The 126012-nt window shown below is 50.1% G+C and overlaps 4 protein-coding genes, 2 long non-coding RNA genes and 1 other non-coding gene across 12 annotated transcripts in view; 5 read left to right on the top strand and 2 right to left on the bottom strand.

Moving 5' to 3' along the window:
- The window catches only part of PRG3 (proteoglycan 3, pro eosinophil major basic protein 2), a 4759-nt gene extending 1080 nt beyond the window's left edge, over positions 1 to 3679 (top strand). Inside the window, exons 3-6 of one of the 2 annotated variants that reach the window (XM_032283392.1) lie at positions 630 to 961; positions 1636 to 1767; positions 2608 to 2719; positions 3540 to 3679. In XM_032283392.1, coding sequence (XP_032139283.1) covers positions 630 to 961; positions 1636 to 1767; positions 2608 to 2719; positions 3540 to 3598 — 635 coding nt within the window. In that variant the 3' untranslated portion in view covers positions 3599 to 3679. The remainder of the gene's footprint in view (positions 1 to 629; positions 962 to 1635; positions 1768 to 2607; positions 2720 to 3539) is intronic. The other variant, XM_032283393.1, reaches the window with a different exon arrangement.
- Positions 3680 to 6916: 3237 nt separating this feature from the next.
- P2RX3 (purinergic receptor P2X 3) lies at positions 6917 to 41309 on the bottom strand. The gene is made up of 12 exons (XM_032283391.1): positions 40977 to 41309; positions 33085 to 33220; positions 32576 to 32647; positions 32275 to 32338; positions 31511 to 31604; positions 31078 to 31155; positions 29862 to 30003; positions 29181 to 29317; positions 10881 to 10974; positions 10547 to 10612; positions 9573 to 9650; positions 6917 to 9127 (listed from the first exon to the last, which is right to left on the bottom strand). Exons 1-12 carry the CDS (start codon positions 41093 to 41095, stop codon positions 9014 to 9016), a joined length of 1194 nt encoding a protein of 397 aa, XP_032139282.1. The 5' UTR covers positions 41096 to 41309; the 3' UTR covers positions 6917 to 9013.
- A 2391-nt stretch (positions 41310 to 43700) lies between these two features.
- On the top strand, positions 43701 to 54163 carry SSRP1 (structure specific recognition protein 1). Of its 4 annotated transcripts, none has more exons than XM_032283400.1 (18): positions 43701 to 43858; positions 44343 to 44515; positions 44926 to 45111; positions 46355 to 46460; positions 47053 to 47243; positions 47347 to 47577; positions 47717 to 47820; positions 47924 to 48052; positions 48311 to 48532; positions 49244 to 49316; positions 49429 to 49437; positions 49741 to 49879; positions 50037 to 50082; positions 51747 to 51876; positions 52317 to 52487; positions 52679 to 52767; positions 53266 to 53452; positions 53668 to 54163. In XM_032283400.1, exons 2-18 carry the CDS (start codon positions 44462 to 44464, stop codon positions 53737 to 53739), a joined length of 2139 nt encoding a protein of 712 aa, XP_032139291.1. In that variant the 5' UTR covers positions 43701 to 43858; positions 44343 to 44461; the 3' UTR covers positions 53740 to 54163. The 4 variants fall into 4 exon arrangements, with proteins under 4 accessions (XP_032139291.1, XP_032139289.1, XP_032139292.1 ...); XM_032283398.1 differs by lacking the exon at positions 53668 to 54163 and adding an exon at positions 53528 to 53610 and having other exon boundaries at positions 53266 to 53497; XM_032283401.1 differs by lacking the exon at positions 49429 to 49437.
- On the top strand, positions 51216 to 51317 carry LOC116555226. Its single transcript, XR_004270429.1, has one exon. It is a non-coding gene; the product is annotated as a small nucleolar RNA U13 (small nucleolar RNA).
- Positions 54164 to 55158: 995 nt separating the features above from the next.
- On the top strand, positions 55159 to 81620 carry TNKS1BP1 (tankyrase 1 binding protein 1). 2 transcript variants are annotated; one of them, XM_032283396.1, is made up of 12 exons: positions 55159 to 55290; positions 58202 to 58360; positions 59435 to 60068; positions 62176 to 62245; positions 67039 to 68400; positions 70414 to 72584; positions 78434 to 78800; positions 79034 to 79184; positions 79315 to 79451; positions 80218 to 80375; positions 80656 to 80728; positions 81172 to 81620. In XM_032283396.1, the coding sequence occupies exons 2-11, from the start codon at positions 58267 to 58269 to the stop codon at positions 80714 to 80716; spliced, it is 5205 nt and encodes a 1734-aa protein (XP_032139287.1). In that variant the 5' UTR covers positions 55159 to 55290; positions 58202 to 58266; the 3' UTR covers positions 80717 to 80728; positions 81172 to 81620. The 2 variants fall into 2 exon arrangements, with proteins under 2 accessions (XP_032139287.1, XP_032139288.1); XM_032283397.1 differs by lacking the exon at positions 55159 to 55290 and adding an exon at positions 57817 to 57926.
- A 13818-nt stretch (positions 81621 to 95438) lies between these two features.
- The window catches only part of LOC116555035, a 35105-nt gene continuing 4531 nt past the window's right edge, over positions 95439 to 126012 (top strand). The window contains exon 1 of the long non-coding RNA XR_004270345.1: positions 95439 to 96061. This is a non-coding gene — a long non-coding RNA (uncharacterized LOC116555035). The remainder of the gene's footprint in view (positions 96062 to 126012) is intronic.
- LOC116555036 lies at positions 103739 to 104042 on the bottom strand. Its single transcript, XR_004270346.1, has 2 exons — positions 103989 to 104042; positions 103739 to 103869 (listed from the first exon to the last, which is right to left on the bottom strand). It is a non-coding gene; the product is annotated as an uncharacterized LOC116555036 (long non-coding RNA).

A 126012-nucleotide genomic window follows, 5' to 3' on the forward strand; every position in this document is an offset into this window, starting at 1 on the left:
TTTCTTTCTTTCTTTCTTCTCTCTCTCTCTCTCTCTTTCTTTCTTTCTTTTTCTTTCTTTTTGAGATGGAGTCTAGCTCTGTTGCCCAGGCTGAAGTGCAGTGGTACGATCTCGGCTCACTGCAACCTTGCCTCCTGGGTTAAAGTGATTCTTCTGCCTCAGCCTCCCAAGTAGCTGGGACTGCAGGCACACGCCACCATGCCTGGCTAATTTCTGTATTTTTAGTATAGATGGGCTTTCACCATATTGGCCAGGCTGGTCTCAAACTCCTGGCCTCGTGATTCCCCTGCCTCGGCCTCCCAAAATGCTGAGATTACAAGTGTGAGCTGCCATGCTCAGCCAACTGTAACCTGAACTTTCAGAAGGAAAAACCACCCACCTGTTAAGATGAAGGGCTGGTGACTGCTCCAGGCTTCTCACACGTGCTTTCTCCCACCTTCAAAACACACACTCATGGTGTCAGCCAGAAGTCAGGTTCTTGTCCATTTGTGGGTGTGACCCGAGAGATCTCTCCTTACCTAACACCAAGGAAATCCTCCAGCCTTGGCTTCAGGTGGAGTTCCTAGGAAAGCTTAGGTGCTGGAGCTGTCCACGGTGCTGGAACAAGGAAGCTCTTGACCTGATGGCAGGTTACCTCTTCTTCCCAGAGAATGATGTCCCCCATCTGGAGAGCCTAGAGACAGAGGCATACCTAGGCCAGGATCTGGATAGTTCGGGGGAACAGGAGAGAGAGTTGGTTTTGACCAAGGAGGTGATTCAGGCAGAGGGAGAGGAGGTCAAGGTTTCTACCTGCCAAGACGCCTTTGAGGATGAGGAAGCCATGGAGTCGGACCCAGCTGCCTTAGACAAGGACTTTCAGTGCCCCAGGGAAGAAGACACAGTTGAAGTGCAGGGAAGTCCAAGATGCAAGACCTGCCGCTTCCTGTTGGTGCGGACTCCTACAACGTTTTCAAGAGCTGAGGTAAGTAGTAGAGAAGGTGCTATGAGGACCTGGGGGAGAAGAGAGTACATTCAATCTTCTATTCCCAATTCATTTAGGCTAGTGGTTCTCAAAGCCTTGCATGCATCAGAATCACCTGGAGGTATTGTCAAAACACAGATTTCTGGGCCTCAGCCACACAACTTCTGATTTAGGAGGGCTGGGGTGAAGCCTGAGAATTTGCATTTACAACAAATTCCCAGGTGATGATGATATTGTTGGTCTCGGGAGACCTACTGATTTAAAAAAAAGGCTTTGGTGTTAGATACACCTGTGTTAAACTCTGGCTCTGCCTTTTATTGGCTGTGTTACCTGGGCAAGTCAGTCGCTTTGCCTCTGAGCTTTAAGTACCTTCATTTGTAAACCGAAGATATATAGCACCAACTTCTTACAGTTGTGGTGAGGAGTAAATAAGCTATTACATGGAAAGTGTTTGAAATAGTCACTGGGTCATAATAAACACTTAGTAAATGGTGGTTATCATTGTTATGAGTATTATTATAATTTCCTGCAGGATTGGCCTGACAGCTAATTAAGGAGCAAAAGATAGGATTAAGGGAAGCAATTAACCTGAAAAGGGATGCTGGGCTCTTGCCTGGCCACTCAGAAACTTGAAATAAATGAGAGGGAATTCTCTACTCTGTTTCTGTCTGCAGAACGTCTGCAAGAGATGCTATGGAGGCAACCTGGTCTCCATCCACAACTTCAACTTCAACGATCGCATTCAGCGCTACACTAGCTCAGCCAACCAGGACCAGGTCTGGATTGGAGGCATTCTCAGGGGCTGGGTAAGTCAGGGGCCAACTCTTGGGTGCAGTACGTTCTTTCTGATTGTGTTAAGGTAGCACCTGCTGGTGCCAAGCCTCAGGCCAGCAGCTCAGGTGCCCTTAATGTGGCAGGCAATGATGTGCTGGAGGTGGCTTGTACTGGCTCCGGAGAACTGATGGTGCACATCTCTTCCCAACTCCATGCTCAGTGGCGACATGCTTGCAGCTTGAAATCAGCCATGGTGGGAGTATTTACACAAAGGAAATTGGCCATTGCCACACATTAGGGCTCCCTTCTACTCCCCATCCTCCCACCACCCCAAGAGCTGGCTTATAAACATTTACCAGCATACTACTGGAGTCACAAGACAGATTTCGTACCCAGCTTAGTCACTTAGAAAGCTAGCTAAATAGGTTTCTTGGAGTCTTGGTTTCTTCATCTCTAAAATGGGGACCTTCATCTCTCAGGGTGGCTCTGGAATTGTGGGTGAATAAGTTGCATTATATGTGGTACTCAAAATGTCAAAATGTGGCCCGTGGATCAGCAGTGTCACCGTCACCTGGGACCTTGTTAGAAATGCAGAATCTTGGACCCCGCCACAGACCTCTGGAATCAGAACCTGCATTTTAACAAGATCCCCAGGAGATAATGTATACACAGTAAAGTTTGGGAAGCTGGCTCTGTGTGATGGCTGAGAGAGATGGTTGCTCCTCCCCTGCCATTGCCTGCAAACTCTTAGGAATGGGTCTCTAGGGTGTCTGGCTCCTGGTCTGGTAGGCAGTGAGAGAAGTCAACAGGGGGTGTTCTGTGAGGTCCTGATCTGAACCTCTGTCTGCTGACCTAGCCTGTCACTTCTCTAGTTTCTGTGGAAGCGGTTTTGCTGGACTGATGGGAGCCCCTGGAATTTTGCATACTGGTCCACAGGGCAACCTAAGCTCGGGATTGGCTGCTGTGTGGCCCTCCGTACCAAAGGTGAGGGGGAAGGGCACCAGGGCAGGGAGAAGGGGTAGTAAAGTGGATTTTTAATACTACCACTTTGAGCTGTCTGAACACACCTCCCCAAACTGACACCCTCCCACTGACTGGAGAACCCAAGTCCTGTCTGTGAGGAGGGCTGAGACACAGGGAAGCCTCAAAGCAAAACCAAGTGACAGAAGTTCCAGGGAGGAGGTGGGGTAGGCTGGATGGTATGTGTGTGGGGAAATCCTTTGCCTCCTTTGCTATGAGGCCAATAAATTCGAACCACAGGTGTGACCAGTGAGAGTATCGGAAGTGGATATAAGGTGTGGATGAGAGAAAAGAAAGGATGGGGGGATTAGGGATGGCGGAGAGACAAGATGCCCTCCTCCAACGGCAGATGTAGGCAGAAGCATGGGTGCCAGGTGTGAGGGGGTTTAGTACAGTGGCTAAGCTCCCATATGCTGGAGCAAGACCCTGCAGTTCACATCCCAGTGCTGCCACGTGCCAGCCGTGATACGTGCACGTTGTTTATCTCCACCAAGCCCCCACTTCCTCATCTGCGAAATGGGGACGATGGCAGCACCCACCTCTTGAAGCCATGGTAAGGATTAAATGCAATCATCCACCTAAGTCCATCTAAGGCACTTAGCACACAGCCTAGCTTCAGTAAGAGCTCAGCAACTGTGAGCCAGTAGGGATGTGAGGCAAGCACATGGCTGGCAGATGACGATGGCCATTGAGGGGGACATGTGGGGCCCCTGAGGAGGAAGGGAGGTGAAACCCAGGCCAGACCCCGCGGGGCGGTGGACTTCACTGTGCGCTCTGCTACTAGGAGGTTATTGGCGACGAGCTCTATGCAAGAAGCGACTGCCCTTCGTCTGCTCCTTCTAAGCCAATGGCGCAGAGACCCTGCCTGCAGCCTCCTCCCATCGCCCAGCCTCTCCTGCTCATAAATTCAGACTTCCCACAGCATTTCCTGACTCTCGCTTCTTTATTTGTCACTTTGGGGGACTACCCCAGTTCGGGAAAATCCTGGAAGCATGCACTCTTTTTGGGAAAGTGAGCAATGGGTGAGCAGGGCAGCTGGTGGGGGCTGGTGGCGGCGCTGGACAGCGGATCGAGGACCAGGGACGCAGTCTTGAAGGCCTCCCCCAGCATGGGGTAGGGGTGGGGGTGCGGGTGGTGGGAGTAGGGGTGGCGGAGGTGATGAGGGGGATATGAATAGGGGTGGGAGTGGTGGAGGTGAGGAGGTGGGAGTAGGGGTAAGAATTGTGGGGGAGGGGGTGGGAGCTCAGTTGATGTGGGGTGCTTTGCTGGTCCTCTTGCTTTGTTTGGATTCAGTATGGGGTGCAGGGTGGGGGGTTTTCCAAAAATAAACGTGATGGGGCTGATTCAAGAGTTGGCATGGAACATGGAGGTCTCACCGAGGGGACACCCCAAGGAGATGGGGGAGAAGGCAGTCTTGTCTTGGGGCAGCCTGTTCCTCTGCCCTGTGCCTTTCTGGCTTCTGATAATGGCCCCCATTTCCATTCCCAGCCACCTCTGTGAGTCCCCAGCCTCTTGTGAGGCACGTTCCCCATCCATTCCCAGGAGGGTGGTGGTCCTCCCCTTCCTTCCTCCTGGCCTACCTCTGTAGAGGGGCCACATCTTTAGGAAGGAGCAGCTTTTCCCAGCAGGGCCCTGGGCACAAAGCCAGGGTGTCTGATAGTTCCCAGTCCCGGTTCTGCAGCCCCAGGCCTCTGCGTCTCTCCGTCTCTCACTTTCTCAGACCCTGGGGACATTGAGAGAGATTATCGTTGTTGCTCTTAACTTTGTCACAGACAAGTACTGGGCTGCAGGAAGGGAGCAGAGTTGATGAAGCAGGAAGCTTATCAAGGGGCAGAGAGCCCTGGATTGTGAGGGGGTGACGGGGAGAGAGACACTTCTTGGGAGTGTATTTCTACATGGGGCCCAAGGAGAATACACAAGTATTTCTGTGTGTGCACATGTACATATGTGCATATGTACGAGTCAGTGTTTGTGTATACCTGTTTATGTGTGAATTTATATATGTAAATGTACATAAATTTGTGACTCAGTATGAATTTGCGTGTTGAATGTGCATGTTTATATATCTCTGTGTATTTATGGATATGCCTTTCTGTCTGTGTACACCTGTGAATGCATATGTCTGCAGAGCTTTGCAGCCTTATGTTCCTGAATCTCTGTGTATGCATATATGTCTTCCTCTGTGGCTTTGACCAGTATGCATGTGGGTGGGTCTATGTCTCACTGTGTGTCTGAGTGTACCTGCATACAGGACTATGTTTGTGTGTATGTGTATATCTGTACCAGCATCTGATGGAATGTGGTTTCAGGTGCGAAAAGAAGTTTTCCCAGATGTTCTGTGTTTCTAAGGGTGCTAAAGTTGAGGGGACAGGATCAGAAAGCCCTGGGGAAAGTGGGTGATGGAGAAACAGTAGAGATGAGGCCCTTAAACATGGACAGGCCTATGGCAACAGGAGAATGGGCACTGGCATTGCCAGGGACTTTACCAATGCTGGGCCCCAGGGACTGTCTCTACAGGAAAAGTCCTGTCCTCAGTACAGGGGTCTGTCCAACTGCCTTGGATGGAAATTGGGTCAGACAGCTCCTAATCACAGCAAGTCAGGTGGTCCTTCTCCCCAAGGGCATGGAAGGAGAGCTAACTGGGAGTAGGGCCCCACGCAGATCTGCACACTACACACTACAATAAGCCCTTTTTTTTTTTTAAACTTTTAGGTTCATGGGTACATGTGCAAGTTTGTTATGTAGGTGAACTCATGTCATGGGGGTTTGTTGTTCAGATTATTTCATCACCCAGGTACTAAGCCTACTACCCAATATTTTTCTGCTTCTCTCCCTCCTCCTACCCTCCACCCTCAAGGAGATCCATGTCTGTTGTTTCTTTCTTTGTGTTCATGAGTTCTCATCATTTAGCTCCCACTTATAAGTGAAAACATGAGGTATTTGGTTTTCTGTTCCTGCTTTAGTTTGCTAAGGATAATGGTGTCTAGCTCCACCCATGTTCCCACAGAAGACATGATCTTGTTCTTTTTTATGGCTGCATAGTATTCCATTGTGTATATGTACTACACTTTCTTTCTCCAATTTGTCACTGATGGGCATTTAGGCTGATTCCATGTCTTTGCTATGGTGAATAATGCTGCAATAAACATTCGTGCCTGTGTCTTCATGGTAGAATGGTTTATGTTCAGCTCTTTGAGGAATCGCCATACTGCCTTCCACAATGGTTGAACTAATTTACACTCCCACCAATGGAGCTTGTGTTCCCTTTCTCGACAACCTCACCAGCATCTGTTATTTTTTGACTTTTTAGTAATAGCCATTCTGACTGGTGAGATGGTATCTCATTATAGTTTTGACTTGCATTTCTCTAGTGATCAATGACACTGAGATTTTATATATATATATGAATAAGCCCATTCTTTTTTTTCCCCATTGGAGAGTCATGCTTTAGAATAAATCCATTCTTGATGCTATGCTTCTAGAAGAACAGTGTTGTCTGGAGGGGTGGGAAGGACAGGCCATCAAGGACGTTCTGTGCAAGTGGTCCTGGGACTCGTATTTCAACTGGATGCCAAGCCCCTTGTATCAGCCTCTACTTACCTCCCTGATGGAGAATGGACTTCAGCCAAATCCAGTAGCCCAACATCCTGCCAGTCAAAACCAGGGCAGAGTCTGGGAGGGGAAAGAAGAGGGGCTAAGACCCCTCCAGACTGAAGCTTACTTGAGGCAGACAGGGGTAGATAAGATGCTCCTCAAATCTCCAGCACTATCTACATTAGGCTTCAACGTCGACCCTTACATATTCATTTCTTTGGTTGATTAAGGCCTTCCAGTGTCGAATAACCCTTGATTAAAAGGGAAGTACTCTCGAGAGAAGAAATTCCCCAGAATGTTATCTATTAATACCCCTGGAAGGATGATTGGCAGCTTGCTGAGAACAAGGTTTTGTGAGAAGGAACACAGAAGGGAAAGATGTGTGGAACTGTCAGTGGAAATGTAGCGTTAGGAATGAGCATGGCTTCCAAATCTCCTTTCTATGTACTGTATATTTCTTTTTCTATCAAATAGGATTAATAACAAACCATAGCAGACTCACCGGGGTGGGTGTGAGGGTCCATGTGATTGTGTTAGTGATTGTACTTAGTAAACCACAATACAAAAGACAAGGTAGCTGTTTTTATCACTACTGATTTTAACCCTACATCTAGCACACAGAAATGGTAACTTAGTTCAGATATGGGGAGGAAAACCTCAGGCTCACACGTACTTGCTGGCTGGCTCTAGAGGGGCCTGAGGCACCTGCAGAAGGACCACTTTCATCTGGGTGAAAGGAGGGTTTGGGGGAGAGTCCCTTCAGGACACCGATGCCTCCTTCATCTCCCCATTAGAGAGCATCCCTGTGACCCCAGCCTCCCAAAAGCTGGATTCCCCAGGGATTCCTGGGGGAGTCCCAGGTGGAGAATGTGGTGCTGCCTTCACTGATGTCTCTGCTGGGGAAACAGAGTCTGGTCAGATCTCTGGGCATTGCCCAATTCCCAAGGCTGACCCTAGGAAGGTCCTGCCCCAACGGTTTGCTGAGACACCAGCCACGCTCCTCCCTGTATGGTTAGCTGACCCCTTGCGCACCATCCTGGGCATAGGGCTGTGGGTTAGGGCAGAGTGAGGGAAGGAGTGATGAGCCTTATGTGGGGAGGGTCTGACCCCTTCTCCCCCTGGGGCGGAGGGTCATTGGGGCAAGGCCTTTGCAAGTACCCACTGTTCGAGCCTCCTGAACTGCTCCTGAAGCTGCCCTCTCCGACTTCCTGCACCTTGTGTTGAGGGCCGCCCTCCATCTACAGTTGAGCTGGTGCTGCTGAGACCTCATGATCATGCCCACCCCAACTCTACCAGATGCAGATTTACCGTGAAGCTACTGAAACATTCTTCAGGCTCATTCACTTGCATGAACCCCTTCTGATACCTCATTTTGTATTCCTTCTAAAGAGATGCCCCCAAATTGTATATGCTTAGGCTTCACAAAACCTGGGTCTGCCCCTGAGCCCTGTCCTGGTGCAACTTCTGGGCCTGTCACTGTAAGAGAGGCCAGAACAGAGACAGAGGATGCCCAGGTCAATGCACCCAGCTTCCTGCTCTGGCCTCCTTCCCTAAAGGGCAGGACATGTGTGTTCTCTTTTCACCACTGACCGCGGCACTGAACTAGTCATTTTCCTTTCTGGCCTCAGTCTGCTCATCTGTAAGTAAGACAGTTAGATAAGATGGTTTCTAAGGCCCCTTTAGCTTCTAACCTTAAAAGATGGGATACCTTGTTAAGACCCTGTGGGGACAGGCCTGGCTGACCCAGCTGACCAGCTCACAAGGCACCAGACCTCACTGGAGCCTTTTCGCCGATGTTGTAAATGAGGACTGCCGAATTCCCAGGTCCAGGAATCAGATCCCCAGAGTGAGGGGCCCAGTTGTGTGTGGGTGTGGGTTCCCAGAGAAGAACAAGAACGGCCCCTTCCCTGGCTAGGGGAGAGCTGTGGGGTGTGATAAGGAAAAATTCACCGACAGCCATACCTTCAGTTTCCTTCTAAATTTGGGACCCACCCATCGGGCCACACAACATTGTCTAACCAGTCTCCCTAAAATGCAGCCTTAGTTGCTGGGAAAGGCCTGGGGCTTACTCTTTATGAACCGGATCACGGTCAGGGCGGAGGCGGCTGAAGCAGCAGGGCTGACGGCCCCCAAGAATTCTTTCTTCTCTCATGGGGTGTGGGCAATGGAGTTAGTCAGATGGAGGTTCAAATCCAAGCTCTCTCACTTCCTGGCTATCTAGCCTGGGGCAAATGACTCAGTCTCTCTGAGCCTCGGTTTATCTTCAAAACAAGGGAAACTAATATCTACCTCATAGGATTATTCTAAGGATTAAATGAGATAATGTGTGTGAAAGTGCCTGGCACTTGGTAGGCCCTTGTGGCCATCTGTCCTACATTATCATCTCTACTCTTTGGGAAAGGGACTGCTCAGGTGCTACTGCCCCAGGGGTTCTAGGAAGCAGATGTGGCCAAGCAAGGAGGGAGGGTGACAGTGGGGTCTCAGCAGGGGCACTGCCTGTCTGCTGGAGCAGTGGGAGGGCTGGACACCTGGTCCCAGCTGTGCTCATGGATTGAGCAGCAGAAATGAGAGCTGCTCTTCCCTCCCATGGCCCCGTGCTCAGGCAGGGTCCCCTGCTGGAAGGCCTGGAGCCCAGGGGTGAGGGTGGGGACCTGGAAAGAGGCCCTAGTGGCCTATAGAGAAGGCCCCCGAATCGGTGGACTGCTTCTCGGCTGTGGTCTGGTCGCTGGGGTACACTGGGTTGGTCAAAGTGGCGATTTTCAGCGTTGTCTCATTCACCTGCAGGCAGAAGAGCTGGTGCTGTCCAGTTCTGACTATGGGTAACATCCTCTTATGTGACCCCATTTGATAGACTCAGCAGTGGGCGCCCATGATCTGGTCATAGGGGAGCCAGGATGTCTGTGTGATTCCAAAGCTCCTCCCATGTACCCTGAGGGCAAATGGAAACCCAATTCATCCCATGCATCCCATAGTTCTGCCCCCAGAAAATGGAGAGGGGAGGTGACGGGGTCGGGACCTTGACAGAGATGACCCACAGAACCTCCAAAATTCTCTGCAGAACCCACTCTTGGCCAAGCCTCCCCTTGTCTGCACCCCAAATATTCATTCAGGCCCAGTGAACTCCACTTCAGGAGGCCCCAGAAGGGAAGTCAGTGAGGGTCCCTGCCCCTGCCTGTCCTGCCCCATCTCCCTTTCATCCAAGGGCCCCCTGCCCCCAACTCACCTCCTCAAATTTCTTGGCTTTGTACTGGTCGGCCCCCTTGAGGAAGTTGAGCAGGATGATGTCACAAAGAACAGTCCCCTGGAGGAGGAGAGGCAGGTGGGATGGGTGGGAGCAGGGAGGAAGGAAGTCGTGGGCTCGGGCAGCCCTCCCCCACCCCCCTCCCAGCTGCCTAAACAGTGAGCACAGCATTTCACCCTTGCAACAAACCTACAGGTTTTGAACGTCCTCATCCAAACTCATGTTGAAACTTAATGCCCAATGTGGCAGTATTGACAGATGGGGCCTTTAAGAGGCGACTGGGCCCTGTGAGCTCTGCCCTCATGGATGAACTAATCTGTTTATGGATTCATGGATTAATGGATTAATGGGGTATCATGGGAGGGGAAGTGGTGGCTTTATAAAAAGAGGAAGAGAGATCCAAGCTAGCACCTTAGCAGACTGCAGGCCAGGGTGGGGACCAGTCCTCCACCTGACTGATATTCCCTCTTAGAAAAGTGCCCAGGGATTTTGCAGGATGTTTCAGGGCTGCCTTTCCAGCTCCTAGGGGTAATGCAGACCACAGCTGCACAGAGAGAGGACTGCGTGGGGTGGAAGGGGAAAGTCCCTGAAGGCAGGCTGTGTGCCCGCCCTGCCACGTGGGCTCTGTTCCTCATTCAGGCATCTCAGGTCTGCAGAAACCCAGGGCCTCCTCCCCCAGCTACACTGTGAAAAACAGAAACTCTGTAACAGGTGGAACCTCCTGAAAATGGGAAGGCTGCTTCCGGAGGTAATGAGCGCTCCACGACTGGAGATGTTCCAGCCAGGGCCGACGCAGCAGGGTGGTGGCCAAGGAGACAGAAGCACCTGGCAAATGGGGGAGGGGGGCTTTATATTCCAGGCAGAGGCAGAGCTGTCCCTGTCACTTCTCTGCCTGCTGGTGCCAATCTGGGCCCCACTCTGACTGGCCCGTCGGAGCCTGGAGGGGCTGAACTCACCACTCCCACGGAAGTGAAGGCTGCCACGGAGCTGATGATGGTGGGGATGATGTTGAACTTGCCGGCCTGTGTACACAAAGACCAAGGCGAGTGGGCAGAGGGCCCATGGGATGGGGTGAGGCCTGAGGCTGCACTTGGGGCCAGAAGGGCTCTTGGTGGATTAGCAGGTCCCTCCCCTTTATGGCACAGGTGAAGAGATGGGAGAGTGATCCGCTGAGGGTGTCCAACCTGGCCAGCAGCAGACCCCTGCCCCCCAGAGGAGTCTCTTCAGAATCCAAGAGGTGGTCTGGGCTGCCTCCCCTGTCCACCCCATCTTCCCGGCCCATGGACTCACATTCCCGTATACCAGCACGTCGAAGCGGATGCCGAAAGCCTTCAGGAGGGTGCGGTACTCACTGCCGTTCTCCATTTTGTAGTACTTGGCAAACCTGGAGGTCAGAGGCAGAGGTGGGTCCCGCTGTGAGCTCCTGTGTCTCCTGCCTGAACCTCCTGGGTCCTCCAGAGCCCTGTGTCCTCGCTCACTGAGCAGCCCTTACCGACAGTTTGCGGAGACACCTACCATGCTGCTCCCTGTGTGGTTAGCTGACCCCTCACACAAGCATCATCTTCGGGGCTTGTTATAAAAGCAGATTCCTGAGCTCCACCCTGGACCCACAGAATCTGCATCTCTGTGGGTGCAGCCCAAGAACTAGCCTTTTATTTATTTTTATTTTTATATTTTTGAGACAGAGTCTTACTCTGTCACCCAGGCTGGAGTGCAGTGGCGTGATCTTGGCTCACTGCAACTTCCGCCTCCCAGGTTCAGGTGATTCTTGTGCCTCAGCCTTCTGAGTAGCTGGGATGACAGGTGCCCCGCCAGCAACCCTGGCTAATTTTTGTATTTTTAGTAGAGATGGGATTTCACCATGTTGGCGAGGCTGGTCTCGAATTCCTGACCTCAAGTAATCTGCCCACCTCAACCTCCTAAAGTGCTGGGATTACAGGTGTGAGCCACCTCACCTGGCCAGAACTTGCCTTTTAAATAATTTCCGTCACTGATTCTGATGTGTTTGACAGTTTGAGCCACTGCTAGACTCCACGCTTCTTCAGTTCCATTTGTCTGAGTCTTCCCTTTCCCGGCTCACTGCGGGAGCTCACTGCTCCACAGGCTTCGCTGCTTATCTGGGCTCAAAGTCTGGCTCTGCCGCTTACTGACTGTGCAGCCTTAGGTCAGTTACTTAACATCTCTGAGACACAATTTCCTCATTTGCAGGTGGGAATAATATACAAAAGTCCTGGCCAGGTGCAGTGGCTCACACCTGTAATCCCAGCCCTTTGAGAGGCCAAAACAGGAGGATCACCTGAAGTGGGAAGTTCGAGACCAGCCTGACCAACATGGAGAAACCTCATCTTGACTAAAAATATGAAATTAGCCAGGTGTGGCGGCACATGCCTATAAGCCCAGCCACTGGGGAGGCTGAGGCAGGAAATCATTTGAACCTGGGAGACAGAGGTTACGGTGAGCGGAGATCACGCCATTGCACTCCAGCCTGGGCAACAAGAGTGAAACTCGGTCTCAAAACACACATACACACACACACACAAACACACACACACACACACACACACACACACACACACAAACACACACACACACACACATGTCCTGCTTCATAACGCTGCCATGAGAATTAAGTGAAACCATATACGTCAGGGATGTAGAGAGTACCTGGAACCCAGTAAGAACCCAGGAAACACTGGCCGATGTTGGCTGTTGGTATTGCTGAAGAAATGTGTTTACATTCACAGAGCTGTTTTAAAAGGTGCTTTCAGACTCCTCATCTCATTTCACCCTTGCAACAAACCTATGGGATAGTGCTATGGTTTGAACGTCCTCATCCAAAACTCAGGTTGAAACTTAATCCCCAGAGTGGCAGTATTGACAGGTAGGGCCTTTAAGAGGTGATTGGACCCTGAGGGCTCTGCCCTCGTGGATGGATTAATCCATTCATAGATTAACGGATTAATGGGCTATCATGGGAGGGAGACTGGTGGCTTTGTAATAAGAGGAAGAGAGACCTGAGCTAGCACATCAGCACACTCAGCTCCTTCTCCACGTGACACCCAGAGCCCGAGACTGCAGTCCCCACAGGTAGAAAGACTCTCAGCAGATGCAGCTGGCTTCAAAACCTTGGGCTTGTCAGCCTCTATACATGAAGAAATAAATTCCTTTGCTTTGTAAATTGCCCAGATTCAGGTATTTTGTTAGAAGCAATGAAAAACGCGCGTGACAGGCATGTGATAGCTCCGTTTTTCAAATAAGGCTCCGAGGGGGTGAGGTGACTTGTCTGGCATTACCCAGCTGGTAAGCCCAGCACTAGATTTGCCCAAGTCAGAGACTTTGACCCCTACACCTTCTCTGCCTTGGCTGCTGGGGACTTAGGAGGATGATCCCATTTCATTCTCACTACACACAGAGGTTAGTGTTCAACACAGAGAGGTGAGTGCTCAGACCCCCATTTTGCAGATGCCTGTGGAGGGGAGGAGATTTGCCTGGGGTTTCGTAGTTAGTGAAGTGCTGGATTCGGGATTCAAATCGCATCAATCTTTTGGCTTCTAAAGCCAGTGCACTTTCTGCTGTGTGGCTCTGCCCATCACGGGCCAAATGCTTACGTGAGCAAAGTGTCATCTCTTTGGGCTACTGACCCACAGTTGTAAAATGTGTTCCTGATGTCAGTATCCTTGGAAAGCTGTGGGGATTCAGTGAAATCACTGGAGCAAAAGTGCCCAGAAAGCTCCTTTACCATTTGGGGTTGACACTGTGCCCTCTCAGGGTTTCCAGTCCCCACAGAGTCCTAGGCCTCTACCACCAGGGCATTGAGAAACATATTTCCTGAAAGTGTTTAATAATTGACATGGGATATTTGCATTTGAACCTGTACAGCAGAGAGAAGGAAATGCTCAGCCCTGTGAATCAATAATGGAGGGATTACAGGCACGAGAGGAAGATGGCCTGTGATGGGGAAGGGTCACCTTAAATCACAACACATCTGCCACTATCTGCCCTGGCTGCCATCTGGCAGTGGGACACTCTGGAATTAGGCAGAAGTGGGTCTAAATCCTGGCTCTGCCACCGGTTAGTGCGGCCTCTGATGCTCCTTGCCTTCAGCATGTCTGTTTCCATGTCCATAAGCACAGGTGAGCTCAGGGTCCACTAGAAGGTCTGCTGATGAGACAGTGTAAACACGGACACCACTGAGATTCTCGTGTTAGAGATTCCGTCTGCTCCTCCACACCCATTCTCTGTTCCTTCTGCACCCAGCTCTGGGCCCTGAGAGCCTGGCCTGCAAAGACTGCTTTGGCCTCTGTTTCCAGGTGGGTTCAGCCAATGGAAGGCACAGACAGATCAGAGGGTGGGGAAGGAAAGGCCAGGGCGTTGAGGTGGCTGGGCAGCCTCGGCCTTTTTCCAGGTTCTGGGGATTGCTCCCCCCCTCACTCCCACCAGCCTAGGTGGTAGCACCTTGCCCTCACGGCTAGCACAGAGGCCCTTCACTGGCCTGGTTAGTCCCCTTCCATTTACCTCAAATGCACCTTTGTGCATCCTGTCTTTATTCCATCACCGTTTGTGAGACCACCCACTGTTTCCCCTCAGGACCCCTTCCTGACCACTCCCACTTGACGGAGGAGGAAGCTCAGTCTTAGGGAGCTTTATCTGGGTCAGAAGGGAGCACAGGAGAATGGGTGACACATTTTCTGTTTCTGCCTGTGCGTGGGCACGAGCAGAGCTGGTGTGCCTGAGTGATGCACCTGTTGCTCGGGTAAGGCTGAGACTTACTCAGTGAGTAAAAGGTTTCCAGGGGACCCTGACCCGGGACGGGGTTTCCTTGTGGGCTGTGCAGCTAAGGGAGAGGCAGGGAAGGCAGGGAAGGCAAGAGGATCCCAAGAAGGAGTAAGACCCAGGGTAAGAATGAGAATGACCCTGGGAAGGCAGCTGAAAGTGCAAGCACTCAGCTGGAAGAGGGCTTGGAGGTCAGGGAGAGAGGGGAGGGGCTGAACCATCTTTAAAATGATGCTAAGTTAAAGTCCAGGTGGTGGAGGAAGACGGCTTCACAACCAAGGCAAAACAGAATGAATCCAAGGTGCAGCAAACGGAGGGGAATAGGATGGACACAAGACAGGATGTCATTTCTGTAAAGATGACGGGGCCTAAGAATGTAATTCTCCAAGCACGACTCTCAGGATATTTTAAGGAAGTAGGTATCCGGAATGGGCACAAGGCTCCAGGAAGTCCTTACTGTGGCTTTTAGATTGTCCTGAAGGTAAGTATAACTAGCCATCGCTGTCTCCATGGCTGATCTTTATAGAGCACCAACAATATAGGCAGTTCCTTAATATAAGCATCTCCATTAATCTCAGGAAGGCTACACTGCTGTTGACCCATTGTACAGATGAGGACACGGGTGAGAAGCTAACTTGCTGGAGCTGGGATTCTAATCCATACTGTTGCCTCTGAATTCATGCTCATGCCCCTTGAGCCGTCCTGCCTGAGCTCTCGGAGGCCGTTAAAGATAACACAGCCTCTCTGCAAGATCTCAAAGCCCTTCTAAAGCCTGTGTTCTGTCTCACATCACTAGAGAATTCAGGGCCCTTGTCTCAGAAACGTGGCTCCTGATGCCCATGGGTAGTGGGCAGGCGTGAAAGGGTGGGTCGCGGATGTTTGGGGCAGGGCAGAGGCTGGGTCTGTGGTCCTGACATGTTCACTGCTGGCCGAAGGCTGCAAGCATGAAAACAGCTCTGACACTGACGTCGACTCGCAGAACAAAAAGTCGTATCCTGGGCACTGCCGTTCAAAGTGAGGGCTGGCTAAATTTATCCTGGGAAGGAATGCGAAGGGAACAGGGAGAAAAATCAAAGCAGACTTGGTTTTTCTCCAGCACCTGCCTTCCAAGAGGCAATAAGCATGGTAAGATCATTATCTCACCAACCACCCACCCTCTGAGGGGGGTTGGCAGGGACTGATTCTCTTCCTGGGTGGAAGGAGGAGGAATGGAGCTTAGGGAGTGTGGGCCCAGGCTGCAGACAGGGGAGTGACCTAGGAGTCCCAACTTCTGCACTCCTCTGTGGCTGATGGGATCACAGAATCTGCCCACCCCTGTGGCAGAGACGGCTCACTGGTCACCAGGGTCTGGTTATTTCCTCTCTCGGCACACGATTAGACCACATTTCCCAGTCCCCTGCATTTAGCTGGGACCCCACGACTAGTTTTTGCCAATGAAATGTGAATGGTAGTGAGGTCTGTTACCTCTGGACTGAGGTGGTTTGGAGCAGTGTACCTTCTGTGTCTTCCCTTTCCTTACCTGTTGGCCAATTGCTCAGGAGTCAGGAGAGGACTCTGAGGCCCTAGAGACTGAGTCAAGATGGCAGGAGCCTAGATCCCTGAATGACTGCATGGAGCTCCCCACCCTCACTGACCCACAGTGTACCATGCCATGGGCAAGAAATCAACCTTTGTGTTAAGCCACTGAAATGAGGGGTTTGTTTGTTATAGCAACTAGCAATACTAACTGACTGTTACAAACTCCCAGGATTTCATAGACGAGAGAAGTTAATTTGCCAAGGGGTGAAGAAAGAGCTGAAGTTGGAGAGTTGCTCAAAATTAGACAGAGGGCACAGTCCCACGATGCTATATCTAGGAGTAAACCCTCTAAGGGTGCCCTAGGGGATCTGGGTGTGGTGCTATGGTGGTCGTGAATTAGCTTCTGGATCCTGGGAAGATCACTCAACCTCTCTGAGCTTTTTATTTCAACCGAAAAATGGGAGGAAAAAGAGCTGTGAGGAGGATGAGTTGAGAGAGTGTCCATATATAGCCAGCGCTTAAAACACATCCCCTTTCTTTCTTAGCCTAGCATCGAGATAAAAATGAAACAATATCTACATTTACTTTAACCATTACATTCTCCGGGCTCCTGTAGATCATGACATTAGTAATAATAACAGCCAACATCTACTGAGTGCTCCTCTGTGACCGGGCACTGTGCTAAACGCTTTATGCTTATTAGCTCATTTAATGCTCACAGCCACACCACTGCACGTAAGTACTGTTGCTATCCCCATTTCACAGCTGAGGAATCAAGAGTAGAGAGGTGAAGCAACTTGTCTAAAGTCACAAAACCAACAGGGAATGGAGCCGGGAATCAAACCCAGGCAGTCCAGCTGCAGGACCCACATTCTTAGCCAGTATTCTACACTGTTCTTTTGTTGCTTGATCTCTGTTAGGTCCTAACTAATTTCATTCTCCAGCTGGGGCATCTTTTTGCATTTTCTGGGTGGGTCTCCAAACCTCACTGGCTGGGAGCAGAACAGAAAGCCTGGAGGTCCATGCAGTGTCAGAAAGACAGAAGGACCCTGCAGCCCCCTATCTGAAAAGGGGAGGGCCTCAGCTACATACACCACACCCAAGCCTTGATTTCCAAAAAAGTCCTCTGGTTCCGACCAGATCACTTTTGTTTTCTTGGTTGGGATTGGGGTTGGTGAGAATGACAGGATCACTGGGCACCTTGGCCCCTCCCGACCTGGGCCTGTTCACCTGCCTCATCTGCAGGCTCCTCTCCCTGCCACACATTCAAGCTCTGGCCACACCAGACTACCTGCCTTCCTGCATTTCCTGAACACACCCCACAGACGCAGGTGTCTATGCCACAGACAGACATCCATGCTTTTGCCCATGCTGTTCCTCTCACCTCCTGGCTCAGATGGCCTCTCATTCTGTTAGTATTCAACAAATATTTGGAGCACACCTAGTCTGTGCCAGACACTGTTCCAGGTACTACTGATACCTTTCCAAGCTCTACTGTCATGAGGAGATACTCATTAACCACACAAGCCCATACATAGCTAAAATTGGACATAAGGAAGAGCTGGGAAGGAGAGTAGTACCATTCTGTGAGCACGGTTAGACATCTGACTTACGCTGGGGGTTAGGTAAAGCTTCATGTGAAGGTGGCCCTGAAACCAGAAAAATAATTTAACCCAGCAATCCCATTACTGGCTATATACCCAATGAAATATAAATCATTCTATTATAAAGATACATGCATGCATGTTTATTGCAGCACTATGCACGATAGCAAAGACATGGAATCAGCCCAAATGCCCATCAATGATAGACTGGATAAAGACAATGTGGCACATATACACCATGGAATACTATGCAGCCATAAAAAGGAATGAGTTCATGTGCTTTGCAGGGAAATGGATGAAGCTGGAAGCCATCGTCCTTAGCAAACTAACACAGGAACAGAAAACCAAACACTGCATGTTCCCTTTCATAAGTGGGAGCTGAACAATGAGAACACATGGACACAGAGATGGGAACATCACACACTGGGGCCTGTTGCGGAGTGGGGGGAGGGAGCATCAGGATATAGCTAATGCATGCAGGGCTTAGGTGATGGGTTGATAGGTGCAGCAAACCACCATGGCACACGTTTACCTATGTAACAAACCTGCACGTCCTGCACATGTATCTCAGAACTTAAAATTAAAAAAAAAAAAAAAAAAGAAAGAAAGTGACTCTCAAGCTGGGGCTTGAAGAATGGAGAGTTAAAAGGCAAGAAGGCCAGAGATGGGGCCACTTTCCTGGCTGAGGGAACTGCAGGCCCTCTCGTGGGAAAGAATGTGGTGTTTCTGAGGCAGCCGGAAGAGGGTTGGTGGGCTGGTGGTAGAGATGGATGGAAGTGGCAGCAGCTGGGTCTACACACCCCAGCTGGCAGACAACTGTGTTCATCTCTTCCTAATTCCATATTTAGTGACTTCACTCCGGTAGCCTGAAATTGACCATCCTGGAGTATTTACATCACAGGAATCCAGCAAACGCTACAAACCAGGGGTGTGAGCTGAAGCTGAGACGTCCCTCGGGGCCGCCTTTTCCCTCTCCATTGGGATTCAGGCCTCTACTACAGCATCTGCCACACCAGGCTACAGCTAATAATTTGGACTATGGACTATGAGCCATGTCTCACTGTTTCTGTTTGCCCAAAGGCCTAACGCCCACAGTAGGGGGTTGAGTAAATGCTTGCTAGAAGAATAAATCAATTTCGGAGATTCTTGAAATCTCAAAGATTGAGTTTAGCTAGGTTGTCCTCGGGGCTCCCTCCTGCTGTCCCTGGTTTCTCCAAATGCTCCCGATTCTGCAGGTGGAGCTAGTATAAGGTGGTAACAACAGGCTGTTTCTCTCCCCAGCAGGACACAGTTAGATCCGGCAGCTAGCTAGGTGGGAAAGTTGGTGCTACGGGTGGGAGCCAGCCTCTCTAGAGGGCAATTCGGGAAAGAGTGGGAAAAGGTATGTGGGACAGTTACTCCTGCCAAGCACTAGGCTAGAGGCTTCCACACCTGTTGTTTCACGTAGGCTTCACAACAGCTGAACTAGGCAGCTGGCAGCTGAGATGGTCCTGGGCCTGAATCCTGGCTGTGCCACCTGGTTTATATGACCTTGGGCGAATTACCTGTCTGAGTCTGTTTTTCCATCTGTAAAATGGAGATAAGAGCAGTAGCTGTAGGGTTGCCTAGAGGATTAAATGAGCTATGGAATGCGAAGGCTGAGCACAGTCCCTAGCACACAGCTTCCTATTCATATAGTTTATTGGTCATCAGGCAACATTCCTGATTTTACAGGCTGGGGAAAAGCACAGACATGCTCCGTAGGCTGCTCTGCCTGGCAAGGGGCACAGCTGGGATCTGAAACCTGGCTGCTTGACTCCAAAGCCCTTGCCTACCCTTACTGCTTCCCTGAGAGAGGAGCCAAAAGAAGTTCATTGCAGGCTGGGCGTGGTGGGTCATGCCTGTAATCCCAGCACTTTAGGAGACTGAGGCAGGCAGATTACCTAAAGTCAGGAGTTTGAGACCAGCCTGGCCAATATGGTGAAACAAAAAAAACAAAATTAGCCAGGCATGGTGATGGGTGCCTGTAATCCCAGCTACTCGGGAGGCTGACGCAGGAGAATCACTTGAACCCAGGAGGTGGAGGTTGCAGTATTGCAGTGAGATGAGATAGCGCCACTGCACTCCAGCCTGGGTGACAGAGCGAGACTCTGTCTCGAAAAAAAAAAGTTCATTGCAGCCTCAGTGGGCAGGGAGCTTGTTAAGCTGGTGCCTGTGAAAACACCTCAGCTGTGCAGAAAGCACAGCATGGCTGTGAGTGCGATGATGCCATAGGCATCGGAGGAAAGAACAGAGCCCGAACAGCTGCCAGTGCTGATCTGGGGAAGCGGGAAGCAGCCCCAGAGGCACAGGCGGGGCTGGAGTTGTCAGGGTCGGGGTTCCTCTGACAGGCACAGCTGGAAGGGCCACTGGAACCCAGACACTTGAAGGGAAGCAGGGATGGTTACGTGGTGGGCCAAAGACTCTGCACTCGCCCCGGGAGCCGGTCTCTGGTCTGGGGAGACCTGTAGGTGGACCTCTGCAGCCCACATTCCCCAGCTTCCTTCCTCCTGGTTTCTGGGGAATTTGGTCAATTTGGTGGCACTGGTAGGGGACCTGAGGTGGGGGAAGGAGGGGATAGGGTATGTTTCCACTTGCCGCTTCCCTGCTTTGCCTTGATTTTGCCCGTGGCTGTGTCGCTTTAACTGCTTCTCCTGTCAGGCACCCCAGCTCAAAACCAGGCTCCCCCACGGCCAGGCACGGTGGCTCACACCTATAATCCCAGCATTTTGAGAGGCTGTGGCGGGTAGATCACCTGAGGTCAAGAGTTCGAGGCCAGCTTGCAGAAAACCCATCTCTATTAAAAAAAAAATACAAAAATTAGCTGGGCATGGTGGTCGGAGCCTGTAATCCCAGCTACTCTGGAGGCTATGGCAGAAGAATCACTTGAACCCAGGGGACGGAGGTTGCAGTGAGCCGAGATTGTGCCATTGCACTCCAGACTGGGTGACAGCGTGAGACTCCATCTCAAAAAACAAAAACAGAAACCCCAGGCTCCCATTCCTCCCGCAGGGGCCGCAGGTCTAGGGTGGTGACAGCTTCCTGCCTTGTTCATCCCTGAGTGCCTCAACTCCCATGCTGGTTCCTGTTGTGTAAATTTCTTCACAAACCCCAGCTGAATGTGCTTTCCCTCTGAGGAATTCATGGAGACACCCCTAACTGTGACCAGATAGGACACCTCTAACACAGGACCAAATCAAATAATTCTGAGGCCTAATAGTGCTGGGACATTGTGTGTGTGTGTGTGTGTGTGTGTGTGTGTGTGTGTGTGTGCATGTGTGTGTGTGCGCACACTTCCTATGACCGTTACCAGCAATAGATAAAGAATGAGTAAGTACAAACGTCAATTACCATAATAAATCATTTGTCAGATGCGCTTCTGCAGGGCAGGGCTGCAGCTCCATTCCAGTGTGATTGTGATAGGTCTATAAATAATAGTGCATGCTTCAGCAGCCCAAGTTTCCACAGCCCTTCCTCAGACACCCACACACTTTGATTCAGACTTTTAGAGCTTGAAGGAGGCTTAAAGATCATCATCTTTAACCAGCCCATTTTACAGAGGAGGAAACTGAGGCCCACAGAGGCAATGAGACGTGCTTAACATCACATTCAGCATTTACGGCAAGGCAGCCTGGGCTCCTTCTGCTTCACCTCTGCTTCACCTTGACTATCATCGGCTTGCCCCAGCACAACATTTTTTTTTTTTTTGGTGTAAGCATTTTTGTTATTTGGATTCAGGTTTATCATCGCTATATTAAAACCTGCTTGATTCTAGGAACGGGTCTTGTTCATCTCTATTTGCCACAAAGCCCAGCATGTGATATAATCTAGAAGTTGAAGGAGACCTTCAAAGTTCTCCCTACATTCTCTACAAAGGGTTTCCCTGCCGACGCCTGAATACATTCAGTGCAAGGAAACTTACTACCTGTAGGAGCAGCCCAAATTTAGCTTTGGATAGCTCTAACCATTAGAAGTCCTTCCCCACGCTGAGCTGACATTTGCAGTAGTCAGTAGTCAATAAACGTTTGCTGAATGGAGACGGGTTTTGTATCACGATGCACAAATCCCTTGGAAGCTCTCAGACATCTGTTTAGAAATGATCCATCCTCTCATCGAGTGGTGGAAATTCCTTCTTAAAGCAGGGACACGTAACTGTTACAGCAGCAGGAAAAACAGCAACAACCTTGCGGGAGCTGGGTTTGACTTGCAAGGGAAAACTTGGGCCTGGAATTTGGGTTTCTAAGTGAAAGTGGTGGTGTTCTCAGCAAAGCTTTGCCTGGTGAGAAGTGATTTTGCCAGCCGAAATACACTTTTACAGTTGATTTCATGCTGATAGGAAAATATCTCCTGGCAGACTCCTTGCTTCGGGGTGGGGCAACATCCTTAGAACAGGCTGGAACTCCTCCCCTTAGAGAAGGGCCCAAAGCCATGCTTATTTATTTGTATTCCAGGCACCAAATTAACCTCAAAGGCAGACATTTTAAAAAATGGCTTGTTGTTGATCTTTTAAAAATGCATTACTATTAGCCGGGTGGGTGGTTCACGCCTGTAATCCCAGTACTTTGGGAGACCCAGGCGGGTGGATCACTTGAGGTCGGGAGTTCAAGACCAGCCTGACCAACATGGAGGAACCCTGTCTCTAATAAATATACAAAAAATTAGCTGGGCGTGGTGGCGCACGCCTGTAATCCCAGCTACTCCGGAGGCTGAGGCAGGAGAATCACTTGCACTCAGGAGGTGGAGGTTGCGGTGAGCTGAGATGGTGTCATTGCATTCCAGCCTGGGCAGCAAGAGCGAAACTTTGTCTCAAAAGAAGAAAAGAAGCATTACTATTAATTTCTCTTTAATAAGGTAGGGAAAGATCAATGGACATGGAGCCAGAAAATGTACCTGAGAGCTCTAAAATGTTCTCTTGAGCTGTTATATCCTTTTTTTTTTTTTAAAATGAGACGTTGTCTCACTCCGTTGCCCAGGCTGAAGTGCAGTGGTGAGATCTCAGCTCGCTGCGACCTCCGCCTCTGGGTTCAAGCGATCCTCCTGCCTCGGCCTCCTGAGTAGCTGGGATTACAGACACGTGTCACCATGCCCGGCTAATTTTTTTTATTTTTTATTTTTAGTAGAGATGGGGCTTCACTATATTGGCCAAGATGGTCTTGAACTCCTGACCTCATGATCCACCCGCCTCGGCCTCCCAAAGTGCTGGGATTACAGGCGTGAGCCACCGCGCCCGGCTCTAAAATGTTCTCTCTTCAGGGTCAACAAGATAATCCACACAGAGCACCTACTAATCCTCCAGCTCACTACTAAGTGTTCAATGAGTGCTCGCTAATATTTTCTATGAATAATACTGGCTGCTGTGAGAACGGGGCGGGCATGAAGATGATAAAAGGCTCTCTAAATCCAGGATCACTCTAATTGTCTCACTTCCACTGAAACCTAAGAAAGATGAAGACGAAAATGGATTATGGAGAATTCAAGCAAGTACACTTCCCATGCAAGAGGGCCTTCGAGTGTTTCTGTGGAAATGATGGTGCTGGCTGCTTTTAACACATAGTCTATGGCTTTTGGAAAGAGCAAAATCCAGATTGTAGAGAGAACGATCAAAGCCAAGGGCACACTTCGATTCTGTCTCTGTCAATTGGCCTAAGATCTTGCTGATCCACACGTTTCTGCCTGGAAGCAGGACAGGCGCCAAATCTCCGAGCTTCATGAAAGCTGCTGTGGGTACATTTCCAACATGAAACGATCACTAGAAACACCTACTGCACCAGGAACATCTAGCAGCTGAACAAGTGTTTTTTTGTCCCAGACACCAAGAGAGGAAATCCAAAACTGTGTTGCCTTTTAGTAGCAAAGCTGTCTTAGGAACTCTCAGGGGAGAAACAAGAAATCAGGCATTTTGAAATGCACCGTTTCGATTGTCCCCCATCAATCACACCAGCAATCACCACCAGGTGTATCTCTTGTCGCTATTTTTTTTTTCTTTTTTTGCAAGCCATGTGGTGGCACAAGGTATGCTGGAAGCGATGGATATAGATCAAGTCCTTGCGTTTGAGTCCTGATGTGCTTCTTAATGAAGCTGTCTAACCTCAGGCAAGTTTTGAAATCTTTCTGAGCCCGCCTTGGGGGTGGGGGATGATGGTGAACTGTGAAGCCTGTCAAAAATAGGCGTGAAAGGGCTTTGCAAACTTAACTCTAAGGTTCTTAATCTGAGGTGCAGGGATAGGCTTTTATTTATTATTTATTTTTTAGAATTTTTAATCTTATTTTTTGTAGGGAAGGAGTCTTGCTATTGCTGCCTAGGCTGGTCTTGAACTCCTGGCTTCAAGGGATCCTCTTGCCTCAGCCTCCCAAAGTGCTGGGATCACAGGCAGGAGCCTACACATCAGGCTATGGGATAGGCTTTTAGAGGTCCTCAAAGTCTGGGAATTTTATGCTGCATAAATATAAATGCATAGAATAAGAACTGGAAGGAAACGCACTAAACTGTCCCAAATGCTAACTCCTTGTAAAGGGTGCAGGCCTGGGGAATGAAGGGGACTTCCCATGTCATTACTCTGTATATATCAGTATTGCTTGGATTTATTCCTCTGAGAATGTATTTATATCTTATTTGTAGAAATAAAATGACCTGGCTGGGCACGGTAACTCACGCTTATAATCTCAGCACTTTGGGAGGCCAAGGTAAGTAGATTACTTGAGGTCAGGAGTTCGAGACCAGCCTGGTCAACATGGTGAAACGCTGTCTCTACTAAAAACACAAAAATTAGCTGGGCGTGGTGGTGGGCGCCTGTAATCTCAGCTACTTGGGAGGCTGCGGCAGGGGAATTACTCCAACCCGGGAGGTGGAGGTTGCAGTGAGCCAAGACTGTGATACTGCACTCCAGCCTGGGCAGTAGAGCAAGGCTTTGTCTCAAAAGAAAAAAAAAAAAAAAAGAGAAGAATAAGAAAAAAAGAAAATATCCTTTAAGAAGAGAAATTGCCTGCAAATGTGCTCCTGTCTATGAATACGTGCATCTTCCTTGGGCAATGGTCCCTGCTTTCATCGGGGGCATAGAGACCTCTGAAAGTTAAGGAAGGGCTGTGATTTCACAGATGAAAGTTGGCAGGACTCGTCCTGGACATCCCCAAAGGTGGCCCTCCAGTCCGCGCTCCTCCCGCCCTCACCCTGCCCTGGGCTGCCTCAGTGGGCTGCTTTGCCTTAGCTCCGGCTTCCGGTGGGGCTCTCCCAAGTCACAGCCACATGTCAGGCTGTCCTCTGCTCACAGCTCTGTCTGTCTCCATGTTCCCGTCACTGCTTCCTCTCCTCGCCTCTTCAGACCTGGGTGGCAACCAGTGTCCCGTTTCTGGCCCTGGCACTGCACTATCCTGTGTGGTTTCTGTACACCCTGCCCACACCGTTGAAACAGTCCCTTTATTAAACTCTCCTCAGATTACCCAGTTAGAATGTGCCATCTGTTTCCTGCGGGGACCCTGACGGATACAGTATTTTTAATCTGTCATTGCACCATCAATGCCTATACAGTCACGCGCACACACACACACACTGACACACTCACTCTCAGCCTCACACATTCACCCACTAACAAGTACACCCACTCTCACAAACTCACATGTGCACACACACTCACACACACACCTCACCTGCTCCCAGCACTTTGGGGAATATAGTACTCTGGTTAACATACTGCTCCTGTGACTTGAGGGTCTACCTGGGCCCCAGGAACCTTGCCAACAGAGAGGGAGCCTCTTGAAGAGCTGCGGGGCTGCGGAGGGCGCCTTTCACTTGTGCACCGCTGAACTGGTGACTTTCCACAGTTCTTATTTTTAGACATTGCTGCACTTTGTCTGCTAGAAATCCAGATGACCCCACCAAATGCACTCAATGTGCTTGGGAAGAAGCTTCATAAAAATACTAAGTTAAAGCGGCCCACGGAGTCTTTAGCCACGCAGAACAGGGAGCAAAAATAAAATCTCTCCTCTAAATTTCAGGTACGGGAAGAACAGAAACCGCTACGCGAACACACAAATAAAGATTAATTTGCATGGATGGCACCAAGTACCCTGGGGAGGAGCTGAAGGGAGACACATTTTGGCTCAGTTCGAGACCTCCTTTCCAATGACTGGAGCTGTCCGATTATGGACAGGCCACTTGGCTTGCCACGGATATCAGATATCCACCAATATCAGGGTGATTACTTGGGCTTGCTATCAACTCTTTTCAATCACAAGGGTCAAATTAGGAGTTGAGGTCCAGTGACCTCCGAGGCTACTCTAAGATGCCCCCTTTGGAACTTCTGCTTCGTCATCTGGGAAAATGACCGCCTTACTCTGGGTGACTGCAAGGGGACTTCAACAGCTATAAATTCTCAAAATCTCTGATTCTGCAGGCAAAGAGCTACAAAAAGTAGGGGCGGGGGGAGTGACATTTGGAAGGGAGCTGCGAATGTAATTAGTGATGGAAATGTGAATCTCTAGCTGCCTCTGGATGTCTTAGTTAGCAGATTAAAACAAGGCCAATCTTGGCTGAATAATTCCATTCCCGCCAGAGCAAACGGCAACAGCAGGGATGCTGAAAACCTGCCTCTGTTGGACAGGGCGGCACATGAATTTGTTGGGGAGACAAAAGGCTGGGCTCTGAACTGTGCTGTCTGCACTGCTGGTTTTTAAGCCTCCCTGGACTTAGATTCCTTGTTTTTAAGCAGGGCTGAAAGTGTCATGCTTTTTTCTGAGGATTAACAAGTACGAATGTCCCTAGTCTTCCTGGCTGGGGTGGAGATCATCCAAGAAAATATGTTTTGAATCCAGGCTCCCCCTCCTGCTTGCTTTGTGACTTTGAGAACCTTATTGAACAGTGAGGCTCCATCTTCTCCTCTGTAAAGTTGGGGGGTTTGTAAGGCCGGCAAGGAATGCTGAGCCAAAGCACACACAATGTTTTACACACAGGGTGACTAATACGGTTTCTACCGATAACTAGCTTGGTGAGATTCTAAAGGACAGCATCAATTTTGCCATATCATAGAAATTGCACTGTGGCCTGCACTGAACCTGGCTGTGTGACCCTTTCTCTCTTATTTGAGGATTCAGAAAGGTGGCCTTGCAGCCTCCCACACATGGGCCCTTAGCTTAGCCTTGGGTGCCAGTAGTGTGAGGGGCACTTGAGGACGGTGGGTGGGCACCCAGGTGAAGGGACTGAGGATGCTTGGGCAGAGCCCTCTGTTTGCCACGGATATCAGCTATCCCCCAATGTCAGGGCTTTACGTAGGCCCTCTGGAAACTTTTAAAACACAAAGGTCAAACTAAGCAGATTTGCCTCCTTCTTCTCTGGACTGGGGAGTTTTGTTGGGGGCAGTTAATTATCTGGGATCCTAAGAGGGGATGGTTTCCCTTACGCCTCTGGGAATTATGCAGGCAGCGTCCTTGGAGATACTCTGCTCTGCCTCCCTAAATACACTCCAAGCTGATTTAGGACCAAGACTATCTCACATCCTTCTGTGCTCAGGTGGGGAGGGAGGGAAGGCAGCCACAGTGACATAAACTGGAGATAAGGAACTCCAGCCCAATTCTTCTTTAGATGAGAGATCCCGTTCTAAAACCGTATGATGTCAGTAGTTGGGGGTCTTTATAACATTCACATTCTTCATGAGCTTTCCTGCCAAATGAGTTATTTGGAGGATTAAAGAATTCCCAATGGCCAGAGGGAAGTTATGATGATAAAAACTTGCATTTCAGATCCTGAGAATTTTATTAATATGTTACTATTTTAAGCCACCATACAAATATCCTTTGTATTGATCTCAGTGTGAGATACCAACTGAATAAATATGCCAATTTCTGCCAGGGAGCCGAACAGTATTTTTAACCTACTTTAAAATATGTGTTGTTTCCTATGGTTTTTTTTTAAGTTTGAAGTTGATTATGAAAGTACTTTCAATTTTTAAAGATTCTTCTTTCCAGAGAATATACATGTATATTTTAAAGTATTAAATATAAAGCTTAATGGGGTGGGTGATTATTTGTTTAAGTTAGAAGCTAACATTTTAAAAAGGTGAAATGATTATTTCTGGATTATGTATGCCATTATATTGGAGAATATCACCTCAACAAAAGGAAATTGAGTAACAATTATTTGAATATATTCAAATATATATTCTTATATTCAAATATAACTGAAATATATTCTTTTATATGTATTTGTTTTCCCTAATCACTGCCTATTTAGTCTATTAAGCTGTTTAGTGTATAACGCTGTGTACTTTAACAGAGCCCTGCCAGAAACTTCAGAATCTTCAAAAGCTGGGGGAAATCCACAATGTGTATATGTATCAGAACATCACATTGTATCCCATTTACACATACTATTATTATTTATCAATTAAAGAGAAGACAAAACTTTTAAAAAGTAGTGTTGACCTTGTAGCCTACACTTTGAGAACTGCTGGGCTTAGCATGTAGTAGACAACTGGCCCATGTGTAATAGATGAATCAATGAATGATACAGAGAAAACGTCATACAGAGACAAAACGGAGAGCTGAAGCTTTTCACACATTGGTTAGCTGGATCCTCTAGATCACAGCGATACTGCCATCATTTCATAGATGGGGAAACTGGGGTGGGAGAAGGCCAAGGGCTTTCAGTTGCTTCCAAGCAGTTTGTCCTCTGATTCCTCTCTTTGCCTTCTTCAAAATGGAAAAACAAAACAAAACAAAACCCGAAATGATCCCTGACGTCTCAGTGTCACTCCCCGATGTTTAAGGACGGGTCTGAGTTCTGGCTTGGAGAGGCATTGAGGAAGAACCAATGACAATTGTAATTGCTATTGGCGACACGTGTTTGTGGACAGACATGCAAAATTGCCATGTTGTAAAATGTAAAATGATACCAGTTATTACCCTTATTTTGTAGAGTGAGAAACCTTAGAAAATGCAGGCACAGGGCAGGGAATGGGCCTATCTGGGAGTCATGTAGGCACATTCCAATTTCACGCCAGAGAAAGGAACAGGCGAAGAATCACAGAACCCCAGCATTTCAAGAGACCCTAGCCCTCTCTTCTAACTACTGACCGGCAGTAGGAATCCTTGGCGTGGTCCCCTCTAGTGGTGGGCAGACACTGTCCCCCAGGACACCCAGCTATGTCTGATGGCTGTTAGAAAGTCCTTCCTGGCTGGGCGCGGTGGTTCACGCCTATAATCCCAGCACTTTGAGAGGCCAAGGCAGGGGGATCATGAGGTCAAGAGATCAAGACCATCCTGGCCAACACAGTGAAACCACATCTCTATTAAAAATATAAATTAGCTGGGCGAGGTCGTGGGTGCCTGTAGTCCCAGCTCCTTGGGAAGCTGAGGCAGGAGAATGGCTTGAACCCGGGAGGCGGAGGTTGCAGTGAGCCAAGATCATGCCACCGCGCTCCAGCCTGGGCAACAGAGTGAGACTCCATCTCAAAAATCTAGATAGATAGATGGATGGATAGAGATAGATAGATAGATACAGATTAGTGAGACTCTGTCTAAAAAAAAAAAGTCCTTCCTGATTTGAAATGAAACCTGAGGTGGGACTTGGGGTCAGGGGTGGGTGGATGTGAGATCCTGTCTCCCCAATAAACATTGCTGCTTGAAATAAAGCTCTTTAGAACAGCGCGCACCTTCTTCTCCTGTGTCCCAGGAGATGGGGGATTACCTGAAGTTGTATCCTGGGGACACGCTGCTCTTCTCAGAAACGCTGTCCAGCCGGGTGAAGGAGTATTTGGGGATGCACTGGTCCCAGGCCTTGTCCAAGTCGCACACCCAGCCGATCTTAATGCCCAGAACTCCCCCCTGAAGAAAGGGGCCGGGTATGAGCTTTCCCCCTCGCCCTCTGACCCCCTGCGCTGGGCCAGGGTGGGGGTGGGGTGGAGGGCGTGACAGATGATTTCCTCCCATCCTCTAGGTGGGAGGAGGATGCAGGGAGAGCGGACAGTGACGCGTCACGCGCTGCTAGGTAGAGGCGCTGGCTCGGTGCCAACACTGGAGCCTGTTAGTCCCACTTTTGGGATCTTCGGTCCCTTAGCTACAGCACAGGAGTCAGTGGCCACAGGTCTGCTTTCCCATCGTATGGACCTTGCCACAGATGTAAGGCCTCTCCTTACATGAAATGTGAAGATGGGAGTGGGAAACTGAGGCCTGAGGAGGGTGGGCTCGGCGGGGGCGGGGGAGAGCAGAAAGGATTCGGGCACGAAGCCGGTGGCAGTACTGGGATGCTTCCACCAGGTGGCGCTGTCTCGCGGCGGCTCCGGGCCAGGGCTGCCCGAAGGGCGCTGAAATCCGGGACAGGGCTGGACTTGGGGAGTCTGGGGTCGCGGAAGAACGTCTAGTTCCTCACCGTGCGCGCCAGTTTGGCAAAATCCTGTCCCGCAAACTTGACCACGTCCCCTACCCGCAAGATGGGGCAGAAAGGGGCCTTGTCTGGGTGGAAGCGGCAGGTCTTCATCTCCCTGGCTGTCAGGTTGGGAAGGAGGTTTCCCCTGGGGAGGAGCAGAGAGAGAGGCTGGCCCAGGGTTCCTGGGAAGATCGTTGTGTGCAAACTCCCCCAGCTTTCCAGAGCCTCGGAGCCTCGGGGCCCTCCAATCCTAGGGGGGATCTGAATCCTCAGCCCTCATCTGGACCGCGCCACCTCCCTCCCCTCTTTCATTTCCCTGCGTCTTTCTGGTGCCCCAACCCCCCTTCCCTGTATCAGGGTGATGTATGCGGTGACTAATCTCCACCAGCTGCCAGGCTGGGAGTTCGGGAGGGGAGGGATCACTCCTGGCTACTCCGTGCATTTTTAAATTTTTTTTTGAGAAGAGGTCTCTGTCATCCACTGGAGGGCAGTGGCTCAATCTCCACTTACTGCAACCTCTGCCTCCCAGGTTCAAGCAATTCTTCTGCCTCAGTCTCGCAAGTAGTTGGGATCATAGGCGTGCGCCACCACACCCAGCTATTTTTTTTTTTTTTTTGTATTTTTAGTAGAGACGGGGTTTCACCATGTTGGCCAGGCAGGTCTCAAACTCCTAACCTCATGATCCACCCGCCGTGGCCTCCCAAAGTGCTGGGATTACAGGCGTGAGCCACCACGCCCAGGCCAGTGCACTGTTGTGCCTGGCATTGCCCTCTGCACATGGCCAATGCCCACCGAGCAGCTGTGGAATGAAGGAGTCAACGAAACGGGGACTGAACTAAGAGAAAAGGGATTTCCGCACATGGGCTGGATGTGGGGAAAAAGAAATGGGTTGACACCAAAAGTGTTTCAGCTGTTGAAGGCATCCTCGACCCAGGACTAGGCGTAAGTTGTCCCTCTCCTGCCCCAAGCAAAACTCCCATTTGGGCCTGAACCCCAAGACAGGGAGGCTGGGAGAGAAACTGACCCCAAAGTTCACCTGAGACTCAGTGGCCAAGGCCCGCTGGGAGATTGGGAATAGAAGGGCCAGGGAGATGGGTCAGTGGGGTGACCCTGGGAACTGTGAGGAAGGCGGCATCTCCACTTCCCTGAAAACAAGGGGGCGGGGCGGGACGGGGCGGGGCGCCTGCATCTTGGCTTTAGGGAAGAAGTGAGGACTCACTTCTCAAAGTTGAAGAGGGGGAAACGGATGCTGTTCTTGATGAAAATAGTGAAGTTCTCAGCTTCCATCATGATGGGCCTGTGGGTGAGAACAGGAGGCCTTAGCTTCCCAGGAAGAAGGGAAACGAAGGCTTCTACCCCAGGGCAGTCTTTCCTGGTGGACACCTCCAAAGGGAAACGTTTTATAGATAAAGGGCAATTTGAGAGCTGGCAACAGGAAGGGGCTGTCTGGGCCTGAGGGTCAGAGCGGGAGAAGGAGGAAGCAGGTGGAATGGGCTGGGGAAGAGAAGATGATACCCTGGGCCTGAGGTCACCCCCCACAGCAGGGAGAGACAGCACTGGGGAGAGCCACAGACCCTCCTGAAGCTCAGAGATGCACAGCTCCCACACGGGCAAAGGGGAGCTGAGGTGGGGCCTCTCTGCTCCCCACTTACGTCTCCACCGTGTCCACCTCTGCGGGGCACCAGCCCTGGATCTCACAGGTCCGGAGCACAGAGCTGTAGTTCACGCAGCGGCCAGTGAGAATCCCTAGAGTGGGAGCCACAGCTGCTGGGTGGCTGCCTGCTCTTTGCCCCTCTCCCTTCCCTTCTTCTCCCTCCCTTCCTTCCCCCCATCCGGGACCCTGGCAAGTGGAGGGAAAGAACAGGCAGGGGAACGGCAGCTGACTTCTCTCCTGCTTCTTCTCCCAGGCCCCAGACCCAGCCAAAGGACAGTGACAGCCTTCATTGGACCCCTCTTCTTCTTGCTCCCTTTTTCTTGCCTCTGAGCCTGTGCTGCAGCTGTTCCTTCCGCCTGGAATGCGCTTTTGAAGCCCCCTCTGCCCTGCCAAATCCTATTCATCTTCAGGGACCGTCCCAAATGTCACCACCTCAAGGAAGCCTTTTGGCGCCGCCCACCCAGAAGAAGTCTCTCTCCCTCTCCCAGGCTCCAGAGTCTTTTGTGCCTCCTGGATAGCACACGCCACTTCAAGCATCCCTGTCTCCACCATCCTAGACTGGACATTCCTCTGAGGGCAGGGGCCGTGTCACCCTCGTAGCACCCGCTGGGTGTGGCACCCAGGGAGTATGTGTAAATGCCAGCAGAATGACAAGGAACAGGCTGGTTCCCACTTCCTCTCCAATGATGGGCCCCCGGGACGGACTCCCAGGGGTCCCACCAACACTTGGGATTGTGGGGGAGGGGAAGGGGCTGCACTCACCCCCACCTGGGAAGCGCTCAGGCCTGCACTGACTGTCTGATACACAGCGGTATTTCTCCTCACTCTGTGGGAAGACAGGTCACAGGCTGGTGAAGGACCCTGTCCTGGCCTGGTGAGCCCCTCAGCTCCCACGACCTCTCCACACCAACAGCCTCAGAAGGGTGGAGGTTCCAGGTCCCAGCTGCAAGGCCGGCCTTGGGACCTCTGCTTACACCCCACCCCTCCCTGCCACGACCCCCACTCCCACCAATATTTTCAGCCTTGACGGGCTTCCTCCAGCCTCTCTCTCTCCTCCCCTCACCTCTGGGCAGAATCCTTGCATCTGGTTTTCAGTAACGATCATCTTGGTGATGATGACAAAGACCGAGGTGCCCTTGGTAAGAGAAGGAGGGAGAGAAAAACATGCAACAGTCCAAATCTGTGAGACAGGGACATAGTTTACTGTCCCCACCCTACAGATGAGGAAACCGAGCCTCGTGTTTAGTGACCTGGCCAAGGACACAGGGCCGGTAAGGGGCAAAGCTGGCTCTTTGCAGCCGCCCACGCGGCCCCCTTCCCCCGTGTGTGTTGTCCGTGATTGCACTACAAGTCGTGGCGGAGCCCCAGAGGAGCCCAGCGTTCCTGATGCCTAGCACGGCGGGTCCAAGCTCCCACACAGCTCTCAGCTGCTAGGGGAGAGGTCCTCTGGATCACTGACAGCATGGATTCTAGCTTGGGAATCCCATTGGCACTCTTTTTGCTCTGCTTTCTCCCCTCCAATCTGCCCAGCCTCAGGACCTCCACCTGCCTCTCTGGGTAGGGGCACCATACCTGGGGTGGCGTCACATAATCAGACACGTCCATGACTCTGTTGGCGTAGAGTCCGAAGCCCTTCACCTTGGTCACCACCGAGGACTCAATGGCTGTGTCCCGAACCTGGTATGCCTTCTCGTGCAAGAAAACCCACCTGGGGCAGGAGCGCATAAAGGAAGAGAAAGAGAGAAGTCCATAGACCCAGCAGACAAGCTGTGAGAGGTCACCTTCCTGCCAACACTTGGACACGCCTGGCAGGGTGTGCAGGTGGTTCCTCCTGGAGGCAGCCCTTGGTTGGTTTAGAATAGCGTTTCTCCACCTTTTGTCCCATTACCACCCTCAGGTGCCTTTCTGGACATTTCCCGCCCCCCAGTGGTCCCCTTCTCCATGAAACTTTGTTATCACAGATATCTGCTTATGTACTGTATGCAAATTTGTGCTTTATGCATAAAAAGAGTGAGAACCAATTTTCACCTCCTTGGGGGCCATATGGCCCCATTGAGAATGCATGGCTCAAAGTCATTCCATGCTGCTGATGGGGGCCACTTCTCTGGCAGGAACCCAGGAGATAGAAGGAACAGAGGATCCCGGGCCTCGGTACCCTAAGCGCCCAACACATAGTAGTTCCGTAAACAAAACAATGAAGGTGCTTGGGAGCTGGGTGCTTGGCAGAATCCATCTGCCCACATGTCAGATGAGGACGGAGGAGGAAGGGGGGCCGCGGCTGAGCTTTTACTTGGCAGGTGAAGGAGTTGGGTTGAAGGTGGGGGGGCTGGGGCAGGTGGGAGGAGAGAAGCTTCTGATCTTATTCCTTGGATTGTGCTGCCACCCAGTGGTCATTTATCTGTACTGGCTTCTCCCTGCAGCTTTCAGCCATTATGGGGCCAATTGGATGAGGCTTTTCCTGCATCCATCCCTACCTTCACCCTCAGACTTTCCCGGCCTTCGGCAAGAAGGGCCTGCGGATACCTGCTGGCATCTCGTGCCACTGCTTTCCTACAAGCTGCCTGCCTTTCCATTTGAAATCGCCAATCACGGCCCTGAAGGCTCAAGTCCTGCGCAGCCTCACTTCTTACCACATTGCGGCCTTAGCAAGGTTGCATTTGTTCCTGATGGCACACTGGGAGGGAGGTAGATGCTCCCGCTGACCCCATTCGACAGATGAGAAAACCTCATCAAATTCGTTCAGAAAATGCTGTGCAGCCCCCCCTCCCCCTGAGAAACATACAATGTAAACAAGCAAATACATCTCTTACATTTTATCACCCTGACTGTCTCCCAATCTTATTTGACCACGGGAGTCAGTCTTGGAGAAATACTGGTGACCTCTCACGGAACCGAGGAGCACGCTTTTGGATATGCTGGGTGAGGGCATTTTCTGCATCTAACCAGGGTGGCACGAGGTTGGGAAACCACACCAGCTGAAGGTGAATGGAAGGACGTTGAGACTGTGTGACCCAGAGGAGAGCAAGCTGTGGGGGTCAGGGGCTGGGAATCGGGAGAGGCAGGGGCTGGGCTGACCTGAGGATTCTATAAAGAGGTGGGTGAGGACTTCAAGCCCAGAACCAGCTGCTGTGGGAAGTCACCATATGTGTGCCACACATGTGGGAAGACTCCAGGACAGTGTGATGCTCACCTGCCAGGTGCTGAGAGGAGGCCCCTCCCTCAGGTGGAGGTTGCACTGAATGACCTCTGGGGTCCCCTACTGTTGGGACAAGCGAAGAGCAGCAGCTTCCAGAACGTATGGGGTGGGGGCGGGTTGTAGGTTGGACACCACAATCCTATGTACTGCAAACACTGGCGGATATTTGCAAGTGGTTCAGTTTTCAGTGAGAGAGGTTGGTGTTATCCCCATAATGAGGCTTCCTTTGCTCGCTTGAATCTTTTCTTTTTATTCTAATTTAAATTTAAAATTTTGATAAATGCTATTTATTATTATTTGAGACAGAGTCTCACTCTGTCACCCAGGCAGTGGCGCGATCTTGGCTCACTGCAACCTCTGCCTCCGGGGCTCAAGCGATTCTCATGCCTCAGCCTCCCGAGTAGCTGGGATTATAGGCGTGCACCATCACACCTAGCTAACTTTTGTATTTTTAACAGAGTCGGGGTTTTGCCATGTTGGTCAGGCTGGTCTTGAATTCCTGGCCTTAAGTGATCTGCCCGCCTTGGCCTCCCAAAGTGCTGGGATTACAGGCATGATCCACCATGCCCAGCCCTATGTATTATTGATAAGTAATAATTTCATGTATTCACGGGGCACAGTGTGAGCATTCTGATATGCCTATACCTTCTGGAATGACTATGCGTCATGCTAATGATCATACCTACTCCCTCGCATATTTATCATTTTTTTGGTAGTATTATTGGCTTGACTTTGGAATGATCTCTTGAGTGGGAGAGAAAGGGTGTAGTCACAGCACCAAGAAATGGCTTCAAACCTGTTACCTGTTTTCCTGCTGCTGCTTTACAGCGGGCGGGCGGCATCCTGATTAACGCACCACTTAGAGTGACTTGCATGCTTGTAAAATGCTCTTATGAACACCGCCTTCTATGGGCCTTTGTGGTACTGCTTTATCTCTCAGCACTTTTCTTTTCTTCTTTTTTTGGAAAGGGAGGGGTTTCATTCAGATTTCACAAGGAAGTATGCCTCACGTAGAAATCCCATCTGCCATATTGCATCCTAGCAGAAGAGAAGGGAGCCTTTCTGTCGCAGGAAACCCAAATGAGCATTATTAGCTCATGGCCCAGGGCCCTGCGGAATGAAGGGCCTGAGATCTGGGGCCCAGGATCTCTGCTTCCAGCGAAGATGGCTGTTGGCCACAGCTGTACATTTACAGAGTGCAAACTGCAGTCTAAACACACCCTTCTGGAACCAAGCCCCAGTGTGCGTAGCCACAGAATAGATACGTTTCTCAGTGTCGACCTAAGGAAATGGTTTTCTGAGGCCCCCGCCCTGCATCTTTAAGTCCAGGAACATTTGCAGATGCCGAGTTCAGATTACTATTGTATAATACCAATGCGGCAATCGCTAGGCTGAATCTTTCACTACATTCTTACTGAGACAGCTTTGTTATTACCGTCATGTCATGAATGAGGACACTGAGGTGCAGAGGGGTGTGTTAACTTGCCCAGGATTGCACAGCTGGTATGTCGGCTCTAACCGCACAGCGTGCACCAGACCACTCATAGCCCCTTCACTCGAAGGTCTCCGGCTGTGTCCCAGCTCAAGGTCAGGCCATGCTGGGCCCCTAAACCGGACGCTGTGCTTGTCCTGCGGGCTCCAGCTTCCTGACCAGCCAGAGCATCTCCTGGCTTAGGAAAGTCTCAGGAGGAAAGGGCCGAGGACTCCGAGGAGCAATCAACCAATCTCCTACCTCCTCCTCCTCCTCCTTCAAGGCTCCTTCTTGTGTCCCATGGGGCGGAGAGCCCACATTAGAATTCTCTCTCTGAGTTAAATAACAAGTGGAAGAATTTCAGTGGCCCTGCGGGGCCTAAGGATGTCACTGAGGCAGCCGGGAAGAAGGGGATGCTTCATTTCCAGAGCGGAGGGGCTGAGTCTGTCTCCGGAGGCCAGGGCTCGGGAGATAGGGCATGCCTGAGCCTTCAGTTCTTGGCATTTACTCTGCTGCTCTGACTATTTTCTTCTCGCATTTATGGTTTATTATTTATAGAGCGGAAGGCGTGTGGCAGATCCTTGGCAGGTGGGGTGTGCAGGAGGGAGGCCAGAGCCACGCCCCAGCACCCTCCCATCCGCCCCCAGGGAGTCAAGGAAGAGGCTGGGGAGTGGGTGTAAAGAGTGCACGCTGCTGTGTGGGAGGAGGAGAGGGATCTCTTAGGAAGGTGTGAGCTGGGCAGAGGGAAAGGAGGAGGGGCGATGGGGGGGTCCTGTGAAATAGTCACAGTTGCCATCTATTACTGAGTCACCATCTCCGCAAGGCACTTGACATATGTTACCTCCCTTCCCTGTAACTCCCAGGGAGGAGGTATTCCTGAATCCATTTTCCAGATACGGGGACTGAGACTTAGAGGCATAAAGTCACTCATCTGAGGCCCTCTCTTAGTTGGTGGCAGAGTCAGGCTTCTAACCAAGTGCTCCATGTTCCCCATGCTGGGAGAGGGCAGGCAGGAATGAGTCACTCCTCTGTCCGGACCCGGATGACTGAGAGGTCCAGATGGAGCATCCGGCCGGGCGCGGTGGCGCACATCTATAATCACTGCACTTTGGGAGGCCGAGGCAGGTGGATGACTTGAGGTCAAGAGTTTGAGACCAGCCTGGCCAACATGGGGAAACCCTGTCTCTACTAAAAATACATAAAATAGCCAGGCATCATCGCACATGCCTGTAATCCCAGCTATTTGGGAGATTGAGGCAGGAGAATTGCTTGACCCCAGGAGGCAGAGGTTGCAGTGAGCCGAGATCGGGCCACTGCACACCAGTCTGAGGGACAGAGCAAGACTCTGTCTCAAAAAAAAAAAAAAAAAAAAAAAGATTCAGCAGCCCAACAGCTCTTCCCACCATATGTGTGTCACTTGTCACTTAAGTGTGCTGACAGGTACGTCAGGGTGCTACCCTGGGCCAAGATGATGGGGTGGAGAGCCGAGAAGGTGGGATTCTAGACCCTTCTCTTTAAACAAGAGCAGCACCTCCCTTTTACCTGCTTTATATATTGAACTCCCACCTAAGATCTGGAATGAGGCTGAGTATTATGAACCAAAGCCTGGGGCCATACAGATGGTGAATTTGCGGACAGGGCCTTGTATGTGGGAGGGACAGGGCTGCGACGGGGTCAGAGGCTCCAGCGGCCACCAATGATCCTGCCTTGGAAGTCCCCGGCTCACTGGTTTGCAAGGAGGCAGCTTCCTCCAGGAAGGCCCTGGAAATCAACCTCAGACCAAGCACAGGCCGTTGCTTCTAGGGACTCAGGTCTCAGGGATTTCCTTCAACTTCTCAGGTTCCCCCAGGATCCAAAAAGGGGGTGGGCTCTCAGGAAGTCCCACTCCACAGAGAAGAGTGGGGATTACCACCTGGGTCCAGAAATGATGTGAGAAGCATCAGGTAAGCCCAGGCCTCTTTGCGTGCCCTGGAATGGGTAAAGGAAAACTGTGACCAAGTGGTGTCAACTACAGACAGGCAGCTGCGGCCAGGAGGCGGGGGTGAGAGCGTGTCGCTGTGAGGGCCTCAGAGAAATGATGGGCTCGTGTTAGGCATAGTTTAGGTTGTCCACCTGGTTGGGATGATGGGGAAGAGATTGAACTCTCAGTGAAATACTAACACTGTAGCCTTAAAGTTCCTTTCAAATTTGATTGGGTCCAAGCCACTGTCACCTCTCTCCTTATGACTGCGCCGCCTTTTAACAGGCTTTCCTGCACCCACACCTACTCCCTCCACTTCTGGGTGCATCCGCCTGGGTGCTCTTCCCAACTCAGATCTCATCGTGTCTGTGTGTCTCTTTCTCTCTCAATCTCACATGCACACACACACAAAGGTGCATACACACACACACACACACACACACACACACACACACACACAGGTTAAAATGCTTCTGTGGCTTCTGTTTACTCATCTCCTGTAAAAACCAAAGCTCTCTAAGGGTGTCCGAGGTCCAGCCCCTGTTTATGTCCCCAACCACTGTACATCACCCTCATTTCTGCCCTTGGCTCCAGCCACAAGGAGCTTCTTTTCTTTCCCCTGTTTGCTAGGCTCCTTCCCTTTGCAGAGGGAGGTTTCTGTGCCCTGAATGCTCTTCCTTCCCTCTTTCATTTGGGCTGCTCCTACTTGTCCTTCGGGTCTCAGCTAAAATGTCACATCGCCAGAAAGCCTTCCCTTATTCCCTGACCAGGCCAAACACCTTCACAGAAGTGGCTCTCCTATAACTGTGCACCTCCAAGCCACGGCTGACATTTCACGTTTGTGGAGCTCATCAGATGAATGTCCATCTCTTGCCTTCCACTGTAAGCCCCACGAGGTGAGGACCCCATCTGCTTTTGCCCATCATTCCGTCCTCGGTCCGCAGTGCCTGGCACGCAGAGATGCTGGTGCGTTTTTGCTAAATTAATGACAGTGGATTCATGAAGTCACAATGTGCCTGGGTTCACAAAGGCGGACATGGGACTCAGGTCAGGGGACTGGGCTGCAGAGGGCGCTGATGTAACTGGAAGGCACTGTCCCGTGGGGAGCTGTCAGGCTTGGAGATGGATGGGGTTGGAAATTAAGACGCCAAAGAGCTTCGCGGGCTCGCTCCAGCAGGCTGGGCTCCAGCCCTGAGGACTGGAGGATTCGATCTGATCGTGATGAGAGACAGACAAGGGCAGTGGGGGCTGAGTAGTCTGGTCTAGGAGCCCATTCTCTATTCCCCATCAATCTCTCTGCCTGGAGCCAATGGAGCCAGGCCAGATGGGGAATGTGCTGAGCCAGCTTTTGCACTCACCTGTGCCAACATACCATCTTGTGGCTATAAACAACCACAGCATTGAACATACACGTGAACACAGAACATTTAAGAACCAACTGTGAGCCAAGCTCTGGAGATGCAGACAGAGAACATTTGCAAACCTCATATCTTACAAAACCTCAACATTGGAAGGAAACTTCAAGGCCATTTAATCCTATTCTGAAGCTTGCATCCCTTTCCTAAAATCTCCCAAAGGAGCACTGGATGGTGCAGGCTTTTTACAATACCTGCCCACTGAAGCCGGCCAGCTCCTGCCCAGCACACAGAGCCAAAAAATCACCTAAAAAGTCACATCTAGCCACCTTTCCCTCCATACCCTCACAGAAACTTTAACTTTTCAGGCAAGCAGGCTGCAGGCAGCTTCAGCACGGAGGCACACAGGATTCTCCTTTGACCTGCTTGAACTAATTCCTGACAGTCAGTGGCTTGCTGCCTGGAATGCACAGACCCATTGTTTCAAAGAACGGGGTGAGACTGGAGACCCACATGCCAGGAAAGAAAACGTTGGAGGTTTCTGCCTGTATTTCCTGGTGCCCACCAGTGTGTGGAAATGAACACAAGAAGGATAGGACCTGCATTCTTTCCCAGCCATTGCCTGTTCCACAGCTGTGTGTGTGTGTGTGTAGGTGTGTACTTCCAGGCAGTGGAGGCTGAGGGGGATGGCTGCACCTTCCTGGCTCTTAAGCAACTCCTAAGATGGGTTACATGGCACAGGGTCAGGCAGAGGTAGGGAACTTACACTTTTTGATGACGGGGAGCATTGCTGGACTCCTGGGAAGGGAGCCACACTATGTTCAGAAAAGCTACTTTTCTCCTTGGCCACTCTTCCCTTGGATCTGTGTTTGTTTCCTCATCAAGGGGCAGTTCCTCTTTGTCCTCCAGTCCAAGAGAAGAGGGCTTCTCCCTTGCCCTTCTCTCTCTCTCACCATCTCGCTGATCCACGCCAGAAGGAAAGTCCTCATTCTTAAACGGATCCAGCTTTCTCTTTCCCTCCCGGCCACCAACTTGATCAACCTGCCACCACTCCCTTGTCTCAGTGCCTTCCCTTCCCCCTTCCTGTGGCGTCTTGTCTTTTTGAGACCCGAAAGAGTTGGCTGAAGGGAATGCGAAGATGTGGGAGGGGGTCTGCCTGTTCTCTGCTTGGAGAGATGACAGCAGGGAGGGTGGAGATGGCACTCCTGAGACCTCCCTTGGTGGAGGGCAGTGCCAGAGCAGGGACCTTACTCCTCTGAGTGTGTGTCTTGAAACCACTCTGAACTCCGGAGGATGAACTGGGAGAAGAATTCATCTGGGTGAATTCAGATCCTGGGTGGGGGTGGCGGAGGTCAGTCTTTAGGACTCAGCTCCACAGAAGAAAGGAGCTCAGGAAGCTGGAGGGTGGCACTGAGGCAGGAGGGCAAAGACAGGACGCCAGGTGACCCGCCCCGCCAGAGACCTGAAGGCTCACAGACTCACCCCACAAAGTAGGAGATGATCAGAAGCTGAACGACTCGGTTGATGGTCCCAATGGTCCAGCTCTTCACGACCACTGACTTGGTGGTCTCATAGGTGAAGAAGTCGGATATGCAGTTCATGCTGAGAGAGTGCTCAGGTCAGGGGACACTCAGAAGGGGGCCCAGTGGTGGCCTCAGGAGAAGGAGGTTCTACAGGACAGGGAGACAGAGATCACGACCTGGAGGGGGCAGCTTAAAGGGGTGGGAGGAATGGGACGCCTGTCCCTTTAATCGAGGCAACCCTAGTCAGGTCCTCTCTGCTCGTGATACTCTGGCTTCTAAGAGGCCAGGACCAGGGCGGACGACCCCCTTTTTGTTCGTCTCCACCCCACTCCCCTGTGATGTCACAGCGGGGGTGGGGTCTCCAATCCTGGGCTCCTGATTGCCTGGGATGTAGCTGGCTGGAGCCCTCTGGGACTCATGTTTTATCTGCACTCTGTCTACTGTTTCTGTTTCATTCTCTTCTGCAGCATCCTCATCCCAGCTCACCAGCTGCTCACACTCTCTCTAACGCCCCTTGCAATGCCCCATCCCCCAGTCACCTAATAGCCTGATGGAGCTGAGGGCCCCTTCTTTCCTGAGTGTCAGACAAATTCCGCCCAGTTCTGCAGCCGTCCCCTCCTTTCCTGAGTTGCCCCCAATGGCATGGGTCAGGGGAGAGGGGCTCTTGAAAGTTTTTCTGGGACTTCTGGGGTGTGATGCGTAAAGAGTCACAGATTTCTAACTCCAGTTGGTAATAGCTGAAGCTCTACCTGTCACGTAGCAGTTAGCACTTCTTTTTTAGCTGTCAGTTTATTTATTCAAATCTTTGTTAGATTATGTTTTCCTGAAAACAATCTGGGCTGTTTTCCTTTCCCTCCCTCCCTCCCTCCCTTCTTTTCTTCCTTCTTTTGTTTTCTTTTCCTTTTTCTCTTTCTTTTTTTCTTTACTTTTCTTTTCTTTCTTTTGAGACAGAGTCTTGCTCTGTCACCCAGGCTGGAGTGCAGTGGTGCAATCTCAGCTCACTGCAACCTGTCCCTCCTGGGTTCAAGCAAATCTCGTGCCTCAGCCTCCTAAGTACCTGGGATTATAGGCACCCACCACTATGCCCGGCTAATTTTTGTATTTTTGGTAGAGATGGGAGTTTCACCATGTTGGCCAGGCTGGTCTCGAACTCCTGACAAGTGATCTGCCCACCTTGGCCTCCCAAAGTACTAGGACTACAAGTGTGAGCCACTGTGCCCGGCCGGTTATGTTTTCACCTTGTTCAAGTTTCCTCAAATCCAAGAAGTGTGCTAAATTAGTAATAGGCCCTCAATATCTATTTATTAAACCCAGTTGAATTTATCTTGCTAGGTAGTGCTGGAATAGCCACTACTCAGAGGTTAAAGCTATTAGTTCAGTGGGGAAGGGTGTACTCCTGTTGTCTCTTACCCCAGGATTGAGTTAGCAAGGTGGTGTACTGATTGTCAGGGAAATCTTGAATATACGTATTCTGTACTAATGTCTTCATACAGGACACATCATCAATCATTCTGAACATACAGTCACTGTGATTAGGACAGAAGAGAACCGGACTGGTGGTGGTAAGGAGGTCTGGGTCCTGGCTTTGTTGCCAACTCACTGAGACCCTGGACAAATTAAGCCCCTTTGGGTCTCAGTTTTCCCATCAGTAAAACGAGGTTGGGGTAGAAAAACTAAAGCATCTTTTCCAGCTCTGGTTTTCTCTGATGTTGCAAAATGCACTCTGGGACTATAGGAGGAGGCCTGGTTTCCCCAACCCCAGGATGATGTGGTTTCAAATCAGTTCCGGCTCCGAGGTGAATAGGACACCAGGACTTGAACTGGATACGGCCATTTGCCAGCCTCTTGGGGAAACCTGTAAATTGCAATTATGGATGTGAAGATTTTGGGTATAGACAGTGAACTTGACAGTTCAGCCAGAAAGCAGTGCACTTATGATGACACCAACACCTGCATTCTCCTCCCAGCCAGTGGGAGAGGTTGTTTCTTTTTCTTTTTCTTTTTTTTTTTTTTTTTGAGACGGAGTTTCACTCATGTTACCCAGGCTGGAGTGCAATGGTGCGATCTCGGCTCACTGCAACCTCCGCCTCCTGGGTTCAGGCAATTCTCCTGCCTCAGCCTCCTGGGTAGCTGGGATTACAGGCACGCGCCACCATGCCCAGCTAATTTTTTGTATTATTATTATTTTTTTTTTTTAGTAGAGACGGGGTTTCACCATGTTGACCAGGATGGTCTCGATCTCTTGACCTCGTGATCCACCCGCCTCGGCCTCTCAAAGTGCTGGGATTACAGGCTTGAGCCACCGCGCCCGGCCGGGAGAGGTTGTTTCTTTCCGCAACTCTTAAATACTTCTCTTCTTGTCCCATAGACCCCTTTCCATGACACAGAAACTATTTTGCAGAGAGGGGGGCACGCATCTTTCCAATACACACCCCCACCCCCACCCCTGTACTAAGTCTGATACAATAAAATTACACAATTTCTCTTTAGTATCCAGTCTCCACTGAAAAAGTGTCCGTAGTTTCTAAAGAGCCCCACACACATTTTCGAGGCAGATTACACCCAGGTGAGAGAGACTTCACTGCTATCACCCTTCCCTCAGGTCCTCCAGAGTCGCCGACGCTCTATGCGACCGTCTCGCAGGCGGGCCCAGCTCGCGTCTCTCTAGCCAGCTCGTCCTCTCTGTGGCATGTGCTCGGCTTCCGGTGGCGGGACGCGGGGCCGCGCACGCGGGAAAAGCTTCCCCGGTGTCCCCCCCAACCCCCGCCCCCCGCCCCCCCGCGTCCCCCCAGCGCGCCCACCTCCCACGCCCGGGCCCTCGCGAGGTTGCAGCCTGAGTAGGTAGGTGGTAGTCGTTCCCCGGTCCCAGGAAGGCACGGGCCCCGCTCCCCCGCAGGACGCTCGACATGGACCATTCCGCATTTGAAACCGCGGGGAGCGGGCGAATCCATTATGTAGGGCGGGGGTGAACCGTGGGTCTTGGGGTGGTGGGAACGGTGCTAGGGAAACCCTGCACTCTGAGCTGTGTTGGGGCGCGTGCGAGGTGCGGGCTCCGGGCAGACCCTGGGGTTCCGCTGCTCGTTGCCATGGCTCCCGCTGGAGCGGCCAGAGTGGGTGTCGGGTTGGGTGTCAGCGCTGTTCCAGGCCCGATTCTCCACCCGGGCCTGGGTCTGGACCCTCGGGCACTGCAGCGCCCGCCTGTGGGTTCCCAGGCAGAGGAAATCCTGAGACATCCCAGGCGCTGATGGGGGTTGCTACCTGGCTTCATCGGCGAGCAGAGCGAGGTGTTGTCTTTCATGCTTATCTGTCTTCCTCTTGAATTCAGATTCCCTACCTGCTGAGCATCCGCACACCCACTCAGGAGTTGGGGCCCAGCTCCCAGTTGACTCGGTTTCCCTTGTGCAGCCTAGGGCTCTGCCCAGGCCACCACAGGCAGGGGTCGACATGGCAGAGACACTGGAGTTCAACGACGTCTATCAGGAGGTGAAAGGCTCCATGGTGAGGACGGCTCGCACAGTTGATATAAGTAGAGAGAAGGAAGGAGGGTAGAGTTTTTGTCCGTTAACGAGAGCTTGCTTTGGGAATGTTATTTTGGAAAAAGAAGACTCAGTGTAATGTGTTCCTAGTATTTCCCCCAACACAAGGCAATAGAGAGATGGTTTCCGGAGTCATAGGGACCATATATGCTGTTCAGTCCCGGATTCCTGTTTTACAAATGAGGAAACAGAATCTGTAAGGGATCTAGGTACCAGAGCCTGGTTTAGAATATAGACTCCTTGGCCTCCAGCTGTGGCTCCTGCATTGGTCATCTGGCCAGTCCCCTTGCAGCCGGAATGTGTGTTGGGTAGAACTGTACCCAGGACACGCTTTGTACTGTCCGCATGCATCGGAGCCTGCTTTTCTTACAGAATGATGGTCGACTGAGGTTGAGCCGCCAGGGTATCATCTTCAAGAATAGCAAGACCGGCAAAGTGGACAACATCCAGGCTGGGGAGCTAACAGAGGGCATCTGGCGCCGTGTAGCTCTGGGCCATGGACTTAAACTGCTTACAAAGAATGGCCATGTCTACAAGTACGATGGCTTCCGAGAATCGGTGAGATGTCCCTTGGCTATAAACCCCCTACAAACCCCTTTTTTACTGCATCATCTTGTTTTAATCTTGTAGAGACTTGAAATTCCTTCCTCATGTAACCCTGTGATTGCTAGTTTGGGCTCCTTAGAACAGGGCTGTGAGGCCATCAGGCAATCGGTGTTCAGCCTTGAGTGTTGAAGTCTTGTGAACTTTTGTGTGCCTTGATTCCAGAAGGTTTTCTTCTGTCTTGATTTAGATAGTAGTTCCCACCTGTGGCTGTTATCAAGGTTCAGAATCTTAGCTTGATGTCTTTTGTGTTATTTTTTATGACAGGGTCTTGCTCTGTTGCCCAGGCTGGAGTGCAGTGGTGTAATCTCGGCTTCCTGCAGCCTCTGCCTCCTGGGCTTAAGCAATCCTTCCACCTCAGCCCCCTGAGTATCTGGTACCACAGGCACATGCCACCATGCCCAACTATTTTTTCACAATTTTTGGTAGAAATGGGATTTCGCCACATTACCCAGTCTGGTCTTGAGCTCTCAGACTCAAGGGATGGCCCATCTTGGCCTCCCAAAGGGTTGAGGTTACAGGCATGAGCCATTACACCTGGCCAGCTTTATAAAGTGTGGGTTTTGTTTTTCATTTTGAGCTGCTTGAGTTAAAGGCTTTATTTGATTTTAATTTCCACTTTCATTAAAGTAATACCTATATAAAGATTTTCTAAAGTCAGATGGCACTGTGAAGCCCATAACCAGGAATGTCAGATCCAATGGCCAGGAGCAACCTCTTTGAACAATCTTTTTTTTTTTTTTTTTTGAAAAGGACTTTTGCTCTTGTTGCCCAGGCTGAAGTGCAATGGTGCGATTTCAGCTCACTGCAACCTCCACCTCCTGGGCTTAAGCGATTCTCCTGCCTCAGCCTCCCAAGTAGCTGAGATTTACAGGTGCCCACCACCACGCCCAGCTAATTTTGTATTTTTAGTAGAGACGAGGTTTCTCCATGTTGGTCAGGCTGGTCTAGAACTCCTGACCTCAGGTGATCCACCCACCTCGGCCTCCCAAAATGCTAGGATTACAGGCGTGAGCTACCACGCCGGGCCTCAACAGTCTTTTAAACAATGTTAGGGCTGGGTTGCTTAGTCAGCATGGGTTTCTCATAAAGCCTATTTTGGGGCAGTTTCTCAGAAATAGATCATCACAGGACATTCAAGTCTATCTTAAGGCCACCAGGGTTTACTGGGATTGTGCTTTCTTCCCTCCACCCACAGGAGTTTGAGAAACTCTCTGATTTCTTCAAAACTCACTATCGCCTTGAGCTAATGGAGAAGGACCTTTGTGTGAAGGGCTGGAACTGGGGGACAGTGAAATTTGGTGGTGAGTCCTGAGGTTTGGGGAAGAAGATAGGGTGAAGGGTGTCAGCCTTCGACTTGTTCTGTTCTTTTTTTTTTTTTTTTTTTTGAGATGGAGTTTCGCTCTTGTTACCCAGGCTGGAGTGCAATGGCGCGATCTCGGCTCACCGCAACCTCCGTCTCCTGGGTTCAGGCAATTCTCCTGCCTCAGCCTCCTGAGTAGCTGGGATTACAGGCACACGCCACCATGCCCAGCTAATTTTTTGTATTTTTAGTAGAGACGGGGTTTCACCATGTTGACCAGGATGGTCTCGATCTCTTGACCTTGTGATCCACCCGCCTCAGCCTCCCAAAGTGCTGGGATTACAGGCTTGAGCCACCGCGCCCGGCCTTGTTCTGTTCTTTTCCCTCTGCCAGTGTCTCTGGTTTCCTATCTGTTTGCATGTTCATCATGAGTACTGATTATTGGATACCTACAGTATACTGGGCACTGTGCCTGGGGTTGGGTTTACAGTGTGAACAGCCTCGCCCCAGTTTCCCGTCTCTGTGGACCTCGGGTTGGTGGGAATGTTGTTTATGCAGGGGAGCCTGCGGCTTGATAAGCCCTTTCCTCACAGGACAGCTGCTTTCCTTTGACATTGGTGACCAGCCAGTCTTCGAGATACCCCTCAGCAACGTGTCCCAGTGCACCACGGGCAAGAATGAGGTGACCCTGGAATTCCACCAGAACGACGACGCAGAGGTGTCTCTCATGGAGGTGCGCTTCTACGTCCCTCCCACCCAGGAGGATGGTGTGGACCCTGTTGAGGTGAGGCTTCCCCTGGCTGCCCAGGCAGCATATGGTGCTGAGCAGGCGTTGGCTGGCCTGGAAGCGGGGCCTGCTGTTTGGTCACCAATGTGTACTTTTGTAGGCCTTTGCCCAGAATGTGTTGTCGAAAGCGGATGTAATCCAGGCCACGGGAGATGCCATCTGCATCTTCCGGGAGCTGCAGTGTCTGACTCCTCGCGGTCGTTACGACATTCGGATCTACCCCACCTTTCTGCATCTGCACGGCAAGACCTTTGACTACAAGATCCCCTACACCACGGTACTGCGGCTGTTTCTGTTGCCCCACAAGGACCAGCGCCAGATGTTCTTTGTGGTAAGTAGAAACCCCGATGGCTGTGTAATCCTGGTTTTTTACCTAAGTGTTTAGGAGACGGCTCTCGCTGGTGTGCAGAATTCTATGTTGGTTAATTGCAAATTGTTATAGGGTGTCAATTGGTGCTCTTCCTTACTAGATCAGCCTGGATCCCCCAATCAAGCAAGGCCAAACCCGCTACCACTTCCTGATCCTCCTCTTCTCCAAGGACGAGGACATTTCGTTGACTCTGAACATGAATGAGTGAGTGTCTCCCTGGGCTCTTTTCCTGCCACTGTCCAGGCAGGAGACAGGTGTGCCATTAGAAGGCAGTAGTGCTGTGACCTCATCTTTGCCGTCTTTGTAGGGAAGAAGTGGAGAAGCGCTTTGAGGGTCGGCTCACCAAGAACATGTCAGGATCCCTCTATGAGATGGTCAGCCGGGTCATGAAAGCACTGGTGAACCGCAAGATCACGGTGCCAGGCAACTTCCAAGGGTGAGTGTGGGCCTGGGATCCCCGCCTGGCTGGGTATGGAAACGCTGTGTCTCCTTAGTAAACCCCCCTGAGATGGGAATGCAGCCTGCTAGAGCCCTGGATGGGACCTTGTGTCATGACAGGTGTCAGCGCCTCCATCTCCACAGCTCAGTGAGGTTTACTTAGTCACGGACATGAGTGCACATGTCGCCTCTGTTAGATGTGCCCTTTGTCTCTGCTGAGGTTGGCACTAATCAGGTTTCCTGCACCCTCTCTCAGGCACTCAGGGGCCCAGTGCATCACCTGTTCCTACAAGGCAAGCTCAGGACTGCTCTACCCGCTGGAGCGGGGCTTCATCTACGTCCACAAGCCACCTGTGCACATCCGCTTCGATGAGATCTCCTTTGTCAACTTTGCTCGTGGTACCACTACGACTCGTTCCTTTGACTTTGAAATTGAGACCAAGCAGGGCACTCAGTATACCTTCAGCAGCATTGAGAGGTGAGAAGCTCCGCCCGTCACTTCCTGGGCATCCTGGTCCTGAGCCAGCTTTGACCGGGAAGGCTGACATGGTCTGGGGCACTCTTCAACCCTAGAGCAGAAGTTTTCTTTTGCTACATCAGGATTTGGTCTTTTTCCCTGGAGTGCTCAGACTTTAGAAGCCTCTCCATTGCTTTCTTTCTGGTTGTTAAAAAAAAAAAAAAAATTCCATATTCTGAAAGCAGTATGTCTTCACTACTGGTCTCTTTTCTCCTCCACTCCCCGCCATGTTGGAAATGCTATCTCTGTCTTTCCTGGAATGATCTTTGTGCCCGAGAACATAGCGGCTAATGCTTATTGAGTGCTCACTGTGCACTAAACGTTTTATAAGCATCTTCACGTGTAATCCTCATATCAACCTTGTAAAGTATGAAAAAAGATGCCAACATCCCCTCCCCCACACTTGCTCTGCTCTGAGCTTATAGGTGCACATCCCTCCCTGCCTTTTTTTTTCCCAGGGCTCTTCAAGGCCATACAGGTTCCTCTCTCAGGACTAATGTCTGGCTATGCCTTACTGCTGTCCTCTGGGGGTTTCTAAGCTGTGGATTGGGTAGCGTGGTCAAGGGCTCCAGGCTCCACAGTCTCCCCCAGCTCATGGGAATCAGAACGTTATTTAGCTTACCCTTGTGTTGGCCCTACCTGTCTAGTAACATGGTGCATGTCCCCTCACAGGGAGGAGTACGGGAAACTGTTTGATTTTGTCAATGCGAAAAAGCTCAACATCAAAAACCGAGGATTGAAAGAGGTACTTCTGTGTGGGGAGGATGAGACCCCCCCCTGCTGTTTCTGTAGGGGAGAAAAGGGTGGAGATTTTTCTGGCTTCTTTTTCACTCTCTCTTCTTTTCTTACCCTTATAGAAAAAAGAGGTGCGTGTGACCCTTTCCCCCTCCTGGTGCAGGTTTCCTCTGCATGACCTTAGACCAGTCTATGCAGCCCCTCAGGAGCCCCCCGTGGGGCTGGGAGAGGGAGGGGCTTGGGGCTTGGACTAACCCAGTTCGCAGGAAGTACTCGGGCATAGGCCCTGCACGTTGGCTATGTGTGGACAATCCAGCCCCAGGTCTTCTGGGCGCTGCTGCTCTGACTTGACAGGCATGGGGGTGTGCTTTTGAGTGTGCAGGGATTCAGCCTCGAGGGTGAGTTGGCCCCACTCTCAACCCTTCCCTGGCTAGGGCATGAACCCAAGCTACGATGAATATGCCGACTCTGATGAGGACCAGCATGATGCCTACTTGGAGAGGATGAAGGAGGAGGGCAAGATCCGGGAGGAAAATGCCAATGACAGCAGCGATGACTCGGGAGAAGAAACTGGTGTGTTACGTTAGCCTCTGTGCTGAGCATGGGGTTGGTCAGACGCTCCTCACTGTGGCCCGGGCTGCAGTTGCCCTTGGGCCAGAGCTGGGTGCCTGGGTGAGGGGGTGGGATTTCCATTGGTTCAGAAGCTGACGCATCCTGTGTCCTTTTTCAGATGAGTCATTCAACCCAGGTGAAGAGGAGGAAGATGTGGCAGAGGAGTGAGTTTTGGTGGTACCTTGTGGGGATAAGGTGATGACCCATAGGCTTAAAGGATCAGAGGATTTCTGGACATTTCTCATGTCCCAGCATTAGCTACTGACCCAGAATGGGAGAGTGGCCTCCAATGAAGTGATCATGAAAATGTTTTGGAAATTGTCAAGGGCTTTGTAAGTGCAAGGCATATTTTGAAGTCAGAAAAGCATAGTGGGATCTATGGCCATACCACCCTGCATGTGCCAGTTGTGGCTGGTTAGTACTTGGATGAGGAGAGAATGGGAATGAGAACAGATGCTTGCATTTACTTGCTGGATGTTGTCAAGTAAGTCATTGAATCTCAATTTCCTCATTGGTAGAAATGCATTGGTTCCCCTGCAAAATTGGTTAAGACTTTTTATTAGCAGTGTTAGAAATGTGACTCACTCTCACTTTAAAAGGGAACATATAAAAGGGAATTTCATAAGTTCATGTTACTGCAGAGTGTGGGGCTTCTGACACCATTGGATTCAGGCACTCAAACCATTTCATCCGATTTCCTTAATTCAAAATAGGTTTGTACCACGGGGCGCCCAGCGACTCTCAGAAGCTGTGGGCAGGCTTAATCCTACTGCTTTAAAACAACACCAGAAGCGCCTCTTTTGGTGACCAGCATAGTGAACAGAGTGGTTACCTGCCCCTTCCTAGTCTGAATTATTAGGATGGACAGGGCCCTAATGGGCCAGAAATAGGCCAAATGCCCACCCTTAGAGCCTGTGATTGGGGTGAGCCCTTTCTGAGTGGGGTTGCCCCCACTCTGGTGGTTCCCAGCAGAATATTGGGAGTCTGCTCTCTTAATCCAGAAGGATTGCAAAAAAATGTCGGGCAGCAAAAAAAAAAAAAAAAAAAAAAAATACCCAACGGGTCCACTAGTTAAGCTTGCCACATGCTTATGAAAGTTTAATGAGCAAATACTTGCGAGAGTGCCTTGAAAACTGTCCAGCAGCATACAGATGTAAGGCAGTTCCATTTTTGAGAAGTTTCACATATATCAAATAAGACTGTCAGTTACAGGGGTCTGTACTGGGTTGAACTGATGTTGGTTTTCCTCTTTTGGTAGTAACTGATTATTTTTTATCAGAAAAGACTATAGGGGCCGATCCTTTCGTAGTTCACAAACATGATGGTTGGGTGCACGTACGTGTGTGAAGCATGCCATCCTCCAGCCTTGTTATGACCTCGGTGCATTACCCATCTGACAAGGGAAGAAAAAGACAAAAAAGACTGTAGGGTAGATTAAAACGATTACCCAAAGGAAGTGGTAAAGTGGATTTGGGCCATGTTCCAGGCAAGAATGAGGCAGTGTTTCTGCCCGTGGGGTCCTGGGGATGGACATGGAACTGGTTTGGCCATGCCCAGGGAGAGCAGCTGAAGCCCGCTGATTGATTTACTTTTCATTAATTAATTCATCAAGTAAGCCATTGTCGTGGCTGGGTCTGGAGAGAGCATGTTTGACGCCACCTCAGTGAATGGGAGGAAGTAGCGTTGGGGATGGGTGGTGGACGCTGTCCTCTGGCCTTCCTCCCTTGCCCCTTTTGGGTGGGTATCTTTGGATTTGTTTTCCTCCTGTTCTGAGGCCGTGGGGTCCTGTCCTCCTCCTCAAGTCTAAGCCTGGCTTGCCCTCTGGCAGGTTTGACAGCAACGCCTCTGCCAGCTCCTCCAGTAATGAGGGTGACAGTGACCGGGATGAGAAGAAGCGGAAACAGCTCAAAAAGGCCAAGATGGCCAAGGACCGTAAGAGCCGAAAGAAGCCTGTGGAGGTGCAGACTCTAGATGGGAGGGGTCGTGTGTGGTGTGCGGGGGCGGGGGGCATTCGCTTTACCTTTTCCTGTCCACCACCAGTAGGACCCTGATCACTGGTCTTCCTTGGGGCTGTTTTTTATAGCCAGTGATTATAGCCTTGAGGGGTATTTTCTTGGAAATTTTTCTCACTAGCCCTGAGATTATTAAGCTTCTGGAAGATTTGAATTAGGAGATGGGCTTCTGTCCCAGGAGCCCAGAGGAAAGGGGGCCCCTGGTAAGCTAAGCACTGAGTTGCAGAGAGGAAGGGGATACTATCCTTGCCTTTAGCAAGCTCTCATCTAGCCTGATGCTGTTTAGTCCTCTACTTTTTCTCCAGGTTAGGTGATCTAAATAATTTCTTTGGGAAAATGTATGGGTTCTATGGGAAATTGCTGAAGGCATTTGGGTTCTTGTGTAGGTGAAGAAGGGCAAAGACCCCAATGCCCCCAAGAGGCCCATGTCTGCCTATATGCTGTGGCTCAATGCCAGCCGAGAGAAGATCAAGTCAGACCATCCTGGCATCAGTATCACGGATCTTTCTAAGAAGGCCGGCGAGATCTGGAAGGGAATGTCCAAAGAGAAGAAAGAGGTGAGCGGCAGCAGAGGAGGGACGATGCATCTCATGGGTTGGCAAGAGGTGCTCTCTTGGGGTGGTGAGTCTCATGACTGATGGGGAGCAGTAGGAGCCATTGGTGGGACTTTCTGTATTGATTTTGCCTGTATCAGGGGAGAGGGGAGAGGTCTTATTCTTTGCTGTTTTTTTCTGTGTTTGTGAGACAGGAGTGGGATCGCAAGGCTGAGGATGCCAGGAGGGAATATGAAAAAGCCATGAAGGAATATGAAGGTGGCCGAGGCGAGTCTTCTAAGAGGTGAGTATTGAGAACATGGACCAGTAACTTGATTTTTGTGGCAGATGTTTTTTTTTTTAACAGGCTGATTCAGGTAGTGCTTCTCAAACCTGGGTAGGCCATTGCCCAAGTATCGGGTGGTACAATAGGACATTCAGGTCATTGGGGAAATATGGCCCATTTTCCTGGACCATTTTATTTGAAGGTATGGGGGAATGAAAAAAAAATACTATTATGGAGTGCAATACACAGTTCACATGAAATTTAAAAAGTAAAGCAAGAAATGTCAAGTAGGCTTTGCATATGGGGCTGCTTTAGGCTATGCCCTCTGATCCTTCTGGTGTACTCATAATACTCTCCCTTGGTGCCCTTCAGGCTGACACGGCTGTTTATGTTCAGAGTGAAATGGGTAGTGTGGCTGGGATCGGGGAAAGGCCTTGCTGAAGCTGGGAGAGGTTCGGCCATGGTGAGAGTGAGGGGACCTGAAGGCCCAGCTCCTCTTCCCTCTTGCCAAAACAGGGACAAGTCAAAGAAGAAGAAGAAAGTAAAGGTAAAGATGGAAAAGAAGTCCACACCCTCTAGGGGCTCGTCATCCAAGTCGTCCCCAAGGCAGCTAAGCGAGAGCTTCAAAAGCAAAGAGTTTGTGTCTAGTGATGAGAGCTCTTCCGGAGAGAACAAGAGCAAAAAGAAGAGGAGGCGGAGCGAGGTGCGGCAGGCACGTGGGGGCTCTGGGCTGGGCAGCGTGAGGGGCGTGTGCGTCTGCGTGGGGTTGGTCTGTAAGGATAGAGTCGGAGTGGATGGTGGAATTCTGAGGTTGTGAGGGTGGGTGCTGCAGCTGGGGGGCGGTAGGGAATTGTGGGCCCTTCACTGAAGAGTGGCTGGGGCCCCTACCTTTTCCCTTAAGACACCTTTGGTTTTCAGGACTCTGAAGAAGAAGAACTAGCCAGTACTCCCCCCAGCTCAGAAGACTCCGCGTCAGGATCCGATGAGTAGAAACGGAGGGAGGTTCTCCTCTTTGCGCTTGCCTTCTCACAACCCCCGACTCCCCACCCATATTTTGGTACCAGTTTCTCCTCATGAAATGTAGTCCCTGGATTCTGTGCCATCTGAACACGCTCTCCTGCTGGTGTGTATGTCACTAGGGCAGTGGGGAGATGTCTTAACTCTGCTGCTTCCCAAGGATGGCTGTTTATTATTTGGGGAGAGAGAGGGTGGGAGGCAGGGCAATGCAGGATCCAAATCCTCATCTTACTTTCCCGACCTTAAGGATGTAGCTGCTGCTCGTCCTGTTCAAGTTGCTGCAGCAGAGGTCATGTGAGGCCAGGCCTGTAGCTCCTACCGGGGGCCTATTTCTACTTTTATTTTGTATTTCTGGTCTGTGAAAATCATTTAATAAAGGGAACTAACTTTGGAAACAGTGTCCTGCTTTCTTTGTGGCCCTGGTGCATTGCTCCCACTTTTATTGGTGGTGGTTACTGCTCTGCCCACACTGGGCAGAGGCTTCCTGGCCAGCCGGGAAGCAAGTCTCCAGGTACATCATGGTCTGTTCCCGGCTGGACAAGCATTGGTTTTCACCCTCTTCTGCCGGGATGGGCCACCTGAGAGTCTAGAAATGAGAGCTGATCCGATTAGGAAGCCTCTCCCAATTACACTCCATTAGCCAAGCTAGGGGGAGGCAGCTCTTGGCTGCATCCTTACCTATGAGTCAAGCAAGGGTCTTCCAAGGCTTTAGATAATGAAATCAGGATTGACTGCCCTTCCCGCAGCCAGGGGAGTGGAAACCTGAGCCTGGAGAGTTGGGGAGGATGAGCGTGTGTGTTGGGTGCTGGTGGCTGCAGCCTGATGGGGGTGCAAGAAAGGGAGTATACGGGAAGCTTTTGTTCTTATGTGAAGAAGGTGGGTTACAAACAGTGTAGGAAGGAACTCATGTCTGAGAAGGGGCCTAAAAGGAGATAAAGGTCACTAACGAGGATAGTAGAACTGCCAGACTCCCTCACGGTGGCTCTAAATCTGAATTGACACACGAGTGGTGGCCACGTTGCGCGCGTTCTCAGGACTCAAGGCTGTACCAGGAAGCGGTTCCAGTCCGCCGGCGGCTACCTTCTTGCCGCTTAGCTCGATGGTGCCGCGCTCCGTGCAGGCGGCGGGACCCGGGAGGGGCCGCCCAGGCAGTCACTCTAGGCAGTCGTCTCGGTGGCCATTTTAGCCGAGCGCTCCCGGCTGAATTGCGTCAGTTTCGCCCCGGTCTGAGCCTGGGGCAGGCCCCTCATCTGCAAGCCTCATGAATAATTGAGTACTGGGCCGCGCCTGTTTGCCGACGGTGAGACGAATTCTGCACCGGCTTCCCACTCCCGGGTTCCACCGGCTCATGCATATTCATGAAGCGCCCTGGGGGCGTGGTCCTGGGCGGAGCTAGGGCGGGGCCCCGCCGGGGCTCGCAGTGGCTTCGTCCCGCGGTGACGGCGGCGGCGGCGGTAGCGGCGGCGGTGGCGGAGACTGGCGTCGGGGTGCCGAGCCGAGCGGAGACGGATCCCCGGCAAACGCGTGAGTGCGCGGGGGCGGGCAGGCGAAGGAGGGGGCGGGGTCCGGGATGGGGCGGGGGAGGGGCATGGAAGGAGTGGGCGCTTTCCAGCCGGGACCTCGGGTTGAGGTGGTGGTGTGGGGGGGTCACCAGGAAAGTTTGCAGGGGTCGGGGGCGCTGGGGACGCTGGAGGCGCGGAGGAAGCCGGCGCGTGTGCGCGGGGGTGGAGGGCGCATGGTCTGGAGCTCGTGCTGGCGGAGCCAGAAGAAAGGGGGGAGGGGGCGAGGGCTTGGGGCGGGGTCGGGGGCGGGCAGAGCCGCTGGAGGGACCCCCTCCCCCCGTTCCCCAGGGCCGCACTAGCCCCCTCCCCCGGCTCCTTCGGCACGCCCCCAGCCACCCGAGTCCGCCCCCACCTGATCGACGTCCACAGCCCACCGTCTGTTCGCCGGCTGCTTCACAGCCCGCGCACGGGTCCTCCGCTTCTGGCGACACCGCCGCCCCCCCCTCCTCCATCCTCTTCTCCTCCTCTTCGGCTGCCGCCGTCCCTTCTGTGTCCAGCGCTCCCCACTGGGCCCCTCCAGACAGCCCATTGCCCGGGGCTGTTCCATCTTCCCGTTGGCCCTCCCTCTTCCAGCAGTTTACGTGCTGTCCCTGCCGACCTCTCTAGCCTCGGATCCAGCTGGAGATCCTGGGGTCCATAAGGGCGACCCCACCTGCGCCGAGTCCCCTCCGGGGCTGGAGCTGCCCAGCCCTTCTGGAGGCCTTTGCTGCCAGGGGTCAGCTCGTCTTTACCCCGCTCCCTTCTACCCCTTGCTCTCTTGGCGGTGGGGAGTGCTCAGAGCCGCTGTGATTTTGCAGCTTCTGGCCACAGCCTTGGTGGCCTTGGTCACCTGGGGCTCCTGGCCGGGGCCCCTGAGTTGCTGTGGCCACCTCCATACCTGGGGACTCTGAGCTCGCCTTCATTGCTGGAGCCCCTCATACCGCAGAGGGTCCCATTAGAACCCCAGGTGAAAGGATTGTTTTGGTTCTGAGCCAATTCATTTCGACCTCCAACTACCCACACTGTGTCCCTAGTAATAATGTTCAAGGACAAGGAAACAATCTTTAATGTTATTTTTTCTATCATATGCCCCTCCCCCCACCACACGGCCTGCCTCTGCACAGTTACTCACCCACTCACAGGGGGCAGTCCTCCGTGCTGGCCGACTGACCAGTGGGTTGGCAGTACCGGTTTCTCTACCTTCTTCCTACTCTCTCCATCTTTGAAACACGTGGGGCAGGGTCCACGTTAGGTGAGGGGAGTTGGATTTTGCAGAGATTGAGCACTGGGGGGTCCCTTTTAAGGGTTTGGTGCTGTCTTCCCAGGCCAGCTGGAGTGGGTGCCTTTAAGTGAGGCAGTGTCCCTTGCAGCTTGGAGAGGGTTGGGTTGTCCTCAGGGATCTGCATACCAGGGGAGGGAAACTCCCCCTTTGCATGAAGGTGCAGGGCCCTATCCCCCAGGCTTTCCATGTTTTTGTGGGTGGGAGGGTGCTTCAGGAGCTAGGATGGGACTTGAGGAGGTGGTGGAGTATCTGAAGAACAGGTGGCAGGACTGGGGCCTGGGGAAGTGAAGGAATGGTCTGGGAATGCTGGTAGCCTGGGGTCAATAGGAGGAAGAGGTGGTTATCAGAGATGTTAGCTCATTGGTGACACTGATTGGAGTCACAGTCATAATGGCCAACATTGATTGAACCCTTATTACGGGCTAGGCATTGTGCTAAGCAGTTTTTATGTACTATCTCACTTAAGCCTCCTCAGGGTCTCAATCCCATTTTTAAGGTAGAGAAACTGAGGCTTAGAGAAGTCACACAGCTAGAAAGTGATAGACTCCCCCAGCATTGAATCTTGGTATATCAGACCCTGAAGCTCATGTGACAGGCTTAGAGGAGGGGTACCCATTTGGCTGGTACCCCAGGGCTGTGCCACTTGGTTTAATCTCTTCTGTCCCCCTCAAAACTCCTCCAGACCAACCCTAGGCTGGTGAGTGAAGCCCACATAACCCCTATTTATAGGCTGTGGCTGTTCCACCCGGACTGTCTTGGAAGGTGGAACCCCAGGGAATTTTCCCCCAGGTCACTCCACCCCCCGGATGTTCTCAAGCCCTGTCCCGTTCTCCCAGCCCAGGCCTGGGCCGGCTCCTCCTTCCTCTTGGCGAGGCTCTGGAAATCCAGTGGGAGGCCATTGCTATGGCAACAGGACTAGGCCCTGGCTTTACCTCATCAAATTCCAAGCTGAAGCCAAGCGATTGAGAAATTAAAGAAAAAAATATATTCCAGATGTTTACTTTTTATTCCTTATTTTTCCGTGTTTGGATGAGACAGCTCTGAGGGAGGGGAGAGTGGGGCAGGGATGTGGAGGGAGAACCAGGAGAGAGGGGGGACAAGGAACCACTCCCAGCTGCAGGCAGGAGGGGGAGAGGGACGGAGGGGGAGAGGGACAGAGGGTGAGCGGGAAGGGGGAGGCAGGCGCTGGGGCGGAGCCCCAGGTTGGGGAGGAGCAGGTTTTTCCCGTCTCCTGTGAGGTGATTCACAGAGAGACTTCATACTTTGCAGCTCTCTAGCTCTGCCTTGAGCAGACACCTCTGGCGGGGCCGCCCTACCCAAGGAGCACTCTGGGGACTGTAAGTGGGGTGTCTTGGAGGGCTTGTCAGAGGAGGCAGAAGTGAGTGACTCCCTGAAGCTCTAGGACTTTGGGGTTAGGAGATAAGAATTGGGGAGGATCTGGGAAGAGTTGAGGGTATGGCTGCTGGGAACCTCCCTGGACCTCCTCCTACCCCCCCCCCCCAAGTTCCCTCTTCCTGTCCCACACTCTGCCTCTGCTAGAAATAGGAGACTTCCCTCTGCTAAACCTACTGGCAACTCCCATCTTTTTTTCCCTTCTCTTCTCTCTTCCTAGGTCTCCAGCCACCCCGGCTCATACCTCTCTGCCTCCCAACTCTCAAGCAGAGTCTGCCGAATGTGATGAAAGTGTCTACTCTCAGGGAAAGCTCAGCCATGGCTTCCCCACTGCCCCGGGAGATGGAGGAGGAGCTGGTGCCTGCTGGCTCTGAGCCAGGTACCAATGGGTGCAGGGTGGAGCCGGGCGCCTGGGAGGGGTGGGAAGGGCAGAGGCTGCACCGGCTTTCTGTCTTGGGAGGTGATTGAGTGATGATGCTATTCAGATGGGAGGGAAGGAGTAGCAAGGCAGTGCAGGAGGAGTTTGAAAGGTTCTCAGCTTCTCTGGAGACTCTTCAGAACTGTTTGGGATCACAAATCTCCAGCAGGTGTAAGAGCAGACAGGGACCTTTGAGATGATGTGGAGCAAGCCATGCTTTGCAGAGGGGGAAACTGAGGCCCACAGGGGAAAATGGAGTGCACAAGTGGGAGTTTGAACCCAGACCTCCGGGCTTCTTGTATAGACTCTTCTATTTAGCCGAATGCGTAGGGGGTACGGGACTCTTATCAGGAGGATTGTGGATGTAGGTACTTCGAAGATCTTTTATTTGGCATTGGAATGCTTTATATAGAAGGTAGGTTTCAGGTCCTGTTTTTTTTTTCTTCCCATAGCAGATTTACTTTTGTTTGACTTAGGTCAATAGTAAGTTTGCATTCCCAGTCACACACCGGCTGACACTGGGGAGGTGGCCTGTGGCTGGGGGAGGAGGCAACTTGGAGGCAGGGTAGAGAAGCTCAGCTAAGGTGGAAAGTTTACTACGGATGGTAGAGAAGAGTGTCACGTAAGGTGGAAAAACTAGATTGGGAATACAGAGAGCCGATGGCTTGATGTGGGCAGGCAGGCATTTGTTTATTGGCTCATTTGCTCATTCATTCATTCAGTTGTTTGATTATGACTTATGCGAGCTACATATACGGTACAGGAAGAAGTCAGGTGCCAGGTGGGTTCTTAAATCACTTTAGCTTAAAAGGGGAATTGGCTAAAACATTTTGGGGGTTTGAAGAAGGGAGAAGATGCTTCTGGGTTGTGTGTAGAAAATCAAGGAAGGCTTCCTGGAAGAGGTGGCATATGACTTGTGCCTGGAAAGATGTGAATATTCTTAAATTGGAGGGTGGGAGATGAGGTGGAACAGGAAACAAAGAAGTTCTTCCTGGTTCTTCTGACAGCTCCCCACCAACCCTTTCCTTTTGGTAGGTGACACTCGGGCCAAACCCCCTGTCAAGCCCAAACCCCGGGCCCTGCCTGCCAAGCCAGCCCTGCCTGCCAAACCCAGCCTGCTGGTGCCTGTTGGGCCTCGGCCTCCCCGGGGTCCCCTGGCCGAGTTGCCTTCTGCCAGAAAGATGAACATGCTGGCAGGACCCCAGCCCTATGGTGGTAGCAAGCGCCCCTTGCCCTTTGCACCAAGGCCTGCGGTCGAGGCCTCCACTGGAGGAGAAGCCACCCAAGAGACTGGGAAAGAGGAGGCTGGGAAAGAGGAGCCACCCCCTTTGACACCCCCAGCCCGATGTGCCGCCCCAGGGGGCGTACGGAAGGCCCCTGCCCCTTTCCGCCCAGCCTCAGAGCGCTTCGCAGCCACCACGGTGGAAGAGATCCTGGCCAAGATGGAACAGCCTCGGAAGGAGGTCCCACCCAGCCCTGACCGCCTGTGGGGCTCCCGTCTCACCTTTAACCATGATGGCAGCTCGCGGTATGGCCCCAGGACCTATGGCACAACCACTGCTCCCAGGGATGAGGATGGCAGCACCCTCTCGAGGGGATGGTCCCAGGAGGGGCCAGTAAAGTCTCCAGCAGAGTGCCAGGAAGAGCACAGCAAGACCCCTGAGGAGAGGTGAAGGGTGGGAGGTTGTATGTTTTGTGGAGGTCAGGTGGGGTGGGATAGGGTGGGGGCTGGGGACCAAGTGCGTGGCTCCATATAAGGTTGTGACTTTTACCTGTAGGTTAGTTGTGTGCTGTGAGTACAGGCAGATCCCAGTCTAAGTCACAAATCATTCCCCAGCAGATGATGTTACCATTACTGTATGCTTTTTTACAGAGTTGATACAGGTTTATGTTAGATAGTTCAAATGTACAGTGTAGAAGTTTAATAGACAATAGACTTTTTGTTTTTGAGATGGGGTTTTGCTCTTGTCGCCCAGGCTGGAGTGCAGTGGTGTGATCTCGGCTCACTGCAACTTCTGCCTCCCAGGTTCAAGCGATTCTCCTGCCTTAGCCTCCCGAGTAGCTGGGATCACGGGCATGTGCTACCACACCCAACTAATAATTTTTTTTTTTTTTTTGTGACAGACTCTTGCTCTGTCGCCAGGCTGGAATGCAGTGGCATGATTTCAGCTCACTGCAACCTCCACCTCCTGGGTTCATGTGATTCCCCGACCTCAGCCTCCCGAGTAGCTGGGACGACAGGTGCATACCACCATGCCTGGCTAATTTTTTTGGATTTTAGTGGAGACAGGGTTTCACCATGTTGGCCAGGATGGTCTCAATCTCCTGATCTTGTGATGTGCCTGCCTCGGCCTCCCAAACTGCTGGGATTACAGGCATGAGCCACTACGCCTGGGGTTTCACCCTGTTGGCCAGGCTGGTCTTGAACTCCTGACCTCAGGTGACCCGCCTGCCTCAGCCTCCCAGAGTGCTGGGATTACAGGTGTGAGCCACTACGCCTGGCCAGGAAGTTTATTTTTAGTTTCTATATACTGAGAGCTGGGCACCACACTTTGCCTCATTGGCATCCTGGTTGTTTGAGGGAGTATTAGGTCCGTGGTAGAAACGAGGAAACTGAGGCTCAGAAGTGAATTCCATAGTCTCAGCAAGTTAAGGGGCAGAGATGGACATCTGTTTGATTCCAAAGCCTGTGCTCTTAACTGCTAGCTCTTACAGTGGGCAGAGCAGTGTGCCAGTCCTGGGGTAGGGCTGCGTGTGTCGGGATGAGTAGGGCACAGTCTCTGCCTGTGAGGTGGAATCTCATGGGAGAGGTAAGACAGGAACACATCTTGATGCCAGGCCAGCTAGTGTCCACACAGAGATTTCGACTGGTTGGAGACATTGGCATATGATACGCTTCTCCAGAGTGACCCCTGGTGTAAAGCAAGGCTGGCCAGGAGGTGCTTCTTGGGGTGGTGGGCACGGGACTTGGGAGGAAGAGCTAAGGCGTCTCAGAAGCCATCAGCTACACAGAGTCTGTCCTGAACGCTGGGAGAGCTTGCTTGAGGCATGGCTGGCTTCCTGGGCCTTTGTCTGCTCTGCTGGGCTCAGAGGCTCCCTCTCTCCTCCTCCTGCTGTGAAGGGAAGGGCTGCTGTGGCCTGGGCTAAGCCAGATGCTGAGGGTCCCTGCCCTGCCCTCTGGCCTTGCCCTTCTCTCACCTGACAGTGTCCAGAGCCTTGGCCCCAGAGCTAGTTCCTTTGTCTGTCCCAGATCAGGGTGCTGTGAGGTCACACTTGCCCAGGCTGGGTTCCACCCGCCATCTTCCTTCCCTCCGTCACTCCAAGCAGGGCTTTCCAACCCTGGAAAATCACTCTTTCCTCTTCCCCTCACCCCCCTGCAATTCTTCAAGAAGTATTGGCAGGGCAGCGGGACCAGCTGCACTCTTCCTGGCTAGAGGAGAACTTTAACTCCTTATGGGTTAAGGGAAAGAGGAGTTATCTTTTTAGGAACCGTCGAGAGGTCTGGGGATACAGGATGCTTTTCTGAAAGGAGCTGGGGAATTTAACCCCTCATGCTCAGGTAGGGAATAGGCACTGCCTTCCGGGGCACTTGCTATATGAAAAAATGGACAGATTCTGTGTCCATAATGGTTCCAGGCAGGCCACAAGAGCGAATGGCTAGGAGCGTTTCACCTTTGGGTTCTGCTAAAGTTGCAATGGGAGACTCTCTCACCTTCTCCATTCCACGAAAGACTCCAACACTCCGTGTCTCTATTTCCTGTCCTTGTCCCTCACAGGAGCCCCCCTTCCGACCTGGCCTTCAACGGGGACCTGGCTAAGGCAGCCAGCTCGGAGCTACCTGCTGATGTGAGTCATCCTCCAGTTATGAATCTGAATTACGTATTGTATTTTAGGGCTGGAAGGGTCATCTGAGATCGTCTTTTCTACTCTCCTTGTAGTGTAGATGGGGAAACTGAGGCCCATGGAGAGAGTGACTCACCAGAGGGCTGGCCCTGGGATTTTTCAACTCCCAGGCCAGTGCTCTTGATCACCAAAGTGGCTAAGTGTGGTTCAGGCCATGAGGCCATTCATTATAAACAGTAATGATAATATCTGCAGCAACTGCCACTGCTTAAATCCCTACTGTGTACTGGGCCTGTCCCAGGAGTGTTAACTGAGTCAATCCTTGTGATAACTCTGCCTAGTAGACTCCCTGTTAGTCCCACGTGAGAGAGGAGAGCGCTTGTGCCTCGCAAAAGGTAAGTAACTTAGGCTGAGGCAGGAGCTGCCGTGTCTGCCCGCCCACCTCCCCGTGCTATCCCTGGCTGGGCTGCCTTTTCTGGGTTCAGAAGACGGGTGAGTCCTTTTGCGGAGAGTTTCCCATTATGCTCCCATTCTCGAAGATGCTCAGCCTGCTTTCTTGAGTAAATGAGGCACAGGATGGCCCTTTTTGCTCATACAGCCCTTGCTAGATGGAGACTGTCCCAGCTGCCCTGTGATGGAGACCTGACGTGATTCATTTGTCCATCCAGCATGCAGTGAGTGAGGGCCTGTCAGGAGCTGCATCCTGGGGATAACTGAAGGTAGAGAGTGCAGAGACACGTGTAGTCAGGGAAGGAGGTACTGCGAAGGGCAGGCACAGAGCTGGGTGCACGTCTGGGAGCAGCATTCTTTTTTTTTTTTTTTTTTTTTTTTGAGATGAAGTCTCACTCTGTCACCCAGGCTGGAGTACAGTGGCGTGATCTCAGCTCATTTCATATTTTCCTGCCTCAGCCTCCCGAGTAGCTGGGACTACGGGCGTCCACCACCACACCTGGCTAATTTTTTTTTTTTTTTTTTTTTTTTGTATTTTTAGTAGACACGGGGTTTCACCATATTGGCCTGGCTGGTCTTGAACTACTGACCTTGTGATCTGCCTGCCTCGGCTTCCCAAAGTGTTGGGATTACAGGCGTGAGCCACCGCGCCTGGCTGGGGAGCAGCATTCTTGGTAGAGGGCACAGCAAGTACAAAGGCCTTGGTGCTTTCCTGGCAAGGAGGCCAGGATGTCTGCCTCGAAGTGAGAGAGGAGCTGGGTGGTAGTGAGGACCGATGGGTGGTGGAGTGGATTGTGCCAAGTCTCGAAGGCCGCTGTAAAGACTTTGGCATGAGTGAGGGGAACAGGCCATTTGAAGGTTTTGCAGGAGAGGCATAGTATGCTGCTGTCTTAGTTGTAAAGAGTCACCTGGCCCGTTGGATTAAGAATCAGTTGCAGGGAGGTGCTACTGGAACAGTCTAGGTGAGAGATGATGACACCTTGGACCCTGGAGGTGGCCTCCAGTGGAGATGGGGAGAAGTGGTTGGTTCTGGATAGAATTTGAAGGCATGGTGGAAAGGACTTTCAGATATATTGAGGAGGGAGAGAGAGAGAATGAGAGAAAGCACAGAATCAAGGGTGACTCCAAGGCTTTTGGCCTGAGCAACCAAAAGGATGAGTTTATGGTTACCGAGATGGGGACTTGTAAGGGTGAAGCAGGATCGGGGAAGATGGGAAGAGTTTGCCTATGGATTTGTTGAATTCTAGATGGCTTTCAGACACCCGTGTGGAATCATCGGGCGGGTGGTTAGGTAGTCGAGTCTGCCCTTCAAGGGAAGTGAGCCAATTGGAGAGGAACACTTGGGGACTGTCAGAGTAGTGATGGGTGTTAAGACTGGCTGAGATTACCAGGAGTGGGGAGGGTGCAGGAGGGAGGGCCCTGGGGCAGAGCCAAGGGGACTGGGAGGGTAGTGAGGGAGTCCACCAAGTGGAGACAGCCTCCAGGACTGGGGGAGGGTGCCATCAGCTGTCAGATGCCATTGACAGGTCAAGTAAGGTGAGCATGGAGAATTGGATTCAGCTCCAGGGAGGTCATCTGCGACCTTGACGAGAGTAGTTAGGTGGCAGGGTAAAGGAAAGAGCCTGTTTGGAGTGGTTTCAGGAGAGAAGGGGACAAGAGAAACTGCAGATGTTTGTAGTGAATGTAGACAGGGCTTTCAAGAAAGTGGATGGGAGCTAGCGAGAGGTGTCGGGTCAAGAATGGTTTTTTGAAGACAGAAGAAATTAGAGCAGTTTGTGTGCTGATGGAAATGATCCAGTAGAGAGAGAGAAAAAAAAAATCAATGATGCAGGAGAGAGAGCAGGGATTGGACTGAGCCCTGAGCGAGGACAGTGCCTGAGAGCAGACGGGGAGGCAGAGTGCTTGGGCTTCCATGCAGGAAGTGGGCGGTGTGCCGGTGCGGGGTGGGAAAGGGTTCTCTGCTGGTGGCCTGTGTTCTCAGGGAACAGGAAGCAAGGCCATCAGCTGAGACAGGACTGGGGGAGGTGCCGGAGGTTTGATGGGAGAAGATGCTAAACCGTTGCCTGGGAGAGTCCTGGAGTGAATGGGAGGGGGAGTGCCCTGGGATTCTGGGTAGCTCTAGGGCCGGCTCAAGGTCAGTGTTGTATCTGAAGGGAGACCAGCCTTCATGGTTGTGTGTTTTTCTCCAGCCACATGCAGCTGCTGAGGTGCGGGGCTAGGACTGGCCCAGCTGTCTTGGAGAGCTGTGTTTAAAACAGGTTAGACAATGTGATGAGGCAGATGGGGGAGTTGAGCGTTGGGTAAAAAGTGACTTTAGCTGGGTGCGGTGGCTCACGCCTGTAATCCCAGCACTTTGGGAGGCTGAGGCAGGTGGATCACGAGGTCAGGAGTTCGAGACCAGCCTGACTACATGGTGAAACCCTGTCTCTACTAAAAATACACAAATTAGTCAGGTATGGTGGTGGGCACCTGTTGTCCCAGATACTCAGGAGGCTGAGGCAGGAGAACCACTTGAACCCAAGAGGTGGAGGTTGCAGTGAGCCGAGATTATGCCACTGCACTCCAGCCTGGGTGACAGAGTGAGACCCTGTCTCAAAAAAAATAAGTGACTTTAATGATGATAAGAAGAGAGGTGAGGGTATGAGGGGAGCGCGGGGACAATGAGAAAGAATTAGTGTTAAGGGACCGTGCTACCAGAGGGATAAAAGTGAGGGCATTGGGGAAATAGAGTGAGCTGGACAGATAAGCAGTGGGGGTGGGTGAGCAGGGCATTTGGGATTGAGATGATGCAGGGGGTGCAGCCACTGGTAAGGATGAGGTCTAGAGTATGACCTTGAGAGGATGGGTCGCGCAGTCACTGGGGAAGAGGAAGGCAATGAACCAGAGGCTGGAAGGGTTGCATCTGGCTATGGAGGTCACTGTAAGCTGTCACAGCGATCCAGCGGTTACGGTTTTCAAGGAATGATGGGTGCATAGCATTGATAACAAGAAGGAATTGTGGGTGCTGTAGTTCAAGGGCACAAGCTTTGAAATTAGAACGCTGTAGAGGGGAGTGAGCATGGAGGGAACAGAAGGGACCTTGAGCAGCAAGCAGGACCCGTTATTTTGCCCGACCTAGTGGGAGAAGCGGCTGCATGGGAGAGGTCGGCCAGGGAAGCGTGACCTTTGCAGAGGGCAAAGGTCAGGTGGGGCCAGACTCGCTTCATTGTCGGGGGACAGGTGGAGTGCCAGGTGCTTGGTGCCTCGTTTGTCCCCTTCTTCTCTCTACGTCCTCTCCATTCTCTGCCCCCATCATCTCACGAATCCTGTGCCGAGGGCCAGTGCACACATTTTTCCCAACCCTCACCTCACTGGGAGATGGGCATGGTTGCCATCAGCCCTAATTTACAGATGGGGAAGCTGAGGCTCAGAGAGACCAAGAGTCCACCATACTTGAGGGAGGGCACATCCTTTAAGAGACAGTGCTGGCTGGGCATGGTGGCTCACACCTGTAATCCCAGCACTTTGGGAGGCCGAGGCGGGTGGATCACCTGAGGTCAGGAATTTGAGACCAGCCTGACCAATATGGAAAAAACTCTGTCTCTACTAAAAATACAAAAAGTTAGCCTGGCATGGTGGCCCATGCCTGTAATCCCAGCTACTTGGGAGGCTGAGGCAGGAGAATTTCTTGAACCCGGGAGGTGGAGGTTGCAGTGAGCCGAGATCGTGCCATTGCACTGCAGCCTGGGCAACAAGAGTGAAACTCCCTCTCAAAAAAAAAAAAACCCCAGTACTGTGGCTGCTCAGGCTAGGTGCTGTCAGGTCCCCCACTGCCTTTTGCTTGGGTCTCACGGCCTTCCTGCCTCCTTGGCACCTCTGGAGTGGCACGAGGAGTGCCCCTGCATGCCCCAGCCCCTCCTGTGCACCTCGAGTTCTGCTCTGAGGCAAAACCCTCTCTACCCTCCTGACTCCCTCCTGCTGAGAAGCCTCAAGAGTCAGATTCCCAGTTTTCCTTTTCCCTTTATAAAGCAAGTATTCTGGACCCCATACTGGGGCCTCTGAGGAGATCCTCAGATGAGCTTTGGGTTGAGCAGGTAAGGGGTTCAAACCACCTGAAATGACAGGAATTATGCTTTGTGAATAAGGCGAGGTACATTCTGGGGGAGCAGGTCTAAGGGGGGCTCTGTGAGAAGCCCTGCCTCAAGCTCTCTGTGGGGCCTCTCCCAACTGCCCCGAGAGGACCCCCTGAGGTTCTAGTTACCTCCTCCCAGCCTGTGAGAAGCTGACGTGGGGTCTGTGTGGGGTTGGAGGGGACCCTCCCCACCCCGCTGAGAAGTGAGTGATGGCTCTTGATCTTTCTTTTACAGATTTCCAAGCCCTGGATTGCCTCAAGTCCAGCTCCCTCCTCCGAGAATGGAGGCTCTGCCAGCCCAGGACGCCCCCTGGAAGCCTCAGGCCCAGGCCCTGGCTCTCCCCGTCTTCACTCACCCGATAAGAGTTCTCCCTGCCACTCACAGCTTCTGGAAGCCCAGAGTCCTGAAGCTTCCCAGGCTTCTCCCTGCCCTGCTGGGACTCCATCAGCTCCAAGTGCAGTCCTGCCTGACAAAGGCTCCCACCACACCCCCAGCCCAGAGCTCCCAGCCGAAGGGGCCCCAGAGGCCCCCGGACCCAGCAGCCCTTCCCCTGAGGTCTCGGAGCCCCACAGTCTGGAACAGCCCCCTGCCACCTCGTCCCGGCCCCTAATCGAGGTGGATGAGTTGCTGGATCTCACTCGGACGTTTCCATCTGGCGGGGAGGAGGCGGCCAAGGGTGACGCACTCCTCCGCCCCACCAGCCTGGTTCAGCGCCGATTCTCCGAAGGTGTGCTCCAGTCACCCAACCAGGACCAGGAGAAGCTGGGGGGCTCGCTGGCTGCCCTGCCCCAAGGCCAGGGAAGCCAGTTGGCCCTGGATCATCCTTTTGGAGCAGAGTCCAACTGGAGTTTATCACAGTCCTTTGAATGGACCTTCCCCACGCGGCCCTCGGGTCTGGGCGTGTGGCGGCTGGACTCCCCGCCTCCCTCTCCCATCACTGAAGCCAGTGAGGCCGCCGAGGCTGCTGAGGCTGGCAACTTGGCCGTGTCCAGCAGGGAAGAAGGAGTGTTTAAGCAGGTGCAAGGGGCCGGGTCAACTCCAACTGGATCAGGAAGGCCTAGTTCCTGGGTGCAGGGGGATGATCCAAGCATGTCCCTTACCCAGAAAGGGGATGGGGAGAGTCAGCCTCAATTCCCAGCTGTTCCCCTTGAGCCCCTACCTGCAGTTGAGGGCATGCCTGGGTTACCTTTGCAGCAGGCAGAGGAGAGGTGTGAGTTGCAGGAGCCCTTGTCTGGACAGGAGTCCCCTCTCCCCCTGGCTACCAGGGAGGCAGCCCTGCCCATCCTGGAGCCGGTCCTGGGACAGGAACAGCCAGCACCGCCTGACCAGCCCTGTGTTCTTTTTGCTGATGTCCCTGAGCCTGGGCAGGCCCTGCCTGTCGAGGAGGCGGCAGTGACCCTAGCCCTGGCGGAGACCACCGAACCCAGGACAGAGGCTCAAGACTCCTGTAGGGTGTCCCCCGAGCCTGCAGGGCCTGAAAGCAGCTCCCGCTGGCTAGACGACCTCCTGGCTTCACCACCACCCAGTGGTGGCGGTGCGCGGCGGGGAGCTGGAGCTGAGCTGAAGGACGCACAGTCCCCAAGTACCTGCTCTGAGGTGAGGATGGGCCTAGGGAGGGTGGGGCTTCTGGGGACAGAGGCCAGGGCTTGGGTGGGCTTCATTCTTTGAATGTGGATTTTACGTGTCAAGAGCTTGGGCCGTGGAAGCAAGCAAGGCAGCTGTGGACCTGCAGATCGTAGCTCCACAGAAACACGGGATGGTGTGTGGGGTTTCGTGTGAGGCTCTGTCCCTGCTCCAGCACCGCTAGCTGAGTGGTCTTGGGAAGAATGTACCTTAACTGCTAAGCTTCAGAGTCCTTTCATGATAACATTGGCCTCTTAGAGTTAAATTGTGGTTCAGTGAGAGGTGGAGAGCTCTCGGTATGGTATATGGCAGGTGCTGAGTGTTCAGTCTCATTATGGGAATGTTATTCAAGGCAAAATAGTGTAGCCGTTTAGAGCGTGGGCTCCTGAGTTCATCTCCTGTTCCTTCTCTACTGTTCCTTTGCCCAGGTGTGACCTTGAAAGAGCGACTTTTCTGCTCTCTACCTCAGTTTCCACATCTGTAAACTGTGGATCACAAGATGAGCTCTACCTCCGAGGGTGTTGGCAAGGGTTCAATGAGTTGTAATGTCTAAAGTGCTAAGAATAGCCCTTGGCTCATCCTAAGTGCTTAATAAGTGTTGGCTTTTACAAACGTTATTAACATTGAGCTCCAGACCTGCTTTGTAGACGGGCAGCTGGGGCTTAGAGGAGGCGAGGCTTGTGCAGTTACCCAGCAAGTTGGTGGCTGGGCCTGGGCCAGCGCTGTTTCCCTGCTCGATGCCCTTTCTCCTACCAGGCTGTCTCTGAATTTAAGGGCCAGGGGCCAGGTGGCTTTTGAAATTTATTTCTCAGGCCAAGCCTGGGCTGGAAGGGGCGGGGCTGCAGGAAAGGAGGAGCTTGGGCTGGAAGGGGCGGAGCTGCAGGGGGCCTCTAGGGGCTGGGGGGCGGGGAGGAGGAGGAGCAGGAAGGGGTTAAGCTGACTCCTGCAGTAGGTGTGTCTGTCCCGGGATGTGGGTGACTCAACTGGCTCCTGGGCGGGGCTGCCCGATCTGCAGCTGCTCCGGAGGGAGCAGGGCCAGGGTGAGGGAGAGCCAGCGCCAGAGCCGTCGGACAGGTCCCAGCTCGGGGAGCGGCCCAGCCCTGTCCCTGCGCCTGGCTGGCCGCACCCAGCAGCCCCAAGGCGGGCGGGGGGCGGGGGGCGGGGGGCCATGGCCCAGCCTAGGGATGGGGAGGCCAGCATGTCTATCCTGGAGCGGCTGCTGGCCAACGCAGCGCTGCGGGATGAGGCTGGCCGGCTCCGAAGCCCTGAGTCCAGGACTCTCCCGCCCACGAGGGTGAGTCAGGGAGAGTGAGGTGGGGGGTGGGGTACAAAAAGCCTGGGCTGGGATTTTCTCCTGTGCCACAGGCTGCCCCTCTTGTCGTTCCTGAGCCAGGGTGAGTGCTGAGAGGCCTTCCTGGGGAGGACTGGGCAGACAGCACTTTGGTTGGGAAGAAGGGCCTGGGTACTTACAGGAGGAAGGGGTCGGATGGGGCGGGGGAGAGGACGGGCTGGAAAAGCTCTCACTGGTGTTGGAAACTTGCTTTGCAAGGGAGGTCACAGAGGCTTTGAATCTTGACCTCTCCTAATCGAAAGGAAAGTGCCCTCCCTGCCATTCCTGTGTGAAGACCACTCCTCTCCTGGCTGTTAGCCAAGTATTGCCCAAGGGCTGTAAACATGACCATGGGACCATCGATTGAGTGCCCACTGCATGCCAGGCACTGTGCCGAGTGCTTGGTCTAAATGATCTCATTTAATCCTCTCACACCAGCCCCATGCAGAAGGAATTATCCTCCTTTAAGGATGAGGACGCTGAGGCCCAGAGTGGTTAAGTGATTTGCTCAAGGTCACACAGCTTTCTGTTGCCAGGGTGGGGCTCTCAGGCACTAGGCAGCGTGGACTGTGCTGGACTGACCCCCCCCCACACACACCCCGGTTGAATCTAATCATTGTTTCTTTTGTCTGTTTTTTTGTTGTTGTTATTCCCAGGGACTCCTTGGCTGGTCCCAGAAAGATCTGCAGAGTGAATTTGGGATCACAGGAGACCCACAGCCCAGCAGTTTCAGTCCTTCCAGCTGGTGTCAAGGTGCTTCTCAGGACTATGGCCTTGGGGGTGCAAGCCCTAGAGGAGACCCGGGCCTCGGAGAGGGGAACTGGACCAGCAAGTATGGGCAAGGAGCTGGGGAAGGGAGCACCAGGGAGTGGGCCAGCCGGTGTGGCATCGGCCAGGAGGAGACGGAGGCCAGCAGCAGCCAAGACCAGAGTGAAATGACTGCTCCAGGGGGCCTCACAGCCCAGGACCGGGTAGTGGGAAAACCAACCCAGCTTGGCACGCAGCGGAGCCAGGAGGCAGATGTTTCGGACTGGGAGTTCAGGAAGAGGGATTCCCAGGGCACCTATTCCAGCCGGGATGCGGAACTCCAGGACCAGGAATTCGGGAAGAGAGATTCACTGGGTGCTTACAGTAGTCGAGATGTTAGCCTTGGGGACTGGGAATTTGGGAAGACAGATTCTCTGGGTGCTTATGCCAGCCAAGATGCCAACGAGCAGGGCCGGGATTTGGGGAAGAGGGACCACCATGGCAGATATGGCAGCCAGGATGCTGATGAGCAGGACTGGGCGTTTGAGAAAAGAGATGTGTCCCTTGGCACCTATGGCAGCCGGGGTGCGGAGCCACAGGAACAGGAGTTTGGGAAGAGCGCTTGGATAAGGGACTACAGCAGCGGTGGCAGCTCGAGGACCCTTGACACCCAGGACAGAGGCTTTGGAACAAGACCCCTGAGCTCTGGGTTCAGCCCTGAGGAAGCCCAGCAACAGGATGAGGAATTTGAGAAGAAGATTCCAAGTGTGGAAGACAGCCTTGGAGAGGGCAGTGGGGATGCTGGCCGGCCAGGAGAGAATCAATCAGGGGGCCTGTTCAGTCCTAGCACTGCCCACATGGCGGACGGGGCGCTCGGGCAGAGAGACCAGAGCAGCTGGCAAAACAGTGATGCCAGCCTGGAGGTGGGAGGGCAGCAGGAGAGGCAGCAGGCAGGGGCTCAGGGTCCTGGCAGTGCCGACCTGGAAGACGGGGAAGTGGGGAAGCGAGGCTGGGCCGGTGAGTTCAGCCTCAGTGTTGGCCCCCAGCGAGAGGCTGCGTTTAGCCCAGGGCAGCAGGACTGGAGCCGGGATTTCTGCATCGAGACCAGGGAAAGGAGCTATCAGTTCGGCATCATTGGTAATGACAGAGTGAGTGGTGCTGGCCTGAGCCCTTCCAGCAAGCCGGGAGGTGGTCCCTTTGTGCCTCCTGGGAAGACCACAGCTGGCTCTGTGGACTGGACTGACCAGCTGGGTCTCAGGAACTTGGAAGTGTCCAGCTGTGTGGTTTCCGGGGGTTCGAGCGAGGCCAGGGAGAATGCCGTGGGACGGATGGGCTGGTCAGGCGGCCTGGGCTTGAGAGACATGAACCTGACCGGCTGTTTGGAAAGTGGAGGGTCTGAAGAACCCGGGGAAGTCAGAGTTGGGGAGAAGGACTGGACTTCTGATGGTCATGTGAAGGGCAGAGATTTGGCTGAGGTCGGAGAGGGAGGAGGCCACAGCCAGGCCAGAGAGAGTGGCGTGGGGGAGACCGACTGGTCAGGGGTGGAGGCCGGAGAGTTCCTGAAATCAAGGGAGCGTGGCGTTGGACAGGCAGACTGGACACCTGACCTGGGGCTGAGAAACATGGCCCCAGGGGCAGTCTGCGGGACCCACAGTCCCCCAGAGCCCAAAGAGCTTGGGGTGGGCCACATGGACTGGGGGAACAATCTGGGCCTGAGGGATCTGGAGGTGTCCTGTGACCCAGAGTCTGGAGGTTCTCAGGGGGTACGGGGCTGTGGAGTGGGGCAGATGGACTGGACCCAGGACTTGATGCCCCGAAATGTGGAGCTCTTTGGGGCTCCGACTGAAGCCAGGGAGCATGGGGTGGGTGGGGTCGGTCAGTGCCCAGAGCCGGCCCTGTGGAACAATGGCAGCTTGTCCCCTGGCCTGGAGGCCAGAGACCCCTTGGTGGCCAGGGAGCTGGGGGTTGGTGAGACAAGCGGGCCAGAGACCCTGGGTGAAGATGACCCCTCGTGCTCCTTGGAGACACACCCTGCGGACCCTGGAATGGAGATGGGAGAAGCCCTTGGTTTTGGAGCCAGGTAAGCAACGCAGCCTCATCCCAGTGTGGGAGGGAACGTGTGGGCTATCCAAGAAACGGGAGCCTTTTTGAGGAGGGAAGGAACAGGTTCCTGAGAACTTTTAGTGTTTGGATACTGAAGACATTTTGGACTGAGAGTTTTAAAAAATTGAAATAATGACACATCCAGGTGAATTCCTTTTTTGAAGGATGACTAATGTGTTACTAAGGTATCACTCATTTGCAACCCATGTTTTGAGCTGCCTTGGTGATTTGGAGTTGTGGCTGTGCTGGGGGAGATGGTGCGTGTCATAGCTTGGATGTTTCTGGTAGGTTCTACCCTTGTACACAGCAGCTATTTCCCAGGCCTCTCAGCTCAGAAGCCACAGGTGGCTTCATAGGTGTAGGGCAGAGAATTCTGTGCTTTCTTGACCGGGGCCACCGCAGCCGGTAGTGGAATGGACAGTGGCACCCATGAGTTCTTAAAGAGGTTTGGGACCTGGTGCTTCTTGCCTGTCCTGTCATGAAGCCTGGAAGAGCAAGTTTAGGAACTTGAAGGGTATATTGGGACCTGGCCCCATGACCTTGGCCTCTGCAAAGTTGCTGAAAGAGAACTTGACAAAGGTTTTACAAGCCAACCGCAGTCTGTTTCGTGGATGTTTTACAACCAGCTGAGATGATTTTGCAGCTGAGAAAGGTGCTAAAAAGGCAGTGCTTCCGTTTTGTTAACATTTCCATCCATTGAGATTTGCTTTGATTCCCTTTAGTGGGCAGAAAATGTTACCTTTTCCAGACCCACAGTGGGAGCTTCTCCCTGGGTATGTGGGGAAGGCAAGGGAAGTGTAGGACGAGGGCTTTTGTAAGTGGAAGGAGCTGGTAGTGGGAGGAGAGGACCAGGAAGGAGCTGGAGAGCGTCATGGTGGTCCTGGGGAGTCAGGAGAGGCATTTGGTATGGAGAAGGAGGGAGAGAGGACCCAGCGAGCTGCCCAGGGGGGTTTGAGGAAGGGGAGCTTCCTGATGACTCAGGCTGTTGACAGGGTGGCCACGGAGCCCAGGGAACCACTGAGGCAGCGTCCAGGACTGTGGGGAAGAAGGGAGTGCGCAGGGCTAGGGAGTTGGGAGGCCCTGGTGGTCCTGGGCAGGTTGCTGGGCTCTTAGCCTCAGTTTCTCAGGGTTTGACTCAGAAAGTGCAGAGTTACAGCTCTAATGTTCTTGTTATGCAGGGGAGAGTCGAGGCTTGGCGTGGTTGTTCCTGATTTCTCTTCCTGGGACTCATAGAACTTACGCCCCATGCTTAGCTATACATCTTACCTCATTGATCTTCACAGCTGCCCTGTGAAGCAGGAAAGGGATTTTTATCCAGTCCGTTAGCAGGTGGAAAGGTGGTGTGACCCCTTAAGGACGGGCAAAGAGTCAGCTGTACGTCTTTCTCACTTGTTTATGATAATTGCTTTCAGGTGTGGCCGCTGTGGGACCCCCCCCCCCACCTCCCACTCCCCACTTCCCACCCCCCACTCCACCCCTGTGCCCCACAGCTCTCTGCCTTTCCCTTCTGAATGGGGTGTGTCTTGAGAAGTGGAAAGTGATCATCTCCGTTCGCTTTGTTTAGGATGGAGGGAGGTGGGGCGGGGATTGTGCGTGGACTAGGTTAGGGGAAGTGGGGGAGGGTAGCATCAGACAAGCCGGGAAGCACTGGGCTTTCTGAGCTTTGGTCTCATCACGCCTTTAAAGCACCCAGGCTTTTGTGATTTTGTTACCGATTTTGTTACTGCAAGCCTCATTGTATGCAACAGAAAGGCGACAGTTGCTTTAGAGAGGAGTTCAAGGGGCTTGTTTGAATGTGGTGCTTTCGGGCAGCCTTTTCTAAAATGTGTCCTAAAGAATACCAGTCTGTGAATATGTTTGGAAAATGCTGGGTACTCTATGGCTGTTCAGAAGACTTAGTCTGTATGTTAGCATATATTAGTATCTTAAAGACAAGTAACAAATGCAGTGTTTGCCAAACTAATTTGGCTAATGTCCAAGAACCTAGTGTTTTGAGCAGGGAAATTCTGATGTAGGGAAGTTCTACACTATGGGCACTTTCTCTCTCTTTTTTTTTTTTTTGAGACAATTTCAGTCTATCACCCAGGCTGGAGTGCGATGGCGTGATCTCGGCTCACTGCAACCTCTGCTTCCTGAGTTCAAATGATTCTCCTGTCTCAGCCTCCCTAGTAGCTGGGATTACAGGTGCACATCACCACACCTGGCTAATTTTTGTATTTTTAGTAGAGGCGGGATTTCACCATGTTGGCCAGGCTGGTCTTGAACTCCTGACCTCATGATCCACCCAGCTCGGCCTCCCAAAATGCTGGGATTACAGGTGTGAGCCACCAACCTGGCCCACTATGTGCACTTTCTCTTCAAAAGAAAATTTTGGGGGTTCCCTTTGTAACGAGAAGTCCTTGAGACTAGCTCAGAGGGGTCTGGCTTTGGGTCCCTCTGCCAGGCTTGCATTCTGATTCTGTCACCACCTCTGTGACCTTGGGCAAGTTTGTTCTCTTCTGCCAGCCTCTGATTCCTCATCTGTAAGTTGGGAGTAACTTACACCCAGTACTCATGGGGTTTTGTTAATAAGTCCTCACAAAAAGTAGGGACACTGAGACCCGGAGAGGCAGTGTGATATGCATAGGTTCCCACGGCTGGTGGCTGTGGGTTCTTCTTGTCACATTGGGCCCAAGCCTTGCAGTATTCTCTGGGTGCCCTTCTTGTCTCTCTGGGGTCAAGGCCAGCTGCTGTTCCTCTAGACACATATTTCCAGCTCCACTGCTCCCTCATTTCAGGTCCCAGAACACTGGGATAGTCACGTTTTGCAGTTCCAGCGCCATGCCTCTGCAGCTGTGCTGGAGGGTGGGGTGGGATACAGTCCTGGCCCTCTGGGTACTCTGAAGTTTAGACCACATGAAGGGTGTAGATGGGACAAGATGAGGCACATTCTCTCTGGCCAGGGACCTGTGTTGAGGATGGTAATGACTATCCTAATAATTTGTTGTATTTGGCAAGTGCTAACTATGTGTTAGGCACATATTTCTGCCAGCAAACCAGAGCGGTTTATGTACTTTTATCATCCCCATTTTACAGATAAAGAAACTGAGGTTCAGAGTGGAACAAGTAAGTTGTGTTCAAAGCCACAGGCATAGGAGGAGATAGAGCCTAGCTGTGTCCTGGAGTGGCGGGACTCAGCCCCTGGGTTCCTAACTACCCCCTTCCTGCTCCATGCCGGGAGGGGCTCAGCTTGTATGTGATCTGGATGCTTAGGAGTAGGAAAGCTTCTCCTAAGATGGGGTGAAGGGTGAGTGGGATTTAGTCTGGCGGGGTGGGCGTAACTGCGCTTGTCAATTGCCAGCTATATGCTAGGCACATATTTCTGATTCAGAAGAGCCCGTAACTGCACTTTCACGGGCTCTCCCCTCTCGCCATCTCCGCTCCTCAAGGCCACCCACAGAGCCCACTGACCTCTGCCCGAGTGGCTTCGGCCAGCTGTCGCTTTAGGAGTGGATCTTTTGGAGTTTTGCTCTTGTTGCTCGGGCTGGAGTGCAATGGCGCGATCTCAGCAACCTCCACCTCCTGGGTTCAAGTGATTCCCCTGCCTCAGCCTGTCAAGTAGCTGGGGTTACAGGCGCCTGCCACCACACCCAGGTGGGAGGCCTGGCTAATTTTTGTATTTTTAGTAGAGACCGGGTTTCACCATGTTGGCCAGGCTGGTCTGGAACTCCTGACCTCAGGTGATCTGCCTGCCTTGGCCTCCCAAAGTGTTGGGATTACAGGTGTGAGCCACTGCACCCGGTGGAATGGATCTTTTTAGCTACGTGGCCTTTTTACCTCTCTTTAGCTTGTGGGGCCTGCCCTGAGCCATCTTTTGCCCCACCCCAGGGAGACGCTTTGGGTGGGGTGCCGTTGCTGCCCCCTCCCTCTGAAGCCTTCCTGACTTTGAGCTGGCTGTCAGGGTGAGCTGGCTCTGGCCCCCAGCCAGGGCTGCTCCCAATTGTGCTGCCTTGCTGTACTTCTGCTGCCGCCACTGCCTCCTTCCCCCGCGTCTCTTCCCAGACCGCTTTAATTTCCATCTGTCAGCAGCTCGTGGAAGGACAGACTGCCACTCATGCTCTCGCTCCCTGCCCCCTCTTCCTGCTTGGTATTGACTCACCTGCCTCACTCTGCTCCTGCTTTAATCCCATTGGGAACTTGGGGCCTGGCTTCCAGGCACTGCCCTGCCAGCCTTTCCCACACCTCTGTGCGTGGTGTGAGTATGGTGTGGGGTGGGGGGCGCGCACACTGTGTGGGGGGTGTGTGTGTGTGTGTGTGTGTGTGTGTGTCGGGTGTGGCTCTGTGCCGTGCCAGTATACACGATGGGTGCAAGGTGCATCTTGGGGAGTGACAGCGCACACGCTCTCCGCCTGAGTGTGTGATGAGTGTGAGTGTGTCTGTCATTTTGGGGAGTGGCAGCTGGACAGGATGGGAAGGATGAGTTAGTGAGAGAGTGTGTGGTGTGCTTGTGCCGTGTTTGTTTTTTGTTTTTAGATGGGGTCTTGCTATGTTGCCCAGGCTGGTCTTGAACTCCTGGGCTCACACAATCCTCCCGCCTTGGCCTCCTAAGTAGCTGGGATTACAGGCGTGAGCCTCACGCCTGGCCACGTTGTGTTTTGAGGAAGCAGCAGACAGAAGATGCATGTGCTGCATACAGGTCCAAGGTGACCCAGTCCTTCGTTTGCTTGGCAAACATTTGCTCAGTCCAGCTCGTAGCCAGGCTCTGGGTCGGGTGCTGGGGGCATAAAGGCAGAAAGGGCCCTATTTTTGCCCTTGAGGAGCTCACAGACAGGCTGTGGGGACAAAGAACCACAGGACGGAAGCAGGAGCTGGCATGGGTTGGAGCCCAGGGCTTGTAGGGCTAAGGCGGCCATCGTGGCTGGGAGGGGGCAGGGCAGCTTCGGAAGCAGAATTGAACTGAAGGGACAGTACCACAAGGGACAGTGGGCTGCGGGGAGCTTTCCAGAAGCTGGAGTGGCTCGTGCAAAGCCAGCAGCACGTGAGGGCCGGTGTGTTCTGATGGTCCCTGGTTGCTCTGTGAGCCTGGGGAGTGCAGAGGCATGACATCAGGGGTGAAGACATGAGTCCAGAGAGGCAGGTGGGCCAGCGCCTGGCTCACCCCGAGGAGCGTGACCGCCCAAGCAGGTGGCCCTGGAGGATAGTGGCTGCTCCTTCTGGGGCGTGTACTGACCAGGACTGCACCAAGTGCTTTAGATTCTTCTTCTTCTTCTTCTTCTCTTTTTTTTTTTTTTGAGACAGAGCCTGGCTCTATTGCCCAGGCTAGAGTGCAGTGGCGCAATCTTGGCTCACTGCAACCTCCAGCCTCAGCCTCCCGAGTAGCTGGAATTACAGGCGTTTGCCACCATGCCGCCCAGCTAACTTTTTTATTTTTAGCGGAGATGGGGTTTCACCCTGTTGGCCTTGGCCAGGCTGGTCTCGAACTCCTAGCCTCAAGTGATCCTCCTGCCTCGGCCTCCCAAAGTGCTGGGACAGGCGTGAGCCACCATGCGTGGCTAGATTCTTCTTTCATCCATGTAGCAACTCTGTGTAGTTAGAGGAGCCTGAGCTGTTTCCAGGGAGGGGGGCTCACCCAAGATCTTGGGATTTGAACCCGCCAGACCAGCGCAGCTCTTCCTGTGTGCCATGTTGCTCAAGGCCCTGACCGAGTCCTTCCTGAAGGAGTCTGGGAAAAGGATGGGAAGGAGGGAGAGGGAGAGGTTGGGGGTTGGCGGAAGCTTGTGAAGTAGGCTTCAGGGCAGGGAGAGGGGTCCTCACAGGGATCTCGTTCTCTTTCTGTCCCCTCTGCAGTCCTGACAGGTGCCTGGCCCGCTCCCCACCCTCCGGCTCCCAGGGCCTGCTGGAGGAGATGCTGGCAGCCAGCAGCTCCAGGGTGGTGGCGCGGAGGGAGTCAGCAGGCTCAGGCCTTGGGGGCCCGTTGGTGGAGGAAGGAGCCGTGTCAGGTGCTGCCCAGGAGGAGGTGCTGGAGCCTGGCAGGGATTCTCCACCGTCCTGGAGGACCCAGCCTGATGGCGAGGCCAGCCAGACAGAAGATGTGGACAGCACCTGGGGCTTTTCAGCAGCCAGGCGGAGCGATCAGGGGCCAGCACAGGCTTCTCGGCGACCCTCCCAAGGCCCTCCTCCCAGATCCCCCAGTCAGGACTTCTCCTTCATTGAGGTCAGTGGAGTATGAGCCCAAGACAGTGGGCGGGTGAGTGCGATGAAGCCAGAGCCCCGTTCCTGGTGCATCCCTGGGCAGTCCCGGTCCAGGAGGCAGAAGGCGGGTTGTAGGTGCTTCACGTGAACGTGAAGCTCCAGCTGAAGGAGGGGTCAGCTCCCGGTCAGCTGCTATGGAGGGTCTCCCACGGTATGGGGCAGCAATGGCAGCGGTGTCACCATTGCCCCGAGCAGGACACCGAGATCCTCGACAGTGCCATGTATCGGAGCCGTGCCAACTTGGGGCGCAAGCGTGGGCACCGGGCCCCGGCCATTCGGCCTGGGGGTACCTTGGGCCTGTCGGAGGCAGCAGACTCGGACGCCCGCCTGTTCCAGGACTCTACGGGTAGGGCTGATGGATTATTTGATGATGTCTCTTGATGTCTGGGGTGTTAGGCCTGGCTTGTGCAGGGGCTGCAGGGTGGGGGTGTCTGGGTGTGCTGCCTTTTCTGAGCCCCTTACCTGGGCCTTTGCAGAGCCACGGGCATCTCGGGTGCCATCTTCAGATGAAGAGGTAGTGGAGGAACCTCAGAGCCGCCGGACACGGATGTCCTTGGGCACCAAGGGGCTGAAAGTCAACCTTTTTCCTGGCCTGAGCCCGTCAGCCCTGAAGGTACCATCTGATCATTAAGCAAACATGTCCAGCCATCTGGCCAGGTGGCCGCCTTGCATGCTGCCTTTCTTCTCTCCATCCATCAATTCATTCCCCTGGTCCCCATCTCCCATTCCTCCTCTCATTCTGGTCCCCATCGAGGGCTCCAGAAGATCCCTTTGCGCCCCGCTGGGCCCTGTGCTGTGTGCCATGTGGGATGGAAAGAACAAGATGTATTCTTGTCCTGGAACCTCAGGGGCAGTGGGAGACGTGATGCCCGTAATTAGCTTGGATGAGGGAAGGTTATGTGTCCCTGGGGAGAGGCGCAGATAGGGGCTGGGCCTGTTCAGAGAGACAGGAGTCATTTCCTAACAGCAGGGTGGAGGGGAAGGGGAAGGGAGGGTGGATTGGGGAAGGCCTCTTGTAAGTGTGTCATCTTGGCCTGAGGCAGGCACAGGAGTTGGCTCCTGGAGCTGGGCGGTGGGGTGGCACTGTGGTGCTGCAGCAGAGGGAACAGGGGTAGGAAGTCACCACTGGCTTTGTCCCACCCAGTTTGTCTGAATTCAATCCTGCCATATCTTTTTGAGGACAGAAAGGTGTGCAAGGCTTAGCTCACTTCTGGGGGAGGTGCATCTCGAAGTGACTTTCCATCCTTTGGGGTAAAAGGACTGCAGAGGGTTCTCTGCCTGATTCTGGGGACTACACGTTCTTGAGATAAGCTCTCACTGTCCGAGAATCCTACTGCCTGTCCCTCTCATATCTGTCTGCATCTGGACTTGTTTCTCAGGCCAAGCTGCGCCCCCGGAATCGCTCAGCTGAGGAAGGGGAGCCGGCAGAGAGCAAATCGAGCCAGAAGGAGTCCGCGGTCCAGCGCTCCAAGTCCTGCAAGGTCCCAGGGCTGGGGAAGCCCCTCACCTTACCTCCCAAGCCAGAGAAGTCCTCAGGGTAGGTGACCTGAGCTCTGGGCACCCACTGACCTCACTGTATTACTCTGAAGAGGGAAACTCCCGCTTCACAGAAGAGGAAGACTGAGGCTCTAGGAGGAGCCTCAGTTGCACATGCCCCAGATGAACTGTATGAGGTTGATGTCAGAATTCGGGTCCCTGCAGCCAGGCCACAGGCTGCCTCTTCTGGTTGCAGGATGGTTTCTGTCCCTGTCATGTCTCCTTGTTTTGTTCAGTTTCCCCAAAGTTTGCATTGTGGACCTTTGGCCTCTGCCTCCTAGGTCAGAAGGATCGTCACCCAACTGGCTGCAAGCCCTGAAGCTGAAGAAGAAGAAGGTCTGAGAAGTGACTGAGGTGAGGGCAGGTTCCTGGGCTTGGATCCAGCCTGAGTAGGGCCTGCCCTGGAGGGTGGGGAGGCCTCATACCCCTTCTGTCCCTTAGCTCCCACCCCTTTCTGTGCGAGGTTAGAAACAGCAGGCGAAGCCAAGCTCCAGAGACTTGGTAGGCCCTTGGCTGCTCTAGATTTTGTCCACAGGGAGGTCAGGGTGTTGTCTGGCCTGGTATGGAAGAGGAGGAAGTCTGCCATTCTGGCCTGCCTCCCTGGGCTCAGGGACAGTCCCCCATGCCTGCTGCCTGGATGGATAGTGGTCAGCCAGTCCTTCTGGTCTGGGACCCTGTGGGCACTTACCAGGCTCCATGACCAGGCTCAGCTGGGGAAACCAGGATGGGTATCGGGGAGAGGAAGCTAAGCCTCCACGTGTCCTTCCCTGACGTCTTTTCCTCCCTTCCCATTGCAGGTTCTTCCCATCTGGCAGTCTCAGGCAGTGCCCATTCCTGTGGGGTCCCTGGGTGAGGAGACGGCTGGAGCCCCACCATGCCCCAGGCTGTAGCCTCTGTCCCCCTCCACCTCTGAGGAGCGTCTGGGGAGGCACATTTATGCACTTTGTATCACCTTCCCAACTCCCCCCACACCTTCCCTTCCAGCCTGGATTTCATCACTAGTGGTTGAAGGTTCTGTCCCTCCCTCTCCTTCCCTCTTCCTCTCTGCTTCCTCCTCCAGCCTCCCTTGGGTTTTCTTTTGATACCAATTTATAGCATTTTTTATAAAAGCCTTTGATTTTTATAATGGGTGGGACTATACCCCTGCCCCACCCCAGGTCTCCCTCTGCCCCACCAGGTACCCCACAGAGACCAATGACATTTTGCCACTTGAAACAATAAATAAAGTTTTTTGGGAATTGGTGCTGTCCAGGTGGTGAGGCATGGTCATGGCTGCCCATCCCCTCTTCCCAGGCTGTAGCTGGAAAATGCTGGTTCCCATTCTTCCTCACCAGGGGCTCACTCTGACATTGGACGTGTCACTTCTCTTTCACTTACTGGGCACAACATCACTGAGAAGGGTATATTGGTTATAATAGGATGATCAAGAATTCAGACACCCCCTAAATCTTAGTAGTTTAGCACAAAAAGGTTTACATTTCATCCACGACACAGTCCAGGGTGGGCTGGTGGCAGGGGCGCTCTGCACCTTAAAGTCATTCAGAGCCCAGGTTCTTTCCCTGTTGTGGCTTGGCCATCTTCAGGGCTTGGAGTCTTCTGCCACATCTAATGGAGAAAGGGGAAATCTTTTGTGGGAGATACTCTGAGTCCATTCAGGCTGCTGTGACAAAATACTGTAGACTTAGATGGCTTATAAACAACAGACATTTATTTCTCACAGTTCTGGAGGCCAAGAAGCTCAAGATCAAAGCACTGACAGACAGTGTCTGGTAAGGACCTATTTTCTGGTTCATAGACGGTGCCTTCTTGCTGCATCCTCACATGTAGAAGGGACAAGGGAGCTCTCTGGGGCCTCTTTTATAAAGGCATTAATTCTATTTGTGAGAGCTCCAACCTCATAACCTAAACATCTCCCAATTTTTTTTTTTTTTGAGATGGAGTCTCGCTCTGTCACCCAGGCTGGTGTGCAGTGGTGTGATCTTGTCTCACTGCAACCTCTGCCTCCCAGGTTCAAGTGATTTTCCTACCTCAGCCTCCCCAGTATGTGGGATTATAGGCACCCACCACCATGCCTGGCTAATTTTTGTATTTTTAATAGAGACGGGTTCACCGTGTTGGTCAGGTTGGTCTTGAACTCCTGACCTCAGGTGATCTGCCTGCCTCGGCCTCCCAAAGTGCTGGGATTATAGGCCTGAGTGACTGTGCTCAGAAAAGGCCTCTCTTCTTAGTATCATCTTGAAGGTTAGGAATTTAACAACATTTAACAAATGTTGGGTACAAACATTCAGACCATAGTTTTCTACCCATCTTAAAATCTCATCTAAATATTATCTAATGCCAGGTGTGGTGGCTCACACCTGTAATCCCAGCACTTTGGGAAGCCAAGGCAGGCAGATCACTTGAGGTCAGGAGTTCAAGGCCAGCCTGGCCAACATGGTAAAACCCCATCTCTACTAAAAATACACCCCCCCCCCCCAAAAAAAAAAGGTATGGTGGTATGTGTCTGTAGTGCCAGCTACTCAGGAGGCTGAGGCACGAGAATCGCTTGAACCTAGGAGGCGGAGGTTATAGTGAGTTGAGATTGTAACATACACTCTAGCTTGGGTGGTAGCAAGACTTCAACTCAAAAAAAAAAAAAAAATTAAGTCAGATATGGATGAGACTCAAAGCATAATTCATCCAGAGGCCAAATGTTCCCCAGCTGTGAAATATGTCATGTGCTTCCAAAATACACTGGTGGGGTAGGCATAGGATAGACGTTCTCATTCCAAAAGGGAGAAATAGGCAAGAAGGAAGGGGTAACAGATCCCAAGCAAGTGCAAAACTTGAAGGCTGGAGAAAGTCATCTTTGACTTGAGGCTCTGCCCTCTAAGTCCACAGGGGTAGAGGACCTGTCTTCCGGATCCACTGGGGTAGTGGTCCTGCCTCCATGGCAGTTCTGTGTTGTGGTCCCATTTTCTGTGGAGGCTCTGTACCTGGGTTGTGCACCTGTAACTATCGGGCTGGGATCACACAGGTGGTCCCATTGGTCTGGGTCGTAGGGTAGCCCACCTCTGGCTCCCCTAGACATTGCCCTGCTCAGGGCTTTCTGCAGTGGCCCTGCCCCTGCAGTGGTTCTCTGCCTGGCCCCTAAGGCTCTCTGGGGCATCCTTTGACATGTAGGTGAAGGTAACCATGCCCCCACAGCACGTATACTCTGTGCACTGGCTAAGATGGCACCATGTGGATGCCACCAAAATTTACCACCTGTGTCCTTTGGGGGTGGGAGGAGGGTGGCCACTGGCCTCCACTGCATCTGGGCCCACTGGAGCTGGACCTGGGATGGTGAGGGCCGCAGTGAAATGCAGGGAGCAGAGCCTTGAGGTGATGCAGAGCCTTGAGCGAGCACTGAGGATCTGTGGGAGCCTGTGGCTCCTCCTTTGAAATCATTCTGTCCCTGGCACTCTAGGCCTGTGATGGAAGGGGCAGCCCCCATAATCTCTGAAATGCCTTTGGGGCCATTTTTCTGTTGTCTTGATGAATAGTACATGTCTGGTCCATGCTAGTCTCTGTAGCAAATGACTGAACACACTTTCTCATTTTTTACAATATGGTTAGGCCGAGAAGTTTCCTAATCTTTAAGTTCTGCTTCCCTTTTGATGAAAAAATCCATCCTTAAAGTTTGTCTTCTTGCATTTTACTGTAAGCTTAGACATTTCTTCAGCAAAATATCAAGCTCTCACTTCCACAAAACGCTAGGACGTGAACAAAAGCTAAATGTCTTTGCCACTTTATAACAAGGGTCATCTCTCCTCCAGCTTTCAATAAGATGTTCCTCATTTTCGTTTAAGACCTCATCAGAACAGCCTTTACCATCTGTATTTCTACCAACATTCTGATCATGACCACTTGGGTAATCTCCAAGAAGATTGAGGCTCTCTCTGTAGCACCCCTTTTCTGAGCCCTGATCAGAATTACCTTTAATAGCCTGTTTATGGAAATGTAGACTTTTTCTTCTTGTATTTGCCTCAAAATTCTTCCAGCTTCTACTCATTACCCAATTCCGAAGCCTCTTCCGCATTTTGGGTATTTGTTATAGCAGCGCCCTACTTCTTGGTACACATTTTCTGTTGTTAGTCCATTTGGGCTGCTGTGGTAACAAAATACCACAAACTGGGTGGCTTACACACAACAAACATTTATCTCCCATAGTTCTGAAGGCTTGGAGGTCCAAGATCAAGGCACTGGCAGATTTGATGTCTGGTGAGGGCCTTTTTGTATGAACCCATTGTGTTAGTGTGTTTTCATGCTGCTGATATAGATGTACCTGAGACTGGGCAATTTACAAAAGAGGTTTATTGGACTTACAGTTCCACGTGGCTTGGGAGACTTCACAATCATGGCAGAAGGTGAAAGTCACATCTCACATGGCAGATAAGAGAAGAGAATGAGAAGCAAAACGGGTTTCCCTTTATCAAACCATCAGATCTCTTGAGACTTACTCACAGTCACGAGTATGGGAGAAACTGCTCCCATGATGCTATTACCTCCCACCAAGTCCCTTTTACAACACGTGGGAATTATGGGAGTACAATTCAAGATGAAATCTGGGTGGGGACACAGAGCCAAACCATATCACCCATCCTGGTTTATAGATCATTCCTTCTCACTGTCTTCATATGGTGGAAATGGCAAGGAAACTCTCTGGGATCTCTTATAAGGACACCACAGCAATCCCATGCATGAGGGTTCTACTTTAATGAACTAATTACCTCCCAAAAGGCTCCACTTCCTAAACTTAATCACCTTGGGGGCGAAGACTTCAATATGTGAATTTTGGGGAGACACGAACATGCAGACCATAGCAGAGATCCACATTCCATTGGGCAGAATTTAACTCATGACATCCACCAACTGCAGGGGAGTGAGAAAGGTAGTTTAGCTGTGCAGCCAGAGAGAGAGGACCTGATATTGGTAAACATTTACCCCTCTTGCCAGGGGTTTGCCTTCATTGGTATCTAAGGGTCCTTTCAGCCAGGTATTCTAGAATTTCCCCTAGGCTGTGTCATTTCTCATCCAAGCCCTTGGCCATTGGCATCCTATTGTCCCTCGGCCTAGTTCTGTGTCGTCCTTGTCTCCCCAGACTTGCCAGCCTTTTTCAGGACCAGCATCGTCTTTCCCTGTGGTTTGGTAAAAGGAGATGGTCCTGGAGGCTTGCCTTGATGGGGGCCTGGATAGGGTCACCAAGTTGTAGCAGGTCAGAGCAACAGTGAACTTAGGAATCCTCTCATTTACTAATGCTTCTTAGTCTTTAATTTTTAATTTTTTTTGGAGATAGGGTCTTGCTCTGTCACCCAGGCTGGAGTTCTGTGGCATGATCCTGGCTTACTGTAGCCTCAAGCTCCTGGGTTCAAGCGATCCTCGAGCCTCAGCCTCTTGAGTAGCTGGGACAACAGGTGTGTGTCACCATGCCCAGCTAAGTTATTTTTTTAAATTATCTGTAGAGATGGGTCTTGTTATGTTGTCCACGCTGGTCTTAAACTTCTGGCCTCAAGCTATCCTCCTGCCTCCACCTCCCAAAGTGCTAGGTGTACAGGATGTGAGCCCACACCGGGCCTATTTTTCAAAAACAATTTTAGGCCGGGTGTGGTGGCTCACGCCTGTAATCCAAGCACTTTGGAGGCCAAGGCGGGCGGATCACCTGAGGTTGGGAGTTCAAGACCAGCCTGACCAACATGGTGAAACCCCGTCTTTAAAAAAATAAAAAATAAATAAATAAATAACAATTCTAAAGGGTTATGGGCTCTGTTGACCTAATTTGAGAATTTGACAACTGTGGACTCTAGAAAAATGTACATATACATGATTTCACAAGCCAGCCTGAGTCCCCATCATTGACTTTCTGGAACAATGGCTTTTACTCTTCATTATGCATCGCAATCTCCTGAGGTGCTTATTAGAAATGCACATTCTTGAGTCCCACCCCAGGATTCCAACCCAGGAAGTATGCCCAGGAATCTGCATTGTGGGATGCCCCTGCGGTAGAGGGCAAAGAAGGGCTGTGGACCTCAAGTAGGTGCCTGGCTGCACCCCCAGGTGAGTCTGGGCCAGGCAGAACTGCCAGTCTGCCCAGGGCCCAGCAGAACTGAGCTGGCACGAGCTTCGTCCCGTTCTTCCCACTCCCTCCTCTCCATAGGAGCAGGACTGGCAGAAGCCCAAGCGAAACACTTAAGACATTAGAGGAACAAATAGAGCCTGGGCTGATGGGGGAAGAGGCAGGGGGCCACGCTTCTAGGGAAGTCAGAGGAAGGTGTCCCACACTGCCACTGTCTGGGGAATGGTTCAGGGCCTTTGTTGGGAGTCAGGGAGAGAGGAAGCCAACCCACACAAGCTTTGACGCTAAAGGCAGGTGTCTGACAAATAACACAACTGAGAAAGTAACATTATGCCTGCCATGCAGCCCTTTCTCAGATGATGCCCACGGTTCTCAGGAGTGGCCTCAGAGGGGCAGGTCTTGGTCTTTCGAACCTGGATTTGGATTTTGGAAATAGCTGAAAGTTCTTTGGCTACCCATATTGGGGAATACTTTGGACAATCAAGCAGATTGACCAATTTTGGTCAAAGGTTGCCCTGAAGGCAATTTCTGAAGAGTTGAATGAGCTCTGGAGAAGTCACTGGAGTAACTGGACAGCCGTTCGGGCGACCCCTTAGAAGCCAACATCTCAGTGTGTGTATATTTAAAAAAGCCTTTTAAACGGCCAGGCACGGTGGCTCATGCCTATAATCCCAGCACTTTGGGAACCGAAGTGGGCAGATCACCTGAGGTCAGGAGGTCGAGACCAGCCTGGCCAATGTGGTGAAACCCCATCTCTACTAAAAATACAAAAATTAGCTGGGCGTGGTGATGTGCGCCTGTAATCTCAGCTTTCAGAGGCTGAGGTGAGAGAATCGCTTGAGGCAGAGGTTGCAGTGAGACAAGATCATGCCATCGTGCTCCAGGTAGGGTGACAGAGTGAGACTCCGCCTCAAAGAAAAAGAAAAAAAAAGAAGGCCATCTGTGTCGGAAAGCTGAGTTGTTGTTCCTCCCAGGGGTTCTTGTTGCTACCTCTCAGAGAGAGAAAGAGTCTGGTCTCGCCGGGCGTGGTGGCTCAAGCCTGTAATCCCAGCACTTTGGGAGGCCGAGGCGGGTGGATCACGAGGTCAAGAGATCGAGACCATCCTGGTCAACATGGTGAAACCCCGTCGCTACTAAAAATACAAAACATTAGCTGGGCATGGTGGCGCATGCCTGTAATCCCAGCTACTCGGGAGGCTGAGGCAGGAGAATTGCCTGAACCCAGGAGGCGGAGGTTGCGGTGAGCCGAGATCGCGCCATTGCACTCCAGCCTGGGTAACATGAGTGAAACTCCGTCTCAAAAAAAAAAAAAAAAAGAGTCTGGTCCCAATGCAATTACAGTGAGAAATGTCTCAGCACCATCTCTCTCCTGGCTCCGGCTTTGGAGGAGGCCCTCAGCAAGGGGACAGAATTGGATACTAGGATGGTGGAGGATGCCCTTGGGAACGGAACAGGAGTGGAGCCCAGGGAGCAGTCCCTGGTGGTCTCCCACGTTTCCCAGGATCCAGGAGCTGAAACTGGTGTTTGGGCGCCAGAACAAGCTGGCCTTTGTCCATGGAGCCCTCAGTATTGGGGTGGTAGTGGTTGGTGTCATGGGAGGTCTGAAGGGTGCTGCCCACTGCTGGACACTTCCTTTCTCCAGCATCAACGTAGTCCAGCCATCTGCTGTGGTCACAGCACGTTCTTGAGACAGGTGGAGACAGGCGTCCTTCTCGTGGGCAGCTCTGGAGTGAATAGATCAGTTTATATCCTGCTTCTGACTCTTGTGAGCTGCGGACCCTCTCTGAGCCTGAGCTTTTTTTTTTTTTTTTTTTGAGACGGAGTTTCACTCTTGTTACCCAGGCTGGAGTGCAATGGCATGATCTCGGCTCACCGCAACCTCCGTCTCCCGGGTTCAGGCAATTCTCCTGCCTCAACCTCCTGAGTAGCTGGGATTACAGGCACGCGCCACCATGCCCAGCTAATGTTTCGTATTTTTAGTAGCGACGGGGTTTCACCATGTTGACCAGGATGGTCTCGATCTCTTGACCTCGTGATCCACCCGCCTCGGCCTCCAAAAGTGCTGGGATTACAGGCGTGAGCCACTGCACCCGGCTGAGCCTGAGCTTTAAAAGAAGTACAGAAATAAAGAATCTGCTTGATGGGACTGATTGAGGTCTGGGTGAAGGTCAGAGTGCCTGGGACAAACCATACATTCCTGTCGCGTCTTGTCTTGTCTTTTGTTTGTATGGTGAGAACTGAGGACCATTTGTAGTCCTCCTGCCTCCCAGGCTGATGACCCGGAGAAGGCTGAGGTTTGGCCTGGAAGCTGATGGATGAGATTTTCCTGGGGCTGATTTGCCTGGGGCCTCTTGAGCCAGCAGTGTAAGCTCACCTGGGACAGCCCTTTGACCTCTGCGGCAGCTGACCCCCATCCCTCCCCTCCCAGCAAGTGCATCATAGCAGAAAAAGCACTGGCAGGTTCAGAAGCACACCACCCTTCCTCGGGGGGAGTGCTTCCCCTGGGGGCCAGAGCCACCTGGGCAAAGAGTGATAAAGTGGGTTGGTTGGTTGTTTGTTTTTGTGACAGGGTTTTGTTCCTTTTGCCTAGGCTGGAATGCAATGCATTATTTCTGCTCACTGCAACTTCTGCCTCCTGGCTTCTAGCGATTCTTCTGCCTCAGCCTCTGGAGTTAGGTGGGATTACAGGCGACTGCCACCACACCTGGCTAATTTTTGTATTTTTAGTAGAGACAGGGTTTCACCACATTGGCCAGGCTGGTCTTGAACTCCTGACCTCAAGTGATCCACCCACCTCGGCCTCCCAAAGTGCTGGGATTACAGGCGTGAATCACCACGCCAATAAAATGGGTTTTAATCGCTGCTCAAGGACGGCTCTAATTATACTTCTATGTATATAGTACTGTCATCGAAGAGCCCAATATCCATTCATTTTTTAAAAGTAACGTTTATTGAATTTTTTTTTCCGATGTCAAAAGCAGTGTGTATTCATCATAGACCATTTGAAAAATATAGATCCAGCTACAGACTCAGTCCACTTGCTTGAGCCCAGGAGTTGGAGGCTGTAGTTTCCTATGATCAAGCCTGTGAATAGTTGGAGGCTGTAGTTTCCTATGATCCAGCCTTGGCAACACAGAGAGACCCTGTCTCAAAAAGAAGAAAAATTAGAAATATACAAACAAAAGAAATTGCCTGTAATCTTCTCACCACCAGATCTACTACTAGCATTTTGAAGAGAATACTCTTTTTTATTTACACTTCTTTTTTTTTTTTTTTTTTTGAGACGGAGTTTCTCTCTTGTTACCCAGGCTGGAGTGCAATGGCGCGATCTCGGCTCACCGCAACCTCCGCCTCCCGGGTTCAGGCAATTCTCCTGCCTCAACCTCCTGAGTAGCTGGGATTACAGGCACGTGCCACCATGCCCAGCTAATTTTTTGTATTTTTAGTAGGGACGGGGTTTCACCATGTTGACCAGGATGGTCTCGATCTCTTGACCTTGTGATCCACCTGCCTCGGCCTCCCACAGTGCTGGGATTACAGGCTTGAGCCACCGCGCCTGGCCGAGAATACTCTTTTTTAGAACAGACTTAGATTTTCAGAAAAGCTGAAATGATGGTACAGACTTCTGTACTTCACCCCCGCCCCTCCCCGGCGAGTGTCTTCCCCTAGTGTTAATAGCTTACATTAGTGTGGTGCATTTGTCAGAATAAATGAAGCATAGCCATATAGTATTATTAACGACGGTCCATACGTTATTCACATTTCCCTACTTTCTACCTCATGTCCTATTTCTGTTCCAGAATCCTATTCAGGATACTACAATACGTTTAGTCATCATGTCTCTTTAGGTTCCTCTCGATTGGGACAGCTTCTCAGTTTCTTGTTTTTTGAAGACCTTGATGGTTTGTGAAACGTTTTGATCAGGTATTTTGTAGACTGTCCTTCCATTTGAGTCTGTCTGATACTTTTCTCATGGTTGTACTGGGTATGTGAGTTTTTGGGAGGTAGAGGTAAAGTGCCGTCTATCCATGATACGTCTGTCATATCAACAGTGCATGCTATCAACGTGATTTATCCCTGGTGACTTTAACCTTGGCCAGCTGGCTGGGGTAATGCTTGTTGAATTTCTCCACTGCAAAGTTATTCTTTCCCTCCTGTTCCATACCATATTCTTCAGAAGGAATCACTGATTACTAGAATTTTCACGTATTTACTTCAGTCTAAATCTGTCCCTTTATCTACACCATCCTGAAAGCAAAATTGCACTGGGTACTTGTTCATTCTTTTTTTTTTTTCTCATTTTTTGGCTCTTGCAGTTCAAAAGTCAACTTGTTAATTCTATTTTTTGTTTTGTTTTGAGACGGAGTCTTGCCCCGTCACCCAGGCTAGAGTATAGTGGCGTGATCTCAGCTCACTGCAACCTCTGCCCCCCGGGTTCAAGCAACTCTCATGCCTCAGCCTCCCTAACAGCTGGAATTACAGGTGCCCACCACCACGCCCAGTCACTTTTTGAATTTTTAGTAGAGACGGGGTTTCGCTCTGTTGGCTGGGCCTGTCTCCGACTCCTGACCTCAAGTGATCCGCCTGCCTCGGCCTCCCAAAGTGCTGGGATTACAGGCGTGAGCCACCGTGCCCAGCCTCAACTTAACTGTTGACACCCTTCAATTTTGCCAGGAGCTGGGATCTGGGTTCCAGCCTTGTTACTTTTATTTTGTTATTTCTGGCAATTTTAGCACAGAGACACATATCACCATTCTAAATGGGTCTATGCCTTGGTCTTGTCGTTCGTGAAAAACAAAGTTATCAGCCAGGCAAGGTGGCTCACACCTGTAATCCCAGCACTTTGGGAGGCTGAGGCAGGCGGATCACAAGTTCAGGAGTTTGAGACCAGCCTGGCCAATATGATGAAACCCCGTCTCTACTAAAAAATACAAAAAATTTAGCTGGGCGTGGTGGCGCATGCCTGTAATCCCAGCTACTTGGGAGGCTGAGGCAGGAGAATCGCTTGAACTCAGGAGGCAGAGGTTGCAGTGAGCCAACATTGTGCCACTGCACTTCAGCCTGGGTGACAGAGCAAGACACCGTCTCAAAAACAAATTAAAAAAAATTTTTTAAAACCCCAAATTATCTAGCAATACCATGTACTGGGCACTGTGATATGTGCTTTCCCTTACTTATTCATCTACAGATGACCCTGTGATGGAGGTGATACCACTATCTTCCTGTTCTGGATGAATACTGTGATTTGCAGTAGTGAAATCAGTTCCCCAGAGTCACCATCTTGCAAGTGGCTAGAGCTGGAATTCAGTCCTTGGTTTATGATCCCGGAGCTCAGCACTAAACCAAACGTCACCAGACTGCTTCAGAGCAGTCATAGAGAAGAGAGGTTCAGAGTGCAGGTTTAGGGGTTCAAATCATACGTAGCTCTGCCCCTTACTGGCACTGTAGCCTTGTCTAAGTCACTTCCCAACTTTAGATCTCAGTTTTCTTATCTGTTCAATGGTGACAATAATACTATCTTTGTCATAGGGCTGTTGTAAGAATTACATTGTTTAAAATAATGCCTGGCTCAGGGTAAGCAGTCTGTGAGGGTTATTAGTGCTATCACTGTATTATTTATCATTTACATTTCTATCCATTAATCCATTCACCATCTGTGTTCCATCCATCCATCCAGAGCAGCACTGTCTGTCTTGGACCTTGGTTTCTCCATCTACAATGAGGGTTAAAACCCAGCAGGAATTCTTATTTGTTTCTGTGTCATGGACACTTTTGAAGGCTGGTGATATAAAATACATAGAATAACAAAGTTAACTAATGATAACAAAGTACAGTTGTCAAAGTAAAAAAAGAAATTGTGATACAGCAATAAAAATGCTTATTTATTAATGGCATTAAACAAGATCTGGTGGTGGACCCAATCATTACGACAGTTTTCAGGTAGTAATAATAAACAATGTTTTGAGAATTCTGGAATGCCTGTACTGAGCTATAAAAATACCTGTCACGACTCTTGGTGACAAAGTCTTAAGTTTTCCTAATTGTACTGTAGTTTGTTGCCTAGGTTCATGATAGAAAGAAATGATAAATTTCAGTTATAGATTAGTGAACCTTTCCCCCCGACCTATTCAGGTTCATAGATGGCTGAATTCTTAACATGGACTCCAGATAAAAAACTGAATTGGAGAATGCTGGGATCCTTTCTAGCTCTGTGATTCTGTGAGACTCTGAGTCTGATCCTGGAGGATCCTGGGGGGAAGGAGAGGGACCCTGTGCTCTGAGGATATTGCGCCTAGGACAGGCCTACCTAAGGGCCTTTCAAGCCTCAGCCTTGCTTTCCCGGATGGCTCTGTTCTAGACGTTTCAGAGAAACTGGCTGGCTGCTCCCGGCGGGAGCCTTTGCCCTCACTGATCAATGGCTGCCTCGGCAGATTTATTGACCCAGCCCTTTGTTTTCGGGAAAGAGCTGCCTTTCTCTTGTTAACCCCAGACAGCCTGTGCCCGACCAGGATGCCTTCTGTGCTTTGGGCTCAGCACTAGGGCAAGAAGGACATCAGGAGAAGAGTAGCATCCTACGGATAAAGGGCATCCTCCAAAGGCCAGAAGCTATGCCAGGCCCTTTCATCTGGCCCCTTTATCAGCCGGCAGCAAAGGAGTGAGGCTTCTAACCAGTCTGTCTGAAAGTCAGAGGCTATGCCCTCCCTAGGGTTCTAGAAGCCTCCAGCCCTGCTTCACCATGCAAGTGAGTTTAAGGGTTTACCTACCTCAGGATGCACACATATATCCCTTCCCCGGACCCTCTCCAAGACACACACACACACACACACACACACACAGATACACACACACACACACACACACACACACACACGGCCTCTGATTCACAGACAGCTCAGGGCTGATTTCACCCAGCGTAGGAAGGAGCTATTGACTCAAGCTTTGAGGTGCTGGATAGGTGAGACGGGATGTCCCCTCCCTTCAGTTTGCTGTGTTCAGCCCCTGGCACCCTACATTGCTGTCATGAGCAACCCATGTCTCCAGGTTAAACATTGCCTTCCCTCAGTCTTTTGTTTTATAACACAGTTGCTCCCTGACTGATGATGGGGGGTTAGTGGTTAGTGCCCAGTGACCCCATTGTAAGTTGAAAATATCATAAGTTAAAAATGCATTTAATACACTGAACCTACTGGACATCACAGCTTAGCTCAGCCTACCTTGAATGTGCTCAGACACTAGCATTAGCCTGCAGATAGGCAAAATCATCTGGCACGGCCGTATACTGTGGAGCACTGGTTGGTTACTCTCGTGATAGTGTGGCCGAGTGGGAGCCGCGGCTCATTCCTGCTGCCAGCATCACAGGAGAGCGTATTTCCACTCATTGCTAGCCTGGGCAAGGATCAGAATTCAGAATTCGATGAATGGTTTCCAATGAATGTGTATTACTTTCACACCATCTTAAAGTCAGAAAACTGTATGCTGAACGTAAGTGAGCACCATCTGGCCCACCTGTATACAATGTCTAAGACAGTGCTAATTCTTTTGACCTTAAAGCTTTTCTTGGCATTTGTGCAGGGTGCAAGGTGGATGCAGGGAAGGGGAAGTGTGGGGTCTGAGAGCCAGAGACCCTGCTAGGGGATGCGGAATCACTCAGCAAGTTCTCCGGTTCAATTCAGTCCAGCAGACATTTTATCAAACCATTTGTTGTTATTTATTTATTTGTTTATTTATTTATTTATTTATTTTTTAAAGATGGGGTTTCTCCATGATGGCCAGGCTGGTCTTGAACTCCTGACCTCAGGTGATCCACCCACCTCGTCCTCCCAAAGTGCTAGGATTACAGGCGTGAGCCACTGCGCCCAGCCGAACCATTTGTTATTCACACTGGAAAGGTGGAGATAAATCAGGAATAGCCCCTATCTCCAGGGACAAAGTCTGGCAAGAAGATAAACTAAAATATGATGTCATAAAAATAATAGTTACATGTGCACAATTCAAGACTATATAGCAGAATTCACTGACTCCGGGCTTCAAGAGATATGTCATGGAGCAATGGGCAGGGAAGGCCTGGAAAGTGGTGTTTTTCAGAGGGTCAGGGGAGGAGGACGGAATGGCATCCCAGGCAGGTGTCAACATGTGTGACACTTAGGAAATGGGAGTTGTATAGTTTGCTAGGGCTGCTGTAACAAAATGCCACAGACATAAACAACAGAAATTTATTTTCTTGTGGTTCTGGAGGCTGAACGTCCAAGAGCAACGTGTTGGCAGCTCTGGTTTCCTTTGAGGTCTCTCTCCTTGGCTTTCAGATGGCTGCCTTCTTGGCCTGCCCTCCCATGGTCTTTCCTTTGCACATCCGTGGTGTGTCTGTGCCTCCAAATTTCCTCTTCTTCTTTTTTTTTTTTTTTGAGATGGAGTTTCACTCATGTTACCCAGGCTGGAGTGCAATGGCGTGATCTCTGCTCACTGCAACCTCTGCCTCCCGGGTTCAGGCAATTCTCCTGCCTCAGCCTCCTGAGTCGCTGGGATTACAGGGACGCACCACCATGCCCAGCTAATTTTTTGTATTTTTAGTAGAGACGGGGTTTCACCATGTTGACCAGGATGGTCTCGATCTCTTGACCTTGTGATCCACCCGCCTCGGCCTCCCAAAGTGCTGGGATTACAGGCTTGAGCCACCGCTCCCGGCCTTTTTTTTTTTTTTTTTAAACATTATTTTGTTTGTTTTTTAAACTTTTTTTTTTTTTTTTTAAAGATGGGGTTTCTCCATGATGGCCAGGCTGGTCTTGAACTCCTGACCTCAGGTGATCCACCCACCTCGGCCTCCCAAAGTGCTAGGATTACAGGCGTAAGCCACCGCACCCGGCCAATTTCCTCTTCTCATAACGACACCAGTCAGACTGGATTAGGGCCCATCCTGAGGGTCTCATTTTAACTTAATCTCTTTAATGACCCTATTTCCAAATACAGTATAGTCACACTCTGTGGCACTGGGGGTTAGGACTTCAACATACGAATTTTGGGAGAACACCATTCAGCCCATAACAGAAGCTGACTGTGAAAGACAGGAGTTGGTAGGGGGATGGGGCAAAGCCAGATCAGGAAAGGCCTTGACTCTTAGGGCTTCACGTTTTAGGACTTAAGATGCTGGCTTCTGGTTTGAGCCTTGGGAGGCTCATTGGAAAGCGAAAACATCTCAGTTTCCCATCCCGTTTCTGGTAATTCTGGGAGGGGTGAAATCTCTCAGGCCTACAGCCCCCAGAGTCTGAGATCAGAGCCACGCCCCAAGGAGTGGCTAGCATTGTCCCTCTGCCTGGGCCCTGTGGAAAATCCCCGCCCAGCTGGGTGGGTCCCGGAAGCTTATCAAGTGAGAAACTTTCCTGCCTTCCAGAAACTCCCATTTGGATAGACATGGATGCGCAGAGCACACGCTAAGCAGTCTTACGGGTAACTGAGGGCTCCACTTCGCCGAGAGGAGGAGAAAGACCCGGAAGACTGCAGTTCTGCCTTGGCCGTCAGAGGAGTCTGGGCCCCACCTGCCTCCCTGGCTGCGCATTCAGGTCACTCCCCTTCCTGCTTTCCTCCTCCATAAAATGAGGGTGGGTATGAACTGAAACCTCAATGGGCCTGGCCCTTGCAGCACCTTTGGATTCTAAAACAGAGAAGGAAGTTGGGGCAGATGGGCAGAGGAGGGGCTGGAAACTCCTCCCCCAGAGAACTGCATCCGCATTCCATCGAGCAGCCAGAGCTGGAAGGCCTGGGAATCTGCTTTTTCTAGGGCATGTAAATCTGGCTAGGGGAAGAGATGGAGAGTGAGGTGCTCCGACTGGATAGGGTAAATTTCTTTTGTCCCCCTCTCCTCTCCTCCTGAGGATAATTCCTTTACAAAATATTTACTGAAGTAGAAAATGCATAGTGTGGTCAGGGCGTAACTTTTAAGTGTAGAAGTTGATTACATTTGTGTATTAATATAACGAACACATAATGAATACATTTGTGTATTAATATAACGAACATGCCAGAAGCCTAGAGAGCTCCCTCCCTTGTGCCCCTTTGCACCCCACCTGCAGGTAACTGCTATTCTGAACTTAGATGAGTTCTGTCTTTCCTTAAATGCTGCATAAATGGAGCCACACAGTATGCATTCTTTCGCACCTGTCTTCTTTTGCATATCATTATGCCTGGGAGATTCTGCCATTGGATTTTGCAGGAAATAGGTGCCCGGTTGGGGAAGATCCACTGCAGTCTCTGCTGCATATGCCCTTGAGCTTGGCTCCTTCCTGGAAGCTAGGGTGTGAAGGCTTTAAAACATGGCCTTCAAAATTCTTGACATTCCTCTTCCTTAATAGCTGGAATACTGGTGCTTGGAGCACTGGGCCACTATGCAGGAAGTCTCAGTACCCCAAGGCCACCATGCACTGAGGAAGCCAGGCTACAGGGAGAGGCCTCATGTAGGTGCTCTGTTGTTAATCCCAGCTTTTGAGTCTCCCATCATGTGAGCAAATGGGCCCAAGATAATTATAGCCCTAGCCATGAAATCATCGCTTGCCTTCAAGGCCCCAGATTATGGTACAGAGACAAGTCATCCCTCTGGTCACCCAGCTCACCCCATGTCCTGCCCAAGTTCCTGACCCACAGAATAAAAGTGCATAATAAAAATGGTTATCTTTTTTTTTTTTTTTTTGAGACGGAGTTTTGCTCTTGTTACCCAGGCTGGAGTGCAATGGCGTGATCTCGGCTCACCGCAACCTCCGCCTCCTGGGTTCAGGCAATTCTCCTGCCTCAGCCTCCTGAGTAGCTGGGATTACAGGCACGCGCCACCATGCCCAGCTAATTTTTTGTATTTTTAGTAGCGACGGGGTTTCACCATGTTGACCAGGATGGTCTCGATCTCTTGACCTCGTGATCCACCCGCCTGGGCCTCCCAAAGTGCTGGGATTACAGGCTTGAGCCACCGCGCCCGGCCAAAAATGGTTATCTTAAGATGCTAAATTTGGGGGTAAATTGTTATGTAGTGATAATAATTGGAGCACAGGGTGAGAAGTGGCTGGACTTGGGGAGGGTGAGTTTAGCCTTCTCACTGGGTGGTTTTACCATAGTAACTCCGCTGGCTGATGTACAGCCCTGCCTTGGCCTCATCCTCTGGTCATGTCTTCAGAGCTTCTCTTATTCACTTTAGGCCAGTTGTAAATTGTCTGCCCCATTTGCCCTCTAAAGCAAAAGGCATCTTCTGGTAAGGGTATGGTTTTTTCTGTAGGCTTTTGCCTCCCTACCAGAGTCTCCTGAAGAGGTGGGCACAGGGAATATTTGGATAGGACAGTTTCTGGCATGTGCAAGTAAATTGCTTAACACAGTCCCAGGCACGTAGTGCTCAAGAGATGTGTCTGCCAAAGGCATTATCCTTCCCTACCATATAGTCTGTTCTTTCATCGCTAAAAAGAAATGCCTGGGGCTGGGTGATTTACAAAGAAAAGGGTTTAATTGGCTCATGGTTCTGTAGGCTACACAGGAAGCATGGCATGGCATCTGCTCCTGATGAGGGCCTTAGGAAGCTTACAATCATGGAGGAGAGCAAATGGGGAGCAGGTGCGTCACACAGCAAAAGCAAGAGAGAGAGAGAGAAGAACAATGAACAATGAGATCTCATATGAGCTAACTGAGAGACAGCTCACTCATTACCAAGGAAATTTCATGAAGAATTCACCCTCGTAATCCAATTGCCTCCCATCAGGCACCATCTCCAACAATGGAGGTCACATTTCAACATGAGATTTGGAGGTGACAGACATCCAAACCGTATAATTCTGTCCCTGGCCCTCTAAATCTCATGTTCTTCTCACATTGCAAGATACGATCATCTCTTCGTAACAATCTTCTAAAGTATTAACTTGTTCCATCCAGCATCAAGTCCAAAGTCTTAAGTTTCATCTGAGACCCAGTCCTACTTATCAGCCTATAAAATCAAAACAAGTTATTTACTTTCAAGATACAATGGTGGTACCAGCATTGGGTAAATATTCCCATTCCAAAAGGGAGAAATCAGCCAAAAGAAAGGGGCAGTAGGCCCCACACAAGTCTGAAACGTAGCAGGTCAGCTATTAAATCTTAATGCTCCAGAGTAGTCTCCTTTGATACCATGTTCCACATCCAGAGCAACTTATGGAAGGGTGGGACTCTAAGGCCTTTGACAGCTCTGCCCCTGTGGCTTTGCAGGTATCAGTGGGTCTGGAGCCCATGCGTGCCCTGGCAGAGTTTATGCCCCACCGGGCCTTACAGCTATACCTGGTGCTAGCAGAGCTGCTTGGGACATGATGTCAGCCTGTTACAGTGTATCCTCCAGCTTCAGTGGGCCTGGCCATGCTGGCCACTGCCAATGAGCTGCTGCCAGCACTGAACCTCTGCGGGCACCGAGGGTCACAGTGCAACACAACTCTCCTGCCTTCAGCCTCCAGAGGTCCTGTTTTTGTTTTTGTTTTCCTTCTGTGATTCATACTGTTGGGAATGTAGGGACTTGGAAACAGCCCTTGCCTCAAGCAGGTGTACAAAGAAGAACTTGGTTTATTTTATTTTTTAACAGATGTATTGATATATAATTCACGGGCTATATAAGTCACCCGTTTAAAGTGTACAGTTCAATGGCCCTTAGTATATCTAGAGTTGTGCAACCATCATCACAAGCAATTTAAGAACATTTCCATCACCCCGTAAAGACACCTTTACCGCTCAGCCATAATCGTCTACCCCCACCCCCAGCCTCACACCTGCCCTAGGCAACCACAAATCTATGTTCTGTCTCTATAGACATGCCTATTCTGGACATTTCATTCATAGAAGCAGAATTATGCAATATGTGGTTCTTCGTGACTGCTGCTTTCACTTGGCATAATGTTTTCAAGGTTCCTCCATGTTATAGCATGTATTGGTACTTCATTCCTTTGTATTGCCAAATAAGATTCCATTGTATGATGTTAGACATCTTTTTTTTTTTTTTTTTTTTTTTTTTGAGACAGAGTCTTATTCTGTTACCCAGGCTGGAGTGCAGTGGCACAATCTCAGTTCACTGCAACTTCCGCCTCCTGGGTTTAAGCAATTCTCCTGCCTCAGTCTCCTGAGTAGCTGGGATTACAGGCTTGTGCCACCATGCTCAGCTAATTTTTTGGATTTTTAGTAGATACAGGGTTTCACCATGTTGACCAGGCTGGTCTGGAACGCCTGACCTCAAGTGATCTGCCTGCCTTGGCCTTTCAAAGTTCTGAGATTACAGGCATGAGTGACCACACCTGGCAGACTATAGACATCTTATTTGGTACGTATTTGGGTTGCTTTTACTTTTCGGCTGTTATGAATAATGCTTTTACAGGAATTGGTGTGCATACTTTTGTGTGGATATATGTTTTCATCTCTTGGATATATATACCTAGGAATGGACTTGTTGAGTCATACTCTAACTCTATAACCTGTTGGGAAGCCTCCAGGCCGTTTTTCAAGATGTTGCATCCATTTTACATTCCCTGACACCCCCCACTTGCCGCAGTGTGTGAGGGTTCCGGTTTCTTCACATCTTCACCAACACCTATCTTTCTGATTTTAGCTCACCTCATGGGTGTGAGGTCATGTCTTTGTGGTGTTGCTTTGCATGTTCCTGATGGCTGATCATGTTGATTACCTTTGCATGTATTTACTGGCTTTTAAAAAAACTGCGTATTCAGACCTGATATGGTTTGGATCTGTGTCCCCACCAAATCTCATATCAAATTGTAATCCCCAGTATGGGAGGTGGGGCCTGGTGGGAGGTGATTGAATGGTGGGGCCGAATTCTCATGGGTTAACACCATTCGTGTGGTGCTGTTCTTCTGATAGTGAGTGAGATAACATGAGATCTTGTTGTTTAAACGTGCATAGCACCTCTCCATACTCTCTCTTCCTGCTGCTCTGGTCATATGAGTTGCTGGCCCCTGCTTGTCTTCTGCCATGATTGAAAACTCCCTGGGCTTCCCCAGAAGCTGCTATGCTTCCCGTATAGCCTGGAAAACCATGAGCCAATTTAAACTATTTTCTTTATAAATTAGCTAGTCTCAGGTATTTCTTTATAGCAATGCGCGAATGGACTAATACAAAACCCTTTGCTGATTTGTCTTTTGATGGCTAGTTTTAAGAGATCCTTTTGTCTTTTCTTCTTTCGTAGAGGTGAGGCCTCACTATGTTGCCCAGGCTGGCCTTGAACTGAGCTCAAGTGATCCTCCCACCTTGGCCTCCCAAAGTACTGAGATTACGGATTACAGGCATGAGTCACGTGCTCTGCCGGTTGTAAGAGCTCTTTACATATTCTCCATACAAGTCCCTTCGGCTGGTTTATTTTTCAGGATCTTTAGAAGGTCATGTCATAACTTCCTTGTTCCTGTGTTTACTGGCTGAAGAATTGCAACAGAAACAAATCATTGGCTCTCACTCCACGAGGTGGGGCTGCCACCCCTTGGAAGCACCAGCTCACATACATTCCTGGTGCTGGTGAAGACAGATGGGATCCTCCTGGTTCCTTTTCCTGTTTTCTCTCTTTTCAGCTTCACCAAAATCAGAAAACCTCAAGTGCATAAAGTGGAGGGCACGCCAGGGTTCCCTGCGGGATTCTTTCAACCCCCACGGTCTTGCCTGCCTCCAAGAGTTGGATGTGCTGTCCTTTTCCTCCCACCGCCCCCATGTCCTACTTTCCTTTAATAACCACTATCCCAGCCAGCCGCGGGGGCTCACGCCTGTAATCCTAGCACTTTGGGAGACCGGGGGGGGGGGGTCGGATCACGAGGTCAGGAGTTCAAGACCAGCCTGGCAAACATGGTGAAACCCAGTCTCTACTAAAAATACAAAAATCAGCTGAGTGTGGTGGCGTGTTCCTGTAATACCAGCTACTCGGGAGGCTGAGGGAGGAGAATTTTTTGAACCAGGACCTGGGAGGTGGAGGTTGCAGTGAGCTGAGATTACCACTGCACTGCAGCCTGGGTGACAGAGCGAGACTCTGTCTCAAAAAAAGAAGAAAACCACTATCCCAAAGAACACTTTTGAGAGTCACCCTGGCATGGCATGAAATGGCCTCTGGGTGGCAGCAAATCTGAGACAAAGACCCGGGATTGGCAACAGTGACCAGTGCCGAATCTCAGACAAAGGAAAGAACATTCTCTTCTCTCGGACAGTTGCACGTGAAGCTGAGTTAGGTGGTCAGTTTGTTCTCCAGCTGAAGCCAAGAGTGTCATGTAGTGAGACACGATCATGCCCTGGGGGAGGAAGGAAGGAATAGTGGCATCTTTTTGTCTCCAGGAAAGATCTTGGCAGCATCATTCAGTGTTTGTTTATTAAGTTCTAATGTTGGGTCAGGCACTGTGCTAAGCATTTTCTATTCCTTGTCTCAGTCTCATTAATCCTCACCATAATCTTTTTTTTTTTTTTTTTTTTTTTTTGAGAGGGAGTTTCGCTCTTGTTACCCAGGCTGGAGTGCAATGGCGCGATCTCGGCTCACCGCAACCTCCGCCTCCTGGGTTCAGGCAATTCTCCTGCCTCAACCTCCCGAGTAGCTGGGATTACAGGCACGCACCACCATGCCCAGCTAATTTTTTGTATTTTTAGAGATGGGGTTTCACCATGTTGACCAGGATGGTCTCGATCTCTTGACCTTGTGATCCACTCGCCTCGGCCTCCCAAAGTGCTGGGATTACAGGCGTGAGCCACCGTGCCCGGCCAATCCTCACCATAATCTTATGGGTTAGGTACAGTGCATCCTTATTTTCCAAATGAGGAAAGTGAGCCCAAGTAGATTAACTTGCCAGCTATCACCTGGCTAGCAGGTGGCAGAACTGGAATTAAAACTCATGCCATCCGACTTCAACACCTGCATGCCTAAACAACTCCTTCTTGGTGCACAGAGCACCCGAGCTTTTGAATTCAAATCCTATGGATGTTCGTTTTCACATTGTCAATTTCCATAGAAATTTGCATGAAATACAGCTGAGCTGTAGAAGAAAGAGCTCCTAGCATGGATTAGAAAATTGGCACTGAGATGTATTCCAGCACGCACAGGTTTTGAGTGACTTTGGTCAATTACATCATCCTTCTCTAAATTTCCTTATCGCACAAGTAGAGGTAGAGATAGCAATACCTACGTCATAGTGTTATTGTGAGGGTCAAATGAGATGATTGCTGTATGATTTGGAAACTCTAAAGTTTGAAAAGTCAGGGATTGTTATTCTTATTGCATTGTTCACTTAATTCGGGTCAAATCCTGTAATTAACAGCCAGAAGCTTAGATAACAAGGGTTCTGAGTCTTAGCCAAGAAGCTTAGGGTTAGCTCACTTGTGAGCAGTATTCAGGACAATAGGCATGGGGCACCACCCAAGTGTTGGGTGCTTTGTACCTGGTTAATTCTAGAATCCTATCCATCCCTCCCCACTCCCCAACCACCAGCTTGGATCTTGGCTCTTTTTTCTCCCCCACCGTCTCAATTTGCAGATCTTGGCTCTTTTTTCTCCCCCACCGTCTCAATTTGCACTGACTGGGCTGGCTGAGCCTATATCTTCTGCGTGCCCCTTGGCAGGAATGTATGGCTCTTTGTGGCAGAGATGAAATGTGTTTGCCAAATGGTCCACACACTAATTGGTTGGGTCAGTGAAATGTGAGCAGGAGTGACGTGTCCCCTCTAGGCTGAGGCAGCAAAGAGCCAGTGCTCCCCTACCATCTCCCCTTCCCCTGCTGGAGGCTGCCTATCAGATGGAGGAGGACCACTTGCCCCACATCAGTCCATGACATTAGCGGGACATAAATCTTTGTCGTGATAAGCTATTGAAATTCGGGGGTTTATTCTTTCAGAGTGTAGCTTAGTGTTACTTTGATGAATGTATTCCTTGCTATCAGTCTACAAAGAGGTGAGGAGGAAGACCTTGTTCTAGGCAGAGCACCGTGAATAAAGACATGACATGTTCAAGGGAGAAGGAGCAAATTGGTGTAGACAGGGCTGAGGTTCATGTTTATAGGGTCCTAGAACATAGTGGGTAAGGTCACACACTTTTGAGTTGTGGCTCTGCCATTGACTGGCTGTGTGCCTTGGACAAGTTCCTGTCTCTGAGTCTTAGTTCCTTTACTGTAAACTGTAGACAATAACAGCACCCAGGCCATGGAATTGTGAAGACTGAATCAGTACTTCGCTCAGGGTAAGTGCCTAGATAAGAATTAACCATGTTAAATATCAGTCATTGTTCTAATAAAGAGAGGGCTGGGAAACTGATTTCAGGACAAGAAAAAGGGCTTTCTATAATTACAGTAATCAGGAGCCTAGGGTGGTAAATATGAGAAGTTGGGGAGATAGAGTGTTCTGAGGGCACCCAGAACCAATTCATCCACTTTTAATTGCATTCCTCCATCTGCCTAACCACCACCCATCCATCCATCCACCCACCCACCCACCCACCCATCCGTACATCCATCCATCTGTCCATCTACCCATCCATCCATTTATCCATCCATCCATCTATCCACCCACCCACCCATCCATCCATCCATCCATCCATCCATCCACCCACCCACCCATCCGTACATCCATCCATCCATCTGTCCATCTACCCATCCATCCATTTATCCATCCATCCATCTATCCATCCACCCACCCATTAAACAAAGCAATTGATAAATATTCTCCAAATCTGTCAGAGAGTCTCTAACCAACAGGGAGACAGAGCCTGAAACACTAGATTCTAGTAGAAGTCTTTTACGGTTCTGCTGCCTCTTTAACAGAAGCTAGAAAAAAGCAGAAAAGTCAGGAAGGGAGCCAAGGCCATTGATGTCTCAATAGGAAGGGCAGCGACAGGAAACCAACATCAAGGCTAAGTGCTTTTTCTTGGTGTGAGGTCTTTCTGCAGGAGGAGCTTGGTTGGGAGGGGTGGAGGGAGTCTCCATCCCAGGGCACCTTAGTCATGGAGTCTCTGGCTTTCAGTCCACCAGGCTCTGGGCTGGCGGGAGGAGAGCAGGATGATGGGAAGCCAGGCTGTGCTTCCCTCAAGTGAAATCCTAGAGCCACAGAGAATGGGAAATGTCACCATGCACAGCCTCTCATGGCCTCTGCAGCAACATCCTTGCAGACTCTTAGGTGTGTTTTGAGCTCTGGTGAACAGAGCTGTAAAGGCTAGGCAGAGTGAATATGCTGGATTTTGTGTGCTCAGTGTCCATTGCCCTGTCTCCTGGTTGGTGAGTTCACTTTAAACCCATAAGTTCAGAGGGACTGATTTTATTTCTAGCTCCAGGAATGGGCGAGTGATGTATGTTTGATAAATTACAGTGTTGACTCCTCTAGGCCACAGTGATTGGCCCAGGGCTGGGCATGTGACCAAATTGGTTCCATGAGATTCTATTGGTAAGTTTGTTTTTTTTTTTTTTTTAACTATAATAATTAATTGACATCTATTGGTAAACTTTTGTTTGAACTATTGGGAAACAGAATCTCTTTTTTTTTTTTTGAGACAGAGTCTCGCTCTGTTGCCAGGTGCCAGGCTGGAGTGCAGTGGCACAATCTTGGCTCACTGCAACCTCTGCCTCCCGGGTTCAAGCAATTCTCCTGCCTCAGCCTCCCAGGTAGCTGGGACTACAAGCACACGCCACCATGCCCAGCTAATTTTTTTTGTATTTTTAGTAGAGACGGGGTTTCACTATGTTAGCCAGGATGGTCTCGATTTCTTGACCTCGTGATCCGCCTGCCTCGACTTCCCAAAGTGCTGGGATTACAGGCTTAAGCCACCGCAACCAACCAGAATCTCTCTTTTTAATAGGCTCATAGTTAAAGACTATGATCTAGAGCTTTTGGAAGTTAGTAAATATAGATAAAGCCTGCCTGAGAGTGAGGCTAACACAGCAAAACGTAGTATTGAGAGAAGGACAGAGCCCTTGTGCGTTGAAGCCATTGTGTGTGAGCTCCTGGATCCCACCATACCTGAAGGCTGTTGACTTTTTCAGTTATTTGAGAGTCCTGATTGGTACACTGGCTTGGTTTTCTAAAGAACATTTTTGGCTTTCTAAACACGATGAGATGGAGAATCTCACCACCAGCCTGCATATTCACCTTCCACCTTTCCAAGCTTCCACAGTTTACAATGGACAAATTAGTCTGCACCAGTTTCAGAGCTGTGCTCCTGGGATAGAAAAACGAACAGGACCTGGACCTTATCCTAGTCACAGTTTAGAAGGGGTGACAAGCGTAACTAGAGCAGTTCAGCATAAGATGTGCAGAGATAAAAACTAAGTGTCATGGGAACTAAGAAGACAAAGAAAGCCTGAATCTCAGTCTAGTGAGTGTTGGAATTACTCCCATCCCAGAACCTTACTCTTAACATGGGAGGCACATTCCTGGCCTCCTGAGATTATGCTAAAGCTTACGAGGTATAAAGGAGTCTAATGTTAGTTCTTGAATTATTCACTTAGTTCAAGTCCTAGTTCTGCCACCCTTTTGAGAAGTCAGGTAACCTCTGGATTTTAGTTTACCTCCTTGTATTAATAAAAGGGCTCAGCCGACTGCTTGTGCCCCCACCTGCCTCATGGAGCCATTATGAAATGCAAATGAGATAGTGATTTTGAAATTGCTGCATAGAACTGTAAAGCCCTGTAATAGAATGAATTTATACATACTCCCCCAAATACATTAATAAGAGGTAATATTTACAGAGTGCATACCATTATTTGGCATTCTTCTAAGTGTCTCACACACATTTCTCATTTAGTCTTTACACCAACCCTGGGCTGGATCCTATTCTTTCCCATTTTATAGATGAGAAAACTGAGGATGGAGAGGTTAAGTAACTTGTCCAGGGTCACCAGTAAGTGGGAGCTGGGATTGCATCTTTGAGTCGAATCAGGGTTCACACCCTCAATCACACTGCCAGTGCTGTCCCGTGAAACATCCCGTGATGATGGAGGTGGCCCATAGCTTCCCTGTCCAATACAGAGCCTTACTGAACACTTGAAATTGCCGGGTGTAACAGAGAAATGGAATTTTTAATCTAATTTAATTTTAATTGATTGAAATTAAAATTTAAACAGCTCCATGTGGCTTGTAGCTACTGTATTGGATAGGGACAGCGCTAGGCATCCTGCCTCCACATTTATGTGTGAAAGCTAAATTCCGGACAGCACGCAGATGAGAAAACAGAAGATTCTCCAGGTCCTCACAGCTACCAGCCACAAAGCTGGGACCCCAACTTTGCGCCTGGCATCGATCCCAGGCTTCAGACCAGACCTGACTTCCCTGATGAACCAGTAAAGAACAGGCTAGAACTTCCCGTTCCTGAGAGGTCATAAAACTCAGGAGATTTTTCCTGTGGCAAGGATCAGATCTTCTGGGTTCCTGAGGGGGAGATGGCCATGGCGGTTGAGGGCCCCTCCCTTGCTCTGCTTCTCTCCTCGCTCCCTCCATCCCCAGGCTCTGAGCTCTGCTCTCCCTGCAAGGCAGACAGAGGCTGGAAGGGAAGCTGAGGCCACACATGCCTGCATTTCCTCTCTGAGCTGGAAGCTGAGCTGGCAGGCATTCAAGGTTTAATTAGCTGAAATAACTGCACATAATAATCTTTAAAATGATAGTGGTTAGAGCTCAGGCTTCACTGCTTCTGATTATTCAGCCGCCTGGCATGAGTGTCCTGTTGCCAGCTCAGCCGTGCCAATGAATCTGCCAGGCTGAGTGGGGTGATTCCAGCATGCCCTGTTGAAGCTCTCTTCCTGCCATTCATTTGTTGTGTGATGGGAGAGGCAGGGCTCAATGTCTTCGGGCTCAGCTCTGCATCTGTGTGATGGAGATTATAGCCATCAAGCAGATGGGTAGAAGAGGAGTCAGCTAGAGGCTTCACAAAACCATCAAATACTCCCAAAGAACAACCAGCTGTATGAATGTCACAGATAAGGGGACCCTGGTCTTCACTGCTCAGTGACCGTGAACATGGTATGTTATGTCGGTAAGCCTGTTTTCTTCTCTGGAAAATGGGAAAATGGGAAGCACTCACTTTTTTTTTTTTTTTTTTGAGATGGAGTCTCACTCTGTCACCCACGCTGGAGTGACAGAGAATATTAGTTCTTGAATTATTCATTTAGTTCAAGTCCTAGTTCTGCCACCCTTTTGAGAAGTCAGGTAACCTCTGGATTTTAGTTTACCTCTTTGTATTAATAAAAGGGCTCAGCCGACTTGACCTCTACTCACTGCAACCTCAGCCTCCCAAGTTCAAGCGATTCTCTTGCCTCAGCCTCCCGAGTAGCTGGGACTACAGGCACATGCTACCATGCCTGGCTAATATTTTGTGATTTTAGTAGAGGTGGGGTTTCACCGTGTTAGCCAGGATGCTCTCAATCTCCTGACCTTGTGATCCACCTGCCTCGGCCTCCCTAAGTGCTGGGATTATAGACGTGAGCAACCGTGGCTGGCCATCACTCACTTTTCAGGGTTGTCTTGGAGGATCAATAGGCATGTATATATATATGTAACACTTGGTCCAAGGACCTGGCACATAGTAAATGCGCAACAATTAGTACCTTCTTCTTTTTTGGTTTTCTCTGTTCTTTCTGCTTTATCTTTGGAAACTTCTACTGCAGAATGAGAGGGAAGGACTTGGTCAGCAGGCTGATAGGGGCTGATGCCACAGAAACAGTTCTTTCTCCAATGCCTGCCAACACTTTCTCTAAGGGACAGAGTTTAGGGAGTGTTGGGACCTGTGGGGTAGAGACAGTGAGTGGGACCCCTGTGAGGACAGGTCATGTGTGTTCTTCCCTAGAAACCCCTAGCAAGGGAGACGCCTCCAAAGCTAACAGATTACTTTTTGTAGTAGAATTATTAGGTTGAACCACAGAAAATTACCTTTTTTCCCCCAACATTTTATTTATTTATTTTTTAAAATTTATTTTAAGTTCAAGAGAACATGTGCAGGATGTGCAGGTTTGTCACATAGGCAAACTTGTATCATGGAGTTTGTACAGATTATTTTATCACCCGGGTGTTAGTATCTATTAGTCATTTTTCCTGGTCCTCTTCCTCCTCTCACCCTCCACCATCCAAAAGGCCCCAGTGTGCATTGTTCCCCTCTGTGTGTTCTCATCATCTGGTTCCCACTTATAAGTGAGAACATGCAATATTTGGTTTTCTGTTCCTGCATTAGTTTGCTAAGGATAATGGCTGTCAGTTCCATCCATGTTCCTGCAAAGAACATGATCTCATTCTTTTTTATGGCTCTGTAGTATTCCATGGTGTGTATGTACCACATTTTCTTTATCCAGTCTATCATTGATGGGCATTTAGGTTGATCCCACGTCTTTGCTATCGTGAATAGTGCTGCAGTGAACATACATATGCATGTGTCTTTATAACAGAATCATTTATATTCCTTTGGGTATATACCTAGTAATGGGATTGCTGGGTTGAATTGTTACTGGTGGAGGGAGGTCCAGGTTCTTCGCATTTTGAACAGGGAATTGGACAAAATGCACAAACAAAGCAAAGAAGGAATGAAGCAACAAAAGCAGAGATTTACTGCAAATGAAAACACACTTCATGCGGTGGGGGCAGGTCCAAGCAAGTGACTCAAGGGCCGCGGTTACAGAATTTTCTGGGGTTTCAGTACCCTTTAGAGGTTTCCCATTGGTTACTGGTGTATACCCTATGTAAATGAAAAGGATGAAGTAAAGTTAAAAAGTTATTTACTGCGTGTATGCCTTGTGTAAATGAAGGGGATATTTCCTGTCATAGCTGAAGTGATTCTGTTTGATTTAGTTCTATGAAGTCCTCAGTTTCCCTGCCTCCAGGTCCTATTCTCTTGCCTCATTTCCCCCCTGAAAGATGATCCCCATAAGTCTTTATGGAAGGTGGATGGACTGGCTTTAAGGACCCAGGAAGGACAAGGCGGCCATCCTGGTTCTCCATTAGTCCGTGCTTAACATTGAACTTATGTCCTCTGAATACCAGTTGTTTCTCCAGTTTAGGTACATAGCACTGATAACTAAGGGGTTATCATAGGTAATTAGACTTATCCCATGGAGTTCATTCAAATTGTATATTTAAACAATTTCAGTATCAGCTGATTTACTGTGCAAATCTGGCAATATAGTTTCTTGGTCTTCAATTAATTTTGGGTTAGTAGTTTTATACAGGAAAATTTGATTATTTCTGTGGTCTACAGTAACAACATAATAAACGTTATGACTGATAGCATATACTCAGACATATTTAGAATTTTAGAAATCCCATACAATTTTGTAGCATATGTTAACATTCACTAAAATGTAACCTGAAGAAGATTAAACATTTTTTAATTTGACAATGCTTCCCATGTAACTAAACATGTCAAATAATCCTGTTTACCTTTCTTTCAGATGCTTCAGGGGCCCTCTATAGCATCCCAAAGTTAGATATCAGAAAATACAACTTTAAAGCTGAAGTTTGATTTTGGGAAGTCTATTAAATATGTTAAAGGCTTACAAAAATTTAGATTTCTATTTCTTCCTATAATCTTTTTCCATTCATTCAACCAGTTTGCACAGAGAGAGGCCAGAAGTCTGACTGGTAAGACATTCTAACCCTATTGCTGGCATGTCAGGTTTCTGGGTTCTCTCTCCCTGAGTGGCCCTAGCAACCCTGATCAACTGTATGCAAACAAATGCATTGCCATGAATTAAGAATATTCATAAATAATTTACAAATTTTGAAGAAATTAGGCAGAGAGAGAAATATGACTCAAATGCTATTTATGAGCATATACCCAAACCACTTAAAGTATCAGGAAGCCTAATATCTAAAAAGTTAGTTTAAGATTTAAGAAAAAGCTGGTGTGCTCCATCAATTATTTATTTATTTATTTTTGAGACAGAGTTTGGCTTTTGTTTCCCAGGCTGGAGTGCAATGGCATGATCTTGGCTCACCACAACCTCCACCTCCCGGGTTCAAGTGATTCTCCTGCCTCAGCCTCCCAAGTAGCTTGGATTAAAGGCGTGTGCCACCCAGCTAATTTTGTATTTTTAGTAGAGACAGGGTTTCTCCGTATTGGTCAGACTGGTCTCGAACTCCTGACCTCAGGTGATCTGCCCGCTTTGGCCTCTCAGTGTGCTTGGATTACAGGTGTGAGCCACCATACCAGGCCTGCTCCATCAATTCTTGCAGGCTGGACAAAGGTAGCCTAAGAATTCCAGATAAACGAAACAAATGATGACTTGCTAGAAATGCATAGGGAACAGCATAACTATTCATAGAACCAAATAAAATCCTTCCACTAGAAACTAAAAAAGCATCATGGCTTTATATATCTCCATGCATAAGCAAAATCCAGAGGAGAATAAACAGCAAACAAAAGAAAATTAGAAGCAAAAACAAATAACAGAAAACCTACCATAAGTTTTCCTACTCAGTCTACCTTGGAGGCTACAGTGTTACTCAGATCCCCACAAAACCCACATAATGAATATTTTATTCCTGATACACAATTTAATATCCTTATGTTCACTAATGTCACCATACATCCTGTGCAATCAGGAAATTCACTCTAGGCACCTGACCAGTAAGTACTCCAATGCCAGCACTATCCATGAAAAACAGTAAACGTAGTGTAAAGCAAGCAGGTATGTGAAATTTGGCTCCATACTAAATCCAGCTCCATGCTTAATTATATTAAAAAAAGAATTGCCTAACTGCCAATACATTTCTTTACAATATTTTTTATTTGTCTTTAATCAAGACTAAGAGCTTTAACTATGAAAATGTTAGTCAGATGTCTCCAATTCTCTGTCAGGTTTTAAAGACAGAGAAACTTTAAAACTTATCTAAACTTTTCCCATAATTTTAGAAACGTATTTCCCCATATCACAACCCTTTCTTAATTGGAAGTAACCCAGATATTCAATGAGCATCCAAAATAATTTTAATTTACACAAAAATGTACCTAAAATATTGATCTCATTTACTGTACTCAATTCTTTCATTTTTAACAGTTTATCTAGATTACTTTTGTAAACTGAGATATCAGATAGTATCACTGTTTTTAATAGCCAGGAAACATCAGGTGCTCACTTAAACCTAAGAGCTTCAAAGTTAAATACATAGGTATTTTTGCCAATAGCTCAGAAGATTTAGCTACCAACATTAAATTACTCTCATTTGTCAAAAAAAGGCACGTAAACCAAGATCATTTTGCTTTGGCTACATTAGTAGCTTTATAACCTTCTATGCCAAACCCTGACACTGCAAAATATCTAGCAAAGACAAATATAAAATCCAGACAAAAATGTATGCTGACGATTATGAAGGTATTTCTATTTTTATTTTACCAATATTTTAAAACCGGCTTGTTTAGTAAAGTTATACTTAAGTCATGTGCATTTGAAAATTGCTTAGACTTAATTTATAAGCACTCTTTTACTTATAAGCCAGTTTAGTAGAGGCAACATACAACAGTAAGTGTACATACAAATAAACACATCTAGACATATGTACACAGATGTAAATGAAGATCCAATAGCTTTTATTTTGGAGCCCTAGCCATGAGATAGCAATACAAGCTCACCAGTTTTACTCTGTTTGCCCTAATAGATAATCCAATGAAGGGTTGGGAACCAAGATTTTGGGTACTGCAGTTTCCATGGCCATTTGATTTCTAAAGGCCAAACCTCCCCAGACTCCAAAGAACACTGGGATCAAACAGCACCACAGGAGAACATTACATACTAACCTGGCCTGACCCTGCTTAGAACAGCAGCACAAAAGGCTGGATATATGCAACTCCAACCCACTTTCCCATTCAACAGCAAACTCCAGATTCCAAACTATATTGGAGCCAAACAGTATTGCAGCTGTGAGAGAAAATTCTAAGGAGGGCTTAGTGCTAGGCCTCCAAACCTTTGCCAAGGGCATCCTCTTTGGAAAGGTTGAGGTCAGGGGGATCCCCTGGGGTGTTCCCCTTTGGGATCCAATCTTAGAGTGTCAGACATTTCTAACCTTAGGTGGGCACTTGTGCCTCTTTGAGTATTTTCCCTCCAGAGGTGATGGCCTGCTATGAACTTCCTTTTGTTCCTGGACGAAGTCCTCGACTTCCAGCCTCTATCATTTGACATGGCCGCACTTTCCCATGCTTCCTGTTCCATGAACTTTCATGTTAGGAACTGGAGGCTGGGTGGGTTTCTTCTGTCCTTAGCCAGTTGAATAGAGGAAGGGAAGAGTTTTAGCAATAGAAAAGAAGGTTTAAGTCACCTGAAACATGTAAATTTGCCCCAGTGAGCTGAGCCACATGTAGGGATCAGGGACAACCACCAAAAACACAGAAAAGCGTCCTTCCTTATCCAGGCAGGACAACTATCCCCATTCACTCCTTGGCCTTCAGGCAACACTGAGATGGCCCTGACCAGTCACCCCCAATTACCAAGGAGCTGCTAGAAAGTGACCACTGAAAAACTGAAAAAGAAAGAAAGAAAAAAAAAGGGAAAAGACCCAGGTCTCTTACCTGAACCAGGTGGCAGCAGTTAGGCGCCTCCACTCGGAAAGTCCTTAGTTTCACTAGAGAGCAGCCCCGGCCAGAAGCTTGCAGTTGCCTCTATGTTTAGACGCTGCCCACCAAGGGTCCTGAGCTGGAAAGAAAGAAAGAGAGAGAAAAAGAGATTCCCCTGTAAGGAGCAGAAAGGACAAAGGAAAGGAGAAAAATAAATTCCAAACTTTGGACTTACCGCCTGGCTAGCTGGCCAAAATATGTTACCGGTGGATGGTGTCCAGATTCTTGGTGTTTGAACAAAGAATTGGACAAAACGCACAAACAAAGCAAAGAAAGAACGAAGCAACAAAAGCAGAGATTTATAGCAAATGAAAGCACCCTCCACAGCGTGGGAGCGTGCCCAAGCAAGCGGATTAAGGGTCCTGGTTACAGAATTTTCTGGAGTTTCAATACCCTCTAGAGGTTTCTCATTGGTTACTTGGTATATCCCCTATGTAAATGAAGAGGATGAAGTAAATTTACGAGATCAGGTGTACACCTGATGTAAATGAAAATGATAAAGCTACAAAGTCATTTACTGGGTGTATGCCCTATGTAAGTGAAGAGGATATTTCCTGTCATAGCTGAATGGGTCTCTGTTTGATTTAGTTCTAGGAAGTCCTTAGGTTTCCTGCCACCAGATCCTATTCTCCTGCCTCCGAGTGGCGTGTCTCTCTTTACGCCTTTGAGGAATCACCTGCCCATCTTCCACAGTGGTTGAACTAATTTACACTCCCACCAACAGTATAAAAGTGCTCCTTTCCTCTGCAACCTTGCCAGCCCCTGTTATTTTTTGACTTTTTAATCATCACCATTATGACTGGTGTGAGATGGTATCTCATTGTGGTTTTGCATTTCTCTAATGATCATTGATATTGAGCTTTTTCTCATAAGATCGTTGGGAAAGTGCCATTTTTCTAGGTCAAAGTTGGTTGAAGGTAGACAAGTCTTCTAATGTAAATAAGGGTGCTATACTTGGCTTTAATTAGTTAGTTCAGCCTGCATTAGGTAGGGGATGTGCTGCTTCTGTGGACCTATTAAACAGCATAAGAAAAAGGTATACCTATTTTAATAATGAGATTTCAATAGCCATTCAAAGCACAGTAGGAGAGAGGCTTCAGGCAAGATATGGCTAATTGCCACGTAATCAATAAGACAATGATTGGTGTAGGAATTGAGAGGAAGGAGAGGGTGCCCCAGGGTAAGTGGTGTGATGGTGGGTTAGTGGATGGAGTTGTGTATAAGGAGGGCTAGCAGCTTAGCTGGGCAAAGAGGAGTCAGAAAGATGCTCTTGACAGAGAGAAACGGCATGACAAAGGTCTGGGGACTAAATCACCAGGGAAGGGAGACCACGTCTGTGTAGACATTTCTGCACCCCACACACTTCCTGTGACAGAGCAGGCACCAGTACATATTGGATAAAGGAGTACATGAATCAATGAATGAGCAAATGAAAAGTATGTGAATGTGAGTGAGCAAATCGGTCATTGGTGGGGAAGTGGGAGGCCAGGCTGGAGTGACTGGCCATGGAGGGTTGTGAGTGCAGATGAAAGAGTTTGGATCCGGCTCAGAGGGAATGGGAGTTCCCCTCTATGAATTTAACAAATACATATTCTGTGAAAAGCCAGATTCTAGAGGTTAGAGAAAGGCCATGTAGGATCTCATAATTTGCTGATTTGTTGATGTGATCCTGGAAAATGAGGCCACTCTGCATGAGTTGGGATAAGTTAGATTATGTTGCAATCACAAATAACCCTTGAATTCCAGTGGCTTTTAAAACAACCAAATGTATCTCTTGCTTCCTCTACGTCTCCAGTCTGGTCAGCTGTAGCACTACCCCATGACATTTTGGCTGATCGGTAGCCTGTATGTGGGGCATTACTGCATTTTGTTTTTTGTTTTTTTTTTTGTTTTGAGACAAGGTCTTGCTCTGTTGTCCAGGCTGGAGAGCAGTGGCACCATCACGGCACTGCAACCTTGACCTCCCAGGCTCAAGTGATCCTCCCACCTCAGCCTTCCAGCTAGCTGGGGCTACAGGTGTGCACCACCATGCCTGGATAATTTTGTATTTTTTGTAAAGACAGGGTCTCGCTATGTTGCCTAGGCTAGTTTTGTATTCCTGGGCTCAAGCAATCCCAGCTTTGGCCTCCCAAAGTGCTGGGATTACAGGTGTGAGCCACCGTGCCCAGCCACCTATTACTGGTTTTGTAACAGAGGGAAAATAAAACATGGTAAACCACGTGTAGGTCTGCTTGTGCTTAGAAATGAGCATTTTCTTGGCTAACGCAAATCATGTGACCAAGCCAGATGTCAGTGGAGTGAGGAAGCGTCAATCCCTCAGGGAGTGACGACAGATATCTTTAAACACCATAGTTCCTCACTGATATTTTGCAGCAAGTAAGAATAACTAGGCTATGGAAGACAGATGATCTGGGGTTTTATTATTGGGTCAATCCAGGTCTGAGCTTTGTAATTTTTTTTCCTAGCTGTAGAGAAGCCATTCTTGTCCATGTTCTGGATAGGTGAGTGTTCTTTATAGGGCAGGATGGGTTACATTGCTTGTGAGACTCAGTGAAAATTTCCTTATGCAAAACTTGTTAAGAATTTTAGGCTGGCCATGGTGGCTGATGTTTGTAGTGCTTGGATGGCCGAAGTGGGTAGATGGCTTCAGCTCAGAAGACCAAGACCAGCCTGGGCAACAAGGTGAAACCCCATCTCAATACAAAAAAATTAGCCAGGTGTGGTGGCATGTGCCTGTAGTCCCAGCTAGTTGGGGGCCGAGGCAGGAGGATTGCTTGAACCTGGGAGGTCAAGGCTGCAGTGAGCAGAGATGGCACCATGACACTCCAGCCTGGGCAACAGAGCAAGACCCTGTCTCAAACAACAAAACAAAACAAAACTCAATTCAACTTGTTAAGAATTTCAAGACTGAGAGGAGAACAGAAAACCACAGGGAGCGACTTCCGCCACAGAGTTCTGCGCAATGGACAGGTGCGTGCCCCTGACGTGGCCCTGCTGAAAGGTGACTTCTAGTTCAGTAAAGTCCAGGATGGAGCTGGAGCTTCCCTCTCCTCTCCCCTTTCATTCTGACTCCCTCGTCTTTTGCACTTTTTCGCTGTCATTGTTCTCCAGATCTGAATAAGGCTATCCATTTCTCATTGGCCTGGCAACCATTTCCCTCACTCTGACCCCCAATGAGCGCTTACATTTGAGAAGCCCTTTATTAATTGCATGGTGGATCAAAGGGAGAGGCGGGAAACAAGGGCGCCAGTGGGCAGGAGTGTGAGGCAGCATCAGGACTGCAGCGCTCCCAGCAAACATCATCTCACCTCCACAACTACTTCATTTCTTCTTCATTCTCTCCAAACTTCAAGGCTGATTCCCTCTGCGTGCCTGCTCGGCCATCAGTTAACAGTCATACTCTCAAGTCCAAATCTTCAAACCTCATAACATCTGCACTCATCCCAGTGCCCTGGATAAGCAGTTTCTGTCCTCCTCTGTAAGGCTAGCCCTTCCACGTGTGTTTGAATTCCTCCCCTAGGTAGCCTATGAAAGTGGCTTTAATATCCTGAAGACACAATAGCTAAGACCCAAACTGGGGTTTGATACCCTGCTATGCTTAGCCCTGAACTCTTAACAGTTACATTAACAAAACCATTCACCAGGATACTACAAGCAGTAGCTTAAAGGACTTGGTGGTGCTTTATATCCCTCTAGAGGAGCCTGTTCTATAATTGATAAACCCCAATATAGTTCACCACCTCTTGTCCCCAGTCTATATACCGCCATCTTTGGCAAACCCTAAAAAGGTTATAGAGTAACCTCTTTTTGCTTTCATCTGTTTGCTAACTGGATTCTTTTTTCTTTTTTTTTTGAGTGCTCTGTTGCCCACCTGGGATACAGTAATACAGTGGCGCAATCTCAGCTCACTGCAACCTCTGCCTCTTGGGTTCAAGCGATTCTCCTGCCTCAACCTCGTGAGTAGCTGAGATTATAGGTGTGCGCCACCATGCCAGGCTAATTTTTGTATTTTTCAGTAGAGGTGGCATTTCACCATGTTGGTTAGGCTGGTCTTGAACTCCTGACCTCATGATCTGCCTGCCTCAGCCCCCCAAAGTGCTGGGATTACAGGTGTGAGCCACTGTGCCCAACCGGATTCTTTTCATTAAAAAAAAATAACAGCTATATTAAGATATAACTCATCTACCATGCAATTGGCTTATTTAAATTGTACAATGCTTTTTTTAAATTTATTTTTATTCATTTGTTTTTTAACTTTTATTTTAGGCTCAGGGATACAGGTGCAGATTTGTTATGTGGATAAACTGCATGTCATGGGGGTTTGGTGAACAGGTACTTTCATCACCTGCGTAATAAGCATAGTACCAGATAGGCATCTTTTTCTGGTCCTCTCCCTCCTCCCACTCTCTACCCTCAGGTTGGCCCCAAGCGTCTGTCTTTCCTCTCCTAGTATCCATGTGTTTTTGTTGTTTAGCTCCCACTTATAGGTGAGAACATGTGGTATTTGGTTTTCTGTTCCTGTGGTCATTTGCTTAGAATAGTGACCTTCAGCTTCATCCGTGTTGCTGCAAAGGACATGATCTGGTTCTTATTTGTGGTTGTATAGTATTCCACAGTATAGAGGTACCACATTTTCTTTTTCCAGTCTGCTGTTGAGGGGGATTTGGGTTGATTCTATGTCTTTGCTATTGTGAATAGCTGCAATGAACATACACATGCATGTGTCTTTATGGTAGAATGATTTATATTCCTTGGATACATCCCCAATAACGGGATTGCTGGGTTGAATGGTAATTCTGTTTTAAGTTCTTTGAAAAGCTGCCACACTGCTTTTCGCAATGGCTGAAAAAATGCTCAGCATCACTAATCATTACAGAAATGCAAATCAAAACCACAACGAGGTACCATCTCATACCAGTCAGAATTAAAAGTTCAAAAAGTAACAGATGCCGGGAAGGTTGCTGAGAAAAGGGAATGCTTGTACACGTTGATGGGAGTGTAAGGTGTTTCAATTTTTTTAAAAGAATGCACTCATCACTACAATCAATTTTAGAGCATTTTTATCACCCTGCAAAAATAACCCCATACCCATTAGCCATCACTGCCCTTTTCACCTCCCCTTCTTCCTGCCCAGCCCTAGGCAACCACTAATACACTTTTCAAAAATAGATTTGTCTATTTTGGACATTTCCTATAAATTGAATCGTACACAATGTGGTTTTCTGTGACTGGCTGATTTCACCTGGCACAGTGCTCTCAAGGATCATCCATGTTGTGGCATGTCTTAGTACTTCATTCCTTGTTATTGCCAAATAATATTCCATCGTGTGGATGTGCCACATTTTTGTTGATAGGCCTTTGAGTTGTTCCCCTCTTTTGGCTACTGTGAATAATGCTTCTATGAACATATATGTATAAATTTTTGTTTGAACACATATTTTCATTTTTCTTGGTGTCGTCGTCTGTTGGGCTGCTATAACAAGAATACTGTAGACTTGGTGGCTTCTAAGCAGAAAACATTTATTTGCCGTAGTTCTGGGGGCTTGAAAATCCAGGATCAAAGGCACTGGCAGATTTGGTGTCTGCTGATGGCTTGTTCCTCATAGAGAGTGCCTCTTGCTGTGTCCTCTCACAGCGGAAGGGGAAAGGAAGCTCTCTGGGGCTTATGTTGTAAGAGTACTAATCCCAGCTGGGTGTGGTGGCTTATGCCTGTAATACCATCCTAGCACTTTGGGAGGCCACAGTGGGTGGATCACGAGGTGGATCACGAGGTCAGAAGTTCAAGACCAGCCTGGCCAACGTGGTGAATCCTGTCTCTACTAAAAATACAATAATTAGCTGGGCGTGGTGGCAGGTGCCTATAATCCCAGCTACTCGGGAGGCTGAGGCAGGAGAATCGCTTGAAACCAGAAGGTGGAAGTTGCAGTGAGCTGAGATCGTGCCAGTGCACTCCAGCTTGGGCGAAAGGGTGAAACTCCGTCTCAAAAAAAAGAAAAATAGAGTACTAATCCCATTAATGAGAGCTCCCACATCATGATCTAATCACCTCCCAAAGGCCCCCACCTCCTGGTACTATCATCTTGGGGCTTAGGATTTCAACATATGAATTTTGGGGGAACATAAACGTCCAGACAATAACAGTTGGGTATATACCTAGGAGTGGAATTGCTGGGTAATAGGCAACTAATCTGGGGAAACTGCCAGCTTGTTTTCCAAAGCAACTGCACCATTTTATGTTTCTACTAGCAGTGTAATGAGGGTTCCTTTTTCTCCATCCTCACCAAAACTTCTTATTGTCTGTAGTTCTGATTACAAAATCCTCCTACTGGCTACAAAATAGTCTCTCACTGTGGTTTTGCTTTGCATTTTCCTGATAGTTAATGACGTTGAGCCTATTTTTACATGCTTATTGGCCATTTGTATATTTTCTTTGGATAAAAGTCTTTTCAGATCCTTTGCCTGTTTAAAAGTTGTGTTGTTATTCTTTTTATTACTGTTTTTGCTGGATATAGTTTTCTTAGTTGACCATTTTTTTTTCTTTTAGCACTTTGTATGTAATGCTATTGAATTCTGGTACCTATTGTTTCTGATCGTTGACTGTTAATGTTTTTAGGGTTGTCTTCTAGCTGACAAGTCATTTTTCTTTTGCTGCTTTCAAGTTTTATCTTTAGCTCTGACTTTCAGCATTTTTACCATGATGTGTTTGGATGTGAATTGCTGTATATTTATCTTACTTGGAGTTAATTGAGCTTCTTAGGTGGTAAATATTTTTTGCTGGGAGTGGTGGCTCATGTCTGTAATTCCAGTGACTTGGGAGGCTGAAACAGGAGGATAGCTTGAGGCCACACATTTAAGACCAGCTTGGGCAACATAGTGAGGCTTCATCTTGAAAAAAACTTAGCTGGGCATGGTGGTGTACATCTACTTGGGAAGCTGAGAGGGGAAGATCGCTTGAACTCAGAAGTTCAAGGCTTTCTCAAAATTAAATAAATAAATAAGAACTTGTCCACCACTTTTTTGAGTATTTTTCCTGCTCATTTCTTTCTAGTAATCTCATTGTATGCATGCATGTTTTGGTGTGCTTCATGGTATCTTACGTTTCTGTGTTCTATTTTATTCATTTCTCAATGTTTTTCCTGTCTGTCCTTTGAACTGCATAATCATTATTAACCCACCTTCAAGTTCATTGATGTTTTTCTTCTGTCAGGTAAAATCTGCTGTTGAGTTCCTTTAGTGAGTTTTTAACTTCAATATTTACATTCGGTTCTTTTTAAAATAATCACTATCTCTTTATTTTTATTCTCATTTTGATAAGACATTGTCATCATACCTTCCTTTACTTTTTTAAACATTATTCCCTTGAGTTCTTTGAAAGCATTTATCATGGCTGCTTTGACATCTCTAAAATCTACCTCTGTGCCATATCACAGGCATTTTCTGTTGTCTACTTCTCCCCTCTTGTATGGGGCACATTTTCCCATTTCTTTGCATGTCTTTGGATTTTTTTGTTGTTGAAATCCGGACATTTTAGGTGATATATTTTAGGAATGCTGGAGACTGATTCTGTCTTCCCTCCATGGATTGTTCTTGTTTTTGTGTGTTTGTTTGTCTAGTGACCTGGCTGAACTATTTTAGTGAAGCCTATTTCCCCTTTAATATGAAGCCTCTAATGTCACTCTCCAAAGAGTGTAGCCATGGGCATGCACACAGTCGCCCTGGGATGACTAGTCTTAGCAGGACTGTCTTTGACGTCTCTTTCTTGGATCTTTTGTTAAACTCTCTGACTCTGCTAATATCACATCGAGATTTTACCCTCCGCTAATTTTCATCTGATTTCTCTATTGTTTTTGACAATGCACTGGAACTTAAATTGCCTTGTACTCTGATACAATTAAATTTAGGACTTTCGCGCGAGGTAGTTTTAAAGGCAAGACTTTGAGGTTTGTTCTGACCCCAGGAAGGCTATTCTTAGTTGTCCCTTACCATGATTATCTCTGGTAAATGATCTGGCCTTTTGTTTATCTGGCTGCCCTAATGGAGCTACCAGCCTCCGTTTACTGCTTACTATCAAAATCTCCACTGTTACTGAGAGCACCCTTAGGCTTGAACCTCCCTACACTCTGTTTCAAATAAAGTCAGTTCATCTTGGGAGGGCTTTGGAGCTCTTTGTTCTTATTAACTACTACTCTTACTGGCCAAAATCTTTGAACCCCTTCTCAAGATCTGGGAACAGGGGTAGTGACCCACTTCTTTTTGAGTGATACCTTTTCTTTCTGAGCAGGGCACTGAGTGATAATGATTAACTCTTCCTCTTTTCAGATGGCCTCCCCCAGCATGGAACCTCTGCCCTAAAACTAAAGATAATCAAGACCCCCATATTTTCAGTCTGCTGTGCCTGGGGTGAACCTCTGCTCAGTGAATAAGGACTAGCTGGAGAAAGTGAGCTCCTGATATTTTGTCCACAATTTCCAAGAGTTTGTCCTCTGCCTCTTGGAGTTTGGGAAAATGAGAAATGCTGGTGGTCTGTCTTTCCCAGTTTTATATTATATCCTTTGTCTGGGAACTTAGGGAAGAAGGAGCCAGGTTTCTTTGACCACACCCATTCAGATTGAGGCCTCTGTTATCTGTCTGGAATGAGAATGTGGGATTGAGGGAAAAAGAGAGAGAAAGAGAGAGTGAGCGAGAGAGTGAGCACACATATCATGGCTCAAGTTCCACAGACTCTTGCTGTTTTATTGAACTTTAGCTTTTGAATTAATGTTTCACTTGCTATCTACTATTAGGATATTTTCTAGAGACTGTAAGTGGCTGGGGTTGTCAGGGCTATCAGTCCTGAGATATTGGCTTATGTCCCAAGATCACCGGTGACGTCCACATCCCAATGTCCATCAAGAATTCTTCTCTCATCTTATTTGATCTGATGGCAGCATCTCAACACTGCTGACTATTCCCTCCTTACTGACCAGTCCTCTTCTCTTGGATTCTGTGACTTGGTGCTATGATTTGGATATTTGTCCCCTGCAGCCCTCACGTTGAAGTTTGATCTCTAATGTTGGAGGTGGGGCCTGATGGGATGTGTTTTGTCATGAGCGCAGATTTCTTATAAATAGATTAATGCCCTTTCTTAGGGGTGAGTTATTTCTCAGTACATTAATTCCCATAAGAACTGGTTGCTAAAAAGAGCCTGGTATCCCATCCCTTCCTCTTTTGCTTCCTCTCTGGCCATGTGATCTCTGCACAAGCTGGCTCCCCTTCACCTTCTGCCATGAGTGGAAGCAGCCTGAGGCCCTCACCAGATGCGGACACCAAATCTTTAACTTTCCAGCCATCAAATCATGAGCCAAATAACCCCTTTTTCCTTGTAAAGTATTCAGCCTCAGGCATTCCTTTATAGCAGCATAAAATGGATAAAGACATTTTGTTCACCTGGATTGCCCTGATGTGTAAGGCTCTAGGCTCATTCTCCTCTACCAGGTGCTACAGGAAGGGGTCCTCCAGGCTCTTGCATGGTCTCTGTCTTAGTTATTAATTGCTGAGAAGCAAATTCTCCCCAAACTTAGTAGTTTAGAACAATAGGTACTTTTTACCTTACAGTTTCTCTGGTTCAGGAGCCTGGCTGTGGCTTAGCTAGATGTTTCTGACTTAGAGCTTCATATGGCTGCAGTCTAGGTATTGCAAGGTGTTGGCTGGGGCTCAGTCATCTAAAAGCTTGAGAAGGATTGTAGAATCTGCTTCCCAGCCCTCTCACAGATAGCTTTTGTGAGAATTCCGTTCTTCACAAGAGGTTGGACTAAGGGCCCCAGTCCCTCACTGACTGTTGCGTAGAAGCCTCCCTCAGGCCCTTGCCACATAGATCTGTCCCCAGGGCAGCTAACAACATGAAAGTTGTCTTCTCTCAAAACAACTTATTGAGAGAGGAAGCACTCAAGATGGAAGCCAGTATTTTTGTCATCTAGTCTTGGATGTGACATCCCGTTACTTTTGCCATTTTGCCCAGTGACTCATATTTTTGAAATGAGTCACTAGGTTCAGCCCACATTCAAGTGAAGAAGATTGCAAATGGACAGAAATACCAGGAGGTGCAGATAACTGGGGTCACCTTAGAAGCTGCCCACCACAGTCACCCCTGTCTTCTCACTCTCTTCCTTCTCTCTAGACCATCACACACACATGGAGGCTTTAATTACCAGCCACACGTGAAAGGGAGTGTGGCTATTCACAAACTTGTATTTTCAGCCCAGACCTTCTCTCTGACATCTGGACTCATAGCTAATGGATCAATTGCTATTTCACTTAGATTTCTCAAAACCTTCTCAAATGCAACACGCCCCAAAATGCACTCAAGTCAGGTCTTGTTCCACTGTTCCCTAAGTATGAGTTATGGTACAGGGTAAGATATGAGGCAGAGAGACAGTGCTTTAAAAACAGTCATTTTTCTTTCTTCCCACCCCCTCCCTGAGATGGAGTCTCGCCCTGTCACCCAGGCTGTAGTGCAATGGTGTGATCTTGGCTCACTGCAACCTCCGCCTCCTGGGTTCAAGTGATTCTCCTGCCTCAGTCTCTCAAGTGGCTGGGATGACAGGTGTGTGCCACCATACCTGGCTAATTTTTTGTATCTTTAGTAGAGATGGGGTTTCAGCATGTTGACCAGGCTGGTCTTGAACTCCTGACCTTGCGGTCTGCCCACCTCGGCCTCCCAAAGTGCTGGGATTACAGGGTGAGCCACCGCACCTGGCCTTTTCTTTCTGTTAATAAGCCAGAAGCTGTCCGGTGGCGCAGCTCTCCTGCACACAGTGTCCGGCTGCTCTGCTTCCCTGTGGATGTTGTCTTCATCTGCATGGTCAAAGCTGGCTTGCTAGCCACGTCCATGTTCCACCATATGAGAAAGGAAAGAGAAACGATATAATGAGTAAGCAATTTCCTTTTTCAAAGAATGTGACCCAGAAGAAGCACATGTCACTTTGTTCATATCACACTGAGAAGGCTGCAGGTAGTTGTGAGGGAAGCCGGGACATCTACTCTCTAGCTGGGTAGTGTGTTCCCAGCTAACACTTGGATATTCTATTACTACCTTAGCCTAGTGTCCTAGTTTGTTTTGTGTTGCTATAACATAATGGCATGGACTGGGTATTTTATTTGAACAGAAATTTATTGGCTCACGGTTCTGGAGACTGGGAAATCCAGTGTCAAAGTGGTAGCGTCTGGGCAGGGATGTCATCCCATGGCAGAAGGTGGAAGGGCAAGAAGAACATAAGAGAGCAAGAGAAAGGAAGGGGGCTGGACTTATTCTTTTATTGGAAACCCACTCGCATGATGACTAACCCACTTTGAGGTCATAGAATTAATCCATTTATGAGCATTGATCTATCCAACGGCATTAATCCATCCATTACTCCATTCATGAGCCCTAATGACCTGATCACTTCTTCAAGTTCCCACCTCAACACTGTTGCATTGGGGATTACGTTTCCAACACATAAATTTTGCAGGACCCATTTAAACCATACCACAGGGTTTCCTGGAAAGCAGAGTCCAGAGCTGAAGGTTTCCAGATAGGAGTAACTAACAAGCAGAGTGAAGAAGAGAGAGAGAGAGCTCATACGAGGGTCCATATTAACTGACCGATCTATAGAAACAAGACATGAAGTTGTATAAACGGTTTCTGAGGACCAGACCCCTGGGAGAGAATGCAGGAAGAATTTCTCCAGTGGCTTCTCTCATTGGTCAAAACATTTTTCTGTGGGGTGCTGACTCTTTCACTTTTCTGGGTTTCCATGCAAAACATGGGCACCATGCCAGGCACAGTGATATCAGCAGAAGCCCACGTGGGAGATGAGAAGGGCATGGCAGGAGCCAGAGGGGAGGGAGCCATCAAACTCTGCCTGCTTTGGGTCCATCAGAGCCCTCCCAGAGCTGAAAAAAACAGGTAAGTGAGCCAGAGAAGATTGGAAGTGGCGTGTCAGAGGACTCTGTTGCAATCACTAAAGGAGAAAGGAGAAAGCAGATACTGGGGCTTGCTCACCAGTTCAGCCACACCATATTCATTTAGTTCCAGCAAGTGAGAAGCCCGAGACACCCTGACATTCCTTTTCCTTATACCTGTACCCAGTCCAACATATTGCTCAAATCTACTTACTTCTCTGCATTTTGTCTACCACACTCTTCATCCCGGCCCCTATTGTCTCTCCTGGGGTTTAATGTTGCCTTCTTGGGCTCTGGTCCTCTTGCCCTCTTGCTCTCCTGTGTTCTCTTGCCCTTCCACCTTCTGCCATGGGATGACGCAGCAAGAAGGCCCTGGCCGAAGGCTACCACTTTGACACTGGACTTCCCAGTCTCCAGAACCATAAGCCAATAAATTTCTATTCATATAAAATACCCGGTCCCTGCCATTCTGTGATAGCAACACGAAACAAACAAGGACACTAGGCTAAGGTGCTCGTCCTCTGTCCTATCCACATTCGGCATCCAGCCAGTGTGGTTTTCTGTGACACCAGCCGCATCCTGTCACCATGCCCTGCCAATGAAAACCGTTCAGCAGCTTTCCATTGCTTGGAGGATAAAGGCAAAACTCCTCGAGGTGTCCCACAAAGCCCAATGTGGTCTGGCTCTTTGTCTTCTCTTACAACACAGCCCTCATTGTCTCTGTTCCAGCCTCTGCCGCCTTCTTTCAGTCCCTGCCGCCTTCTTTCGGCCCCTGCCGCCTTCTTTCGGCCCCTGCCGTCTTCTTTCAGCTTCTGCCGTCTTCTTCCAGCCTCTGTTGCCCTCTTCCGGCCCCTGCTGTCTTCTTCCGGCCCCTGCTGTCTTCTTCCGGCCCCTGCTGCCTTGTTTCGGCCCCTGCTGTCTTCTTCCGGCCCCTGCTGCCTTCTTCCGGCCCCTGCTGCCTTCTTTCGGCCCCTGCTGCCTTCTTCCGGCCCCTGCTGCCTTCTTCCAATCTCTGCTGTCTTCTTTCAGCCTCTGCTGTCTTCTTCCAACCTCTGCTGCCTTCTTCCGGCCCCTGCTGCCTTCTTCCGGCCCCTGCTGC

Source organism: Sapajus apella, unplaced genomic scaffold (assembly GCF_009761245.1).
Source record: "Sapajus apella isolate SASKATOON/1434 unplaced genomic scaffold, GSC_monkey_1.0 scaffold14, whole genome shotgun sequence".
Classification (NCBI taxonomy): domain Eukaryota; kingdom Metazoa; phylum Chordata; class Mammalia; order Primates; family Cebidae; genus Sapajus; species Sapajus apella.

Bases quoted from the DNA above. Each gene is read 5' to 3' on its own strand.
- P2RX3 (XM_032283391.1), bottom strand. From the start codon at position 41,095: ATGAACTGCATATCCGACTTCTTCACCTATGAGACCACCAAGTCAGTG. The intron at 33,221-40,976 runs GTGAGTCTGTGA...CTCCTGCCCCAG, and splicing joins ATCATCTCCTACTTTGTGGG to GTGGGTTTTCTTGCACGAGA. The intron at 10,613-10,880 runs GTGAGTCCATGG...TTGTGTACACAG, and splicing joins ACGTGCTGGTATACGGGAAT to GCCGGCAAGTTCAACATCAT.
- SSRP1 (XM_032283398.1), top strand. From the start codon at position 44,462: ATGGCAGAGACACTGGAGTTCAACGACGTCTATCAGGAGGTGAAAGGC. The intron at 47,821-47,923 runs GTGAGTGTCTCC...CCGTCTTTGTAG, and splicing joins TTGACTCTGAACATGAATGA to GGAAGAAGTGGAGAAGCGCT. The intron at 51,877-52,316 runs GTGCAGACTCTA...GTTCTTGTGTAG, and splicing joins GCCGAAAGAAGCCTGTGGAG to GTGAAGAAGGGCAAAGACCC.
- TNKS1BP1 (XM_032283396.1), top strand. From the start codon at position 58,267: ATGAAAGTGTCTACTCTCAGGGAAAGCTCAGCCATGGCTTCCCCACTG. The intron at 58,361-59,434 runs GTACCAATGGGT...TCCTTTTGGTAG, and splicing joins GCCTGCTGGCTCTGAGCCAG to GTGACACTCGGGCCAAACCC. The intron at 80,376-80,655 runs GTAGGTGACCTG...TCTGCCTCCTAG, and splicing joins AAGCCAGAGAAGTCCTCAGG to GTCAGAAGGATCGTCACCCA.